Here is a 144179-nt window from a genome sequence, read left to right on the forward strand (position 1 = left end):
GACCAAAATATAATTTCTTGATCAGGAGGCTATAAACCTTGTATCACTAGTTATTGATAAACAATATATTTTTTTCGGCGAAATTTATTGTTGCGATACAAATATTATAACGAAACAGCCAACCATCAAGCATATTTCAATGAAACAAAGTTTTTCACTAGTTTGAATGGGCATGACCTCTCTACCCTTGTATACCATTTATGACTTGCATCGCCTACTTTATGTGTCCCTTGAAACGACAGTTTCATCAAACTACACTTTTGATGCCTACCGCTTAAGTAGAGAGAAACTTTGTTTTAAGTAGACTGCGATTAGCTCGAAATTGTATTGGAGTCTTATCTTTGACGATACTGGAAATTGCACGAAAACGATTACCTTGCTGAGAGCTTTAGCAATAATCAAGGTGTAAACACGTCAAATCACATATATCAGAAAGATAAAATTAATACATACATTCAATGGGAAAGAAAGTGTTCCAACAGATCGTCATATTGATACAAGTTACAAGTACTACAGCTCGTAAGCTTATCTTTCTGGCTCCATAAGAGTCTTAAAGTCAGTTTTGTTTGAGAGTGTCACAAATGATTTGTTGTACATTTTTTATTCATCTTACAGCTAAAAGTATTTTCCCGTACTCCATATAGTCGAAGTGCATGTTTTGTAATGAAATTAACTCAATATCTCTATACAAATATTAAACTTCATATTTTCCAGTTTTATCGTTTATCATTAGAGGATTCATTTCCTAACTTCTCCTTAGAAAAGTTTGTCTATACGATAACTCATCAAGAATATAAACGAACACGTCTTGATTCTGAAATTAAGTAACTTCCAGTTTAGAAGTTGATCATTAGAGGAATCATTGCCGTACTTCTTCATAGACAAGTTTTCTCTATACAATAACTCATCGAGCATATAAACAAACATGTCATGATTCTGAAATCATTCACCAGAAAAGAAAGATTTATCAGCCAGAGGTTTATAAGCAAACCTTGTCTTTATAATCTTCTGACATTTTATCTGATTACATAAAATCGTTTTTCTCACGAATCAACTAAAATGGAACTTTATACAAGCAATGTAAAAGTAAACAATTTTTGACTACTCTTGTTGATGGTATAAATTTTATCTTCTCGGTAGAGCACAATCAAACTCTGTTATTTGTGTTGAATTCATTTGTTTACGATGTTTACGATGTAATTAACAAACACAGCATAAAAAATGAAACATGACATTAATCCAAATTAATTGAATAAAAATAAAGATTGTGTACTCAATAACAAAATTAATCGTGGGAAATTAAAGTTTCGAGCTAAAAATAATGAAACGATGACACATTGCCAAATATATTAAACACAAAATCAGATCGAGGTCCAAACTGATGTCTATGATTTGTTTAGAACAATTTAATTTATTTTTGTGCAACGTAAACTTCAGCGATAACTCAAGAAACTAAAATATCTGCAAAAGTCTATATATTTTACTTACACCTCCGTTTACATTGACCTTGTAATTGATTTGTTTTTGAGACACAAATTTAACTGCAGAGAAGACAACGATCTGTCAGCAAAGAGATAAGTGTAAGGTCTTACATTCAATATTTGAGGATAACGATTTGCAATACTTGCATTCGGTCCTGGAAAGCACTTTCCCTTAAGGTTGCTATTTGGAAAATTTATGAGAGAGAATTTTAAGCAAAAATACTGTACATGACATTTTTGTTCCACCAATTACGTAACATTACTGTATTTTTACAAATGACAGTCAAGGTGCAAAAGGGCAAAGAAACCCGTAAGTTTTAACATTTTTACTTTAGTAATTCTAAATTGAGAAAACTTCAATCAAGAAAACAATAACATTTTGATAGGGTTTTGGCTCATCTTTGGTTTAAACAATATTTATTTCGATATAATATTTACAATTAGTTTAGTTCTACAAATTTGAGCATAATCCAAATTAACAAAGACCAAATACGTAATGCATTGAAACAGAAAAACATGTAAATTATGCACAAAATAATAGTGTACACAGAATTGAGAAGAAAGCCTTGAGGATATACTATGTCTCTCTTCTGTAAGTCATTCACGCTGCTAGGCTGGTGCGCAAGTTGAAGTGACTCGAATAAATATAATCTTATAGTCATATGGTGCAAACTATTCTATGTAAAAACAAGTTGTTTTAGTTTGTAATCAATAAGTTAGAAGAAAGAAAGGATAAAGGTTGAAGAAAAAGAAGGTGTGATAAGCAAAGTGGTACAGGGACTGGTCAGATCGGGATCGGGATAAGGTTTGTTGTAAATTGTACTCAAAAACGTTTAGATTGGCGAATATAGTTCTGGACGTGGTCAAAGATAAGTTTGTTCGTTTGATTTGAAGCTTCCTTCGATCCAAAGAGTAATAGTGGAAGAGACAAATGACCAACGGTGGATAACTGACCAATGAGATAATTTCGTTGGACGTTATACAATGGACAGGTGAAGAAAAAGTGGAAAGTATCCTCAATTTCCCCGCATTGACAATTAGGACTGTTGACAATATTTTTTTAGAATAGATGCTCGTTAAGGTTGCTACAGTGCATACGCAACCTCGCGTGATTGGCACAAGATTTGCGGTCACCTTCGTAGTAGAAGTCAGGAACTTGTTTTATGTTCTTATTAAGTTTGTATTTGAAAGACGGCACGGATGGCGATGAACGAACTTCTTCCGGGAGTGCGTTCCATGCGGATATAGTTGATGGCAGAAATGAACTCGTCAACAACTGTGATTTGCATGAAATGTTTCGAAGGTTAGCTGCATTTCGAAGGTTATACGAATTAGTGTCGCCAACTCTTGTTGGAATCAGAGTAGTTAGATATGCTGGTGCAAGAGAGTGAAACATCTTGTAAAATAGGATAAGTTTATGTTTACGTCGCCTTTCTTTGAGTGGCTCGATTCCAGTTTCAACATAAAGATTTGTCAAAGATACTAAACGAGTTGCACTGGCCGCCTCATGTTGAACTTTTTCTAAGTCATCCTCGTCAGCTTGCGTCAGATTATTCCAGACAACATCGGCATATTCCAACAAAGGCCTAATGAATGTGAAATACAGAACCTCAAGAACGTATTTGAATGATCGCATGAAGTGAATTCGCTGCCAAGCCTTCTGTTTGACGGATTGAATATGATCGTGCCAGGAGCAGGTGCTAGAAAGCGTGACGCCCAAGTGTTTATGAGTTGTAACTTCAGATATTTCTGTATTATTCATGAATATTGAGGGGTGCATATGCCTATTAGACTTTCTAGTGATTTGATTTTTGCAGGATTGATTGTAACAAGCCATCTCTCAGCCCACATATGAATTTTGTCTAGGTCATTAGTAAGTTGCTGTGCAGCAGATACGGGGTCTTCGACAATTATATATAAGGTTGTATCATCTGCGAAGAGTCGAATATGTGATTGTATATCACAACAATGTCGTTAATGTAAATAAGAAAGAGAAGCGGCCAAAAAATTGAGCCTTGAGGAACTCCAGCTGATATTGTAACTGTATCAGACATAGAACCAGAAAGAACAACACGTTGTTTACGTTCACTGAGATAATCACGAAGCCATAACAATAAAGAACCGGTAATGCCACTTTCACGAGGTTTATGGATAAGACCGTCATGCCATACTCGATCAAAGGCTTTCGAATTATCACAAAATACTGCTCTTACTTCTTTACCTTCATCTAGAGCGAGGCAAAAAGAATGATAGATCGATACGAGCTGGTTGACAGTGGAGTCTTTAGGAACAAAACCAGATTGAAATGATGATAGATAGTCGTTTTGACGCAAGAAATTAAACATGTACTTATGCAAAATTCTTTCAAGAACCTTACTGACAACACTCAAAAGTGAAATAGGTCGATAATTTCCAACATCTTGAGGGTCAGACTTCTTATAAATAGCACAGACTTGAGCCAGCTTCCATTTACATGGTACTTTACCGAGACGAAGTGAGGTATTAAAAAGATCACGGAGAGGGTAAGAAATTTCAATTGCTACTTCGCGCAGTACATAGCTATTTATTAAGTCTGGTCCAGTTGCTTTGCCGGTTTTAAGAGCCATTATTAAATCAATTAACATCTTGAAGTGAAATAACAAAGTCTTGAAGTTTTGGATTATCATTGTCAGTAGAGGAAGGCAGGGGCCTGTTTGGTATATTTAATAGAGTCTGGGATTGGAAGAAATTATTTAATAGGTTCGCTTTGTCCGTATCTGATTCGTAGATAGTAGATGAAATTGTTGAGAGAGCGAAGTTCTTTATGGTTTTCCAAAAATCGGAGGTGGCAATGTTTTTTTCCTTAAGTCGTGTAGCTAGTTTGTCATAATGTGACTGCTTGGCAGTTCGAACAAGGTTGGTAACGCGATTTCGTATTTGGTTGTATATACACCATTGGTGTTTGGAATTTATACGTTTCGCCGTTCTATAAGCGCGCCGTCTTTGTCGAAGAGATTTTCGGATTTCGTTGTGAAACCTATTGCGAATTACAACAGTCTTAGTAAGTATGCATGTCTCACACATAGTCATGAAGTGGTTAGTGAAATTATCGGTATATATATATTGATATCTGTGTGCACACAGGACTGCCAGTCAAAATTAGAGATAAGTTTGGCATAATCACCTTGAACGAATTTCCAGACCTTTCGTTTAAATGATGAACCGACAGTTTTATCGAAGCGTAGGACGCAACAGACTGGACAATGATATCGGACTGACTGTTCGAGGAATGGTTCACCTACTCCACAGTCGAGAACAATATCTTTTGAAGAGACGAGAAATAGGTCAATAAGAGACTCAGAAGATTCGGTAAAATGGGTAGGGTCTCGAATTACTTGGGTCAAGTTGAATTGTTGACAGATATAATCAATCTTTTGACGGGTTGAGGGTTTATTCATATCTAGGTTTCCCCTGTGATAAGAATGTCTTTGATACCTGTATCAACAGCCAATGAAATTGAGTTGGTTATACATTCAAGGACATATGGATTGGAGTTAGGAGGTCTATAGAATGTTCCAAGTAGAATGCGTCTATTTTTTATTCGCAGTTCAAGCCAAATACATTCAATGTCATTTATCTCGAGGTCATGTCTTTCTAATACAAAAACATCTGACTTAATATATACAATAATACTCCCATGTGCATCGGAGATTCTATCTCTTCTGTAAGGAACATGGAAATTCGGAAATATCAAATCTGGGGTTAATGAATTAGAAGAGAGCCATGTTTCGGTGAAGGCTAATATGTCAAAGTTGCGTAAATCAGCGAACAAGATATCCTTTTTGCTACTAAAGCTTTGAACATTATAGTGGACGACATTAAGGCATCCAGTAACGTCAACTGGGATTTCAGAGGAGAAGGAGGAGGATAGAGAATGTGCAGGGCCAGGATTTTCATGAACGTCTCCAGAACAGAGTAGGAGCATTGCTAGCCAGCAAATAAGTTCAACGTGAGTGAGGCATTTGATTCCCTTAGCACGAGATTGATAGTAACAGAACAAACCTACCCTCATTCGAAATGTACCTAATTCAATAGACATGGATAAAAGTGATTCCAGGATCAAACGGCGCTAGGAATGAGGGGTATCCACAGACCGTCTGACCAGTACCGCCATGGGATAGAAAGAAGAAAGAATAGGGTGAAAAGTAAGTTAGTGAATAGTAGTAAGATAATATTTTATAAAAAAATAAATGTGATGAGTTCCCTGTTTAAAAGAAATGTTAGGGTAAGTGTAAATTTCATATTTAAGCGTACAGTGAGAATAAAAGTTGTGCTCAATGTATGTAGCTGGTATTCTAAGTTTACATGTAATTGCAAAAAAGTGTCTTTAATAACATTCAAAATAATCTGATCGTTTATATGTTTGAAACCGTAGTATTGCGACCAAATAAAAAATGAGGTAGAATAAAATAAGAATATTTGATTAGTATAATCCATCAGTCAATGGTATTATTTACCGCTTGACTAGCCACGACTCTAACCGAGCAGTACGAATTAGAATGTGCCTTTAATATGCATACAAATTTGCACGCTTTCCTCAAAATAAGCATTAATTTGACATACATGTTGTATTTCTGAATGAAATTTTCCATTCATAGTTTTACGCTGTTAGTTGGAGCGGATTTAATCTTGTGATGTTATGAAAATATGATTAGATATTTACTAGTGTAATATAGTAATATAGTAAAATTGTGATTGCAAAGTGATGCAAATTATAGGAAATTAATAGTTTAGCTGTGTTCTATGGAATTTAGTTGGAAATTATAAGAAGAAAAAACAAACATCTAAGAATTGAATTGTGGATTAACAATGTATGGAAATATTGTTGAGATATTTCTTAAAGATGTATTGATGCAGTTGTTTGAATGCACGTTCGTGTATGCGTGTATTTGATTATACATGCATATAATGACAGCAGCCTTAAGAAATTTGCAGTAAACTTAATAGTGTACTAGGTAAGTTGAAATTTATAATTTTTTAGCATTTCAGTAAGTTAGATGTTACATTACATCACTATATGGCAGATGTTTTAACATTTTAACATGTCATGTTTGTACATTTTTTATAAGTATATCTGGACATTTGACAGGTACCATTTGTTCAAAGTTCGAATACATATATTCGTTATAAAAGGTAGACTTCTATATCAGCATTATTGTATACACATGTGTATAGTGTTTATAGACAAAAAAGAACAATTTAAAGATAGGAATATTATTAAATTTGCACTTAAGTAACTAGCCAAAGAACTTTGTAAAATGATGATTTTAAGGTTTCCATGATTAAGTTTAGAAAAAGTTCACAATATATATCTGCATTAAACATAATTACCATTTAGAAATAAGCAAAAATGAACAAGATTTGAAATAGATGATAATAAAAAACAAAGCTTAAGATGTGTAAAGTATAGACATAAACATAAGACAGTTGACATATATATTGCAAATACTTCTAATATAGTATAGTAAAAGTATTTTAGTGATTGATAAGTAGCATCATTAATAAAGCTATTTAATTGTACATGCAAAAATATAAACATTGATGTGTGTTCAAATAGATGCTTAAATGACTTGTAATAATGTTCTTGTATATGTATATATGTATAAACTATAATAATTCAAAAATCACTTGCTGCTTAACAAAGCAAAACAAAACTGATGTAGAAGTAATTGTAGTATTGAGATTTTTTGCATTATTCAGAAGGTAAGTATATCTAAAAACCAAATGTCCATCTACATGTTTACATAAGAATGAATATATGATGAACAAGATGACACAATATAGACAGTAATTATAACTATAATTATATGAGAATAATAATTATAGTGTTAAGTACAATTACTTTTAGATGTAATTTGTAGTTATAAACTGAAAATAATATACAAAAAGAGCAACAACATGTTTATATGTTTACATATAAAACAAAGGCATACACACACACACACGCACACGCACACGCACACGCACACGCACACACACACACACGCAATATCATTAATATTTTTTTCAGGCAACTCCTTCATGTTGCTGATCAGTATACAGTTTCTTCTACTATACTGGTTTGCTGCATCCATTTCACCTTCAAGGTGACTGACCTTTGCCCTTAAGTGTGTCAGCTCATCTTTTAGGGGTTGAACTTGAGCCTGTATGACAACATTCACTATGGCATTTATTTCATCTTTTAGTGAGATCTTCAGTGAGTCTACAATTCTCTGTATATCATGATCTGCTAATATGGAGATTTGATGAGGGTTTCCTGGGTGGGGAGGTCCTTGAAGTGACATCTGGGACCCCAGTTGGATTGGGGACTGCATATAAACAGGTGTTGGTGAATAGATGTATTGCTGCTGGTGCTGTTGAGGTGTAAATTGGGCAGGGACACTCCTGGTATTGACTGGAGTAGTATTTATACTGCTTTTAGATGCTGTCTCCATTGAGGTATTTATATGTGCTTACATCTACTGTCAGTGCTATCAATGTCAGACCCAGAGGAATGTCTTGATTTTTTGTCAATTGACTTTTCACCAGGGGAGATAACTTCTTTTCTGGATTCGATTTCTCCTTGTTTGTCTGTCTGAATGTTCAGAGTCTAAGCCTGGGTGTTGTTTTGAGTGGAATTTAATGCCTTTACCCATTAGAAAAGTTTGCTGCCTCACGTTTGCATCGGGAAGAGGGTTAAGTTGAGGTTTTTACATGTTTTGAAGTGCGAGGGAAAAATACAGGTTGTTGACACCGGAAGCGGAAATTATTCATTGAAATTGGCTCATCTTTCAAAACAACTGCAACGGGTTGTCAGGAAGATAATAACCTACAATATGTGTCTAGCTAAAGCATGCTAGAAATAGGTTAACATATTGTTACGTTCCTAAATAATTTGTGCGGTGAACATTACAGGATGATGTAGAATATAAGTAGATAACAAGACACAAATGGCCCGTTTAAATTAAAGCATAGGATTTTACATATATTTGTTTAAGCCAAGAATGTGAACGCTTTTTGTTGCACGTCTATATCATATTGTTGTTGAACGATTTTTAATTCGCAAATTGTTACAACATATTTTGTGACCGTTCATTAATGATTTCCATTTTGAAATTCGGTGGTTAATAGATAACAAAAAACCCCGAAAGAACGTACGCTCGACTTAAAGATGTAGTTAAAGCCTTCAATACACAATCACCAAGTATATGAGAAAAATTAAACGTTATATTGTATCATTCTGGCATGATGAGAGGATCACCGATGCTGTGTGGAAAACAGGACTTTCTGCTGTCTAACCACCCACCTAAGTAGTCAGTATATAGGATTGAGTCAGTAATAAACTCACAATGAATGTTGTCTTCTTTCGTTGACCGTTCAATGCGTTCAGCCCAACACTGGCAACGATCAAATTTAGATCATGAGCAGTCTGTCAGTATAGGTTTTACGTTGTGCATTACATGTTCAGTGTTTGTGAGGCCTTATCTTGGAACATTTAAATATTCTGAACCGTTTTGATTCTTGGAATGTCCGTGGAATATGTCCCTGTAGTTTGCACTGTTTTATGATATGGTCATAAGGCCAATTTATGATATTTTTAAATTCAGGAAACCATTCATACTTTTTCACTTCCAACGTTTAACTTTAGTACTTATACAAGTAATGCACTTATAACATTTACAGCTGAGAAATAACTCGAACTTTTGAGGGTATTTTTGCCATTGCCACCTTCAATAGGTAAGGAAGTTCATATGACGCACTGTAGGTATAACACTTCTTGGAAATGAAATGTAAATAGAGTAATACACGCCACAGTTTGTTTCCTTCTGTTTAATTATACACTCGATATACACTCGTAGAATGGAGCAGAAAACATACGCGCCTGTATAAATTAGCGATGGTCACAACAGCAAAATACGATTTAATTTTATATGTAATAAAATTAATTATCAAACATGATATCAATGGGATAGGAAACGATCTATAGACATAAAGAACAAGGGAAACGTGTGAAATTCGACCACAGGGACTAAATTATGAGGTCGACATAGCGAAAAAGTCGAGATAGAAAAATCGACACAAGCAGATTTATTTTATAAAGAATAAGAAGGAATAAATTTGGGACCGGAGAAAAAAGTCGACACAACCGGAAAGTCGAGATATCCGACGTCGACATAGCGAGTCTGGACTGTATGTGTGTACCACTGAGTGCAGTTATACAATTTATTATTTCCTAGGAAAGTGAAATAGAAATCATCCATTTTAACCCTGTACTTTCGTATTATCACCAACTACAACACGGTGATTTGTGATGATGATTTGTTACAAAACAGTGGCGCTGGTTTATACTGGTTTTGAGTATTGCACGACCTACAAAACCATATATAGAAAGAGAGTTACACTTGTGTGTTAAAAATAAACAACGTTAGAAAGAGTTTCTTTTAAGATTCAATTTACTTTATACCTTTACCGTTTTATATACATGTCTTGTATAGATCATACAACAATACAGCCTTAGAAATATTTTATTTCTGTTATCAACCCTTCCCAACTGTTTCAATTTGAAAAACAGATATGTCTCAAAGGTGAGGTGCAACACCAGTTGGTTATAATAAATCACATGGCATAATTACAATACCATGTAGTGTTTGAAAGACACTATTGTGCTCGGTTAGATGTATATGTTATTATAATGCAGTCTGTTGGGCTTATAGATTCGTGACTTAAGGATAATTTCGAGATCAGGAGGCTGTTGACATCATATCACCAGTTATTGATAAACAATATTTACTCGGATTTATTTTCTTCCAAATTTAAGTAATCGTTGTTTGTCCCTTTTGTGAGATTTTCTTTTCTAGTTTTTCTGTTAGATATTTTAACAAGATCACCTTATCATTTGTGCTATGGGCATGTCCCTGTCATTTTATTGTGTTGGTTTAAATTGGTATCCGGAAAGATACAGTTAAAACCATTTAGTTTCCAAATCTTAGGAAATGTAAGTACAAATTCAATGATCTGAAAGGATCAAGTTCTACAAAATGAAAAACTTCGCTGAGGAAACACATTCATATGAGCAGAGGAACTTGGTTCTATACGCTAGACAAATGTGAGAAAAAATAGAATGCGAACTTTTCCCCTACCCAGGAAGTTCTGTTTCATCATCGTGTATTGTACTATTTACATGAAAATATGCATACATCATCATCTGTAAATATCAATGTCTATCAATCATCAACATTCAGACGCAGTGTTCAAGACAGTTGCATGACGGTTCACTGCAGGCGTAATATACCTGGCGTATGATAAAAAACTGAATATACGGGCCTGTAAATAGACTGTGTTATATGCGCACATTAGGTTAGATATGTACCTTAAAACGCGCCCTTATTGAAAGAGAATTATAACAGGGCAGCAGGCCCCTGAACTCTATGCAAGCATTACCTACGTATCCGTTATAAAGCGAAAACCAAACACAAACAAATTGCAGATTTTTTATTTTGGGATGGCTTGCAAGTGTTGGTTAATGCTTTCTCTGGCATTATTGTTAAGAACCTATTTTAGCTTCGTTAACATTGTTTTATGCATCGTTAAGTCGATCTTAATTAGACGGTTGTTTCATTCACAGATTATTTTAATGCTGAAGCGGTTAATTGTATTGAGGCATCGTGTACAGTAGACTTACTACCTACGTTCAGTTCAATACATCATTTTGTTTTATCTCTCGTTTTAATTCTATCATCTAATGCCGATTTCATAAAACCCTCATTGAAATGATTTTAACCTCACACCTTCAAATGTATTTCTTTTCCAATCAACAAAAAAGTTTGGTCACAATTCTTATTTGGTTAAATTCCAGACAAAGTATTATCTGCAGAAGATGTTTGCAATCATTTGCTTGCTCGCCTCTATTTTTAACCACTTGAAAATTGTTGTGAATCTCCGAGTCCATGATTGTTTAAAAACATCGAGTAGCCGATTTGCTTAACCGCATCGATTAGCTGCTATATAGTAGTGTTTATCATGACTATATACTTTGTATTGGCTGTTTGGTCGAATCGAGTTTAATAAGAGAGAGAGAGAGAGAAGGGCGTCTTAATGGTTTAAGTTTAAAGCCAGATATAACACATTAAATGGTGGTAGTAAAACACATATGGACATCTTACATACTTTTAAGATAGCCTTTCTCCCCGTTATGTGTTCAATAACCTGCGAGAACAACGAATAGTTAATATGCGCGTTTATCCAATCAGGTAGCAATTTTGTTTAAAGCTCTGTTGATATTTATTTACTAACGTGTCATTTTTCAGACTCGATTCCAAATTCCATGCCAAATGCTGCAACCTTACAATTCACAACCGATTGCAAGAAGTTCATTTTGTGAAAGCCAGACTTCAAAATGCTACCCAATTATGGAGGGCAAGGATCTGACTATTGACGGAGATTAACGCCAAAAGTTACCAGTCGACGTTGAATAGCTCAAGGACTCAATTATTTGTCCTTTGTTGTTCAAGATCCTGGTGTTTAAACAGTACACATTATCAATTTAATATGTTTAATCATAAGTTCTGAAGAAGTGTTTTACTTAATGAAATTCATTGATAACTGTTTAATAGACAAAAGCGTCTATATAAATAGAACATAAATGCCTATGCCAATTTATTACCTGTTTTAAATTTGTAATTTTGTCAATATTTTTGCATTTTGTGTTCGTATGTTCTTTTCTGTTGAAGACATATATCAGATTTTTTTTTCATCGGGACTGTATTATAATTGTATTGTCCAATCCACATATTTATGTTTTTGAACCTTGTAGCACTTTTTAAGTTATGAATCATTTTCGTAGTATTTTGAAAAGTATGGATTTAATAATTTCCAACTAAATTCCACTGTATTGCCGAACTGGAAATGTAATAATGTCCGATTCACTAATTAAGCAAGGCTATAGTTCATTTGTTAGAGTTTGTCTTTATCAGGAACAACAGCTATCTGCTAAGTTTGGTTTTCCACATGGAATCGCACTCCCTCGTTCTGTTTTAATAGGAATGCTACATAAATCGGTGTTAAATACTCAAGCAACCCGAGCAGCCAACGAAGTCTTGTCTTTGATTTTGCTATACACATTGTATTTTTTAATGCAATAACGTATATAATGAGGAAAGATATTTGGGTTACCACTTTGAAACGGTCATTCAAAAGATGAAGAGAAAAAAACAACAGCAGTCACTTATATAAAACCGGTTAATTTCTCGCTTTGGAACAAGTAAGTCAAAATGTTTATTGATTGGTCAATATTTACACAATTATGACTGTTAGTCAATTAAATTGTTTTAAGTGCCAAATTGTAAAAAAATATAACGTTTGTTTAACATATCCAGTTGAAAACAATTCGCTGCGAGGGTTTAAAACGGTTTGTAAATTGAATTCGTATCTATTATGCTAGATTCCAGAAATGTCTAAGTTTTGCTTTACCCTTTTATCAGCAAGTGTGATTATTTTCTTCATTTATCTATTTAAAAGACTCCATCTGTACCATTTCACATTATATAGATCAAGTGATACAATCATTATTAAACAAGAAAAACTCTAAACAGAAAACATTCACATAGTGTCAAAGACAATATATTCGCAAAATCTTTAATTTTCTTCGCGATCTATTTCCCAAATGTATTATCATAAAAACCATGCGTATTCAAGATTGTATATTTGGATAGTAAAAAAAATTGATCGCACATTTGATTCAAAAAAGTAACCGTTTTCTCTGGAATCCCCTCCGTTTAAGCAGAACCCAGTCCGCAACAAACTTAAGAGTGCATACGTACTATAGAAAGGTTACATTATCCTTAACCTATCTCCTATCCCCGCGTTTATCCACAGTGACGTCACATCCTGACTTGGTCATGTTTAAACATTTTGCTACTGAGCTTGTTCCTGTAATTTTCACATAAGTATTCATTATAAAATTAACAACGCGGGTTTTCAGCAGATTTGAGTCAATCCTATTCTCGCAATGATCTGTTTGATATATTTAAGTCGATTGTGAATACTAATTATATAGATAACAACGTTTATGTGTAGTTCTTTGCAATTAAAAACTGTTTGAACAATTTAATTGCTATCTTGATTATATGATTTGATTTGGGTATTGCATTTGACGAGTCTGGAATTTGCATACTAAGTAGCACCTAACTGAATGTTAGCAATAAACCAGGTGTAAATAAGACAAAACATCAGAAAAATGCATGTCGAATACCCTACAGACGATTGGGCGGATTAACTTTACCCAGACTGTCTGGCTTCCAACGAAGTTGGTAGATAAAAGTATAAGTTATTGCATTTATATGATATTATGTGCACGAGTTCTTGGGCGAAGCCATATTTTTACGCGCAATAAAAAGTGCAGAAATTATTATATACTTAAAACATTTATTTTACCCTGACATTGACAGAGTTCACGAGTGTCAACAAATTATTCTTGCTCATAACCCTAGCACAATTATTGTTGCAATAATGCAACAATAATGGATCAAACTTGATATTTAAGCACTTCATATTGAAGCACTTTGTTATGGTTCGTTTTGGGGGCATTATTGCAACAAAGTCCCCTCCCCCAAAACGAACCATAACAGAGTGCTTAAATATAAAGTTTGATCCAGAAGAACCTAGATCTATATCATAGAACGTTACAAATGAAAACATAGATATCCTTAGAACTAAGCATGGGTTTCCTTAGAGTAAGTGATACTAGTATATCAGCTCATTGCATGTAATTGTCAATAATATAATAAAATCTTCTAGAAACAGCCCAGTGGTCGCAAAAATCAAAATATTAACCATGTTTTATGCCACAATGTAGGGCACCTTACCAACATATCACACACTCATCACAATGGCTCTACCGATAAATGATCAGACTACTGCCTTGGAACCGTCAGTGAAACACAAGTTCAATTGAACTCGAGTATACTAGGGGTTTAAAGTAGTTTGAATGGCCATGATCTCAATACCTTTGTATGCCATTGATAGCTTGTATTGTCTACATAATGCGCCATATTCAACGACAGGTTCATCTAACAATAAATATTTGATTCTTACCTCAGCTTGAAATTTATTGGAGTCTTATGTTTGTCGAGTCTGGAAAATGAATAAAAACGACTCCCTTGCTAAGAGTTTTAACAATAATCAAGGTGTTAACACGTCAAAACACATATATCAGAAAGCTATCTGTAAATTGCATTCATGGGAAAAGAAAGAGTTCAAGCAGATCATCCTTTGGATACAAGATACAAGCACTACAACTTGTCAGCCTATATGGCTGGCGCCATAGAAATTTCAAAGTCACTTTTGCTTTATAGTGTCAAGATTTATTGTTGTACAATATATTTATCTTACAGTTAAACGTGTTTTACCCGTACAATTCCATAAATCCAAAGTATATTCATTATTTTTCTCGCTTACGAGCTTTGAAATGAAATGAACTCAATATTTCTATACACATTCTAAGCTTTATAACATTTAGTTTTATCGTTTGTGGAAACATTGCCATTCTCCTTCCAAGATAATTTGTCTTTACAGTAAGTCATTCAACATATGTACAAACAGGTCTTGATTCTTAAACCATTTACCAGAAGGGTAAGATATACCAGCCATTGGTTTATAAGCAAACGCTGTCTGCATAATCTTTTGACATTTCATCTGATAACATAAAACGTTTTATCTCACGAATTGATTCATTTGGTTGTATTTCGTTGAGTTGGTCAGATCCGTGGCGTTTAAGATCCAAATAATAGAAATTGAAGTGACATATGTCAATAGCAGACAAAAGGTTGAATGGATGATGCCTTTGTGCATTATACAGGGAGCAGGTGAAGAAGAAATGGTAGGTTTCCTCAATTTCACCATATTGACAAATTGTGCTATTGATAGTGTGTTTAAAAAACAAATGTTTCAAATGATTTCTACAGTGCATCCGCAATCCTACATGGGTGACACTGAATTTGCGTTCACCGTCATAGTAAAAATAATTAACAGATTTATTCTTGTTTAGATGGTACTTAAAGGACGACAAAAATGGAGAGGTAAGAACGGTTTCCGGAAGGGCATGCTATGAGGATAATGAAGTTGGCAAAAATGAATTTGATAACAATTGAGTTTAACAGTAAATGTTATGAGGTTAAACAGTATTCCGAAGATTGTAAGAGGTTGAATTACCAACTCAGGACGGAATAAGTGAAGTAATATAGGTTGCTATTTGCAAATCCATGAGCGTGTTTTGAAGCAAACATACTGTGCAAAGCGTTTTTGTACCTAACATTACGTTACACAACTATATTATGACAGGAGAGTTGCAAAAGGCAAACAAACTCTTGTGTTCATACATTTTTACTTAGGTGATCCTAAGTTTAGAAAACTTCAATCAAGAAAGCAATAATATTTTACTTGCTTTTTGGCTCATCTTTCACAACAACTGCAACCTGTTGTCAGAAAGATAGTTACCAACAATTTGTGTCTAACTTTTACATGCTAGAAATGGGCTCTCATGTCGTAACGTTCCTATAACATTTGCACGATGAATATAACGGAAAATTGTTAAATATAAGTAGATAACAAGAGACAAATGGTGCGTTTAACAAGCATTGTAATTTGCATACATTTACTGCGGCAAAACTCTTAAACCTTTTTTATAACATGTCTTTATCTTATAAAAGTTGAACGATATTTATATCGTACATTATTACAACATATTTTGTCACAGTCGTTTAATGATTTTCATCTGGAAATTTGGTTGTGAATAACACAATAAGGAAACTCGCCTTAAAGGAGTTTTCCATACCCAAGAATTTAAATCTCAACCTCACATATGTTCCAATATTAGCGAAAATGTCTTAACATACAATACATATATAGGATATTACCATGAGTTGCAACTTAATACAAACACATATAAAACCAGTGTAGGAAAAGTGTAACAGCCAGCGCTCTGCGAGCTTTATCATTGTCCCGGAACAAGGTTCATAATGTGTTGTATTAAATGATAACTTAAATAAGATTATTTTATTACATGACACACACTTCACAAAAACTAAAAGATTTATTATGCTTGGTTTAAGGACTTGATCGGAATAAGAAGTGTCAAATGACGTCAATGACAACTTATATTACACTCGTGTAAGATCATAAAATATGGAATGACTGTTTTACACTCGAAACAAGCATCATCAATTGATAAAAAAATATATATTTCTTATGTATGAGTGATACTAAATATACAGGTACAAGTATAACAACGTAACCAGCTTAACTATGGCACCGAAAATGTATCGCTACAAGACAAATGGTAACGTATACATGACAACACACTTTCAGTAGACAGTTGTGCTTAAATTGTTTATTTTTCAACTTTTCCGAGACAAGTCATATAATACACTATATTTATCATTCCGGCACGATAAGAGTGTTGTCTTATGTCGCAAAACAGGAATATCGGCTGACTTACCATCCACATTAGTAAAAATGAAAACATGAAATATCAAACACTAAGATGGTTAATTGTAAGAATGTTTTAACTAAAGTCAAATTGGCCGATTGTTTTCGACACCATACTAGCAGTATTCCAATTTATATAAAGTCGTATTCAATGATCTGAAAATATCAAGTACCAGAAAATGAAAAAAAAAAACTCGCTATGGAAAATAGTATGCGAAATTTGCCCCATCCAAGACGATCCATTACATCATCCCGTATCATACTACTAAAAAACACATATCCAAACCTCATCCATATATCATCTAAGATGCAGTGTTCAAGACAGTTGTATGTTAGTGCACTGCTGGGGTAATAAACCTGGTGTAGCTAATAATAACAGAAGCACTATAGATACGGGCCTGCTAATATACTGTGTCATATGTGGGCATTAACTTAGATATGTAACGGAAAACGCTCTTCTGAAATGCGAAATGTAACAGGTCAGAATGTCCCTAACCACACGCCAGCCTGACCTACATATCCTGCATGAAGCTACAACCAACAAGCAAACGAATTGCAGCTTTTTAAATTTTCAGGTGGCTTGCAAGTGTCGGTTAATGCTAACTCCGGCGTTATTATTCAGAATCTATTTTAGCCTGGTTAACGTTATTTTATGCATCGTAAATTTGATCTTGACTAGACGGTATTTCTATTGCCAGCCTATTTTAATGCTGAAACGATTATTAGTATTGAGCCATCGGGTGCACTAGACTTTTTACCTGTTCAATACATCATTTTGTTGGTGTTCTCTCTCGTTATGATTTAATATTCGAAGGTTGATTCCATAAAAAAACAACGTTGATTTTCTTTTAGCCTCACACCTTCAAATGTATTTTGTTCCAATCGCACGGTAAACGTTTGGTTAAGAATTTTATTTCGTTAAAATTGGAAACAAAGGACAATCTGCAAGTGATGTTTGCAATTATTTGATTGCTCGTCTTAATTTTAACCAATTGAAATATGTTGTGAATCTCCGAATCCATGACTGCTTAGAAATATCTAACAACCGATTGTTTTGTGTTTGTCTTACCGCGCCTATTCGCTGCACTATGGCAAGTTGTGTTTTCATTACAATACTACAGTTTATACGATCGAGGGGACTCAATACTGAAGAACTGTTTAATATTATTGTGAATTGTGTTTGTTTTTGTTCTAAAGCATGTATGGAAAAACTGGCATATATGTATCTGAGTCTCAAATTCTGGCCCAAAGCGTTAATTAATCTCAAAGGTTGTCATTCGATCTCACTGTGGAATCCGGAATACCATTTCTTTTGGGGCCGCCATATTAAATACCGCTTATTTTTGAACTTGACTCCTGAATATCATCTAACACAAATAATTAATAGTTTTTGTGCTGGTAAATGAAAGCAATAGAACGATAGACTTCAGAGCTTTGATTATATTTATCAATCTTAGTTTGTCAGTATTTACGCAAAAAACTGCATCCTTACAATTCGCAACCGATTGCGAAAACTAGAATTCATAATGCTTATGGGGGGGGACATCTGGCTATTGTCGAAGATTAAAGTTACCAGCCGATGTTGAATGGCCCAAGACCTCAACTATCGGCCCTTTGTTGTCCAAGAGTGTTACAACAATAACACACACCGTTTTGCACATGTTTAGGTAACAATTTCTGTTCAAGTTTTTACTGAACTGAATGCTTCAAAAATTAATTTATAGCCATGAGCGTCTAGACAAATAGGAAATGAATGGCAATGTCATTTTTTTAAGTAATATTGTCTTAAAACAATTTTCATATGAATGATTTTGAACCATGTAGCATGTTTCATTAAATGAGTAATACGCTTGTTTTTTTTTTTTTTTTTGAATTGAACAATTTTAATCTTAATTCTTCTTTACTGCACACATTGAAATGTGATTTCCTTACAGCTCGATTCAGTTATTGTGTTAACCGGCTGGACAATAGCTCTTTGTTTAACTTTGCCCTTACCAGAAAAAAACAGTTATCCACTGATTTCGAAGATACCACATGGAATCACACTTCGGTGAGGCCTTCATAATTTTGATCCATTTTCCATAAGGAGAGTCATATTATATAAAAGAATGTGTTTTTATGCTGGCTATTTTTTCAGCTTCATAGTTTGTTTCCCAGTTTAAAATTATGATATCGAAAGGGAGCAATGCTAACACTTTAGCAATATTCTTATTTGTGTAGTGACATAGCACTTTAATTATTTGTATTCATGATAAATATAAGGATGTGTGTATTGTTTCAGAAAATGGTAGAGATATTTCGATATTTTTTGTCGCTTTCGGTGTCATTGTTTACAAACTGTCACATTTAAGGTGGTCTAAGCTGAAAAATCGTCCAAATATTTACACGCAATGTTGTTGGTGTGATGCAACAGAAATATGTTGGAATGTTCAAACTTGCTACTAAGTTTTGTATAATGCCCATTTTTCAGTTTAAATAAATCAAAAACAAATCTGCTGAGTGCCAGCTTGCATTTTTACGTTCCCTTCTTTTTTTTCGTAAACTTAAGTATACTACTTAAATCATTGTCGGACTATTATTGTAAGAGTTTAGTTGGGAATGTTTTACATTGATCATAAGCAATGTTGGAGTGGAGATGGTATGACTTAATTGAAATCCATGTGTACTCGTTCTTTTCGTGCAGTTAACATTTCATTTAACATTTGAAAGATTGTTCCAAAAGTGATTGTTGTATAAAGTGCTCCTATTTGTAAGTAAATCAGTCAGAGTTAAAACAGAATCAGGTAATGCAGTTCACCTTTGTGTCCTTAAATACTTTACACTTAAGTAAATGTGAAAACTAAACATAAAAGAGGAGTAACAATTGAAAATCAACAATGCAGATACTAGTATCTTTGTTAATTGTTAAACAATTCGGAACATTAGGCCCAATGTTACGTTAAATAAGACATACTAGCATGTGATGTCTAAGCGACGTCCTCGTTCTATTTTAATAAGATTAATTTTGTGTAAAATACTCAAACAAGCCAAGCAGCAAAAAGTCATTTCTTTCACAATTAGCGATATCAACCATTTTTATGCAATAAAAGCATAGGATTAGGACAGAATAATACGGTTAACTTTCAAACCTTCATTCGAATGATAACAGGAAATAATACGCCAGCAGTCAATTATATAAACCTGTTTAAATTCTGGGTTTGGTTAAAGTAAGTCAAAATATTTATTGATTGGTAAATATTTACCCAGTAATGAATATTAATAAATTAAATTGCTTTAAGTGCAATCTTATAAAAATGAGTATAATGTAGCCCGTTTAATACACTTGTCTGCTTGGGCGTAAACCGGTTTGTAAACTGATTTTGTTAACTGAATGTGCTGGAAATGTCTATTTCCCGTTAAACCCTGTTGGTTTTGATGGCTATATTTCATCAGTGTTATCACCAAGTGTTTTTATTTTCTTCATATATTTATTTAAAAGACTCCATCTGTACCATTTTGCAATAAGTAGATCAAGCGATAAATTCGACATTAAACAAGAGAAGATCTAAACAGAAAACATTTACATGGTGTAGAAGACAATATCTTCGCAAAATCTTTGATTTTCTTCGCGATCCATTACCCAAACGTGTTATCATAACAACCATGCGTTTTCAAGATTGTATGTTTGGATAGTAAAAATCAAATTGATCGCACATTATGAAAACACCCATATCATGTAAACATCGTGGAATTACCTCTATTTAAGTGTTATCTTTATGAAAATCAAAGCACTTAAGTGACGTAAAGATGTGTTCAAACGATATTGATCTAAACTATTATTGCAACAATTATTCAAAGAAATACTTTGTTATGCATGAATTATGTCATGCTTCTATTTGGATGCAGAATGCGTAGCTGAAAACTCTTGTTTATCGCGTGGTTACACTTTCTAAAACAGAAATATTACGCTTGCGACGCATCTTGATATCCAGATGAGTAAATACAAAATTGGAGTTGACGAAACACTTTCATTAGGGTACAACAAATGACACAACACTGGTTTAAGAAATTCTTTGGATATAATGATATCACTCATTTAACATATATAAAATGTAACGCATTCACACATACATACGAAATCACCTCTTATCAAATATCTTTTCGATACAGCTACTATGGTTTTTTTACAACTTCATAATACAGCTGACAACTAATTTGTCTTTGAATATGTTACAAAATTAAAAAAAAATGAAATTAATGCAACGTTTTGTCAATCTTATATATCGTATGCGTATAACAAGACTAAAATCTGAAGGTTTTGCTTAAAAAATATATCTATATTTGTCAAATATTTCCAATTTAAGTGAAAGTTTTTTAGGCATTAAAAGTCATGAAACATGGACACTGTTATTAGTTCCATTCATTCTAAACACATTTACATCAACAATTGTCCAAAACCAAGTATATAACGACATGACACTACAAAAAGCTGATGCACTATCTGCATCGGTTATTGCACACACACATTCAAGAACTACAATAGCTACAAAGAGTTCTCAAGTTATTCAAAGTCTTTGACAGTATGTTACTATAGCCACATGTATTTGACACACATTGACAACATGTACACATATTTTGAATGTAAAATAGTACTAGTATAAATTGAGCAGAAACGTTAATAAGGCACTTTATCTACTGAGTACATATCATTTTAATAAGTACAAAAAGTAAGTATCGATGAATATGTTTCTCATGAGCATGGATAATTGCATTTTATAGTTTAATTAATGCCATACATTTATAATTTGTACGATGTACGAAGTGCTTTACTTTAATATATTTTGTGCGGTACCAGAAACAATAGCTTTCCTTAATTATATACCTTTTTCGAAAAAAGTTTAACACTTATTCTGCTGCACAATTTATTAAACAATTTAATAGGTTGATAATGAAATTAAAACGATTAAAAATTCATGTTTGTCATAACCGTATTTAATAATTCACCTGACATTAACAACAAACCCCTAGGTTTAATACATTTTGTAGTAAAAAACCTGTTTTCACTTGACACATATCTCAGATATTGACAGAATTTCATCATTTTCTCATCTTTTAAGAAAATAAGTAGAAAACTATTGCAATACATCAAAAAGTGAACAAACAATATTATTATATATTACAATATGATGTTTAAAATTGCGCTTGCAAAAATCATATACTTGTTATTCTTTAATTAAAATTTAGTATTGCATTGGATGCCTTAGATTGTCTACATAGACAAAATATAACTAGATCACTATAGTACTAACATCATACACTCCTAAACCAACATTATACGCAATTTCATGCTTAGTAAAGTGAACAATGCAAGAACGAATTTCGTTATTTGATCTCTAGCTCCACCATTAGTATTGTCATTATTTGATCCAAGAAAGTAACTGGTTTCCCCGGAATCCCCTCCATTTGAGCAGCATCCAGTCCGTGTCAACCTTAGAGTGCATACATACTCTGGAAAGGTAACATTATCCTTCAACCATCTCCTCTCCCCGCGTTTTTCCACAGTGACGTCATCAATTCTTAACTCGTGTGACGTTACAGCCTGACTCGGGTCACATGATGAGTCATTCATCTTAAAATCAACAACGCGATCATTCAGCAGATTTGAGCCAATCACAATCTCGCAATCATCTGTCAACGCGGTTGCATTTGTGACACAAGATGTTTTTATTTTGAAGCGGCGATGCCAATACATTCTTCCTTCATGTTTGATGACAACACGAGGGTCGTCTATTAAAGCAGGCACGTCAATTCTAAAAGGGATACGTTAAGTATTATTGTTCACATCAAAATAACATCAACTCAAAAGTTTAAGAAGAACATTTTTCAGAAACGTCAATCGACATTTTTACTTAATATATTATTTATTGTTTTTATTCTTAGTTTACATACTTTTTTGTATGTTTTGATATATTTAAGTCGATTATAAAGACCTATAACAGTTACTTATAACCAAATTTGAAAAAGGTTCAATCACCCTTGAGTATGTTCCTTGGATAGAAAGAGGCAAAGTGAACATGTTTATACTGAGTTTAAGCATATCAAACAATTAAACGTTTACAACCATGTAGTGTCCTTAAACGAAACGAATGTAAATTAGCACTCACGCATTGTCAATAGATATGTCGGGAACCCAAATGGTGTCTTTATTCACGGCGATTTCATACACATTTTGTGGGTACCAGCCTAGCCTGTTATCATCCCATGTCTGCGAGGTAAAAACAAAGATAATAAAACAAAGGAAACTACAGTCAACAACCCAAATAACTAAACTAATCACGATGACCCCGTTTAGATGCACACCTTTCAAGGCCCTAACCGTGAAGATAAATAATAGTCTACAATACATACTTTTAAAAAATCGCTTAAAGGAACTCGTGCTTTCGGATCAACAATTAGGGTCCTCGGTCAAGCAGATGAAAACAATTATTTTATCATTATTTAACATTATGATATCGAAATTGCAAAAAAACAAACAAACAAATAAAGTATAAAACAATATTATGAGTGCAGTGGGGTACCACTGATACAAAAGAGATATATATTTTGACCTTACAATAATACATTGATTACATCACATTATATTGTAAATCAACCTATCACGCAACAACGAAATCGATGAAAGCCGTTATTAACCCTTTGAAAATTGTTGTAGTCAAAGACGATATTTGAGAAAATATCCTCATTTGCTGGAAAGTTTAAACTGTCAGTATCTTAGTGTTAACTCTCCTAATTATTTGCTCAACTTTATGAAGTTATATAAAATGTACATTTTACAAACCATTTTAAAAAACAATGAGCGAACCCCTTTATGATAAAAAAAAATACATAATGGATATTAAAAATCTATTTTGTGCATACACGTAAATTCAAATTTACATGTATTTATGTACATGTACGCGTAAAGGAGAAACATAATGCAAACATTTGCGTAGTAAACATATTATCAAGATGATTGGTCTGACTTTCGTTCGCATAAATTTGAGCTATGGTGATTTATGACGTCATCAGCCAAAATTAGTCAAGCGGAAGAAAAGTCACGTTTTATTTCGTGCGAGATTTCGTGAATCATAAGCAGGCAATCCTTTTGTTTACATATTTTCCAAAAGGTTCTTGAATTTGAATTGACTAATTTTTATGAGTTTCTGTTGTTATCCTTTTTGTAAACCCTTTTTTGGTTAAAATTTGAGTTTGTTGTAAACATAAATGTCTCAAAAGGATCGTATTTGCAGACAAGATCACATATACGTTAATATGATATCAAAGTTGGATTATATCTGATTGAATTCTTTCTACTGGACACATATCTGATTTCCATCTTTAATTTTAACAATTTGATTCATATTGACATTAGAAGATCATACATAACAATAAAACTGACTTACTAGCTCAAGGTCAATAGTCGATTCGAGGGATTGCTCAATTAGGTTAAGACTAGTCACGTGGCTGACGTGCACATTGACCCCAAGCCACAGGGGGTCAGGAAAGTTCTTCCGAGGGGGAACGTTCAGATCGTACTTGTGAAAGATGGTATTGAATATCTGTATTGCCTCTTCTACATATGTGTTGGGGTTTGGAGTAGTTTTAACTTTAGCCCTGAAAAAACAACAACAGTTAATTAAGAATTGTAGTTTATTTTTTCCGCATTGATGAGCCAGCATAGTTCATATACAATATATGTTAAATTGGGCATGGGTTCAACATAGGTTATGAAGTGTTTAAGGCGACGCACATATACAGTTCTAAATCTACCACATACATCTGGTTTCCAGCATACGGTTGAAAACATCTGTTGATTTCCCCACGTCAACCGATTTCTTGAATATCATATCTTATCATATACTTGTATTTAAATATGTTTGCAATTAAGCACATTTTTAATAATGTAACTACTATCTTCAGCATATGATTGGATATTATCTTTTACGAGTCTTATAATTGCATTTACCCTACTGAACATAAGAAATGAACCAGGTGTAAATACGACAAAACATTAAGATCAGACATATTACTGTCGAGTGCTAATACAAATGATTATGTAGATTTACGTTACCCAGCTGGCTTCCAACGAAGCTGGCAGATAAAAGTATAGGTTATTGCATTTGTATACAAATATACGTATGAGTTTTTGTGCGGAGCAATATAATTACAAGTGCAGAAATGTTTATATACATATAAATGTGCATTTCATCATGAACAGTGACAGATTTCACGAGAATCCACAAATTATTCTTGCTCATAATGCAAGAACATTTATTGGTTCAAAACAAATGTTACAAAGTCTTCTCTCCCACAACCAACCATAACCTCACTTCCCTTGTATGCCATTGCTTGCTTGCATTGTCTACTTTAGCGTCATCTGCAACGACAGTTTCATCGAATTTATGATCCCTACCGCTTAAGTAGCGAGAAATTTCGTTTTAAATAGATTGGGTACCTCGGAATTGTATTGGAGTCTTATCTTTGAAGAGACTGGAAATTGCATGAACACGATTACCTTGCTGAGAGCTTTAGCAATAATCAAGGTGTAAATACGTCAAAACACATACATCAGGAAGATAACTGTAAAAGTTACATTTATTGGGAAAGAAAGTCTTCCAACAGATCGTCATATTGATACAAGTTACAAGCTCTACAACTTGTAAGCATATCTGTCTGGCTTTATAAGAGTCGTAAAGTCATTTTTTTATTTGAAAGTGTATGGTTTTTTGTTTTACATTTTTATTCATCTAACAGCTACAGTAGTTCTGTTTGTCCTGAATTATTTGCTGTACATTCCTATTACAGCGTAAAGTTTTTTTTCATTACTCACTATAGCCAAACTGCATGTTTGAAAATGAAATGAACTCAATATTTCTATACAACTATTGAGCTTTCTAACTTCCAGTTCATCGTTTAAGGAATCTTTTCCTTGCTCCTCCCTAGATACTTTTTTATATTCTGAAACCATTTACCAGAAAGGTAAGATATATCGGCCACAGGCTTATAAACAAACGCTGACAAAATATTCTTCTGACACTTCATCTGGTAACATAAAATCTGTATTGTCATGAATTGACTCAAAAGGAACTTCATATAGGCGATGTAAAGGTTTTAAACACTTTTCTATGACTACACTCTTTGATAGTATAATATTTCTGTTCTCAGTGGACCCAATCAAAACCACTTATTTGTGTGAAGTTTTTTTCTTTTTAATAAACAATCACGGCATTAAAAGTGAAACATGTCATTAGTCTAAATTAAATGACGTATTTATGTGTGTATACTTTGAACCCAACTAAACGGGTGAAAAACTATTTTTCGAGCTAAATATTATGAAACGAATATACATTGCAAAATACATAAAATACAACACCAGATTGATGTCTACACTTAAGGACTTGTCAAGAAACTTTATATGAATATCTTTACAATACAAAACTATAAGGGAAGGCCCAGAAACAAAACATATCTGTGTTATATAAATGTTGACAAAGGTCGAGGTTCGAGGTTAATGATTTGAGTGAGAGAAAAACTATGTTTAACTGCGGAGAAGAACGATCTGGCAGCGAAAGGACAAGTGTGAGTGTACCATTCAATGCTTGAGGATGTAAAACTACTGGATTAACGATTGGTACTACGTGCGTTCAGCCTAGGAAAGCATATCTCCAAAAGTGTGCAATTTGCAATCTATATGAGAGTATTTTAAGCAAATAAACTGAACATATCATTTTCGTACCACAAATTACGTAACACTACTGTATAATTACAAATGACAGGTGAGTTGCAACAGGGCAAACATACTCGTTTTTGACACAATTTTACTAAGGTCATTCTAAATTAAGAAATCTTCAAGGGAACAATAATATTTCGATAGCCTATTGCCCCAGCTTTCATAACAACTGCAACAGGCTGTCGGGAACTTTCTGTCTCGCTATAACATGCTAGAAATAGATTCTCATATTGTTGCATTCCTAAATCACTTTTCACTTATTCTAAATATAGTAAGCTTCAATCAAGCAAACAATAACATTTTGATAGCTTGTTGGCTCAGCTTTCACAACAACTGCAACGCGTTGTCAGGAAGGTAATTACCAACAATTTTTGTCTAGCTTTTATATGCTAGAAAATAGCCAATATATTTTTTAACGTTCCCAAATCATTTGTGCGGCAATCATTACTGCATACGGTAGAATATAAGTAGAAAATTAGGTTCAAATGCTCCGTTCAAGTCAACGCCCGTAAATTAGCATAATTTTGGTGCAAATACAAGTACTGCATGCTTGTCATTTTACGCCTTTTTGAAGTATAATGTTATAGGAATGTATATCACTGTTCATTAAAAGGTTCGGTGGATAATAATGAAAATGGATATTACGTAAGCTCGCTATAAATTCTAGTTGGATCTTTTTTTATCCCCACGACCAAGGGAATCAACCTGACACCCATGTCAATATAGGCAAGCTTGTGGCTATAATATAAGAAATGCTACTAAACTTTGTAACGTACAATTTAAATATAAATAAAGATATATGTACCAAATATTACCTTTTGTTTCTATTCAATACAAACAAATTTTAAACGAGTTAGGTAACGATTTTAAAAGAGATTTTGGCGGGATTAAGAATTGGACCGAGGCTCAAACAATCTTGTTTTAAATGGAAACAACTGCAAGACAATTAGTTATCATATGGCACATGTCACCTGAAAATGAAATTTTATTATTGTTTTCGGTAAGAAAATTCACGCCAAATTAGTAGGGCGAAATGACGTCAATGTCAAATTATATCACACAGGTGTAATATGATTAAATGTGTAATGACTATTTTACAACCGTTACAAGCTATGCCAGGTGATCAAGTATAATGTCTTATTTATTGTTCATACTATAGATATAATTGGTACAGTAACTGAATCAAGCAGCACATCTTTGTCACCGAAAATGTATGGCTTCAAGATGAATTGTTCTATGAGCTTGACAACACACTTGTAGTAGACAGTATTAGTTTGGTTTAAGCTTTTCTAGTTCAAAAACCTTTGTTGAAACAAGTCTAAAACATCATTATCAGTCTAGCATGATCTTAGGTGAGAAGGTTGTCTTATGCTGTTGAGAAAACAGGTTTATAGGCCGACACTTCACCAAACAAAGTGAACAGTATTGTGATAAAATATCTGATCATATCAATAAAAGGAAACTTATTTTGTTGACCCTTTCAATGCGTTGTACCCAACAGTTTTGAAAATAATATTTCGGTAGTGTCAGTTAGGCTTAGCTTTGAGCATTTAAATAGTGTCTGAACTGATTGACTTCTTGGATTGTTCTCGGATTTTCCCTGTAGTTTGCATCGTCATAATTTCAACCGAAGTTCATCATATAATTTTAACGTTTTGTCAAAGTTTTTGGATGCAAACTACAACGTTCATGTGTTTTTCGCAAAACTAGTGATGCTGGTTAAAGGCCCTGTTCTCAGAGCCAACCCTCCTACGTGATATAACCAGACCTAACCATTGTATATAATCATGCGCATGATACGATGTAAACTTGGTTAATTTCAAATAAACAACAACGCTTTAAAAAATGAATGAATGCTGCGGCGTTTGAGAAACTAGGTTATCGTTAAACTAGGTCTAATGGAAACACATTATGCAAATTTATTTGTTATCAATCGTAATTTAAAATAAAGAGGCTAGATCCCACGCAATCATTTTGCTGCATATTTTATATCCAATTTCCCCATTTGCACTCGAAATAACACTAGTGTCTGTCTGGTGTTTCACGATCCCAACACAATATTTGAGATGAAAGTAACACTTTTATGATAAAAACTGAGCGTTCCTTATAAGATTTTTTTTTATAGAAATGAAAGTAACCATAATGTATCGAACACATCCGGTGTAGGAGCACAAACAATATTAAATTGTAAATAAAAAATAGATCAAGTACATCCAGCATGTTCAGTAAGTTTGTTTCATAATCATAAACAATTCTGTTTCAAAACATGTTAATAAGAAAGAAATTGATCAATGGACTGAGATGGTACAACCCTGCTTTGCTTTACTGTCAAGTGTTAAAAAAGGAAAAAAAGGCATTTGACACTGGGTAGTCAGTTCCGAATTGGTGTGAGATGCCGTAGATATTTCATTACCAGCAATAACAAAACGACAAAAAATACCAAAGCAATAATAAATCGGATCACGATGAAATATTTAAGTTTATTCAGTAAAACAGATATTAAGAAACATTTGATCGACACTCGTGTTTGCATATGCGTGTGTCGTACAGACCATCCCTCCACTATGCATTAGTGTTAATATTTTCTATAATCAATTCTTCAAACTTGCTTCCATGTGAACGACATATTTCACAGGTGAGGTACAACACCAGTTGGTTATTATCAATCCCGGCGCATGATTACAATACCATGCAGGGTTGAAAGATTATAAGGTGCCCTGTTAACGCCACTGCTAGCAAGAAAATGTGTTTGTTATTAAAATTGCTACTGTTCATGTACATGACTTAAGCATAAGTTCGTGATTAGAATGTAGCTGATATATATGACCAGTCATTGATACGGCATTTACCTGAAAATAGTTTTTCTCCGGATTTTATTGAAACGTTTTTGTTAGTGTCTTTTTTAGTCTTTCTGTTAGATAATTAAACAAGATCACAACATCTTTTGTCTTTGCTACTGAGCTTGCTTCTGTAGTGTTTCATATAATTACTTTCCCGTGTATTTTCTTTTCATTGTGTATGGTTAAATTGGTATCAGGAACAATAAAGTTGAAGGCTATTCAATTTTCAAATCCAAAATAGCCTTCAACCTTAGACAAAGTAATGGTCAGTAGAAAAAATAAAACATCAAACACTAAGGTAGTTAAAGGGTTGAATTTTTGCATTATTCTAAATTGAGCATATTGCACACTCGTAATCTACAACCATTTCTTGATATATTAAAAAAGAAAATCGTGCTGCAAAATAAATTGAACCAATTATCTTCCATTTTAACATAATCCATTTTGTGATTTCTGCTACATGAAGTGCATGTTAACCAAGGGTAATAAAACCTTAAGCCAAGTCAAGATATTCGATATACAAATAGGCTTCTCATGTCAGTGGACCATTTGAAATAATGCTAAATCTAAATACCTGGTAATCCTATATATATACATTTTGAAATCATTGTAAATTGAATTTCTTGCCGATAACTAAATTTAAAAAAGTGACCGAAAAAAAGACAAAGTTAGTGCAGCTTGTAATTTTTATTTTGTTTTTTATTTCAGTAAAACTGCGACTAAAATGACACATATGGCGATCGTTCAAGGTAAGTAAGCTTGTCTAAATTATTGTCTTCGGTAACAAATCTGTATATTATTTATCCACACATTAAACCCTTCGACATGATAACAAACTATTATAGGGTCACAAAACATGCCAATTGTATTACATTATTTTACATCGGATATTTTTATTCTTGATACTGCAAAGATGTTAATTTACTTATCTTAATCTATAACTTTTAAATGTCTTCACTTACCCAATCACAAGCATTGGTAATGTCAAAAGAAAAACATAATATTGTGTTTCCATTATCTCCAGAGAAATTTACACTTTTCGTTAACACAATCTGAAACACAACTAGTAAATCCTGCTCAAAGAGTGTTCCTAGAATAGTTTCAAGCTATCAAAATCTGGATCGCTCCACCACAGAGACCTGGCAACAGGCGCGTAAATCAAACTATTACATGCAAAATTATTTACACCACAAAATGCCAAGTAATTTACTTTCTCCAGGCCTATTATAAACATATCTGATAATCATGCAATCTCTGTAATATTTGCCAACTGGTATAAGAGTTGTTTCTCAGGTTATGATCATTCATAAAATGTTCGCAGTAATTGTCAAGCCAAAGTTTACCTTTTGTTTGCAAGTGAATCGTTACAAAAAATAAAATTCATAGCCCTTCGAACTCGTGGTTAATCATTTATCTTAATTAAAGTACAACACTCCAAGGTAAGCAGTGATTAATAGTGATTAATATGTACTGTTAGCTTTATCTTATGAACAAAACTACAGTAAACGTCAATTAAACTTGCTGAATCAAACATTAAGTTTTAGATACACATTTGAACATTTTTTTACCAATCGATGCATAATTCAATGTTCAATAGCGTTACTAAAGCATGTCGGTAAATAGCGCGTAAAAAGAGGCATATTTTATTTACAATAAATATGTTTTTGGAACTTTTGATGGCGTTTTGTGTTTAAATACGTGTTGTCTTCACATTTTAATCGAAACTATTTTATTCAATGTCAAAACTTTAAACCGTTAAGGAGCCCCTTGAAACTAATATAACCAACATGTTTTTTTTTTTGTTTAATTATATTTAGACAATAATTGCGTTGCGTATGATGAACATGATGAATATAAATAACTGAAATCGAAAGAAAACATTGTATTGTAAAGTGAAAGAAGTTGCTTCCTTAGTTTTATTATTTACACGTCTAAGCTGCATTACCAGGAACAAAAATGAGTATTATTATCAATGAATAAGATCCCAAAACAAACATGTATCAAAAAAAATACTACAAAATATAAATGCAGAAATCGCAAGATTATGCGAATATTCTTAAATTTAAATATACACGCAGAACAACAACTGAGCTGTGAGTCTCCATTAAAAATGACTCGTTTTGACTTCTTCCTTTACGGGTGTGGATCGTTTCCGATGCAATTAATAGTTGTTAAACATGTTCCAAAATCGTTTGTTTAAATATTTCAAACTATGCCGGTAGTCAATTATGCAAACGATTTTGAGTAAGTGAGCTTCTATCGGTAGAGTCTGGAAATGAATTGCACTTAAAATGCACTTAATGTATCTAAACAAAAACCATCATATGCAATTAAATCGTTAATAAGACAAGATCAAAATATGATTAAGTCTTAACCATAAATCGTCTCAAATTAAAACACAAGCCTTAAATCTAAAATGATGTTTTATATGTTCAACCTGCCATTTTCTAGACAAACTATGTTTATCAAAGTTGACACGTTATCTGAACATACTTTTTTACGAAAAAGCAAACTCTAAGAATTAATTAAATAGAAACGATAAATGAATGCAACGCTTTCAATATAATGTATCCAGTGTACACTTTTGAATGCCTTGTGACTCCATAGGATTTTTGGAGCGTTTTTAAGGATTTGATGAGTTGAGAAAGAATATGAGGAATTATCAAAAATACTGTGTTTTGGCTTTCAACAATTACAAAAAAGCATGAAATAAGGCATTCTATAATGTACCTTCAGTTAACTTTACACTCCAGTTATCAGTAACTAATTCTCTTTCAAATGATATTAAAATAAAATGGCGTCGCCAGACATCAATTTTAAACGTTGTCGTTAATGGCTCAATAAAATAATGAACGTATACGAATATACCTTAGTTTATTGTTTTAACTTGAAGAAATGTTTTGCTGTGAAACATCCATTATACTAAAATAATAGCCATTTAACCAAGCATTGTTTCAAGGATTGATTCTCATTTTTTGTGCGTTCATGCAGTATGAACGCTCGGCCGCGATTTTGCATATGGAACAAAACGTGTAGATCGAATGTAAATGGTAAGAGCACTTATCGCCCTTGGTGTTTTTTTATCCTTCGCATAATAAATAGTCCATAAGTAATTTGCAGAAAAAAATATAGTGAAAGATTTTTCTTTTAATCATCTGGTAGTTTCTGTAAAATATGTGGAGGTAATAATGATTTTTGTTGTTATATGTTTATTTTAACCAAAAGTATTTTCGATACATTTTAACTCATGTTTTACATATGCATGACCCATGTGAGTGGGCATACAAATGTGGTCATGGTGATTTAATGTAGATCCAGTTCAAGGTAATTATAACGTCATAATTTCATTGTTCTTGTCTTTAAACTTTTGCAAAGATATTGAAATGTTGTGATGTGCTATTCTTCTCAAATTGGTCATATTAAGACGTTTGTTCGAACTCGCGAAAATACTTGACACTTTGACAGACTCGTATCATTTCATGTATTTAAATGCAGACGACGATATCGCCTAATTTTATCGTAGAAAGATATTCATTGTCTAAATCCGATAATAGATCATATATTTGTCTTAGAAAGAAATCGCCGAACTCAGAATCATCAGCCATGTTTGTTTTGACAGTTGTTGAAGACGAACCGTAGTAAAAACCGCGTCGATTTTTATTTGATTTTATTATTTGTTCAATGTGTGTTCTTTCGTTATCAAATGCAAAATCAAGCATTTTTCAAATGATATTTCTAGAAAAAGTCTTTTATTTAAATATTTCGTAAAACATCAAAAGAAGCATGTAAACAAGCCGGCATTCAACAGAACATGTGCCCTGCTGTATTTAGCAATAAAGAAGATCGTAGTAAGATCACTACGCACGGTGATTCACCAGCGGCCAATCAGAGCGTTGCATTCTTGCCAAACTCAGCCTACAAAGGTCACGAAAGGTTGACCGGTTCATTAAAAATGAACTCAATTTTTATTGTTCAGAAAATCAAGTACGGATGTAAATATATTGAGCATAAACAGTCAATTTAAGCACATACGATATAAAATGTCTAAGATATAAAGTACAATGTTAAGGTCGACTTTAAAGTTCAACACATTCGATATTTTTTGTTTTTGAAGTTTCGCTTAGGTTACTTAAAGTGGTAGTATTCACAATCTATATTATTATTGCTCCTTGGCTTACGTTTCACACCAAGTCCTACAAATCGATTTAAGGTAATTGGCAGGATTTCGGCACATAAGGTAGTTTTATACAATTATTTCTTATGTTTTACCGACTTTAATATTGTTTGAATGACCCGATCAGACCAAACGGTGGAGGTAGTTAGGAATTCATTACTTGACAAGCAGAGATTAACATTAGATGCAAAAAAGTCTCTATGTAGAATTGAAAAAAAAAAAGATTTTGAATGTTTACAATACGTTTTGACCGAAAGTATTTAAACTTGACTTAGAACCCGTGCATATACGTCTCTGGCAATGTGTCCTTATTATGTAGAAGGTTTTACAAAAGTTTGAACTAATGACCTAGTTTTAATCGGACAAAGATCAAAATCACAATTTTTAAAGGTGAGCTTACATGTTGCCCCTAAGTTTTAAAAATGTTTATTTTTTTAGTAACCTGGGCCTTCCTTTAATCCGAAACTTAGGTCTCAACACAGACACGCATTTCTTTCGGCGTTTTGCATGGATATCTATTATTTCTGTCAACATAGGACATGTGTATATCAGTGTTTATCTCAGTTTCGTGACAATTGGCAGGAGAATATGACGTCTAGTAAATGTACACGACTTTCTGAGTATTTGACTTCATCAGCTAGATTTAGAATGATATTTTGTAACAAGCGCGAACGTGCGACTTATGTGTACTTGCAATAACGAGGGTTGGCTGTAGTAAATGCCGTGCAGTAAGTGGTGTGCGAAAAATAAAATAGCGTTAATAATCGTTTAAATCTATCAGGATGGTACATATATTACGATACAACTGGTTACCGATTTGATATGAAAATGCAGCGATGAAAAAACTATTGTACAACTACTAGTTAGTGTCTGCAATAACACTTTATTTTGTTACATTTGTGAAATGGCAAAAATACTTTATGAACTAGATCAGACATCCGGGCTAGTTTTGCACCTTAGAGAAGTTGTTGTTCTTGTACAGCAAGTACTTTACTGATGATGTGTTTCTGCTATAATTGTACTCGATGATTTGGGAATTAGAGCGCAATTATCCTCAATGTTAAGGAATTGGTTTGACACAAAATAAACATAACATTGCCCAGTTATGTCAGTAGAGCAATAAACGACAGAGTTGTTTTGAGACATGATTGTATAATCTTGTTTACACACAATGTCTTGAATTAACGAAGCATTAAACGAAAAATCTTTCTCTGCCTTGCCCAGATATAAATAAAACGTTGAATTCCTTTGATATGCAAGAATTTCTAGGTCGGCAAGTGGCATACATTTCTTTAATTTCATTTAAGATGCACTCTTACTCCCAAATAATGATGTGTCGCAATTGATAGTATTGTTTAATTTCCAGAAAAAAGATGAATAAATATCTAAAACAATGTGTTTTATAAGGTTACCGTGTTTAATTTGAAAAAGAGGTGCCGATAACTCGACTTTCTGCCTTATGGGACAATAGTTGATCACTGTAAATCTTTAAAGACACGCCAGTCATTTTGTATTTGTGCGTTTTCAACTATCAAATACACGATTGCAATCTTGTTATCAGTTATCAATATTTCCCATAAATGTATTATTTAGTAAGTAGTTCAATGTTTATCACTCATATATGCCACTTTCAAGCTATTGTAAAACGTATTTTTTATGTTTTTATTTTTAATTACTCTATAATATGAGCTTTGGCCCGCAAGCTATAATCCTTTTATAAATATAATTGTACATATTCAATGTATTCAATAAAAACAACTATGAGTGATACGTACGCACTTGATATTAATCCCTATTTGGTTCTTAAAATAGATTTAAAATAATACACAAAAGTAGCATGGTGCCTTTATAATGGACAGGTCATACATATCTTAACAGTTTACGAATAACAGTCGAAAGTTGTAAACAGAATCGTGACACGATTAAACTGACAATTGTACCCAGCGGTTCAGAAATATCAATAGCCGTAGTGAAACTAAAATATCAAAATATAAATACGACTGACATACCCATAAATATCATTTTGTAAAGAACAGTCACTTTACAAAATACACGCTGTAAGCACCCTTTAAAAGTTGTTTATTATGATTCCTATTTTCTATTGATGCAATTTAATGGACAGATGACGCGCAGTAAAAACATTAATATAAGTAGGGTATAAGTTAATTGGTAAACAATGAAACTGAAAGCATCGAAATAAAAAACAAAACAAATGGACCTAAAATTGCACATTAAATTATTGAAGTAAAAGCAATTTTATTTCGACATATAATTATCATATCTACTGACACACAACCATAAAAAAGCAAAAAACTATAGGTAAAGGAGATTTAACAGAACCAAAAAAACATACATTGCATTTAGAATATGAAATGTAAAGACATTCGTCTGCTTAATGTAATTGCTTTCAATCTTAAATAATAAGCCTATAGAATGCGTGGAAGAAAAAAATCACATAAATTACTATGTTATTTTAATTTTGACAGAATTATGGAGGACTGTATAAATATCAACGGCTTATGTTTATGGAATGTTTATTCCAAAACGAAAGACATGGAGAAATGTTCATTTTATTGCATATTTTTATTGACGGAAGGAATCTGTTTTTATTCCACATTTTACAACAAAAGCACTAATTCTTCATTTCCGCATTTTTACGTTACAATAACACAGTTCGTTAGATGCTAAATAGTGCTGAAATGGAGAGACCATAAAACAGACAATGGCACTATTTTACTTTGCAAAATTTTGAATAGAAGGTATTGTAATGTGCTTTAGATTACTTGTGGTAGATAGACAAAATGTAAATTGAGATACGTATCAAATAGACAATAACTTTATATTGACATAAAATCGTCACCTGAGTGCAATTACCCTATAAATGCATGTAGATATAGAAGCAGAATATAAGTATCTTCTATGGCCGAGAGTGTAAGATAGGTTCATCCCGACCCGAGCGTAGGGTATTTTTCGGAAACGAGGTTTCACCCTGCGCGAGGGTCAGGATGAACCTATCTTACACGAGCGGCTATGGTAGATGCTTTTTCTCCCACCTCAGTTATTCAAAATTAAGTAAAAATGTATTTTTTTGCTGGAACTCTTTTGTGCTTAGTAGAAATTATTGCGTATGGATATGCGTGGTTGTCATGGATATGCGCGCAGTGATTCAGATTATGTTAAAAGTCAAATCGGTCTTTAAATAGTTCTAAGGGGAGTGAAGTGTTATTTCTTGAAAGGTGCGTAAAAACATTTTTATGGTAACATTTGAAGCGAGAAATAATTAATAAGTGTCCTAAATATTGCCACAAGACAAGGTTTCCATAATGCTACAAACGACAGTCTTCAACAAGGGAGTTAATTACAATGCAGTGTACATTAAATAGGAGTTCCATACGGGCATTTTATCTTCGTCCGTGAGCAAGATAAGAAGTTCTAGCATGGTTAAATTATTGGATCTACTTATCTAAGGTGGGAGAATAATGGTCAAAATTTAATGTTAATCTCTTCCTGTCAATAAACTGTCCGTGTCCCATTGTAATTTATGATTCTCTTCAAACATTTATTAAACAGGTCTAAATTAAGTTGAACATGGCAACATGATAATGTGTTTTTTATAAAGAAATAACTTCGAGTATTTCATTGCTGGTTGTTGGAAATGTGTTTCATAGACTTTCGACACATATTTTCATGAACTGAAAATTGATTTACTACTATCTTAGTATCACGTATTATAGTACAACAATTTTGAATTTGCTAGTAAATTACAAGTGTAACTAATGGAGCATAAAAAACATATCTATTTTCAACAACTCCAATTAATATTGCAAATTCCAGCAGGCTTTGTTTACGATTTATTCAATTATTCATTATTTCTAAAAGGTTATACTTCCGATAAATATATGTATAGAAGGGTTATTGGGTTATGGCTAATCTAGAAGTTATTATGACAACTGTAACTAGGCTATAGGGTTATTGCAGGTAGAAAGTAAAGTGACAAATTATGAAAACGCTTGATTTGTATGCATTATGTATAAATGTATTATGACAACTGCTGGAAAGGCAATAGGCTCATCGTTGATTCAAGACCTATTGTAAACACTAGAAAATTTTGTATTCAAGACAACTAATGGAAACGAATTACGCTTCTTCAGCATATAGGACGTATATTTACTACGTACAAAAAACACTGTATTTAAGAGGTTAACACATTTAACTGTGGGACATTACTTTCAAAAATAATATTATATCACGTTAAAAAGCCACAGAAATATACTACGGCACCCTCACACCTTAGTAGATAATCAATTATGTATCGGAGTGTCGGATATGTTTACAAGGCGAATACATTTATCTAACATAGACGAATTCAGAAAGACTAAAGTGCCGTTTATACGTTAAAACAATGACTTCATTTAAAAGAGATTTGTGTTAAAGGAAACTCATTTGTGATGTTTCACATGATATCAAAGCCTTCAGGACAAATACAATTTCGTGTATTATCGCAATTGCATTCGATTAGTAAAATTAAGGGGTTTTGCTTAAATAATTTATACTTAAAGAAGCTAAAACTCATTGTTTCAAAAGAAACCATTGGCGTGCGAGAAATGAGTTCATCTGATAACAATATCATACTGCTTACCAACGGTTTATATAAATATACTTGGTGAGTTCTGATTCTATGTCTTAACACAATTACTGCTCTGTGATTTGGTCATAGTTAGGTTTATGAGAGTCAATCTAGAGTTCTGAGAATGATTGGGACATCCTTTTCTTCCAATTTACTAAGAAATTATACTACAAGGCATGTGCGAAAACAAGCTACACTGCATGGACACTGGTATTCGATAACACAAAACTTCTTTTTATATAAAGAGATACTGAACTATTCTATCTTATCCGATTATTCAACAAGCACCCTTGTAGACACTAACCTGAGAACATACATAACAGTTGTAAATACAATATGTTGGAGCATATATTGTCTGTCTTTGATATTTCGTATCGCTATGTGTATCTCGTTATTAAAGTGTCCGTTATGCATTAAAACTTATGTAAAAAACTACAAAAACAAGCTCAATAGCCAAAAGTTTAAACATAAAACCCGTTTAATGGCACAAGGTCAACGCCAAAGACATAGAACACAAAAACAAAAAACAAAAATAAGAAACATGGATAAACAGCACAAAACTCTACAAACAACACAGTGGATAAATACTATATAAATAAACTAGGTATGTTTATCAAGGATATTTAGTAAAATGTAAATTTACTGGGGGATTAAACCAGTTTACGTGCACAAACCATACTCTTATTTCAACAATTTTGCGCCTCTCCCCAGAGGTATTGTTATAAATAGATAGCATGATTAACCCTTGTGGTAACCATTGCCTTATTGGACTTGAATATTTTTCTTAAAGTGACACTCTTTTTCAAAATCAATACATACAAATGTATAACAAACATTAATTATGACCTTAAATAAGCCTTTAATTACTTTGAACTACTTACTAAAAATGGAAGATTGGAACCGTGTATATAATAGCAGACAGCGCAAAAATATTAAATGATTGGGGAATGCCAAAATGTTTTTTGGGGTCTACTTAGGTAGAAATACCGTGTTTTATGCTCATTTCTTTCAAATTAAAGTCGGTATCCTTCTTAAGAATAATTGATTTTGTCATGTAACCATCTTTTTGGAATATTAAAACAATATTATTAATTGTGGTAAATCTTATTTGGTAGTTAGAGTGCATCTTTTATGTTCTTATTAAATTACCATTATTCTAAGTTCGCTATTTGTTTTATTTCGCTCCTCGATTCCGTTTACATATACTTTTGGACAAACACGTTTGCGATACTTAGTCTACCAGGAGAACTGTTTCGACTCAACATATGTTATAATTGATTGGATACAAAACATTTATCGTATCACGTTAAAACAAAGTCACAGACAAAATACCCTGATCGAAATCCTGATTAATTATGTTTGTTTATAAATCAACTACTAACGTTATATATGGGTAATAAATTTTGAGCTTAGATCCCTAAGTGTTCGATAAGTTACCAATTCCTTCTTCAATGTGTGCCAAAAATGATATTAATACATGTCGATAGCAGCTGTTTCAAAGAAAGTACTTCTTGTAAAGCTATTAAGGTCGAAAGATTCTCGACAAAAGCTAGACACATTAATCATGTTAATGGTAATTGATACAGTTTGTACATTTTGAATCAAATATCCTTGATTTGAACCATTTCACTTTAAATATTTACTTCTGTTGTACCGTTATGCAAAGCGTTATGAGCATTTGTTTAAGCAGGATAAGATTGTTAACATTCAATACTGAAAAACTATTCAACCAGCGTTGATTAATGCGTAAGTAAGAACACAACACACAACACTATTTTGCTTTTGAAATGAGAGTTGTTCGTGCTACATGCTTAGCTGAGAAATTTGTCGATCATTATACAATTCTGCACTAGGAACCTTACTCAATTATTTGCACAAAAATGCAATCATTAACCGAATGCCATGGTCATCCATGCACAATCTCATAATTAGTGCTTACATAAAAAATGAGAGGTTAATAATGAGAACATAATCATAGTTCGTATATTATGTAATAAGCAATTATAATGCATACACCAAGTGCATATTGGAGTATGTTGACAAAACTACCGATATTATTACATGTTTTACATACAAAAATAACGCTGACTCACCCAATTGCTAAAACAAACAGCACAGAAACTGTACAAATTGAATTATCCATTACACCGACAGGAAGCGATTGCAGGTCATGCAATCGTATAAGGAAGCCTATGTCTGTGACTGAAAAGTTAAACTGAAATGAACTTGTCACTTTAAAGTAGACTAATACAATTCTCACTCCAGTTTGCTTCCTTCATTTACAACGCCAAGAACAATTTTCGCAAACGCATCAATGTTTATCGTTCAAAAAGATGTGTTTATATCTTATTCCATAGGATCTTTGATACGCTTAGCCCGAGGTAGTATTAAGCTATTTCATGTCCTATGTGGAACAAGGCTAAGAAGATATGAGAGTAAGTTACTGCGTATTGCATGGACAGGTATTTTCAGGAACAACTTGTAACGCTAACTAGCTGATGGAACAGGTTTATCACTAGTTTTGACTTCTAGTATGCTATCATTCATCTATCTTATACGTGAACTTCACAGGATCTTGTTGTGCTACATGTATTGGTTTCAAATCTGATTATTATAAATGATGACAAGATAGTTTGAAAAATCGATATTTTAGTTATATTGTAAACATTTGTATAAAGAACAGTTTGTGGTTGTTTTGGTTATTACTAACAGACAATCAACTAAAAGAACCTTATTCATCAACCACATAACTGTCAACAATTCAGTTTGAATTGCATTCCTTTGAGTGAATATCGAAAATAAAATATGACTAAATTATTGTTGAAACAAAAATAGAATGCCACCTACGACAGTTACAGCGAGCTTGTGTTTTCATTTGTTAAATAATATGTGTTGTCGATAAACAGTTCTCGTGGTTTGCAAACGCCTTGTTAACTTTTTAACGTTACTGCCTAATGCAAACACTGTTTAAACGACAGGGATAACATAACACATGTCATACATTGATGTATGCGGCATGTAAAAATTATTTTTCTTTAAGAGGTATGTTTGCAGGTGCTGAACAATTATCGGAAATCATAGACCTGAATGGGAAGAGTATAGAAAACATTTTCCTGCATTTCAGTACCTTTACAGCGTTCATTATCGATCAACAAACGTTAAGTAAACTTATGGTGAGATAATTCTGCCTTTTGCGATTAAAACGTGTTGGTATTGAGTGATTGTTTCATATTGTTGTTTAAAAGCGTTTGCAGTTTCAATACATAGTTGACGATTCATGGTGCGATTAAAACACTTGCAGGTCCAGTATTCAGTTGACTCTGCATTTAGAGATTTATGTTCAAATCACCTAGATGGAGGTATTGTTTTGGTAAAAAATGAACCACAATTAACAGCAAATAAACGTTGTTCACAAGTTCAGCAAATTTCAAAAGCAAGACACTCAATTTATTATATATTTCTTTATTGCTTTATTGGAATCGTCTTCCTTCTTATTTGATCGTATTACATAAACTTAAACATAGTTATAACAATACCTCCCATTACATAGTTCAATGTTTGAAAAAAAAATATCACAGATAAATGAGCTGGTGTTAACCATAACTCGGTAAAACATACAAACATATCTTGATTTTGGAGTGATGAACTTGATACAAATATCCAAAGCGCCAGTTTATAAACAAACTAAGTTTTGACACTTTATCTGAACATCTGTTTTTATCGAAAAAGAACAGGACTGATAGATGAATGAAGAAAGTGATGTTTCCAATGAATAATGATGTGAATACTAGATGCCTGGTGATCTCATATCCTTAAGTATGATTTGAAAGCGTTTAATGTGTAGTAAACATACAAATAATTTAAAAGTATGACGAAAACGGATATTATAAACATGCTTTCTTGCCTTGAAAGAGTCAAAATCGGTGATATCAAGGCCGATTTCAGGTGAAATTATTTAGAAAAAGTACAAACTGGAATTAATTTATATACATTGTCCTTTTGTCTAACTTTAAAATGTCGAATCTAACAGCCAATGGCCTTGGCAATCTTGAAGGAATATTTTGCGTTAAAACGTCCCTGACATGTTGGAAAGAAATCCATCTAAACTCACATTGTACTTTGACATAAAAAGCCTATTAAAGCTTGGTATTTCCACAAGATAAGTTTGTCAAGGGTATGAAGTAAAACGGGTAAATCGACTGACAAAGTCAAAATACTTTTGCTAAGATTATTCTAAGAGGTTGTGTTAACAATCACTATTATGACAGCTTATTGGTTTAGTTTTCACAACAATTCACAACAATTCCGAAACAAGGAAAGAAGATAATTGCCACGAAAATGTTTTTTTAAATGTAAACAGGCACTAAAAGTAGTAATGTTATGTTTCAATGTGTAATACATTGTAAAATTGACTTGATATGTCATATATATTGAGGTATCTTTTATCTCATTACAAGCAGTGATTTACATTCGACAGAAAAGTCAGCCTCCAACTAAAATGCATTATTATTCAACATTGGCCTATATATAAGACACATATCGGCTTTTAACCCGGTGTCATTTACATGTATTAACTGTTTTATGTCTACATGTCAAGCGTAGCTGTGAGTAAGTAGCATGCAGATAACGAAATAGCGTCCTGTTTTATCCGCACGCTACTATTACACGATGCTACTAGGTCCCGTTCCGATTTGAGATAAAGCACGTATAAGAAAGCTATCCAATATGGTGCAACTGTTAGTTAGTGCCTGCAAAGAAACACTTGTTATCAGTGACATTAATACAATGGTACAATATACTATAGGAACCCATTCAGATTTCAGCCCGACTATCAAGAAATACTTAAGTCAAATCTAAATTTCCAACTCAACTAATTTTACCACTGTTGATTGATAGAGGTGGAACTTGAGTACTTTTGCGATGTTGGGGTCTGGTCGTGTTCTGCGCCTACTTATTACAGTAATATTTATGCGAAAAGCTACAGAAAAAAGCTCAGAAGTAAACAAATTAAACATAAACCCGGTTTAATCGCAGAGATTGTACTCGAACAATTAATATCAATGACAAAGAACTGGTTTGTCATACTTAACAAATAACATCGCTCGGAAATGTCAATTGAGCAATAAATTACGTCGTTATATTGTAAAATTATTTTATAAATACTTGTCTTCACCCGCTACGGTTTACGAGTACCAACACTTGTCCAAACATTAATAAAAAACAGAAAAGAGCACATAAGCCTGATCAGATCCAGCGCCATCTAGAAGACATTAACGTACGTATGAAGTAAATGTAATTCATGTTAACGACCAGGTACATATTAAGAATAGTTACGTTAAGGTTTAGAAGACGATAACGATTCTAAATGTGATGAACAGTACCATTTGTTTCCTGTCAATCGCAGTGCATGATTTGAATAACATGTGGATTATGTAAAAATGTAGAACGTACTTGAGATGTATTTATTACAAGCATTCCTGTGATTTATAGAGAATTATTAGTGAAATAAAATTGTTCACTGTTTAAAACAGTGTTTTGTCAATATGATATGTTTCACTGTTGGTAATTTGAGGACACTCTCACTTTCAAAACAAACCTCCTCGCTTTGACATTATGACTTTATGTCATTTTTATTACACGTAGTGAACACCAAAATACAGTATTCGCTACGCCACTCGAGATCTATAACTTTTGGTGCTTACCCGGTGAAATATATTATGATCCTACACTGAAATGAACAATTATAGTCTATATTTAGAATGCAAATTCTACCTTTTTGTAACCGAGTTTTGTAATCACCTTGAAACGGTTGATGCTCAGTGCAACGGCTTGACTTTGACAAATACTGTAATCATGCAATTTTATTCTCTTAGAAGATATTGCTTTGCATCAAATACTTTACTTTTTGTAACCGAGTTTTGTAATCACCTTGAAACGGTTGATGCTCGGTGCAACGGCTTGACTTTGACAAAAACTGTAATCATGCAATATTATTCTCTTAGAAGATATTGCTTCGCATCAAATACTTTACATACTTGGAACCTTAATGAAATCGATTTATATTCTAGGAACGTGATTCAATACACGACAAAAAAATCAAGACAAAAATAGTTCGATTAACAGAAGTTCTTTGAAAGCAATGGCAGATTCAACACAATCAGTGCTTTCCAGAACGGCTTTCAACGTGCTATTGAAGAAATAGTTACTTGCAACCACATTTCCTTTGTTTTTGTTCAAAAGTATACACAACTATTAAGCGCAAGGTTAATGGTGAAGAAACTCTTGTGTACCATATCATCAAAGACAAGGTTTTATAAGTTGCGTGCGTAAAGATTAATATCATTGTAAATTATTTGCACGCTACGTAATACACGACATTCTCAAAATTGTTCTGATATGTTCTGATATGAGAATTAATGAACAAAAACTAAAAAAAAGCTTTCAAAAATGGTACATAAGAAAAACTTGTGCTTTATGGTTACATAATTAGTTAAACGAAGTTTTACAACCATCAATACAAATATTTGCAGTTTTGAGTTCAAATTCAGATTTTTAAACAATTGCCAAAACGTCTAACTAACAAATGAGCAAATGTTTATAACTTACCCAAATTCGAAAACTATGTACAATGAAACAAAAACAAGGCGAAGTGTTTCCATTTCTTCGTTGGAATATTAACTCTGTTTAATAAGGTACTGAAAGCAAACTGTCAAAAAAAGTTCCGTTAAAATATGGTTCATTGATTTCAAAGTCCTCGAAATTCCAAATCGCATTTCGAAATCAATTTCCATCGAATAGGCAAGAACGATTAAATAACGTAAATCATATTACTAGTATTTATTGATTTTAAAACCACGCCCTAAAATGCCAGGCAATTTATGAAAAAATCAAGAATTCGCGCAGTCTGCACGTCTCCACAGGTTGTATGTATGTCTTAAACAATTCGCTCAAAAAGCAGAAGACTTGCTTCGATAACAGGTATTTTCATTCTATATATAAAGCCTGATTCAAGTAAATATACGATTATTTTGATTAATTAGTAGATCCCATCCCTGCATGGGCAATAACTGTATATAATATAATTTTATTACCCATTACGTTGATATTATTTGATAATCAAGTGTTTTAAGCATTGTTATTGGTAAACTATTATTTTATTTTACTTTTATCACTCTACATTAGAGGACTCAATGTAAAGTGGTTGTTTCCGTGTATAGAGCTCATCAAGTGTAGCGTTAATCTAGAACTAGAACAATCTCTACGTGAATTGCTCTGACAGATTATCCGTTTACAACTTTCTGGTGTTTAAAACGATCCTTCGCCTCGTGTTTGAAAGAAATCTGCAATAACACATACAATGTATATAGTCACTGTTTCAATTAGTAAAAATATCCATTGTATTAATTTTACTGTTATTTTTTTTAATTAAGCTTGCTGTCCATTTAAACGTCGTTACCATCAGGGCCCGTAACTTGCATCATAAGTCTGAGTTTTATATTCAGGTTTGTCTTTTCAAATAGATTTTTAGATTGTCGTTTCATTTAATATGCGATCCTAAATTTTAACAATTTATAAAAGCTGTTTATCAGTGTTAAGTACTCACTTGATATAATCTAAACTCGAATTTGTTTGTAAAACAAAAAAGCATTATGTTAACAAAATAGCAACGAACTCTTTTTTAACGGGAAGTCATAGCATATTAAAATGGGTTATGAGGAAATTCGATATTAACGGTCGTTTTCGGCTCACTGACAGTTGCCCAGTTCTGTTCTTAGACCTCAATCATTTGAAAAGAGAAACTGAAAATACAAAACATTAAAATGACTAACTCGCACTTTTCATTGTTCATCTAATCGATATAGTCCCGAATTGTCCACATAATAAACATGGATATACACGTTAAAAACAATTATAGTGATCGAACGCACTTATTGTTTCTTTAATTTCAATCAATTTGACAGATTTATTTAATATTTAGTGTTGTTTAATAATAATCTCCCACTTAAAATGACTCATAATTATTATCATGCAAAAACCAAAGGTTTCTCAACGGATGACGCTTAAAAAAGCTATCTAAATTTAATGGCATCATCTTTTCGAGATGATATCAGAAGCATATTCCAGTTCCAATTTCCCACAAATAGTTTGTTTAAACCACTTTTCTTTATGCCATTAACAACACGTGTGTACTTTTATTCCTGTATCGATCAATCGAGGATATTGACCCACACATACCCATGAGCCTCGTACTCCACGTAACACACACTTAGCAACATGCATCGTATAACATCTCTTCAGTATTCGGCTGCTTTGAATGCTCCTCTTGAATAGATTAAAATGAAAGTGCACACAGATTAAAACTTTAAAACACTAGTCTTTATTATATTTTTTATTGCTATAAATCAAAGATAATCTGAAATATGACAGTAAAGTACAGTCTACAACTAAAAAGAATTTTATATACCGGCACAAGTGAAATTCATCATTTCCATCTCTTAATAGAATATTTCGAGGAAAACAAATGTTAAAGAATTGGACCAAATATACAAACCTGTACTAGGTATGTCATATTAAACAAAAACAGAAACTATAGTTAATTTTCTTTCATGCTTTACGATGAAATAAGGGTTTTTAACAGTGAAATAACAACAGTGAAAATATCAATTTGATATTTTCACTGCAAAATAAGGAGTGAAAATATCTACTTTCAGAACTACTTTTAAATTCCTTTGTTGTTACATGTACTTGCCTTGATCAAAACAGAACACTGGACTTCAGCAAATTATGTCAAAAAATGTTAAAAAAATAAAGAAATGTTTTATAAATTTAAATAAATATATAATTGGAAATTAACAACTTACCGTTTATTACCGGTTATCCCGTTTATTAAACATTTTACTGATCTTTGAAACTGAATGTTCGAACATTTGCTTTCATACCAAACAAATTACAGACAAAAACAACAGTTCGAACATAAATAAAATTGTATATCATCGTTCAAATGTATTTTGAACTGTTTGCCGTTGTAGTACGTAAAATGAGCTTCCTGGAGAATTCACACAACAATATACAGATAGATCCGGTATTTTTACCCCACCCACAACTCAAAATGTGTCAACAAACTAGCGTGGCATTTACTCTTTATCTGGAAAACGAACATTTTAAAGCGAAACAGACTGGTCTCTGACAGTGAGATGACTGAATATTAACTTACTATAAAAACACGCGTACATGCAGGCTTAAACTAAGAAGAATAGTTAAAAGCCAATGAGTATCCACATTTGTATTGCTAACACATTTGACCTTCCAAATTTTCATTCTTTTAATAGCGGCGTAGTAATTTGGCTATGTATTCATGCCCATCTTAAAATAAAAAGTGTTTTCATTATTTTTTGGAAAATATATGCACTAATAAAACTTCATTGTTTACTGTTCATAAAGCTTTGCAATCGTGATCATAAAAAAACTACATTTTCACTCGTGGCTTCGCCACTCGTGAAAATATGTTTTTCTATGACACTCGTAAAATAAAATACGATCTTACACTGAAATAACCAAATATCCTCTATGTATTTACTTAGCAAGACTGTGAAGACTTCTAATGTTGTTATGCAATGCTCTTAGTAATATTTCACGGAACAGACACTTCATATTATTACACCTCTTCAATACCCGATTCATTGGAATGTTTTTTCTTCTTAAATTGATTCAAATGAAAGTGAACGCGCATAAAACTTACACTAGTCTAAAATATATTTGTTTATTGACATATGGAATGAATATAACCTCAAGAGAGTATTTTATATTCCGGAAAAGTAAAAATAATCCTGTCCATCTCTTGGTATCATATTTCTGGAAAAATAAAAGTTTAAGAATTAGAAAAAAAAATGGACCTATACTAGGTATATCGCGTAAAACAAAAACAAAAACAATAGTATATTGTATATACTTCTCAAAACTGTGAAACTTCTAATATTATTGTGCAATGTTCTTTGTCTTATTCGAATACACCATATGCGTCGTAAGAACATTTGAAAACGTCACATTGTCTGTCATTGTGTGACATTGTCTGTCATTGTAATTATGACATAGTTATGGACTGCATTCATTTAATATAAAACACAAAACATCGTGCAACCTTTATTTTAATAGATATTTGGTATTGGAGTTAACGCGGTGTAAAGACGTCATGAGACAACGCGCATTAAGTAAAGTGTTAATATAGGATTCATTTCTTTATATTTTTAAATTATCTTAATTAAATATACTGGCACCGCATTAACTTGTGTATTGTTCATGGCACTAACTACAGGATTACTATATATCAGGTTTATAATCTTTTCGAAGACTTAAAAACTAATAAACCGGTTTAGAAAACCTTTGTAATGTATTTTCTTCTTCTTTTATAACAAACGGATCTAATTTTGTCGACTTTTAAAAGTCAATAAATGTAAGGCAACAGGTAAGGGGCCTGTAATCACATTTATACCTCGACAAAATGTATCGAAATTCGATGGGGAAAAGACTAAAATAAACAATAAAAAATACCTTGTCATACCAAAGTATTTTTTAAAAAGAGAATGAATTCACTAAAACAATTGCTTCATGAATACCATATTGAATAGTTTGCCAAGTTAATCGTATGATTTATTCCTGTTAAATGTATAATTGATGAGGATCATAAAATTAACTGGTTTATTGACAGGAGAAGCTCGAAATATGCTTTGAACAATTAATCAAAAGAATGCAAATGAGCGAAATGCGTCAACATTGTGTCTTCGCAAATACCAAACTTTGTTTTATATCGTTGTAAATGTGACGTTGCGACTTATTATTGATCATAGAATGCTTTGACGAATAATCCTGTTTTGTACTCGGATACAAATCTGCATTCTGTAAAAATACAAAACAACAACAACATAATTGTGAGGATTTCAAAGCGGCATTGTCACAATTGGCGAGACGACAAAGCATCCTGGAAATGAGATCCGTATTAATTTCAAGTAGCCTAGGGAAAAACACATTTATTTTAATATTCCGGTTATAAGTGTATCTCTGTATTCTGATATTTTGTGATTTGATGGTATGAGGCAAGACATACCAATAAATCTCGCTTCCACGAAACAGTCACTCAACTCGATTTGAAACCCACGTTTTAAAATTTGTCAACAATCTATATTTATCTTCACATTGTTCTTGGAAAACGTCATATCTTTAAGCGAATCAGAAAGGTCTCTAACAGTGAGGGGTGACTAGATACCCATGTATCATGAAACAAACTCTTAAAATAAAAATGTTTTAGTTCAATGATTATCCGCAATTGTTTTGCTTACGCGTTCAAATTTTCATTCAAAAAATGGCGGCGTAGTTTGGTGGCATCATTTAACTGGAATGTCATTCTAATAATTTCAAGCGGATAAAAAAGTAGAAAATGTTTGTTTTTGTGTAGAATCGCAATATATTTCACACCGAAAGAAAATCGTTCACTTGTGGCTATATAACTCGTTACATTTAGGTTTTGGTGCTCACTCGGTGAAAAATATTACGATCTGTTCCGGAAAAAACTTTAAACAATAAACAGTTATATAACAAAATATATATAATTTTAAAGCTTTCTTTTGATAAATGTTGACAGGGTTTGTGTTATGTGCATGCGATAGACTTGAATGTGACTGACACCGTATTGCTTAACATTAAAAAGATTACACAGTTTGAATCCAAGGAAAATAAATTCTAAATTCTAGAAACGTGATCGATTACATGAAGAAAATACATTTATAGTCTCGTGCGATTAAGAGGTGAAAGCAAAGTGTCCACTTGCAACTATTATAAAAATGTTATTTGAGTAGTTGTAACTGCACCCACTTTCTAAGGGATGAAAAGTTAAAAGCGCGTCGAGAGTATTTGGTAGTTATAGTGTTGTACCAAGAAAAGGACAACGCTAAGTAAACATCGTGCAGAAATGTCATTGTATTTTGGCTTGTGCCGCAATATCATATATTGGCATCCACTTATATAAGTCTTTATAGTCTTTTGACATCATTTATTGATTGATTAAATTCAGATAACAGACCTGTAGGTAAATGGCCGAACATTCTAAACTGCAAATAAGTAAATGTTTATAACATACCCTGCATTAAAACGACAGAGCTTAACATTTTCATTTATAACAATGTTTCATTAATGCATTAAACACAAACGGATAAAAATAGTTCCGTTAAAATATATTTCCACGAAAAGTATCAAAATATTTGAAAGAATTCACCGCTCACGATTACATTCATTGGATAGGCAACACGGTTTATGCAAACCATATTTATTATTTTTATTTTTTATAATCATACCACAAAATAATGAGCAATTAATGAACAACTTAGAAACTGCCGCAGTCTGCATGTTACCCCAGCATAGAAACCCTGGGTGTGGTTATGTCTCCAAATAAATGTTTAACCAACCACTCTGATTCTTGCTGCATAGTGAGAATAGGTTTTCTAAATCTAGACTCATAAGGCGAATCTACTATTTATGAGAGTATTGTCATTATAGATAGAAGACACTTTTCCTGAAAGGGAATACAATATCCTTCACTTAAAGAATCTAACCTGAACGTACTAGAAAATATTAAAAACGACTAAGTCGCATCGTTCAACTAATCAATATTATACCGCTCTACTTTCTTATGGCTACATTTAATTCTGAATATTTAACCACAAACTACCAAGTTCGATCGGTTTAATTTATTACTTGTGTTCTTCAATGTTATTTGTATCTTTCGTACTGTAGTAGATTATTGAAATTAAAAAAATCTGATGGCTGATGTTCAAAGACGTAATTGTACTTAAATGGCATAATCTTGTTCGAGACCATCTCATCTTTCAAAGAGTATACCACTTCTGATGTATTACAGTATTCATACTCCCTTAACTTCAATAAATTTGTTACCTACAGACTGTTTAAACAGTCAATACGTTTGACAGGTCAGTGGCTAAAGTTCTTTATAATGATTATATGTGTACTATTTAACTTTTAAAATTTAACAGTTTCAAATATTTAACATAAACAAATACACATCAAAATGATAAGATCTGTTCATCTCTGTCTTTATTAGTGCAGCCTTTGAAGGTACAACAAAGAAATTCAAAATAAAACAACTGTATCTAGAACGTGTAACAACTGAAGAAATCGCAATGTAATATATACCATATATTTTTATAGCAATTGCAGATAGTACACAGCACCATTTTAAGTCTAATTCTATATTCAAGAATCGCTTTGTCATATCAAGAATGACAAGAACATGAATGACAAACTGTTGATAGATGATAAAGCATCCACCGTAGTTCGATATGTCTTCAAGGCTTCACATTTTTTTATCTTAAATGGACAACATTTGAAAGAATCAAGTAACATGGTTTTATCGCTGAATGAAATCCTCCACATGGTATTCAAAATACTTCAAACAGGCGAATTCTTTTAATGCAAAGTTATTTCAAGACAACCGTTGTCAGATGAACGTATTTATAGAACATGTAAACGTTACATCAATGATTCAAGTTACCGAATAATTCTGTTAATGAAAATTACGTGCGCTACTACTTCACACTTGGCTTGAAGTTTTGAAATATAAAAGATGCATGTTCCAAAACAGTTACGCCCCTGCTGTGTTTCGTTTGTGATCGAAATTACCGTCAAATAGTGGTATTAAGGCGTCTTTGTTTCAAAGAGATATATTTGCAGACGATCATACGAAAATGCCTTGTTTCAAAAGAATCTATTTGCACTTGAGTTGCCCACCGAAGATATTATATAAACATCATAATCGAAACCAACTGTAAGTATACATTAATATATGCAGCATGAAATGCAAGCAAGAATTAAACTGGCTATTTTTGGCTGATCCCTTGCCAACAAATATAGTCCGGCAGCCAAATCAGTCATGTAAGCTTTACCTTGCATAGCAGTGAACTGAACATGTCTTTGGATATTCTGTTTGCGTAGACCCACTTATTCCTAATTCCGATTGATGGCCTCAAGTTAACTTTGGTGGAATCCATACATCTAACATGGCGGACAATCAATTAAAATACCAGGTAATGTGAAATATAAACCAAGTAGCTAACGCCAGCTATGATCTTGTTTATTGGCATATACAGATCAAATGAAAAACAAACTTCGGAATTCACAATCTGAATTATTTCCTCACGCCTTACCACATTATATGATAGCGTTAGGGTTACGGCAGGATGCATTGCAAAAACACAAGCTACAAAAAGCAATAAAGACAGTGTTCTGCTATACAAGATATAAAGAAATTATCATTACACCATCTCTCCCTCAAAAAGTGTAAGTTTTCGTTTACTCTCATATATGCAGAATCAGCTCGAAGAAGTTTAAGATGAGATACACCGCGTAACCTTTAAGTTTTTATTATAAGTAACCATTTTACCTCATATATATTAATCAGTTGTATGCCTCATATTTATGTTCCTATATAGTATTCCATCTGATTTTCACAACTTTTTGTTTGCTTGAAATCAACTCCAGTGTTCACTGACCGTTGCATTGCGGTTCACCCAATCAATAGCATTGATAATGATGTTTTAATATGAGTGTATAATGTAAACTGTTATCTGCCTTTCTGGTGACGCTAATTCTTTCATTGAGTGTCGGGTGACTTAATTAGGCCTTTAAAAATATCATGAGGTTATTATTTTTTTTCTGTACATTTCCCCTTTAATTTCCATTTTATTTTTGACCCAACCTAAAGCTCGAGCAGCAAAATCGCTTCGCCGTCAAAATTAAAGATACATACTAAATTGAATTTACAATATTTAACATAATATCAATAATTGATGTTAAACAAATGAGTTATATATAAACGATGGTACGTATGATAAACTAACACAGTTAAAGATGACAGTAGATTATTGTTTTCAGTACACAACATTATTGAAATGCAAAATTGTCAAGATACCGAAATAGAGTGCTTAAGTGCATATATGCTTAACATATATAAGTTCACTTGTCTTATCCAAGTATATAATAAGGAACTTTGAGTTAAATTCGCTCTATATTTCCGTGTTCAAGATTACAAATAATAATCAATATGGTATTTACATTGCTATGGTTTAAGAATCTTTTTTTATTAGCTGCTGAAAATTATGTTTGACATAAACGATTGCAGATAAACGAATGTGTAATCTAGACCCAGACAAGCTATTGCAACAAGAAGTACATACTCAGTCATCTGACATAGTACATTGCTAAACGCGTCGCGTGAAGACAAAGTCACAGATGATATACACTTATTGTGATGGTAATCCTAATTATTTCACCTTTTTATTCATTAATTTCTTTTTTTTATTAGAATTATGAGTAAACCGTTATGAGGTTGTCCCAGTGTGCTTGATGTTTGCACCTCCCGTCCTAATTGTGTGATAGAAATGATATAACACATGTTGTTATGTCGATAGAATGCGTTTCAAAGAAACCATGTCTTGAAAAACTATTCAGAGCGAATCGGCTTCGAAAAGGTTAAAAACATTAATTATTTAAATTTTAATTGATAAGTTTGTACATTTCTCACCAAATATCCATTATTTATAACATTTTACTTAAACTAATTGAGCAGAGAAGCAGGTTAGGCAAAACAATTCATAAATGAACATTAAGCACATTTTTATGTTAAGGCAGCCATTTTCCACATAATGCGTCTCGTTCTTGGTAAAATACATTTATCATAATTACTCACAAAAAATCTATTATGTTGTTATTAATTAGAAAATAAGGTCATATACTGTTAATTTTTCAATTATTCAAAAATACTGCATATAACACATGTATTTTAGGTCCATGATGATGAATATCATAGAAATAATAAACAATGACTCACCCAGTTGCTAAAATTATGCGTACAGAAACTGTAAAAAGTGTATAATCAATTACAGCTAGACAAAGTGATTTCAGATGGTGTCACGGCTGCAATCGTAGAAGGAAGCCGATGTCAATGAGTTCAAATTTTAAGAAGCCAAAAACAGTTCCTGCTCTACTCTTTGATTACTTTCCAAAGCCTAACACAAAAGTCGCAAACTCATCAAAGTTTATCATTGAAGTACGTGTTTATCTTATAGTTCCCGTTCTTTGATACGTTAAACGCGAGATAGTGTTAAACAGTGGGAAGTACTAAATGGAAAAAGGCTAAGCGGCTACGAAAGTAAGATACTTGGGTTTGCATGGAAAGGTATTTTCAGGACCAACTTGTGGTGCATACTAGCTGATGGAGGATTTTATCACTAGTTTTTACTTCTGCTATGTTACCTAAAATCGAAAACGTTAACTTTGAATGATGTTGCTGTTTCACATGTTGAGATTATAAATGTGATTTATTTTTATTTATTTTCACAAATTTACCATTATTTTAATGCTTATGAAGATGCATTTTTTAATTTAATAGGGCTTGGTGATCTTACAGCCTGAGGTTATTTTGTTTTTTGCCTTTCTCATCGCTTCCATTCAATTCAATCCTAATTAATATAATATAACTAAATGATTAACGAACATAGAATGCCACTTACTACAGTTGAACAAGCATTGTTTTGTTTATCTTGTTGAAGAAGTCTTGTTTACTTTTGAACGCTTGTTCAAAATGGAAACACACGAATATAGTGTCCCTAGCTATAGTTAAAGCCATAGAATGCGGGGATGAAAGAGGGAATACGCGGATGAATGTAACTACTGTATGTCCTTAAAATTATGAAATATATAAATAAACTTATTTATTATCAAACACTGTTGAATCACTGTTGAAACGACATAGACTGCATGATACATGTCATACTACTGTGTGCGATATAAATATACATGTCACACGATATATTTGCAAGTGCCTAAATAATTAACGAAAGTGACAGGCGTTGTTGTAACACGATTGACCTGCTTTGTGGTACCCTCTGTCATAGAAATTGAAGGTGAACCTTTTTATATGATAACAATATAACTCTCAACAAGAACTAGTCCACGAGCAAATATAGGTTATACAAAGAAAATAGTTTACGCAAACATATTTACTATCAATCGCAAAATATAAACAAAATTCTAATTAATTAAATCAAAACGACCGAAATTAACAATGAAATCTTAGTGCAAATAATGGTTTCCTTTGAAACAGATATCAACTTACATCTAAAGGACAGCAAATTCCGTGTATTCTGTATTGTATAATTGTATCGTATAGACCTCACATAAATACAATGTGAGAACTATTTATTCTATATTCAATTAACAACGGTAACTACAAGGACAATCCCAGTCACTTAACGTTCGAATATACAAACTGTTTAGGTACAAGGGAAGGGCCCGAACGAGGAATTGTGTCAAAAATTATAAACATGCTTCGATTATGAACTCTAGTACTTCGAAGTATTATATAAACTACCGGTTTATAAACAAATCATGTCTAAAAAGTGTTATGACTCGTTATTCGTTATTTTTGTTTTACCAAAAAGAAACAATATTTATGAATCACCTCGATAGGAATAAAATATAAATCATGAATTGAACAATTAATTTTTCGTTATTGAAAAAGTTATTTTCTTTTGAGATGATCATAATATCCATTTAAACTAGTATTGTAATTTGACAAAATAAGCTACATTTAGCTTCATATTCGCATGAGTTACGTTATGTTTAGCGAATGGAAGCAAAATGGTAACGACGATTTAAAAAGTCAAAACACTTGTTTGCCAGTTTTTGCACAGATTTTTCCTAGGGAAGTATATACAACTAATATAATATTAACATATTGACGTCGATTTCAAACAATTCACACCATTTCACTAAAATAATATTTTTCCAATAACGAAAAGCGCAAAGCGGTTCTGAGAACGTAATCGTTTTGAAAGTGAAACTGAAAGTACTAAATATTGAAATGACTGAGTGGCACTTTTTATTGTTCTATAAATCGATTAGTTCATTTGATTGATGTAATCCCATATTGTCTACATTTGGTTGACAACTACTTTGGAAAACAGGCTAAGAACAAGAATATTGTTTGAACTCACTGATGATTACTTTCAATTTTGAAGAAGCTTATAAATGTTACCATAGTCTACCTAGTTCGACCGATTTATTGTATAATTAGTGTAGTTTGGTGATTTATGTTCTCTCACTTTATAACATAATTGAAGTGACTCATTTTATCATACAAAAACCATAATTTTCTTAACGGATGACGTTTCAAGAGGCTTTCTAAATTTAATGGCATAATCTTCTCGTGAAAATATCAGTTGAAGTGGTGTAAAACTTTGATCAGACAAACTGCATAAAGAACAGTGTTCTGATTTTTTTTTGGATTTTTTTTAAATTTAATTAATCTTAATAAAACTATACAGATATTGGCACCGCATTCACTTCCGTATTGTTTATGACACTTACTAAAGGACACACATTTATCAAGCTTATAACTTTTTTGAAGACTTAAAAACCATGTACATCGGTTTAGAAAACAATTCGAAAAGGTAGTGTATGTTTGCAATAAATTTGTTACTGTTAAAAAGCAATATATTAAAGGTATATTAATATGTAATCATAAATTAAATTTTACATCATGACAATCTGTATCGAAATTCTAGGGGGAAACACTGAAATTAACCATAAAAGCACCTTGTGAAACATTTTTAAAGGGAATGGATTAATTATAAATATTGCTTACTGGAAACTACGTTAGATAGTTTGCCATGTTAAACGTATGATTTATTCCTGTTTAATATATAATTGACGAGGATCATAAAATAAAATGATTTATTAACACGAAGAGCTTGAAGTATACTTTGAAGTATTATTCAGAACACTTCTGATGAGCGTATTGCGTCAACGAAATGTCTTTGCAAATTCAAAACTTGTTAAATGTCGTAGTACATTTTACATTACGATTTGTAGTTGATTCTAGTCTGCTTAAAGACTGCTTTAAATGTATATATATATATATATATATATATATATATATATATATATATATATATATATATATATATATATATATATATATATATATAACCCGCTTTGTAAAGGCATGGACACAACCAATCTCATTACAATCAGATCCCCAATACACGCTTCACGATGTTCACAACCGACGATATTAAAAAGCATTCTTAAAATGATATCCGAATTTTTTCAAGTGCCCGAAACAAATTACTTTCCTTATCACCAGTTATATGTGCGTACATGTATTCTGTTTTTTTTTTCAAGTGCTTTCAAGGGATTGGGCAAGACAAACTAATAAATCTTGTTTTCACGAAACATACAATCAAGGAAATGTGTGTATTGTACTATGTAAATTGCGTAAACCTCCGACAAGAAACAAAACAATAAAATGTTTTTTTCCATCTCACACAGATTTAAGGACGTTCAATTGCCCAATTAGGTAGCTTATATATTGTAATTTAGTAACTATTGATAAATGATGGGACAAGTGTGAGGTTATGGCCATGCTTACTAGTATAAGTCCTAGTAGACTAGTAGTTCTAGTGAACTTTTGTTTCACTGAACGATCGAAGGCGGTAATCCCATCATTTAACGGTAGAGCAATTTTAACGAGGATATGGTTTGTTTTTGGTGTTTTTATTTGTGTATGTGGTGCTAATATGTTTGCGCCTATTGTTCTTTGTCGTTTTGGCCGTTGCATTGTGTCCATAAACAGGCTTATTTTTTGGTTTTCCCCCTGTAGTTTTCATTGTATTATTATGTTAAAGCAGTTGACCTCATAGCAAGGTGTGGTAGAAAAACATTGTTTTAAGTAGTCTGTGATTGCTGTTAATGCACAATTGTGTAAAACATCGTAAATATCCACGGCTGATAATTTGGAATCTTTATTCAAGTCCTATTTATCTTTTTTTTTCGTTTAACTGTATATTTAATGGTGCTATATTGGTCTGATAATGTTGAGCGAAAGATTAATATAGTAATGGATGTTGAGAAACACATAAAAGTACATTGTTAGAATATTGGCTTTTTAGGAAATTGAATTACAGAACTGAGACACGATTTAAAAAACGTTTGCCCGAAATGACGTTAAGTAGAAAAATAATGTTTATTTTGGTGTACTTGACCTGTCGATCAATCATCGAAACACAGCAAACAATTTTCAACAAGATATAGTATTTTAAAGCTATCGTTTGATAGATTATTTTGTAATCACCTGACAGGGTTTCTTGTTCAGTACATGCGATACAAAACGCTTGACTGTGACCGAAACCGTTATCATTAAAGTTAAGTCTCTTAGCGCATTGCTTAACATTACTAAAAATAGCACTCTTTGAACCCGATGAAATGTACATTCTAGAACATTGATCTAATACATGAAGAAAATACATTTATAGATTCATTCGATAGAGAGATGAAAGCAATGGCGGATTCAACACAATCAATTACCGCTGTTATGAAAGTGCTATTTGAGTAATTGTTACTGCACCCGTTAGCTGAGTGATAAAAAGCATATTTGAGTGCTAAGTACGAGGGTAATAAGTGTAGTTACTGTGTTGCACTAGGAACAAGGACAACGCTAAGTAAATGTCATGGTAATTTGGCCTGAGTCGCAATATCATATATTGTTTTCCTCTTACATATGAGTTTATAGTCTTTTGACTTGAGTTTAAATTCAGATAACATACTTATAGGACAAATGGCCGAACATTCTAGACTGCAAATAAGTGAATGTTTATAGCATACCCTAAGTCGAAAACTCAGTGCATTAAAACGACAAAAATTAACATTTTCATTTCTCCCTTCAAATATTAAGACTGTTTCAATAACGCGTTGAAAACACCATTAAAATATATATCCAATAACAGTTTCAAAAGTATTGAAATAATTCCCCGCTTTCGATTAATTTCGGATAGGCAACGCAGTTTATGGAAATTATGCAGTTAGTACTTATTGGTTTTATAATCATACCAAAAAATGACAAGCAATTAATGAACACATCAAGAACTGCCGAAGTTTGCATCTTACCCCAGCATAAAAACACTGGATGTGGTAATGTCTCCAAATAAACGTTTTAACAACCACTCTGATTCTTGCTTCAAAGTGGGAAAAGGTTTTCTAAATGTAGATTCATTGGCGAATCTAGTAATTATTAGGTTATTGTCATTAAAGATAGCAGACCCTTTCTTGAAATATAATAACTATGTCTTAGAGAATAAGAACTGAATGTAGAAAACATTAAAACGACTAAGTTGCATTTTTCATCGTTAAAATAATTAATTAAGCCCGAAAAGTCTACATAAGGCTCTACTTTGCTAAACAGGTTTAGAACACTAATTGTTTTCAAACTTTCTTATGGCTTCTTTTAATTCTGAATAATTTAACCACAGATTACCTAGTTAGACCGATTTAAATTCTAACTAATGTTGTTCAGTTGTATTTTATTTTGCATTAGTAGATCATCTCATCTTTCGAAGAGTGTAACACCTCCAAATTATTTCAACAAGCACACATACTCCCTTACCAACATTAACTTTGTTTACAACCGACGGTTTGAACAGTGAAGACGTTTAACAGGTCAGTTGGTAAAATTCTTTATAATGATTATATGTTTTAACTTTTAAATATAACAGCTTTACATATTTAACATAAAACGATACACACTATAATGAGTAGCTTTGTGCATCTGTGTCTGTGTTTTGCTATTGTAACCATTTGAGGTACAACGAATAAAGGCAAAATGAAACAGTTTATATAGAAGGTGTTGTCACAACTGACGAAATCGCAATACAATATTTATCATATGGAAGTATATACTTCGAACTATAACATATCAGTCACCGAGTGTACGTGCATGGCAATTGCAGATATAACATTTTTGGCTGATCCCTTGCCAACAAATAATTTTTTATAGTCCGGCAGCCAAACTAGTTATGTAAGCTTTACCTTGCACAGCAGTGAACTGAACATGTTTTTGGATATTTTGGTAGCGTAGACCCACTTATTCCTTATTTCGATTGATTACCTTTGGTGAAATCCAAGCATCTAACATGGCCGACAATGAATTCAAATGTCAGGTAATGTAAAATATAAACTAAGTAGCTAACACCAGCTATGATCTTGTTTATTGGCATACACAGATCAAATGAAAAAACAAACTTCGGAATTTACAATCTGAATTATTTTTTCACGCCTTAACACATAATATGATAGCGTTGGGGTTATGGTTAGGAGAACCCATATTGGGTTTCGTGAAAGAACGCATTGACAAAACACAAGCAACAAAAGTCAATCAAGATATGATTCTGCTAAAGCACTGTATTTTATCATTACACTATCTCTCCCTCAAAAAGTGTAAGTAAGTTTTCGTCTTCCTGTCATATATGCATAATCAGTTCGAAGGAGATTAAGAGGAGATACATTGCATAAGTTTTCATCATATTAACCATTTTACCTCCCATATATTTATTAGTTGTACTGCCTTATAGATATATTTCCATATCGTATTCCAACTGATAACACAACTTGTCTTTGCTTGAAATCAAATAAACTCCAGTGTTCACTTAGCGCATATGGTTATTGGTACTGATGTATTAATATGGTTGTAAATAAACTGTTATCTTGTGACGTTATGTATTTCGTTGAGTGTCGGGTGACTTAATTTGGTCATGTTATTATTTTTTCTGCTGTGCAGTTCTCGTTAGTTTCCATTTAATTTTGTTCTCACCTAAAGCTCCATCCGCAAATTCGCTTCAGCGTCAAAGTTTAAGATACATATATATGTGAGCTTGACATCATAAACATATCAATAAATGATGGTAAACAAATAAAATATATATAAACCTAGGTCCGTATGGTAAACTAACACAGTTAAAGTCGCCAATACTACATTGATGTCAGGACACAGAATTATCAAAATACTACATTTTCAAGGTACAATATGAGAGTGCTCATCCTTAAAATATCAATTAAGCTCAACTGTCTTGTCCAAGCATTAGACAAGCAGCTTTGAGTTGAATTCGTTCTAAATTGCAGTGTTCAAAATAACAAAATATGTTTTTTTTTTATTACTATGGTTTAAGAATCGTGTTTTATTATCTGTAAAAGGATATTGTTTTACATAAACCATTGCAGATAAACGTTTGTATTATTTCGACCCATACAAGCTATTACAACAAGAAGTAAACACTCAGTCACCAAATATATAACATTGCTGAACTCATCTTGTGAAAACAAAGTCACTGTGATAGAAATCCTTAGTATTTTGCTTTTTTAAATAAATGATTGCCTTCGTTTTGAGAATTATAAGGAATACGTTTTGGGGTTTTCCCAACGTGCTCGATATTTTCCCACCCGTCTTAATTGAGTGCCAAAAATGATATGAGCACATGTTGCTATGTCGATAGCAGGCGTATCAAAGAAACCATGTCTTGAAAAGCTATTAAGAGCGAATCACCTTTGGAAAGGTTAAGAACATTCATCATTTAAATGCTAAGTTTCTCAACAAATATACAATACTTATAACATTTTACTTAAAATATTGAGCAGAATAAACAGGTTGTTCAGATGCAGATTAAAAATATTTTATGTTAAGGCAGACAGTTTCCACACGTTGCGTCTCGTTCTTGGTCACATTATATTCCTCGAAATTACTCCCAAAAATATTTAGTTATCATAAATGAGAACATAAGAACATACACTGTTAAATTTGCAAATATTCAAAATACCTCACATACCACATGCAATTCTGGGTCTTTGTTGATATATACCTATATTTTTACATATTTAAATACCCATAAATCATATACTATGTCTCAACCAGATGCTAAAATAACACAAAAGTTGCAAACTCATGAACGTATATTATTGTCAATACGTGTTAATCTTATTATTCCCGTAAGTTCTTTGATAACGCCAAACGCAAGACAGTGTTTAACAGTGTGGAGTCCTACATTGAGCTACGCGTATCGGCAGAGAAAGAAGGTATGTTTCTTTGGATAACATGGACAGGTATTTTCAGGAACAACTTGTGGTGCTAACGACCTGATGGGGTTTTTCACTTATTTTGACTTCTGCTATGCTTCCGTATGATGTTGCTGTTCCACATGTAGAGATTAAGAATGTGAGCATGTGAACACAAACTTTCCATTTTATAATGTCTATGTTTTTTTTATATTTTAAAACGGCTTCATATATTTACAGCCTTCGTTTAATCTGTATATGCTTTTATGCGACTGAACCTTCATTGATAGTTAATTATGGCTATTTGAATCTCAAAAATGTTATACCGCTTTTCAGTGTTAAAAATGCATGTGTTTTCAATAATCATTTCTAGTGTTTTTGCAAAGGTATTATTTACTTTGGATTTTTGCTTCGCTTAGGGTCTCTAGCAATAGTTATATTCATATAATGCACGGATGAATGAAGCAATGCGAGGGTGAATGGAATGACTGTATGTCTATACAAATATTATTGACCTGTTTTGAGGTACCCACAGTCATAGATATTGACGATGAATTTGTTTTGATATAACAGTATAACTATCAGCAAGAAATAGTCCACCAGGAAATATAGGTTATACAAAGAATATAGTTTATGCAATCTGAGACACTATCAATCACAAAACATAACGATTTCGAAGGAACTAAATGAAAACAACAAAATTAATGATGCAAATAATGGTTTCCTTTATAACAGATATTAACTTAAATCTTAATGACAGCATATCGTTATTCTGTTTGATATGCATGCATTGTATAGAAGTCACATTAATACAGTGTATGAAATATTTATTATATAATCAATTAAAAACCGAAAACTACAGGGACAAGCCAAGTCACTAAACATTCAAATATACACTCTGTTTAAAGGTACAATGGAAAGTGGAAGGGAACGCACTGAATGAAAGGCAAAAGCGTACAAACTAAAAAAACACAGCCCAAAGAAGAATAAAAATTGGTTTAACGATAAATGTCGGATTTATTTATCAATTTATTCGACCCTTCAAATCTTTTGATTTTACCTTGATTTACATTCAACACTGACTACTAATGACTAATATGCATTATGTATTGTTTGGCGTATGAATTATCCATCTAATTTCACTGCTGTTATTTTCACTACACAGTTAAAATCAGTTATGATATTTTAACTGCTGTTGTAGATTTTGGTTTCCATATTCTTTGATTAAACTAATGTAGCGAAAACTCTTCCGGGTTGGTCATTGATGAAATGACATTAAAATGAGATAATGGCGTTATCAATATCAACGTTTTTACGATGATAGTTTAAAGGAAAGAGAAAAAAATGTTGAAGTCTCCTTGATTTATGTGCGCTATTGTTATAAAAAAAACGCATTAAAGAGCAAATAAACATTTTCATGATTTCAGCAAGCATTTAAAAGGAAGATAACCGTTTTTGTTTGCTTTTTCAATATTCTATGCTGACCTAATGTTTGCGCAGCGTATAATGAACATGATTTATGTGCAAACAATATTGCGTTTAGGTGTATATAAAATGGTAGACATTTGTTGTTTGTCAAAATATTCTCGAAAGATTTGTTGAATATTCTTGGAATTTTTCAATATTGACATAGAACACGTAAATATAAGCCTTTGAATCCAATGGCATTGTGTAAAAAATTACCAATGACTCAAGTATCTGTTTATGCAATGTTGGCAAACATACCGTGCTGTAGATGGGTGCAGAAAATGATAAAAGCGTTGTAAGTCATCCACATGCTACTATTCAACGGTACTACTGCTTTCCGATCTGATAAGAGTAAGTGCATACTCGAAAAAAATTAAGGCACAAGGCTCAATAGTCTCTAAACACGAAACTCACAGCGAACAAAACAACACTAACATGGCACATACACAACGCCACAGGCATACAACACATACACTGAAATATATACCAAATGTATTCGAATTCAAAATTCATCTGCTATAGATTACAATGTTATGTTTCAGCATATTCAACGGTATGTGGATGTGTTTGTGGAGAACTACAGGAGATATTGTGATGGGCAACCGCTGGTTTACGAGGTGGACTTTGAGAAGGGCTACTGACCAATTTAAAGCAGTGAAATCGAAGTGTCCTATAAACTTGAGTATTGTTTATACTGCCTTGTGGCACTGTATGTCTCTTGTTTATGGCCTGTTGGGCCTTGGACCAAGCGCTTTTAAACAGAAGTTCTGTTCGCAGTTTTCAATATTTTATTAAATATTAAGCACAAACAGTCTTTAGCTTACATTGATTTCAATTCATGCAAATCTCATCTTCATTTCTTTTTTTAATTGCTTACGACAGGCACATTTATATATTTTTAATCAAAGTGAAACCAGGTTATTAGAATGATGTATGCCGTTGTTAGGGGGTGCCAGCATGAGGGCTGCATCAAACTAACCTATGGTATCAAATATTTTTAATTTGGTTAGAAATATGGTGACCAAACTTGGTATACATGAAGAGTTTATAGAGACCTTTCATGAAATTGCGTTAAGGGCCCCTTAAAATAGTTTACTTAAATCAGTGTGTGGTGTGGTAATACTTCAGCAATTATCCTCAATGTACTCATAACTGGTTTGACACCCTATATAAATACCATTGCCGGCACATTTCAATAGAATAATTAATGTGGCATTTGTTGTATAACATGTTTGTACCAACCTTTGTATTTTCACATTAAGTCTTGGATAAACGGAGCTGTAAATCTGAATGTTGTCTCAACTTTTTCAGATGTTAATGTGATTTTAAGAAATCATTGTCATATTTAAATCGAGCGATATATTATTGTTTTTTCCTGCCTATAGATAAATATTGTTGTGAACTATTTGCACTAAACGTAATGTATGGTATATTTATATTTGTTCTGATATAACAATTGGTGAAGGAAAACTACGAAAAACGTTAATTATCTATACACACGCTACTTATAAAACGTTGGTTTTGATGATATGGCACGTACCAGTTACAAAACCATTACCCTTGCGGTAAGCACTTGTGTATGTTTTTGTGTAATCGGAATGTGGTTGCAGTAACTGTTACATTAATAGCGATTTTATAGTCGAAGCTATAGCACTGATTGCGTTAAAGGTACCATTACTTTCAATTTACAATCTGTAAATCGAATTTTCTAGTATGTCTTCGTGTATTGAATCACGGTTATAGAATGTAATTCGTTTTCAACACGGTTCAAAGCATGTAGATATTTGCTGCGCAGCAGTATCTCTCAAGAGAATAAAAATGCATGATTTTGCTCATATTCATTTATATCAAACTTAATATGGTTGATTTATTAGACAAACTTATGCTACAATTGTCACACGCCATGTCTTTTGTTAGTATACATATTGTTGTGACGATGAGCTTTTTATGCTTAAGTCGAATACAATTTCTGTTCTGTTCTTTTCTGTTCAAGCCGTCGTATGCACTGAGCATGAATCGTGTCAAGGTGATTACAAAACTTAGTTACAAAAAGGTAGAATTTGAATTCGATATATAAAGTATAATTGTTCATTACAGTAGAGGATCGTAATATATTTCGACGGTTCAGCACCAACATTTATATTTCATGTGTGGCGTAGCGAATATCGTCTTTGTGCGTTCACGACGCGAAATAAAAATGACAGTAAGACATCAGTAAGACATACTATCAAATTTCTGAGGTTTATCACTCTTTTTTAACGGTCAGATATAGCTTATTTACATGTTTTACTGCAAAAAACGATATTGTCGAACGTTTTCGGGAAACTGACATTTAAACACAATGGTTCTGAGACTTCAATCGTTTATAACATAAAACTAAAGTACTTAACATTGATATGACTGAGTTGCACTTTTTATTGTTCTATTAATCGATTAGTTCATTTGATTGATGTAATCTTGAATTGTCTACATTTGGTTGACAACTACTTTGGAAAACAGGCCTAAGAGCAATAATATTGTTCGAACTCACTGATGATTACTTTCAATTTTGAAGAAGCTTTTATATCTAACCATAGCGTACCTAGTTCGACCGATTTATTATATAATTAGTGTAGTTTGTTGATTTATTTTATCTCTCCAATTTACATCATTGAATTGACTCATTTTATCATAAAAAAAACTCTTCTTAATGTATGACGTTTGAAGAGGTTTTCTAAAATTAATGGCATCATATTTTAGAGATAATATCAGAAGCGTATACCAGTTCCAATTTTCTACAAGTAGTTTGTTCAAACGACTTTTCTTTATGCCAATTACAACGCCTTTGTACTTTTATTCCTGTATTGAACAATTAAAGATATTGACCGACGCTTACAAATGATCCTCATATTCCCAGTAAAAGACACGTAATAACCTGCATCGTATTACAATACAATACAATTACAATATTGGATTGCTCCTCTTGAAGTTATTTAATACACACATTACAACTTTAAATCATTACTCTTTAATTTTTTTGTTAATTGCTATAAATAAAAATTAATTTGAAGTATGAAATTAGTATACAGGTAATACCTAAAAGGATAATTTAACGTCAAAAGTGAAATTCTTCATGTCCATCTCTTTATATCATATTTTGGAGAAAATACAAAATATAAAGAATTGGACCAAATATATAAACAAGTACTTAGTATATCACGCAAAACCATAAAACTATAATGTATTGTATTTACTTCACAATACTGTGAAAAATCTTCTAATGTTGTTATGCAATGTTCTTTGTCGTATTCAAATATACGTCGTTATTTGTAAAAAAACACATCACATTGAGAAGTCACATCGAGAAACACGTTTTTATTGAACATTTCGTATTGACGTTCGAAGTAGTGTGAAGCTTTGATGAGACAAAGCGCATTAAGTAAAGTGATAAAATAGGCCCCTTTTTATTTTCAATGATCTCAATAAAACTATACAGTAGTTGGCATCGCGTTCACTTCTGTATTGTTAATGGCACTAACTATAGGTTTCATATATATCAGGCTGATAAACCTTTGCCAAGTCTTAAAACAGTTTAGAAAACTTCAAAAAGGTAATCTTACGTCATTAATTTTAATAAATTTGTTACTTTGTCGACAGTTGAAATCATAAATATATAAAAGGTAACAGTTCAAGGGAAAACACTAAAATTAACAATAAAAAGTACCTAATGAAACCAAAAACGTAAATAATTAAAAAGAATCAATTAATTAGAAATATTGCTGTATGAAAACCACATTGAACAGCTTGCCAAGATAAACGAATGTGATTAATTCTGCTAGATGTATACTTGATGAGCATCATTAAATAACCTTCGATATTTTTAATCATTAATCAGAATACTGCCGCTGAGCAAAATGCGTCAACATAATGTTTCAGAAAATACCAAACTTCATTAAATATCGTTTTACATGTGACATTGCGATTTGCGATTGATCCTAGACTGCTTGGAAGGTATTTATAACCTGCTTTGTACTGGAATACAAATCGGTTTGATGAAAATCTTAATAAAACACAAAAAAAACAAACATACAACAACAAAACAACACTATTGTGAGGGAATCTTTAAGGAAGTGTTACCACTGACGATATTTAAAAGCAATCTTGAAATTAGTTACCGGAATATTAATAATGTTCTCAAGGCTGACTTTTTATCTAAAAGGGACGAGATTTGAATTAACCAAAGTAATATGTTTTTTTCGTTGAATGAAATCCTCCTCGTGGTTGTTAAAGTACTTCAAAGATGTGCTTCTTTCAATGCAAAGGTTATTTTAAGAAAACCGGTGTTAAGATGTAGGTATTTATAGAACCTATAAACGTTACATCAATGATTCAAGTAACCGAATAATGCTGTTGATGAAAATATACATCCGTTGCTACTTCACATTTGACTTGAAGTCTTGAAATATCAAAGATGCATGCACCAAAGCAGTCATGCCCCTGCTGTGTTTCGAAATTACAGTCAAATATTGTTATAAAGGCGACTTTGTTTCAAAGAGATATATTTGCAGATGATCATAAGAAAATGCTTTGTTTCAAAAGAAACCATTTGCACTTGAGATGCGCACCGAAAATGTTATATAAACAGCATAATCAAAACCAACTATTTTCCATAATGATATTTTTATATGGTTGTAAGTAAACTGTTATCCTATGTGTCTTTTGTCCAGTGTCGCGTGACATAATTAGGCTATAAAAACGATCATGTTGTTATTTTTTCTGCTGTACATTTCTCTTTAATTTTCATTTTTGTTTTGATCCATCCCAAAGCTCGATCCTCAAATTCGCTTCTCCATCAAAATTAAAGATACATACTAAATTGGGCTTGACAATATTTAACATATCAATAATTGATGTTTAACAAATGAACCATATATTAACATTGGTACGTATGATAAACTAACACAGTAAAGGTTGGCAGTACCTTATTGTTGTCAGGAGACAATGTTATCAAATTACAAAAGTGTCAAGATATAGTAATAGAGTGCTTATATGCTTAAGACATATTAGCTAACCTGTCTTATCCAAGCATTTAACAAGGAACTTTGAGTTCTAAATTTCCGTGTTTAAAATGACAAATAAACAATATGTTATTATCATTGCAATGGTTAAGAATCTTGTTTTATTGTCTGCTGAAAATCATGTTTTACATCAACAATTATAGATGAACGTATGTGATATCTAGACATAGACAAGACATTAGAACAAGAAATAAACATGTTGTCATAAGAACGCATGATGCGAAACAACGTCACTGATTAGAGACTCTTTATAATGATCGTAATATTAAGTCTTCTTTTAATAAATGAATTTCTTTCGTTCTTAAAATTATGAGGAATACGTTTTGAGTTTTTCCCTAGTGTGCTCGATATATACCCCTCCCGTCTTAATTGTATGCCAGAAATGATATAGGCACATGTTGCTATGTCGGTAGCAGGCGTATCAAAGAAACAATGTCTTGAAAAGCTATTAAAAGCGAATTTACTTTAAAAAGGTTAAGAACAAATATCATTTCAATGTTAATCGATTTAGGTTGGGTTTTTTACTTTTCTTACTGAAAATCCAGTATTTGTAACGTTTTACTCAAAGTACTAAGCAGGCTTAGCAGGCTGTGAAAACCAATTTTACACTGCAAATAACGTATAATTTATGTCCAAGAAGACAGTTTACACACAATGCATATCGTCTTTGATTCCTTGTAACTGTAGAAATGTGTGGGGTGTTATGAGAGATCGCATCATAACTTTAAATAACGACCAATCAGCATAATATACTGATAAATTACTGTCATGATAATCACAACTATTTCAAACCATGATATAGGTCATGTTTCAGTCCACTCAGATCAAACATTTGATCCAAATAAAATTGTAGCTTCCAAACACAACTTGTTCGGGTAAGTTAAATAGTGAATTTTTGTGTGCACTACGTCACGCAAAGTATGTGTACATTGTATACGTTTTTAATTACACGTCGTACGATAGGTCGAACAGAATGATATATGCGAGTATCAGCCTATAACTACACATTTTAAACGAATTTTGAATAATACTGTAAAGTCCACCTACACTTTGTGTTTCGCAACTTTTATAACTACACTCAAATCATAATTTATTTACAGTGCTACTAAATATACTAGACGAAAGTGAAACCCAACTACAAGTACCATCTTTCCTCTGTCTTATTTGGATTTTATTTCTGTAATGGCTCCAATATTTCTTTTTTGTTTTGTACGAGTATTTTATAGTCTACTTTAGACGTTATTCCACAGCAAAACTTAATATTGATACATCGTAAATAAAACTTCTTATTAAAAGCTCAACTACTCATCGTGTTCAAACTCGTACGTTCGCTATTGATATAGGATTGTTTATGATATGTGATAAACCAAGAAATTGTTCGAGCATTGTTAAAATTTGCACTAGTAACCAAGCTCATTTGTTTTCTCAAAAACACAATTATTACCTAAGGCCAACGTTACATTATAACTGATCTATTACTATAACTAATAATGAGAACATATTGGCATTAACTGTTAATTTTGAAATTATTAAAAAACTTCACATTGCCCGTGCATTTTTATGTCATTAGTCAATAAATAATATATGCATTTTAAAATAATTAACGTATTAAAGAAATCATTAACATTTACTCACCCAGTTGCGAGAATGATAAGCACAAAAACCGAACAAACTGTATACTCCATTATAGCTACACAAAGCGATTACGATTGTTGTGTCGTTTGCAATCGTAGAAGTCAGCCGATGTCTGTGACTGCAAATTTAAGTTTAATGAACTGTTGTAACAAGTCTTTGGGAGAAGTCGAATACAATTCGTGCTTCTTTATAACATTACAAAATCTAACACAAAAGTCTCAAACTCATTAACGTTTATTATTGAAATACGTGTTAATCTAATAATTCCCGTTCGTAGGTTCTTTGATACGATAAACGCGAGATAGTGTTAAACAGTGGGAAGTCCTATACAGAACAAGCGTTGCTGTGAAAGCAAGTTACTTGGAATCGCCTGGACAGGTATTTTCAAGAACAACTTGTGGTGCTTACTTGCTGATGGAGCTTATTTAACACATGTTTTGACTTCGGCTATGTTGCCTTACATCGAATACGTGAACTTTGTATGATGTTGTTGGTCCACATCTAACTGGAGTTATCATACCCAGATATAGATATTATACATTTGATTATTATTTCTTTAAACAAATTTACTTTTCTATAATGATTTTGAAAGTATAATCTTATTAAATTTAAAACGGCTTGCTGAATCTACAGAAGTTGTCTTGTTTATGCCTTTCTCATTGTTTTCATTCGACTGAATCTTCATTGATATTTAAATAATAAATGATTCGCTAGCTTTAGTTATATCAATAGAATGCGGGGAAGAATCAGGGAAAGCGAGGATAAATGTAATCACTGTATGTCTGCACAATTATGAAATATATATTTGTTATCAAACACATTTGAAACACTAAAACAATGCAGACTGCAGTCTACATGTCATACTACTGTATGAGATATTTACCTTCTCGTTACGCGATACATTCGCAAGTGTCTCAACAATTAATAAACGTGACTGGCGCTGGTGTGAAGTGTTCAGATACGACTGACGTGTTTTGCAAGACCGACTGTCATAGAAACTGAAGGTGAACTTTTGTTCCATATGACTGTATTACTATCAACAGCTCACAAGCAAATCTAGGTTATACAAGGAATGTAGTTTATGCGAACTGACTAACTAATAACCGCAAAATATTGACCAAAACCAAAACGACCAATATTAGCAATAAAATATCAATGCAAATGAAAATTTCCATCACAATATATATTAACTTACATCTAAAGGACATCAAAGCTTTATTCTGTTATATATGCATTTATCGTAAAGACCTCACATAACACAGTGTATGTTTGTTTCTTTTCTAAAAGCAAGTTTTCAACGAAAACTACAGGATCAGGCCCAGTCATTAACCTTCAAATGAAAGGTTAAATAACTCATCCCTCCATATTTCTTTTCTCTTTTAAAGGGAGTATCTGATGTTTGAGGTGTAGAACATAGCAACTTTGAATCGAAATTTGGAGGAAGTTATGATCGCATGACACGCAAGTGGCAGTTTCCTTCTAGAGTGAAAACTAGAGAACTATGTTTATTTTTTTGACAATTATATAATGATACATTATACTAAATGAACCTAATCAGACTAAGGTCGTGTTTTGTACCTTAGCGTAATGCAGTACTTTTACATGACATATTATATTTAATTAGTAACTGGTGAGATTATACACAGTTTTTTTGAGGAAGTTGTGCAATTATCCTCAATGCAATAGAACATTTTGACTCAATATAAAACACACATTGCCTGGAAATGTCAATAGTATTATGAATTACCAAAACATTTGTTTTGTAACATGATTGTACATAATTTGTGTTTTCACACGAAACAGAACAATTTGAATTACTCCCAGGTTATCACAGTGCATGATTTGAATTACATGCGGATTTTGTAAAGATGTAGAACATACTTTGAGGTATATTTATAACATGCATTCGTGTATTTTATAGAGAGTTTTCAGTGAAACAAAAGATTACATTTCACTGTTAAAAATTGTACTAATAATTTGATGTTTCACTGTTTGGTAAATTAAGCACGCTCTCGCTTACAAATTAAAGGTCAGTGCGCGCATGGTTAGGACACGGTTTAAAAAGACATCATGTACGAAATAACGTTACGTTGAGATGTATATTAACGCGCTTGGCATTTTCTGGTGTTATTATAAATGCAATTATTACAAATAGTATACATAGCAAAAACTGTATTGCCTATTCGATGGCAATATATTTCAAAATCGATAAATAATTTCGACGATTGTGAAACGATCCTTAGAACCATAGTCGAACGGAACAATATTTATCGGTTTGTGTTTTATACATTATTAAAACAGTGATAATATACAAGCGCAGAAATATAAATGTTCTTTTTTTTTCGTTTGAATGTACATAGTTTTCGATTTTGGGTATGCTATAAAATACTCATTTGATAGTGGAAAGTTTTGGCCATCTGAAATCTGGATTAAAACATAAGTCAAAAACTATAAATACTAATATATTACGTGGAAACATATTTATGATATATTGCTATCGGGCAAATTACAATGACAGTTACTTATACGCACGCTACTTATTCAACGTTTTTTGAGTTCCTGGTACAACACAGTAACTGTACTCATTGGCCTCGCACTAAGCACTCGCGTATACTTTTAATCTCTCGGATAGTTCAGTAACAACTACTCGAATTACTAATACCAGAAAATACCAAGCCATTTATGAACATTTCAAGATTTCGTGCAATCTGCACGTTTCCCAAAGCACAGAACCCCTGGTTGCAATTATGTCTATACATAAATGTTTAAACAATCAAACTTATAATTGCTTCAAAGTGAGCACATATTTTCTTAATCTAGATTCATTATGTGAATATATTGGGTATAAGTTTATTGCCATAAGTGGACGTTTTACTTGACGGAGACTATAACTATGTATTAGAGAATAGAACTGAATGTACAAACTTTAAGTATTATAACTACAGAGTTGCACTTTTCAATTAATCAAATGCATCTAATCTTGAATTGTTTACTTACGGCTAACATACACTTGAATAAACAAGTTAAGCACATTTATATTGTTCCAACTGATTTATGGCTATTTTCAATTCTGAAGAATATTATATATTTAACCACAGACTACATGTTTTCGCCCGATTTATTGTATAATTATTTTTGTCTTGTGGTAATTGTGTTATTTCTATATTAAGTGCAAACCACTTTAAAAGTTCTTTATGCCACGTGTGTGTTCTTTTATTCTGATATCGATCAATCGACGATATTGACCCAACATACCTATAAATCTCACTTTCCACGTAACAAACACTTAACAAGAAGCATATTATAAGCACTCTTCAAAATACGGTTCTTCGGAATGACTGTTCCTCTTGAAGTAATTCGAATGGAAGGGCACACACAGTTAAAACAAAAGTTATTCGATTTAACATGGTTTATCGGTACCTAAATAATAAATCTAAAATTTAAAATATATCAACCTAGAAATCACATTCTATTATCCTGCAAAAGTATATTTTGAAATGTCCACCGCTCAATACTATATCCGTTAAACACAAAAGTGAAAGAATCGGACTCAAACATATGAGCGTAGTCTAAAGGAATATTACATATAACAAGAACAAGGTGGTGTTAGTAGTTTATACTCCGGGTCCCGGCGTGAGCACATTGAAGGGTCCCAGAGTGACAGTTCAACCACCGCACACCTATCCTGGGCGGTGAAACAGTACTAGGTGCCTTCACTTCTACAAGGAACTGACAACTTCTGTACATGACAGGGGCAGTGATACAGTGCCAATGGTCGTATAAAGGATTTCATAATCAATCACAACAGCAGTGACCTGGTCCGCCCGGGAATCGAACCCGGGTTGGACTGTTAATCGGACAACAAGAACAATGGAATTTAATACTCATTTATACTGAGGTTATATTATTGATAAGTCAGTTTTGAATACAAAGTATATGCGACGTAATTGATCTAATTTAATGTTCCATGAACATTTGTTGAAATGGACACCGATTACACCAAAGCCCTGTCAACGACCATAAATGACATTTACCCATATAACCTTTAAATACATAAATAAACTAAATGTAAGTTTCTTCACTTTCAGATACCAAACGTTTAGAATGAGAGAAGGAAAACTTCACAGTAAACTGTTTTTGTAATTATGACGGAATTATAGACGATTATGAATATTAACCATAAAACGAAAACGAAATACAGCGAGAAACGGTCGCTTTCTTTTACATATGCATTTACTTAATTGATGGTGTAACGCTTTGATGACAAAACACATGATAAGTCTGAATCATATACACATTAAAGACAAGAATTGATTGTTTGTATCAATCTGAATAAAACTGAATAAATGAATTTTGCCACTTTTTTAAGATACATTTACTTCAGTGCAGTTCTTAAGTACAGTATTATGTTTGAACTATATATCATAGTTTTCCTAAACAAACACTCGATAAACACATGGAAAGCCATGTTGTGAAAACAGCAAAAACATATGTACTTAATGCCACATTTATAAACAATATACGGCATTAAATCCCGAATTATAACCTTAACATCATATGATGATTTCCGTAAGCTATTTAATAACCCACTAGTTGCACATTCAGCAAAGTAGATGGTGAGTGCAGCTGATATGTAAGAGAAGAAACAGCCGCTATTTTACAGGAAAATCTTAGTGAAACATGTGAGCTGATGTTATATAGTAATGATTGCTTGCGGCTAAATTGTATCATATATTCATAGTAGAATTTAAATGTAAGATACATATCAGATACACAATTACTTGATATTAACACATTTCAAAGGAACATAAATTATGTGGACATAATCAACAATTGATTTTTATAGAAAAGCTTCATACTATTTGGAGCGCCACCATTGTTGCATTTATACAAATGAAACCAAATTGACATTGCCAATTCTAACTATGTTTCTTATACATGTTCGGTTTTAAAACAATCTCTTTAAAATCAGATCACTACAATTTTAAGCCAGGTTAGTACATAACGTATTGAGATGAAATGAAAATTAAATGCTTATACTGAGATTTGTTTCACCATGGACTTCAAGTAGAACGATGTTTTTTATCATTATTATGGGAATAAAGACACAGAGGCCACATGACATAATTATGTTACCAAACTAGTGAAATCACTTGTGTAAAGTCCTTGGCACTAACTTTACTATTTAGTTTGTCATAGTACAAAAGGTTAAATTTATTATATATTTTAATGCCATATTTATAAACATTAATGGCATCAAATCCCGATTACATGACGAGGGAACATGTGATTATATCCGTATGTTTTTATCTAACTCGCATTCAGTGCAAAGTTCATCTAACATAGGGGGACTAAATTGGAAAGATATGAGCACTTTTGTACAGGTACACCAAGGTGAAACGTTCAAGAAAAATGATGTAATAAACACTATTTTAGACTAATTAAACCTGTAGACAGTAGATTTAAGACTGCTGCTATGCATCAGAAACACATATCCTATATATAGTGTTATTGTTCTGATTACAGAATGGCAAATGTGACGTCGTACATTATGAAGAGCCGATTTTCAGAGGGTACATTATCATTCCTTCACCAATTCATGTTGGTTGTCCGGTTAGCGCAGTGGTAAGCACGCTCGCTACTCACCTAAGCGACCCGGTTTTGATTCCCGTCCTGGGCGAATGTGAGTTTGATTTGTGTTCTCCAAGCTGGACAATTAGGTTTCTTCCGGGTACTCCGATTTTCCTCACAACAGAAGACCACACTTTAGCGTAGAATCGTGCCAGCGAGAGTAATTAATATAATGTTGTAATAACTTGTTTCACAATCGTTGTAAAATAAATACGTTTAAACGAAACTGTTAAGAAAATACAATAAGTAGCCTTCGCTGACAAATTAGCAACGCAAGAGATGAAATTTGAAAGACATGCTACATTATACGAAAATATCAGTCTCGATCTGTGTATTTACAACTATATCAGATATAAAAACACCTACGCTGTCAACGCTAACTACCACCAGCTAAAGTGTTGATATATTTTGAGACTCCTTCGACAGGAAAAGCCTGAAATTGACTTCAAATGAACAACAAGATTACAGTCGACGAGTGGCATTCGTAAAGCAATTATGTATCTTGTAAATGATATCAGTTGTTCACACTAAACATAAAACAATTATATTTCCTTAATCAGAATGGCACATCCGATTATCCATAACGACCAGGAAATGAATGACTATACTGTAATTAGATAATCAAATACGTGCCCTTAAGTTGGATATGTTTTCAAGACAATTGAAAACATCAAGTGCCCTGTTTGTATCGTAAAAAATCCATTACATGCTGTTTCAAAAGCTTTACAGATTAGATTCTTATTCTTCAAAGTTATCTCATGAACACACTCCTTTATATTTACGTATTTATAGCACATATAAACGTCAAAACAATGCTTTAATTTATGAGATAATCCTTTTGATGAAACACCTCTTGTGCTGCTACTTTAAGTTTAGCCTGAAAACATTAAATATCAAAGCGACAAAAAACCCATACATGCAAACCTCTTACATATTTCGTTTGTTATTGAACTTTCACTTGAATAGTGGTTTTAAAGTATTTTTTTATTTAAATGAGATATATTTAGAGAAAAACGTTCTAACATTCCTAGGTCTTAAAAAAAATCATTTTCGTGTCAGAACTGATTCCTGATAACAAAACTATGATTCTTAGTAACTTTTTGTTTTAATCAAACATGACATGCTTGACTGTGACTGATCTGATATCTGATATCTCTGGTATTTGAATGAAAGCTGAGTGGCTAACACCAGCTATGATCTCGTTAATTGGCACACACAAATAACAAAGGTACACGCCGTTTTCTAATTTCTTACCAAGACGATTGTAATGTAGTACGTGCATCGTAGGTGCTGTTGATGTATGCCTTGACCAAACACAAGAAAACAAAGCTATACTCGAGACAAAACAATGGTTAAACTATCATTCACACCCTTTAGTTATCATAATTCACCGAAACATTGTGCATAATTCATTAAAGTATTCCTTTACACTTACTGTTACGCATTTATAAACAGCCCAAAGGAGTGATAGAAAACGGATATATTTTATATATATATCAGGTGTACTGCCTCATTGTTATGTTTTTATATTGTACTCCCTACGATAATGTTGAACGATTATAAGTTGCTGCATTTCATACATACTAACTTCTTTTATTTGCTTACACTAAGCTTCAAAGACTCCATAGCTAACAATAGCATTTAATTGTTTTTCGAATAGGCACAATAATCAAATTATGTATTTGCTGATTCATGTCTAGCGATCAAGTTTGATGTCCTGTCTGCCCCTACCGTTTCAATGCGGTAAACCAAACACTAATTGGTAACGATATTTTAATCTGTATGTAATATATGTGTGCAGTCTGATGACGCTGTATACCTCTGGATCAGTACACCAATCAATGTTTTTTCAAAGGAGGAGGTTTGGAATTAATAGGGGACTACCGTCAGGCGGGCGTCTGGTATGACTTGTGAGACAGCAATGCAGGAAGGAAATATGGAAATATTCTTAGTCGGATTCCATTTCCTAGCATGTTGATGCTTTGAATACTTCACACACTAGTAATGTAGACACATTGCATTTGGATTGACATACTTGAACCGATCAGAACTATTTGTCAATACAATGAATTAAGGTTTGGAATCATGTGAATAAGGAATGTCTGGTGACTTCAAAGTGTTTTGTATCATTTATAGACGTAATGCGTAGTACAGAATATGTAAACTTTAAAACTGGAACAAACATCAGAAACAAGCCATTTTGGCATTGGAAAAATTATATATAGGTTAATTATAATCTGATTTTAGATGAAATGAAAATAAATCTCAAGCTGTCATAATTCTGCTATTTCGAGCATTTATGTTAAATATATGTCAATAAATCACCACATTATACGGTATCAATATTGAACTTTATTACCAGCGGCGAGATGAAATGACAATTTTGAATGGATCGGATAATTTCAGTGTTTTTTTAGCTATTTTGATTGAGACACACTATAACAATTGAAAAGAGAACTAACTTGTTCAAATACCAAATGGAATAGTAACAAAGATGACATGATTCTCAGTTTCTCAAGATACGAAGTTGTCAAGATTTTTTTTATTTTGCTAATCTTAAAAGACATACTAGCTCATCTATCCATTCTTATTATTCATCATAAATCGTTGCGTCTCATATGTTGTACCACGTAGTTATCTATCCATTCTTATTATTCATCATTAATCGTTGCGTCTCATATGTTGTACCACGTAGTTTTGGAGTACCTTAGCAATAAGCAGTGTGCTTTTTTTGCTCTAACCATTCAAGCGCTTAACATACGTGTTTTAAATCTTCAACCGGAGATGAACGTTTGTGTTATTTTGACCGAGTAACGTTCGTGTTATTTTGATCAAGATACATTTATAGAAACATATTCATCAGAGAAATAACATTGTCAATCGCGTCTTTAAACAAAGTCACTTATTTTTATTGAATTCCTAAGGATTTGTTTTTATTAATAAATTGATTACTTTCGTTATATAATTTATTATGAATACATTTTTGCATGTTTAGGAAATGCTCGAAATTAACAACTCCCTTCCTAATTGTGTGTTAAAAAGACATCAACACATTTTGCTATGTCGATCGCAGACGTTGCTTTATGATTGTTTCTTCTTTGAAAAGGGCGAATCAATGTCGACAAAATAGTTTCCAATTTATCTTATTAATGACAATTGATGCATTTTACGTTTTGCATCAGCTATCCAAGAATAATAAAGGTTTTTGTTTGTTGTTGTAACTTTTTGCAAGACATTATGAGCGTTAATTCGTGAAGAAATAACATAGCATACAATCAACCGCTTTGATCACGACAATAGAAAGAACAAACAATCATAAAACAACAGTCTTTTTTGCAATATCGACTTTTTTATAATATTTACAAGCACTCACAAAACTGTACTATGTTCAAACATAGGCCAAGTTTCATAGGTTCTCGTAAACTCATTGGAAGCCCGATCAATACGCTCCCCTTTGAACTCGATACCTTTGCATCTCGTTTTGGGTACACTGGTAGTTGTAGTATACAGCATATTTACCATAAAATACATTTACTGAAAATATAAGAAGGCAGGCTATGCATGTTGTAACAATTCATAAATGCAAATTAAACGTACGTTATGTTTAGCCGGGACAGTTTAACTCTTCTCATCTCGCTCTGGTAACCTTTTTTCCTGTTCCTTGTGTAAGATGCTAATTATGAGAAATTTAATCATGACTATAAATAGCGACCAATCATCATAATGTACATAGATATTATGGTCATGATTATCACTACTACTTCACTAGGTATGCCAAAAACTACAGAAACAAGCTCAGTAGCCAAAAGTTTAAACATAAACCCCATTTTATGGAAAAGGGTAAACGCCAAAGACATAGAACAAAAAAACAAAAATATCACAAACAAGAAACATGTAACAACAGCACAACACTCCACAAACAACTCAGTGCATACATACTATATAAAAAATAGGTATGTTTATCAGGGTGCGGGTTTAAACCAGTTCTCGTGCACAAACCTCACTCTTATCCCAACAATCCCGAATAAAATAAAAACCTCAAAGGTAAATCTTATCAAAGTATGCATTAACTTGAGAAAACTTAATAATAAAGCATATAATAATTATAAACTAATAGGTAAACCCAAAGTACTTCAATGATAAGCGATCCCAACTCTATCTGCAGACGGAGGAATACAACTCAGAGTACCTTACGTAAAAAAAACCCACACTTTTATTCTGGTCATATTTCAGTCCACTAAGATCGTCACGGTAGGTGCATTGCATTGAGAGAAGAGAGAGGCAGCGAAACACTACTTGGACCGTACGTTTACGAGTGGACTTATTAGAGCCTTGCGTCACGAAGTACATAGTGTATATGTTTTGAATGACACATACGTAGCACAAAAAGAATGTTTGCGAGTATCAGGGAGCCTATAAGTACAAATTAAAAGAAAATGGACGCAAACTAGTTTTTAGTGAACTGTATTATTACAGTTAAACGTACAAAATACACGTACACGCCGGGTTTTGCAACCGGTTTTTGCAACTATTTATTTACAACACTACCATTGCTCTTGGCGCATTTTAAAGTACACATATTATATAACACTTGCTGCACTTCTGTCTACGATATGTTTTAAATACGGTCTCGTTCAGAACCATATCATCTTCTGACTTCACTGACCGGCTTTGCGCTATACCTAGATAGAGTTCACTGTTTCCCTCGTTTTTTTTTGACTTCCACAGTTAATAAATAATTGGTATTGTACTTGGTACATATAATCACCGAGATATATACTAGTACCTGACATTTATTTCGTGAACTCTTTCCAGGAAAATGAGCTCCTGCTGTTTCTCTAATCAGTACATTTTTATGAATCTTGCAGAATGTGAAGTTTATCTTAAGGCACCAGACTTTATATATTTTTTCCAAAAAGTAGGTAGTGTACTCATTGACCTAAAACAACAATTGTTGTACTTAGGATTTACTGATTAAAACTATAGAGATAATGATTTCAACACTAGCTTAACCAAAACAACAACAAAAACGATGGGATCTTTAATCAGATCATGGTTACCTGCAACATTTAATTCCAAAACGTGTTAATTGAACAAACCTCACAAAAATACAGTGTAATAAATATTTTTTTCAATAATCTACCCTTCACATCTGTTTCGATGGGAAATACGATTTGAAGTACAACACCACTTGGTGATAATCAATCACGGCGCATGATTGAACAAACATATGGAATTTATAAAACTATAATGTGCACTGTTAACGAAACTGCTACTAAATTGAGTACGTGTCTGTTATGATAATTTTCCTTCTGTTGATATTTTAGCTTATTAACAGATTATTTTATTCATAATCAAAGTGATTCAATTGTTTGAACATTGATTGATAGATGCCATTTTTTCGTATCACCGTAAGATTTGATGTAATCCTTCTTTGACATTTTAGTGTTTTTCTTTTAGTCCTTTTTTGATCTTTGAATACACAAGATAATAATATTTGTTTGGTTTTTGCTTGCTCTTGTATTTTTCACTGTATTGGTTAAACAGGAAAAATACAGTGAATATTCCATGTTTTGCTTTCTATTGCATTACGTGCACTTAAATGTGGAAAAAAAACTCCTTACGGTATCCAATATACAAATTCGCATTTTGTCTACCCATTTGCAAAAATGATAATTTGAATGCTTTTGACCCCATTGACCTTTGGTTTTATTTAAAAGGGTATTAACTGCTGATTACTAATAATATTTATGTAAAATAGATGACCGCAAAAAGACCCCATATAACTTTATAATGAGCAATCGTTCACTCTAAAGAAAACATTTCTTTAAAACTGTTATCTGTATAATTTATATACATTCTTTCTTTTCAAATACAATACGTTCAGTTGATAACAAACTATTATGGGTTACCAGACATCCAAAATTCACATAAATTGTTATCGTATGCCTAAAAAGTAATTCTGCAAGAGAGCTTAAGTAATTTATTTAAACATTTAAACATACAATTCTTCAATGTTTTCATTTACCCGCACACTAAAATTGGCAATATAAACAGTAGCGCATCGTATAGTGTTTTCATTATTTCCAGCAAAATTTGAATATTTTTGTTAACACAATATTCAACACAAGATAAAGTCCTTATGGAATTTTGTTCCTATAATAGTTTCAAAGTTATCAACATCTGGATGACGTGATACATAAAGAAGACACATCAACAGGTGCGTAAATCCATGTAAGTAGACTTATCAATAAAACAACATAACAATTTTAAACACATTTTTATCATTTTGCTTTTGTTAACGTGCAACACTGCAATCATATTTACAATTAAAGTGCATTATTGGCTTTCTAGTATAAATAAAACCAAAATAAATAAACATGTTTCACATAGGTTAAAATAGCAGTTAAAGGAAAGATTACCCTATTCTGTACTTTCATAGTATTTATTTATACTAAGAGTTTGCATTGCGTATAATGAACATGATGAATAAACGTAACTTATGTGTACACAATCATTTTTAGAGCGTATATAAAGACAGTTAAAAGTTACTCTTAAAGTTTAGATCATTTATAATTTTAAGCTATTGAATTCACATTTGCATCAACAAAAGGTGCACTATTATTAATCAAATAAATAATGAAAAACATATTTCTTGATCAACTAACCATCGAAGTTCTTCTAACGTTATGGTGAAAGAACCGGTTTAGAACATATCAATATCAGTCTTAAACATAAATTTTCATAGACAATAAGCTCGCTGAAAGGTATCATAAAACCAGGTAAAAATTGGACATGTTCATACTATGGGTACATAGGATATGACTGACTGTTTGTCAGACGTCCAAAGGACATGGAGGAAAGTGTTGGTTCGAAATATTAGTTGAATTCAAACTAAACAGGAATATCTTTAGGTGCACTGAGTTATCCTCGAAAATGATTGACAAAGTAACAGTTAACGGGAATATAAACGGATAAGACCATCATGCAGTAAATGGGCGTTGACAGATCTTGAACTATGAATACGCACCTTGAAAATTCGCTGGGAGTGTATAACGTATCTTTGCAAAAGTTTGGACGAGGTGTTATGAAAGTTTTCTTTTTTAAATAAGTTAGGTTCTTGAAATGAAATGCACTCAAAATGAACTCAAAATATATAAAAACATACATAGTTATACCAAATTAATAATTTAAACGGTTAATCATTTGTAATAAATGAGTTTGTCTTAACCAAACACCGTCTTAATTTAAAAACATGTATTGACTCTAAAATGACGAACGTGGTAGTAAATTTAGAAACTTCGAGATTATAAACAAATTAAATCTAAGAAATGTTGTGACACGTTATCTCAACATCTCTTTAAAATTTCGAAAAATCTAGCTCTAAGATCAATTCAAAAGGAATAATACATATACTCGAGTATGTGAAGACATAATATTGAATAATATTTTTCATATTTTTTCTTTACATAGTATCCATTTAAACTGGAATAAATATTTGATATATGAAGCCAGATTAAGCTTTCTATTTTCACATTATATAATGTGTAGACCATGAAGCAAAATGGTAACGATCACAGAAAAAGTCAAATCACTCATTTGCTTCTTTTTGAGATTCGCAAAGACTTAATCAAGAGGTAATATTCACCATCACCATTATGCTTGCTTATTGGCTTCGATTTCTTTACCATTCAAAACAATTTCAACAAATTGTTGGAAAATATGCAATGAAGTAGTGTATTTAGGATTCCAAATAGGTACTAAAAGAAGTTATGCATTATGCTTAAATGTAAAGTACATTGTAAAATTGACACCATTTGACTAATGTTTTGAGGTTTTGAGTTAGCTTTGATCTTACGAAAAGCATTTTTGGACATTCGATAGAAAAGATAGAGTCCGTCTACAATGCGAACAAGACTACTAGTAACTTGCAAGAGTTATTCAATATTATCATATAACCATTGAATATAAGCCTTTACCCAAAACATTTGCCAATAACACTGAATAGAAAAAGTACACAGTTCAGTAAGTAGACATTTAACTAGGATTGTAATTTATCCGCACGCTATTAATAAACGGTACCACTGGTTCCCGTTCTATTATGAGGGTAAGCGGATACACGAAAGCAATGAAAACACTCTGTACTATAGAACACATAATAAATAGTGCCTGCAATTAAACGCTTATTAGTACATACTAAAGGAACATATTTAGAAAGCAGGTCGTTTTGTTTGCATTATATCATCTGCTGCACTTGTACCGAGATTATTATCAGATATTGGGGGAACTTGAGCAATTATCCAAAATGCTATATAACTGGTTTGACACACTATACAAATATCAATGGAGCAATAAACGACGAAAATGTTGTGTAGCATTCTTTTTAATACATAAAATGTGTTTTCTCACTAAGTCTTTGATAGGCGAGAATGTTGACTTTACGGCTACCAGATGTGAATGAGATTGTATAAATTCATAGTCAGACTTGAATCGAATCATTTATATTCTTATCTGAACGGTACATGATTTACAACAAATATATCATTTTACAGTACATATAAAAACATATATACTTCAATATTCTGTAAACCATTAAAAACAGAAAAACCGTGTTCTGAACGATACTGGGAAATAAATTAGCCGTTGTCCCCCGTTGCTCATAATAGCTTGCAGAACATATGCATCCATCCATTTATCTAAGTATACAGTGACAACATTCAGGTCAACAGCCAAATTAAAACAACATAAGTGTTCCGAAAACTACTGTAAAATAATTGGCTGTTGTTTGTCGAAGTTTAGTGATTTCATTTTTCTCACTTACTTTCATCATTGAAGAAACACATTTTATCATGCAACAACCAAAGGAATCTTAATGCATGACGTTCGAAGAAGTTATCTTAATATTATGGCATACCCTTCTCGAGACAATATAAACATACGAAGGGTATATCAGTTCCAATTTCCTACAAGTAGTTTGTGCAAACCAATTTTCTTTATGCTACAACGCGTTTGTACTTTTATTCCAGTATTGATCAATCGAATATATTGACCCCAACATAATCATAAGTTTCTTTTTGCACGTAACAGACACTTAACAACATGCATTGTATTACAACACTTCAATATTGAGTTCCTTGAAATGCATTTTCCTCGTCAAATAATTCAAAGTTAGTAGCACGAGCAGTTTAAGCTTACATTAGTTGAGTTTATATAAGCTTATTTGTACAAATGAAGCTAAATCGGACATTTGAAACGTATCTCCTTAGAAAGCACATTATAGTTTCCAGCAAAAATAAACTTCAGAAGGTTCATCTCTTAATCATATTTCTGATCACAGCAGTAAAATTATATTGACGTGTTCTTAAGGAAAATTACGTAAAAAACAAAAACAATAGTTATAGTTATTTATTCTCATTTTTGCCAAGTTTATATTATTGTTATGGATAGCTCTTTGTCTTTTTGGAAAACACTATATACGTTGTAATTCATCTGATTTAATGATCATGCTCAATCTTTTTAAACAAATACTGGTAAAAGCTAAACACAACGTTAAACCATAAATTGCATTAACCATTAATTGTTTAAAGACATAATTAATGTGCCTTTAGTATTAGATGAATGAATGGTAGATAAACATCATATTAGGGCGCATGATATTGTTATTTTGCCAAAATTATATAGGAGTCTATAAATATTAATGCCTTAATATGTTTCCGTAACGATTGTTCGAAAACGAAAGAAATCGAAAAAATCGTTTTTTTTATATATTTATTGACGGAATTGGTGGTTTAAGGCTGTGATGACCAAACGATACTAAGTCAGCTTAATATACACTTAGTAGCTTACCATTTAAGGAATGAATTGCGGGCTTGATGTCATTATCGGGGTATGAACGCAATTGGGCTGGTCTAAGTGTGTGGAGTCCGAAGGAATCCAAGCGTACTTTGACCAGCCCAATTGCGTTCATATCCCCGATAATGACATCAACCCCGCAATTCATTCCTTATATTTACACCAATAGTTCATTATTTCATTCAAGAAACGTTAAAAAAATACTTCATTTCATTTCGGATTACCTTTCAGTAATCCGTTCTTTCCTATTCTGTAAATAGGACGACCCGACTGTTACCGGAAACATTTTTTTTTTCAAATGACGTCACAAAAACGCGGGAAAAGATCAACCACTTGAAATCACTTTTAAACGTAAAATTAAAACACTTTTGGTAACAAAACGTTTAAAATATAATAACGTAGCACTTTCTAAAATGTTGATTTATATTTTACGAGACCTGATGACACAATACAAACAATAACAAGATCAAATTTGCATGTATATTGTTATGCGATGAATTGCGATCCGAAGATGTTGCGTTCATCGATTGATGAACGCAATTGCCGAAAGGCAGTTCATTTAAGGAATGGACGTTGAGGTGTAAATATACAGTGTTAAAGCAGGAATGGGTTGCTTGTATTCCTATGAATAAAACATTATTGACGAAGGCGCTTTTTTTGTAGAGTGCATTTACTTCTGTGCAGTTCTTGGCATTAACTATAGTGTCTGTACTAGTCTATATAAAGTTTCAAAAACAAAGAATCAATTGAAACATTTTGTACAAGCATTACACACATCTGTAGTTAATATCTTATTATAAACACTTTACGGCATCAAAACCTGAGTGATAGCCTTGAGATTATATCATGAATTCCGTAAGCTATTTGCAGGTAACACCCACTCAGTGCAAATGCGGTCTAAGATAAGAAGATGCTGTTTGATGCTGATTTGAATAGACAAGAGAACATTGGGCATTATTTTACAGGAGCATCTAAGTGTAACAGGTTAGGTGATTTCATGTAAGATTTCTTGTATTTAACTTACATAACTTATAGTGTCTATAATTAAAGGTATAATACAAATAAACGAAGGAACATATACGTGCACATACTTAACACACTTCTATTAAGAACACATTCATAATATTTAAAGCGTCAACTTTATTGCAATTCATTTAAAAAACAAAACGAATTTACATGGACAATTCGAGGTATTTTCTCTATTTGTTGTCACTTATACTATTTTCGATTTCACCATCGAGATACAGTACTAATGCTTTAAAGTGTATCTTGATCATGGAATTAATGAAATAGAGGCTAAATTACAATAATACTACTAAACTACACAAATAATTCAGTAGTCGAAAGTTTAAACAAATACCCCGTTCAATGACACATATTCAACACCCATGACATATAAAACAAAAACAAACAATCGCAAACCAGTAACCTGGAACACAAAAACCAAACGCAACAAACAACACACTACATATATACTACCAGGGTGTTTATCAAAGATTGTAAGATTACAGCCGACGAAGCAATAATTTATCTTTCAAAATCAGCTTTGCACATTTGCAAAGAAAACAAAATATTTTCTCTTATCGCAATGTCACATCCATTGGCCCAGAACGATCAGGAAATACATAACTAAACTGTTAGTAGATTTACAATTATGAAACGGAATGTTGTGTATATTTTCAAGGAGAACGTTTATCTAAAAGAGACGACATTTAAAAAAAATCAAGTACCTTGATTTTGCCGTACAATGAAATCATGCACATTCTAATTCAAAGGCTTTAAAGACAAAACAAAGCTGTTTAAAAAAATAAGATGTATGTATTTATAGCACCTATAAATGTTTCAGTTCACGAGAGAATGCTGTTAATGAAAGGCCTCTTGTGTTGCTCCTTTTATGTTTTGAAAGTAAGGTGTCTTTGGTCAAGTTAGATATATTATAAGAAGATAAAAACAAGATTCCTTGCTACAATTTAAACAATCTACGTTTGAGAAGTGCACACACGTGTTGATTTTTTCCCCATCTCTTAACAAAACGAGTGTAATACAAAACATGCAACGTAGATAGATACTTTTTATTCCTCCATGAAATGAAGAGCAAAACATTGATATATATACAAATAATGACACATATTATGAATTACATTTAACACAATAATATTCAAACAATACGAGTAAACCAAACATGCATATTATGTACACAAGTAGACAAACAGAATAAAATATCAAGTACTCTCGAAAGATAACAAAATTAGGCATTGGTAAGAAATATTTAGATTTAGAGCAGCCCTCTATTCCTAGGTATAATTACACACATAAATGCAAAGCTAGTACGAAAAACGAAATAACTAGGAAAGCAAAGTGTGATTTTACAATATACCTAATTCTGGATCAACTTAATTCAACAAGTTATTGACACAAGCTACATATGATTTTAGCAAGGTACAAATCACTCATTGACATTGTACTATCCACTGTTCCTGCCTGAGATAGAATATGAACAGATTGTATCAATGGACTCATCGTGCGCAAGTTATTGAAGTTCATAAAGTTGAGCATTAAATAATCCCACATTTTCAGTCTACAATTTTGCAACTTGAGACAAAAGCAAATTCTGTGAACAACCATATTATCTGTCATATACAAACCGTAAGTTAGAATAACACCCATAAACATTGTGCATAATTCATTCGAATCTTTCTTACACGTTAAAAATTTGTGGTATACAGGGTATCTATACAGTTGGACTGATTCCCGACAGGCGGGCGTTCGGCATGTCTTATGAGACAGCCATCGGAGAAATATTCTTATTTGGATTCAATATCAAAGCACTGCTAAAGCCTTGAAAGACTTCGACTCCAGGAATGTTGAAAAGTTACTTTGGCTTGACATTAATATATTAAGTAATTACTTTCGTTATATGAATTATGAGAAATACATTTTGCGTTTTACCCAGCGTTCTCGACATTTATCCCTCCCTTCTAAATTGTGTGCCAAAAAGATATCAACACGTATTGCTATGGCAATAACAGACGTACGTATTGAAAAGTTATTTGAGGCGAATCAATCTCGAATAAAAATAGCCACATTTATCATATTTATGACAATCTTTACATTTTGTACGTTAGACATCAACTATTCAAGATTTATAATATTTTACCGCTTTAGAATAATACTCTTTTTAATGTTTTTCGATTAATTTGGGCGGGAATAACATATTTTTATTCAAACCGATCGTAGTTGGGAACGAAATATTGTATATCAACCATATTCCTGAAATATCGACTTTTTATAATTCGTTCAGAAAACTATTCTTTGTTTAAACCTAGGTCAAGTTTCTTGGATTCTCGTAACCTCGTTTGGTGCCCGATCTTAATGCTCTTGTAAACTTAACACATTCGTATCTACGAGTTTTAAAAACTCATGTTATTGTAACTTACATCATATTTCTCATTAAAACACGTATGCGGGAAATATGATAATGCTTACAAAACATATTGTGGAAAACATTTCATTGATAAATCATAATTTATGTTTAGTCGGTCGGTTAAACCCAGAGCATCTTGCTCAGATTTTAACTGTCCCATGTGTGAGTTGTTCTGAGAGGTCTACCTATCGCTATAAATAGCTACCAATAAACATAATATACATTATTATTTTTTATGATACGCACGACTGTTTCAAACCACAAAGATCGTCACGGTAAATGCATTTGACTGAGGGTAGAGAAGAAGCGAATTTCACTTGTACTGGTACATTTATTAGTGGAATTATTTTGTGCACTACGTCACGAAGATATATGTAAGATGTACAAGTGTAAAAGAAACGAATTGTAAACTCAACTGTATAGCATACATTTCGTGTAGTAACAAGACAAATACACGAACACATCGTGTGTCTAACCTTTTATAAATACATCTTTCATCATAATGTATTTACAAATTTTTTCCGTATACTAGACGAGCAGGAAACCCACCTGAAGACATCTTTTGTAGTTCTAATTTGTGTTTTATTTCTCTATTCGCTCTAACATTTCTTTTTTGTTGTTTAACGAGTATTATATAGTCTTTTTTGTATCTTATGCCCTTACTAGTACTTGTAAGTAACTCAAAAATTTAAATATGGATAAATCGTTAATAATTAATTTGTGCTAAAAGCTAAACTATTCATTGTTTTTCAAGTTGTCAATATGTTCTCTATTGAAATGGAGTGGTTGTTCTTGCAACATGCTTTTTCGAAAAATAATAATTCTGCACCAGTAACCCAACTCAATTATTTCCTAATTAGAGCAATTATTACCACAAAGCCTTGGTCACCCATGCATTTTCTAACAATTACTAGTACAGTTATAATTAAGATATTGATATTGTGCACTACATACAGCCAAAAATCGTATATGAAGCAGTAATTTAAAATAATTCATAGTGCACGTGCAGTTTGATGTCGTTGTTGAATGAATAATGAAAGCATTTTTACATGTTAATCACATCAAACAAATCATTTCCATTGACTCACCCAGCTGCTAAAATGAAAAGCACAGAAACTGTGCAAACTGTGTATTCCATCATGATAGCGATAACCAATCGTGTCACGTTTGCAATTGTAATAAGTCAGTTGGAGGAGTGAATACAATTCTGTTTTATTAACGAACAACGCCTTTCACAACAATCGCAAACTCATGAACATTAACTTTATAGTTCAAAATATTTGTTTATCTAATTATTCCCGTAAGTTCTTTGATACGCTCAACTCGAGGTACTGTTAACAATGGGAAGTCCTACATGCAACACGGCTGGTTGGCTGTGAAAGTAAGATGATTGGGATTGCATGGACAGGTATTTCTAGGAACAAGTAACTCGTGGTGCTAGCTAGTTGATTGATCTTATTTATCACTTGTTTTGACTTCTGCTAGCTTATATATCACCAAATACTTGAACTTTGTTGATGTTGTTGTTCCTAATGCATATTTTATAAATATGATTATTTTTATTGAATACGATCTTACTATTCTTAAATAGTTGATGGAAACTTTTCTTTTTTAATTTTAAATGGTATCAATTTATAGCCTAATGTTTAATTGTTTCTGCCTAACAAACAATAAATCATTGGCAAATTATACGTAAAACACATAAAAATATCAAAATATCTTCGATTCTGTTTGCATTGCTTTAATTGGAGTAAGTTTTAATCGATGTTTACATATGACTTAATGATATAATGTTTTAAGGAATGTTTATATTGCAAAATACTATCGAGAAAACCCTACTATTGATAAATTTTATGATATAATGTCTAGTACAAATGCTTTGAATATACGTAATTAAGCAATGATGATTTATTATGCATATGAAGAAAGAAAATATTTTATGGACATTTGAGTTTGATATCATAGCATGTCATTATCACTATCTATCATGAGTGTTTGATATATTTATGTTATTGTGTTTGTGTATAGGCCGGAGGCCTTTTGAACAATAAACTTTGAAAACCACTTACGACATTAACAGCGGAGGGTGTTGATAAAGCAATGCGTAGGCATTGTTTACTCTGGAAAACAACTACGGTGTAGGAATAAACGACTCAGGGTCGCTAGTTTCTTATTAACGAATGCTTGGTCGATTCGATCAACTATGTTTCTGGACTAGTATGCAATATATTCATCAGATATCAAACAATGTTGAAACTAAGCAGATTACATTAAAAACATGTCATACCATTATCTGCGACATTAAGTAGTTACCTTCTTCTTATATGGTTTAATCGCAAGTGCCTGAATAATTTACGGAAGTGATCTTTTGCTAGGAGATGGGAAATTGACCATCAAACTTTATGATAAATTGAATAATTAAACTTTAAATTGTTGATAAACCTTCTTTGAACTGCGACGTCCATGTGTTCCGTCCTACTGTGTTATCATTTCGTAATTAATTAGATTTGCTAGAGTAAGACGGACGTGAACGAATTTTGACATCCTGTTGAATTAATGACTGCTAAACTGATAACACATGGATTCAGATATCACAAAATATATAAAACCCTTTTTTAAAGTTCCTTTTTAGGACTTTCTACATACAATTACTGTCTTAAATCTCTGATCGTTTAACGTACTAATGTAACTTATCCTGACTATTGTAACTGAATCCACTAAAAGACCTTTTAAATACTTATTTGAACCAAGATTGTTTTCAAGACACATGGCTTTGAGTATTTGAAAAAGAATGTCTTGGAGACCAATTTCATGCAGATCTCAAATCTCCGCGACGACATTATTGGCTAACTTAATGATATGACACTTTTGTTAATTCTTAAAGATGATCTCTTTTTTCTCCTACTCGGAATATATAAATCTGAATATATAACATTTGCTTCCTTAACCTCGTTTTAATATCTAAATATTGCTCTCAACACCATTTTGCGATTGCGGTGAGCGTTGGAGGCCTCCGCGAATGGTTTTTCTTGGAGCTAGATTATTATATTTGAAACTGATTTCAGCTGCCTAGGTGTCTCGTACATAAGAGACTGTTCGAAAAATGTTCGATTAATATAGTATTTACATCTCGAAAGATATTCGACAGCCCTTCTATCTACTGTTCAAATATATTTTCATTGAGCATTTTTTTCATTCAATCCGTCCTTTATATATTTTATTACAAAAATGGGCTGTGTTTAAATTTCTTAATTTTGACTTGGGAGGGATGGACACTAACACTATGTATTGCGTGATTTCTTATGTTGAAGTTTATTCTTACAAACGGTTACCCAAACATTAATTAATGATAATGATATTTTGATATTTCTATAATGTGCTTGCTGTTATATTACTCTGTAAGACCTTGTTTGTAATGCATCAATAATCATGTGCCTTTAAACGGTATGTTGGTTTAATTCTAGGCCACTGAGCTTATTCGTTTACTTTTCATGGTTCAATTGTTATCGAAAACTAGATAAATATAGCCTATAACATTTGAGTACAATTATGATTTTGCTGTTAACACATTTTGATAAAAAATGCTACATTACACATGGCAATCTACTGTCTAGGATGTATTTAAGAAAACCTGTCTCATTCAGACCCTTTTACCTAGTGTCAGACACATTCAGTCGTTGCTGTAAAGTGTTCAGTAAAACACTGACCCTCTCTGCGGAATACCTACATAGGGTTCACTGCTGGTTTCGGTTTTGATTTAACTTTCACAGTTTACATACAATTGGTGTTATACTTTGTACAAATTATCAACAAGAAATGTATTTTACCCTCCTGCTTTTGGCATACAGACAGATACAATTCAAAACGGTTTCGGAACCAAATTTTACGAAATGTATGTACACTTAAAATAATCAAATACAACAATACAATAAAAATCGCTCAGCAAAATCCCACAGTTTGACCTCATCCTTGTTGTGCCTAAATTGTTTATATAATGTACATTTTAATAGAGTAAACAACTACAAAAGACATCCTTTATGAATGTGTATCTATAAAATGCTAGTCATTTCCTTGCACTTTGTATTTTTGTTCTTTATTTGAATGGAAATTGGACATTAAATGCCATATTTAGAACTCGATCAAGGCAAAATATGTCTTAAATGATGTTATCGGTATAATGTTTACACAGTTTTTCTCTACACATAAACGCCTTTGAACTGATATCGTACATAGTATGTTGTCACTTGTATTCCAAATTCATATAAATACACACATGATACCCTTACTTTTATTGTTGCAAGAGAGGGCACTTCACTTATCTAAACTTACATCCTTTTAAAGCTTTTCAAAACTTGCCCATTGGCTATCATTGGCGATAGCTAGAGAAAAGCATAAAATGGTATTTCCAGCGAATCTTTATAATTTTCGTTATAACAATCTCCACCTGTTAAAAAAATTGTTTCTCTTACAGTTTCATAGATCATCAAAATCTGAATCATGCGAACCATCACATAGACCAGACAACAGATTCAAACTATTACATACAAAATATTTACACCAGAAAATACCAAACGATCCACTTATTTCAAGGCTAATTATAAACATTTTGTGCGATTGCTGCAATATTTGCCAAAGGAAACAGTGGATAGCTCCTCAAAATACTTTAGTCTGTTGTCAAACGGAACCTGGCTTGTGTTAACTACGGAATCGTTATTTGTAAACTATTTCATACAAATTAATGTAAACGTCAGAACACTTTCAATATTGTTTTTCAACAATCAACATGTATAGCAATTGTTTTAAAAAAAACTATTCAGCATGACAATTACCATTCATTTATTGAACACAGAAACTAACGCTACACCATTGTTAATATTAAACAAACTAAAGGCAGTTTTATAACGGTATATTTATAACGCCTTGTCCCGCAATTCGTTTGTCTGTCAACAGTTTGTCCAATACGCATATTTGATTAAGATTCAAGATTCAAACATATAAATTAGTTAACTCAAGACAATATTCCTCATGCAATAACAGTTTTTCATGTTTAAGACTCATATGAATCATCAAACCTATGCATAAAGTACGGAGTGAAACTTTATAAGCTTAGCAACGTTTAAATTCGATTCAAGAGATTATATACAAATGATGAAAGTGAACGAAATGTAAATTATGATGAGTATTATGTATGTGAAACAAACTATGTTAAATATACACCCAACGTTAATATTATACTAATATGAATTCACGGCTGTTTTCCATTCTACTGATTTATATAACATTTACTGGTTTTAAAAGCGCTTTGCAAACCAGTCAGTGTTATGGGTTTTACATAATGCAAGTCATTTAGATTATCCCCCGCTAAATTTGAAGGAGATTTTAAGCCGGGCACGGAGTATGTGTTATCCTACAAAATCGTTTAAAGTCTATTCAATTATGTATTCGTTTTTGTTAGCATTTTCGAACAATCCTGAAAAATTCATGCTAAAATCTGGACAAAAAGAAAGCAAGTAAAATGATAGACCGACGTTACATTTTCAATAAAAAATAACAAAAAACAGGGACACGCCCGGTAGTCGAAAATTTAAAAAAAATCTACTTAGGGGCACAAGCCAAAACATATTTGTAAGTCAAGTGTATATGTATTAGCTGCATGCAATTTACTATTTGCTCGTTTTGCAGTATTGTATTCTATTTGATCATATTGTGCCTATCATTCAGTGTCGTCTTGTGCCTGTAAGGAGGGTTTATGTTCGATGTATTCACTTCTTGCCGTGTCGCTGTTGATTTTATTGTATTTTTAATTACAATCATATCTCCTCTGATGCTGTTTGGCAAATGTAATATCTTATTTGTAAGGCATGTTTTCCAGTTTAAGAAATGTATAAGTGAAACGAAATATAACAATAATATCTAACTGAAACACTTCTTACTTATTAACACCAATAACTTATCGATACTCTTCCGTATTTTAATTAAATTCTTGACACTTTCTTAGAATAGTAGGACCTATTTGTTATAAAGATGCTTTTCAATGATTCGTTACTATAAAAAAAAACACAAGTTGTAATTATTCCAACAACATTTGTAATGAAAACAATGTCAAACCGAAAGATAGGTTCTTCGGAATAATATTTTCTACGTACCAATAAAACAAACCACTACTTGCATTAATTGTGACATTTGCACAACGGCAAAGTCTTCAGTTCGTTTTCTACAGTTTATTGAAAGTGTTGTACTTGTACAATATGTCGTGTATTTAGTTACTCGTGTAATTGCCCTCTATTTCATGTAATTGCTTTGACGCAACATACCAGTAACATTGCCCGGAAATATCAATATAGCTAATCACGCCATTATTGTTTTGTTACCTGTTTGTATACAGTAAGTGGCAGCGAAAAATCAGCTTGCATTTACGTTATATATACATGTATTCATAAAAGCAATGAAACATATTTTTTAAAATAAATGCAGCATTAATATACATGGCTATTTTTCGATTCAGTTCAACATTTAGGATTGCATTAATTCAACAAACTTTGGTACACTTGTTTTTTCCAGAGATACTTATTTATATAATGTTGTGTTCCTTATGGCATAATACAAAGGACTATCGAGTATAAAATGGAAATCATCTTCTAATACATGGTACTCGAGACATTTTCTGTAAGTAAAAGGTTCAGGTATATGCCATCTTCCTGCTTGAGATGATGTTCTTTATTTACATATGTCTTTTCTCATTTTAACTAGTTTATTAACATTTGTCCAGTAAGGTTTTGTAACAACAAATTGCACAAATTGTATAGATTCTTGCTAGTGATGGATTGTTAAGCTCTGTTTCTAGTTGTGGATAAATGTGTCATTTTTTCAGGTCTTTAATATAGCCGTCAAGATACAGCTAACGTTTAAACTATACGATTTTCGAAATGCTTACATCGCGTTCGCAATACAGTTAACTAAACCAAACTACTAGTATTTAATGCATTCATATTCATATAACAAATTGCCAAACATTTACGTTTGGTTGTTCTAAAAAAACTTAAAAAATGTGCAGTCTGCATCTTTTTCTACTAGAGACACAAAGATACACAAGCTTATGTTTTAATTATCTTTCAAAGTATATATACCAACAATAAAATGAAGATCGGCTTCCAAGTGATATAATATTCATAGCTACAAGTAATAGAAACAATCAATAAATGTGGTTAACCATTTTCCTGCTGTAGACAATAACTGTGTTCGAGATCATTTAAGCACCGATTACGTTGAATACTAGCGTATACCAGTTTCAATTTATTACAAGTGGTTTGTTTTTACAATTAAAGCTCTTTTCTTGATGCCAATAACAACGAGTGTGTAACTTAATTCCGATATAGATCAATCGAAGATGATGGCTCAGACATGGCCATAAATTTCATTCTCCAAGTATCAGACACTTAACAAGATGCATATAGTTAGAACTCTTCAAAACATTAAAAACAGAGTAAAAAAGACATAAATCTACAGTGCATAAGTTGAAAATAATCTCAGTGCATCGACATTTGAAATGAATGGACCTAAAATGTATATTATTTATACAAGTGCCAAACTCATCATGAATACAACATATAAGTTTCATATTTCCTTAAAAAACGAAAAAATAAATTGGTCAAAAACAAACAAACGTGTGCTTTACTATCACGTAAAGTACAACCCAAAACAATAAATTGTATTTACTATATTATGAAATTTAAAGACATTTATCTGCTTATTGTAAAGTTTCAGATGCCAGACGTACATAATGCATGGTAGAAAAACATCACAATAAGAAATACGTTATTGTATTTAAGACGAAACTATGGGAGACTGTGTACAGTCCAAGGCAGTCCAGAGTTTATGGTTTTTCTACAGCATAAAGATAGGATAAGGTTGATTTTAAATAGTGAATGCGCTTCAGGACAGCTCTTTGCACCAACAATGTTGTAATAACGTTTGAACTGTAAACAAATTTCAAAAACAAAAAATAGGCAAATTAAAACATAATTATTTTTTTGATTTCGTAGTTGATACCACATTTACTTTCTACGGCATCAAAACCTTAAAACAATAATTGAGATTGTGTTATTATTTCCGCATACTATGTTTTCATAACACCCACACAGTGTTCGATCTAACTTTAGGAGATGCTAATATATTTAAGATTACCTTTGGTAAACTGGCAAGGTCAATGGTGAGTGAAATTAAAGGTGAGATACATATAGGTTACCCATTAACTGAATATTTATACACCACACATTAACAAATCAGCGAATACATTCATCAACAAAATTCTATTCTTAATCTAGAGTCATTTTTATTGCATGTCTAAATATTAAAAATGAAAAAAATATGTCTAAGAAGAATTTGAGGGCTGAAAGCAAATCGGCAAGCTTTATCCTTACTCTACATCACATAGACCACTTTTGCGTTCACCACTTAGATCCAATATTATAATGAATAAAATAATACTATACATTTATTGTGGAATTATTGACCTTACCGGAATGACTATTTGATATAATTTTTAAATGAAATCCAGTATAAAAACTGTGCTTGATGAGATAAGTATTTACTAATATATTTATCTTAGTAATAAGCTTTGCTAACACATGAATAAACTGATCTTGGAAAACTCATCTCGCTAGACGTTGATGATTCAATATGAATTGAAGATGTTGGAAATGATGATAAAACATGGTCATAGGTCAAATAAGTACATCAAATTGTTATTTTACTGCTTAAATTCAACAAATTAAATATAATATAGGTCAAAGGTACATTTAAATAAGAAAATATCTATTTAATGGGGATGCGTCGAAGTTCTACAGAAAAATACCTTCGACAATAACAACTGTATGCACCTAGAAACACCAGAAAATCATTGAACTACTTATAAGTTATTGCTAAATAAAAGCCACAAAAACAGTTCGCTGGATTGAACGTATAATTTATTCCTGATAGATGTATGATGAGTACAATCAAATGAAATGGGAAACGGGCAGTTTATTATTAATAACAGGAAAAAACTTGAAATTTACAAAATTGCATTATTCAGATTGCAGCCTAGGAGCGAAGTTTGTTTAGAGAAAAACAAACTTTTGCCAAATATCTCGTACATTTTACATAAACCAATAAACATTGCGATTGGTAGCAAGCTACGCCTTTTACCTAATTAAAAAAGTTCCTGGAGCTTCAAACTGGTATGTACTCGGATACAAATATGTAATCTGTAAATTTCGATAAAACGCAAACATGCTTTAACCAAACAGCAATATTGTGAGGGCAAAAAATTGTGACAACTGACGCGATAGTAATGACCCTTAATGCGGCTGAATATAAAATAAAATATAACTGACAAGAACACTGTTATTCAAGTACACCAAGGAGATATGTGCCAGCAAAAATGTTTTTAACTTTCTTGTGGTAAACTGATTGAAACTACAGTTAGTAGTATTAACCGTGAGTTACATAACAGGCGCACATAAATTATATTAAGGCTTTATAAAAACTAAAATTACTGTGGTAACTGACGGAAATGCAGTTAGCCTACGATGAATGTCGATGTTATTTTGACAAGTGAGTTAAAACGCAATATTGGGAGAATCTAGAAAGATACTTTCCAACTGAATGAAATGAATTGTATTCTGGAATATAAACATTTGAAGCAAAACACACTGCGTCTTGGTTTTGACTTATTATGTTCATTTACAGTCATAACTCATAGCACCAACTTTAGAATGATGACTCTGCTGTAATATTTCGAAACAGTATGGACACATCTGTTTCAGTGTGTACATTTACAGCGATAACTCCTAGCACCCAATATTAAAATGATGTCTTCTTTTTTAAGCATTGGCTAAGTTTGGAATCATTAGCAACGGTATGTACATTTACAGCAATGACACTACTCCTAGCAACGAATTTATTGTTATTCTATTTTTAAAAGTAGTTATATCATATTCAATGTCACGGCAAATTAAAAACAACCCTGTAAGTATATATTCAATTTTAACACGAATATCGGTTATGATTCAAAACGAAATATTTACCTGACAGATTTAACTTCAACGTGTATCAAGTTTCTACCATGAAATCCACCTCTGCTTTGCAAGTCCAACCACTTAAAAGACGATACATATCGATATACAAAGTTATCTCAACCAATAACAAACTTACCACGAACTATATTATTATTAACAAAATGCTATTGATTGACAATAACCAGTGTTTACTTTTAAACTGGCAAAGAGCTTTTAAAACACAGAGACAAAAACAATGCACGTCCCTTCTGTGTTTCGTTTGTTATCGAAATTAAACTCGTAGAATAAAAATTTGGGGTCTTTATTTGAATTATTATTTATTTAGAAAGAAACATACGAATATGCCTTGTTTCTACAGAAAGAAACTTTTTATACTAAATACCTGATAATAGCATAATTGTTCCTACAATTTTGATGTTAGAAATGAAATATGAAATGCTGACCATGTACTTATTTATACGACTGTCTCTTGCTGATCCGGTGTCGGTCCATTAACTAAATTCGCTATGTTAGTCACTTTAACTGTATTAATTAGGGGTATATGGCACAACTACCAACATAAAGTTGAATTCGTTCTTAATTCGTTCGACATATTGTTCATACTATTTAATAAAATAAAATTCGCTACTACTTTTCGAGAATCAAGTTTAATTATACAGTTGTACATATACCATTGCAGATAAACGTTTGAGGTATTTAGGCACAGACAAGCTGTTACGACAAAAAATAAATGTCATCAGAGACATAACATTGCTAAACGTATCAGAAATGAATTTCTTTTGTTATGAGAATAATGAGAAAAACATATTTAAGTTGTTCTCAATATGCTCGATATATTGGTTGTGTCTATTGATTGTGTGCCAACATGCTATCAGTACATAGGACTATGTCTTTAACAGGCGTATCAAAGAAACAACGTCTTAAATATCGGTTATAAACTACAAAGCTATGTAAATGAAAGCTAACAAAATTTATGTTATAAATGTTAATTGGTCCAGTTTGTAATAAATGGTCAATATTTTTAACAGATTACTGATTAAAATTTTGTTTTTATTCAAGGCGTTAAGAGCATAAGTATACACATAACAAACATTCCAAAACCATATTGCAACACTTGTTTGCAAAATATCGATTTTAAAATTCAAGAAATTAAAAAGCATAAAACAAAGTTTCGTTTAGTTCAAGCTTATTGCCTTAACTGATGTGACACCCGAAGATATGTGTACATTGCACACGTGTAGAATGACACGAACCGTAAGGAGAATGTTTTATGCCAGTATTTAGGAGCCTACACGTACAATGTCAAAGCAAAAGTACACACAGGAGTTTTAAACTCACCTGTAAAGCTTATAGTTAAAAGTACAAATACACATACTTGTCGTGTTTCGCAACCTCTTTCGTTGCGTCCTTTATCATAATTTATTTTCATTGCTAATCCATATATCAGACGAAAGTGAAACCAAACTACAGACTTCACCTTTCGTCTTTCTAGTTCGTGTTTTTTTCTGTTTTCGCTCTAACATATATCTTTGTGGTCCCCGTTTCGCTATCCGAATGTGTGCCTTTAGTATTATTTGTTTGTAAAACAGAAACAAAAGAAATGACCATTGACAAAGGCTAGTATCACGGAAACCAAATCTGCTATTTGATACTATGTTCTTTTGATACTATGTTTTTTTTGTACGCCCGAAAGATCGCTTCAGCAGAATATTTTCCCTATTATAACAGTATGTATACGTACCAATTATTCGAATAATTATTTGAATTAATTGTGACATTTGTAGAACAGAAAAATCTTCAGTTCGTTTTCTGCAGCTTATTGAAAGTTTTGCACTTGTACAATTTAGCTTTTACTTGCATGTTAGCACCTCATGCTTTATATGAAACAGTTAAAGAGGCGTGTTAGGCCATCAGTAAAAAAATAAACGCTGACCATATATAACACCGCAAAGCTCAATGCCTCACAGGCACTTAAAAAGAGACATAAAGCATCAGAATACAATGAGACGGATTTCATAAACATTCAAATATCGTTCGAAATATATGATGGAGTAACAACTTTGGAACAGTCAGTGTAAGCATATAATACTTACTGCAGCCAGTATCAACTGGAATCCTGTAAACTACGTGTAAAGTATAATCACACATATAACCGACCAGATAAAGTTAACTTTAAGACTACACGATCACTTCTTCACAATATAGTATTATTGATAACGATGATGATTCACAATGAGAACTTGTGATGAACAGAATCGTTTGCTTCCCGGCAATCTCAGTGTTTGCTTTTGACAGCATGTGGATATCGAAACAAAACGCGGTTTATGACAAGCGCAAATTATGAACAGGGGGTTAATAAAATAACGCAATTTTAACATATGTTTTAAGCGCATATGTATTGTATATTGTCGACAAAATTCAGACAGTGAACTTTACAATTAACAATTTGCTTTCACAAACATCACACCTACTCTTAGATATGTGGCGCACGATTGACGTCATATCTGACGTCAAAAGGTTAGCGTCAGGATAGTCATGCGTCTTTCTTAAAGGTTTCCCCGCGTTGCTCCAGGCACCTGTGGTGGTGTTTCACACAAGCTTGGAAAACATTAACAAACCTGTTCGCAGTCAAATCCCTATTACATGCTAGTTTAGCAGACATTAACTATTCACTCGATTCAAATTTCCGACCTTGCAACTGTTCTTTAAGCTGTGGGAAGTAAGCAAAGAGTCAAGTGGGGCGAGGTCGGGCGAGTACGGGAATTAATATTGTATAGAAATAAGAATAAGTTCAATAAATAAAGTATACCATGTTGCTTCTGTAGACAATAATTGTGTACTAGACAGGTTAAGCGCCGATAAAGTTTAATCCTTTTGATGTTCAAGAGTTGCCAGACTGTCATCCATATGTATAGTGCGCAGCGTGTGTAGCGTTAAAGTTGTACGTTCAGCGAGAATTTTGGTTATAAAACACAAAAATAACACAACTGTCGTGAAAAGGCATCCTTATTTTAGCGTTGTGCGAAATTTCGTCTCTATATTCCACTCCGATGGCCTGATATTAACACGATTTTCAGACCATATTTATTTTTTGGTGGTTACCAAAAAATCCGCTATGGCCTACTCGGAGTTATTCCGAGCAGTTCCGAAAGCCTACGAAAGTAAACGGAGCACAAGCACGAGACAGTTATGAATAATCAATGAGGTCAGCAAATCAAAACAAAGATGGACAGATGAAAATGAAAAGAGAAACAGAGGCAGACAGAGATTGCCAAAATCGATCAGAAAGCGACGGTAAATGGAAAATGTAGGAAAGATATTGACGTCAATGGTTTATTTAGGCATTCATTGAAAGAAAAGGATAGCATTCAAAGCTTCAAATGGAGTGGGAAAATGGAGGGCGTGGAAACGAAACATCACGATAGGTTTGTGTTTTATCTTTAACATTTTACCTGTTTTGAAAAACATTGATAGTTCATTCATTAACAGTCAGTAGGGCTATCTTTCGATACACTTTCGGGCGGGTGCACATACCCCATTTCCTTGGAGAACGGATGTACTTATTCGCCAAAATGTTAGTGAAAGTTCCTATTCAAAATCCCAAAACAAACAAGAGCTATCAGAGGCAGCATGATCGACTTTTTTCATTGCTATTATGCACCAGTCAGTTGTAACCACGCCCCCCCAGGTCCGGGGTATACTGGGGAAATGGGGCGTTTTACCTTCCAGGTGGCCCCGCAGTACCGCGTGAATGGGGTGGTTTTATGTTCACAAAAATTTGTGGGGAATGGACCTTACCTAGGGTCCCTGGGGTGCGGGGACATTAGCGGGAAATTTTACCAACTGGTCGTCCCGGCAGGGCCGGGATTTTACCCGGGGTAGGCTGACGGGGCTGTGGTTACAAATGACTGGTACATAAGCATTAAGGATTTCAGCACTTGCAATATCAATATGGGGGGCACACCCCACACCTAACCCCATAACTTCCGTGTTTACTGCCTATTTCAATGGTACTGGTACACTAATAAGCAATCAGGCATACTTTTTTATTGTTTTGACATTTCTTATCTTCTCCCTGTACGCTTAAGAAATAAAAATGGTCAAAAGACTCGTTGAAAGTCATTCAGGTGGCATATTTTTATATAGGATTAAAAAGAAATAAACTGCCCAAAATGTACCATTTCGGACTAGATATTATGTATATTTCCTAGGGGGTGAACCTGGCCGTTTGCCATCATTGCTGACCAAAATTATTCAGTTCTGGGGGGGGGGGACACACGTTGAAAGGTTACAACCCCTGAGTGACTCCAATCTTGTGTCAATTACTGGATCCGCCTTTGGCAGGCTATGGCAAAACATGCCTGGATCACTGTAAAATAAGATTACATGCAAAATCCAGAATTTCTAAGTCAAATGTTAAAAGGGCAAAATAGTTGGCATCATATGCAAGTTAGAGATATCGTCAAAAACTTGAAAAAGTCAAGCTAAATCCAATAGCAACTGCAATTCAATTGAAAAGAACAATTGTATACAGCACATTTATTGGCATTTCAATATATGTAATTTGTTTGTAATATTTTTATTACCCAAAAATTGCATTTGATGTCTTTTTTGACTAACTGAAGGACCTAAGCCCAACCCCCAAATGTGTAAATACAGCCCTTCAATAAGCTGTGATAAAGCATTCTTTTGTTAAGAAAATCCATTCCTTTTGACAAATGGTCGAAATTGACACAAGCCAGTAAGCCCTGCACTGGTAAAATGCCTCGGGTCTTACCCAAATTCGGATTTTTTATAGCAGGGCTTGTTTGAAATTTGATTCAAAGCTAAAGTATACGAATCAGGGCTTCTTCATCAAAAAGTCTAATTTCAATGATTGTTTTGATCCTGCTCATGATTGTATTGGCATTTGAAACAAATCTTTTATCATTTTTATATCAATAATATAAGAACCTGGCTTTAAATAGAAATTGGTACATATGTGATACTAGTTAACATGTTTAAGGTAGTCCATCCATCTTTTATGCAAAAATATAATGCAAAAAATTACATTTCTTTTCTTTTTATATTTCTGTTTTGTATATGAACTCTACAAAATACATGTACCAAGGGTTTAATTATTATAAGATAAATGATTTGCTGAAATTTCTATATAAACATAATATAATAATAGTTAATAAAAAATTAAAGTATTTTGGGTTTCAGTATCTTTTGACATCTCGCTTCAAGACTCCGCTGTCAGGAGGCTGGTGATGTCACAGATTTTAACCTGGCTTGAACATGCCAAGTGTACTGTAAGAACAGTTGTTTTGCAAATATAAAAAAATATCATTCGAACTTTTCAAATATCGAAAATCAAAGGCAGCGTTTTATCAACTCCAAAATCTCATTTTCTATTCATAAGTGTTAGAAAGGCTTTTAGGCAAAAAACATCATACTTTTTGAAAGTAAGTATGAATAACTGCACTCACCTCTTTTGTCAGCATATCTTATATCACTGATTTCATGATATAAGCTTAAAAAGTGGCTAATGATTTCCAAAACAAAAATTGAAATAAAATATGTTTACACAGTCCATAGGTGAGAATGCAGCTTTAAAAATCATGAAAAGGTAGAAAAGAGGTTGATATCCTTTTTATCAAATAAGGCCTGATATTTGTGTCATGAAAATGCAGTGATTTGAGCTTGGAAGTATATGTTGGTATATTGATTAAGTGTTTATAATATTGATAATTAACATATAACATTTATTGATGATATAAGTAGATAAATGAAAATAAAATGAAATGCTATTTATTTTAAGGGCATCTCAGCTGTTCTTCTCCATCATTTGACGGATGAGCATGAGTGGCATCCCCTGATTCAATATAATGAGTAAAGTCATGGGCCATTGAGCCAAGAGGAGAGGAATTTACCATGGCTTAACAAGAAAAAAACACACTTTAGTACCCTTAAAGCCTCAGAGTGATTGTCCTTGACAACCACCTTCCATCAAAGACACATACTATCTAGTCTACAGGTAAATACATTTAATGTACAGGAAGCTTTGACTCTTATATTAGTAGAAGTTTGAAGTTATACCCTTTTATATATTATTATATTAAAAATCAGGGAATTCAGGCTATTTATACAGGAAACAGGAATAAGCATTTCATAAAATAACTGCATCATAATTCATGAAATTGAAATGATCTGATCACAATTTCAGGCTTTAAAGCTGCACTCCCACAGATTGAAGGTTTTGACATTTTTTTTGTCTTGGAACGAGCAGATTTTTATATTTAAGTTAAAAAAAGTGATGTTTATGCGGAAATATGAAAAAAACTGGCATCTGATTTTTTGTCAGCAATCTTATATTATTTGTTTCCAGATATTCTCGCAAAAATGTGCTCTTTGCAAGACAAAAAAAAATAAAAATGTAAAATTTGTATATCTGTGAGAGTGCAGCTTTAAGTCTGGTTCTTTGGCGAACTGTTTTTGTGAAAGCGGAAATATTTATTTCGATAACTATCTTACTTCTAGATAATTGTGCGTGTGTGTGTGTGTGTGTGTGTGTGTGATGTGGTCAAATCTTATTCTGTAAATGAAAAATTTCTTGTTTTGTATGCAGACTTAACCGTGCATGGAACAATAGAAGAGGATGGCAATATTCCCCAGTAAACGCAGTGAAAGAAAAAAGACCTAACCATACAAAGAGTCGCTGAAGAATCTGATCTTCATGTGTCACTTGACCAACAATTTTTCGGTATTGGTAGAAAGGCTGTTATGGAGAAGCACTACCCTCGACAAATCTCTAGCCACCTTGAACAGTTATCTCCTTAACCAAGAAGGGAATTGTACAGCGAGCAAGAATTTAGGTTTAATAAGAGACATTTCTAGAGGTTTACTATGTGCTCCAATATTCATGAAACTTAAAGACAATGGTCTCATTGTTGTCTTGTTTGAAACTAGGTCACATGTGGACTGAATGGAAGTCACTTGATTTTATTTTTAAAACATTATAGAATCAAACCTTGGTATTGCTTTGTAAGATTACATGTGTTCAAACTTAGTGAGAATGTTCACCTTGATGAAATGTTAATGGAGATCAAGTTTGTCACATACGGTAAAAAATATGGTCACTTCATAAGAAATACTTAGGTACTAGAAGCAAAATATGTTCTCGCAATCATGTAAATTTGTGTTTATATTTGTTCTCTTCAGGTTAATAAGTCGTGTTACCTGCGAAATGCTAACGCATTTTAAGTATTTAAAAAAAGTTTGATTTTATATTAAAGTGGATGGAACTTGACCAAAACCCTTTGAAAATAGGGTATATCAAAAGCACATAGGATACTTTGAAAGTTGAACTTCATACATGTATATTGATTTATATGTGATGATTATTTTGGTGAAGTTCTCAAAAATAAACAAAATGTCAAATTAAACATTTGTTTTTCATGGAATCTTTCTGTAAAAGAAAAAAACAACAACACAACACTAAGACAAGTTAGCTTTTAGATAACTGGGCAAACATTAGTATTTCTTTTAAACATTAACTCTCATTAACTTTTGACATTATATTGCTCCGTATCAACAGTTTAATATAAGTGACACTGGCTAGAATTAGTGATGTTTGCGAGAAATGACAACAATCACAAGATAGAGCATTTTTTTTAAATAAAATCTCTACCTTACCTGCCTTACAATTTTGGGGATGTTAACCTAAACAAACGTTTTTAAGACCATTTCAGAACAGTGTTGTGGTTGGGTATTTTGTAGCTAGCAAATTGACTAGCATTGTCAAGAATTCATCTGTTTATATTAACTTTCAAAATATAATAAGCACTTATGGAGCAATTGTCACATACCAGCAAATCATATATACTGACCATTCCGAACAACTCTTCGGGTGCATATAGAGGCAGCTCTTTTTTTACTATTTTGCTTACACAAATTATCGGATATATAAGATTTGAGTTTTTAAATCAAGAAGAAGTCAACAAACTGTGGGATCTTCATGGTTTTATTTCAGTTATTTACTTCTTTGTGGGAAAGTGGTTTATTCCATTAATCTTTGTTCTACTTAAGAAATGGGCTGTATCAAAATTGAGCCTGCTTTAGGTCCATTTCATTATTTCTAAACAAGGTTGAGAAAGTTATGACACATTTTAAAGATAAAATGTGAAATTTGGATTCAAACAAACATATTGCTTGAGTGTCATTTGAAAGCGCTTTTAAACAGAAAAACAAGAGATGTTTGTCAAACATATGAACCCCCTCCCCATGAGGAGCGCCAAGTTCTCAGGCTTATTCCGCAAATTGAATTAAATATGCAAAGACTGAAATGACAGCTGACTTGTCATTGACATTAGATGCCTTTGCGGCAGTTTTAAGATTATGACCGTTCAAAGTGTGAGGATAGTAAGTAAAGTTCTAAATCATGTTCAGATGATGACTAATATTTGCAGATAAAAATATATCCTTTCAGCAGCAGGAAATAAGTAAATATGACAAAATACTTAATCATGCATATAGGTTGACCTCTGACTTCAAGATCTATAAGATCATCAACTGGCCACCCCCAACCTAGATGGCAAGTTTGAGAACCATGGGTGCAGGTATTGTCAAGTAATCACACGAATATGCTTTCAAGGTCACTGTAACCTTCACCTTTGACCTGATTACCCCTGAAATCAAAATGAACCATCTACTGGTAAAGCCAATTTCCCTTATCATGTTTGAGAGCCATGGGTGCAGGCATTGTTGATTTATCACTCGTTCATTCTTTACGCACTTTCGTCACTTAGGGCCAATGACTCCTTAAATCAGTTATGGTCATACCTAGCCTCAATGTCAAGTTTGATGATCATAGGGCCAGACATTGTTGTGATATCACTCAGAGAATCTTTGTTAACCTTTTCAACTTAAAGGTCACTGTGACTGTTACCATTGACCCAATGACTCCTAAAATCAATAGAGGTCATCTACTAATCAGGCTTAGCCACCATGTCAAATTTGATAAGCATACCTTACGTTCAGGTATTTTTGAGTTATTTCTCGGACAAGCTTTAACAACTTTATACCATTAAAGGTCACTGTGATCTTGAACTTGGACCTGATGACCCCTTAAATCAATAGGGGTTATCTTCTGGTCAGGCCCAACATTCATGTCAAGTTTGATAACCATCTGTCCTTCAATTGTTGAGTTATCACTTAGACAAGCTTTGGTCTACCAACAAAGCTGCGAATCGTCCGACCAACATGTGCAATGCAATATACCCCTCTTCCTCGGAGGGGGCATACATATAAACATGAGTATACATAACATGCAGGTTTTCTGGCTTTCAAATTGAAACGAGATAATTACTTAATGACAGTTTAGCAACCAAAGACAGTACAAATCAGTATTTATAAAATAACAAGTCATTCACAAAAGTATACAAAAATGACCTGATATTGTTTATATCATATTTTAATATTTAAGACAATCAAGAGAACAGATACGATCCGTCTGCAAAAATTGTGTTGAACCTACTGAACCCTCCTTTGCACAAGGCCAGTGTATTGTTCTTAGGGAAGGTTTCCTGGACTCTCAACACAACATAAGGGAATAGCCCTCTTGTCACCAGCCCAAAAATAACTCTGTGTCAGAACACAATAGAAGTCGCCTAGTAGCGGTTGGGTCGCGCCTGGTCCGCCTCATCAATGAACACAAGAAATCCTGCCTCATCAAATGGGCAAGGGATAGAACCTCTTCATTCAAAACAAGGAGGTCAGAGTCCTGAAAGAGGGAAGGTTTATCAAAAATCAGTAACATAATTCACAGATACTAAGATTTAAAATCCAGTGATGTGCTACTATTAAGTCATACTTACTTCAGTACGAATGTTCAAGAAAGTTCTCAGCACTCTCCTAAACAGGAGTGCTTTTAATAACTTAGTAGATACAAACTTTGCCAGCATATAAAATAGCTTTTAAATGTTTATAAAATAACACTGCCCATATTTCATACATGCCAACAATTCAACTTGGTCTGCCTGTGTGGGACTGCATGCATGTTAAGATGTTTAAAACCATATTTTTTTAGAAAAATACAACACTAGACTTCCTATGAAGTACAAACATGTAAATGAGTTGTCAAGTATCCATTTTTCAGTACATATTTTCAAGAACTCATTAGCAGTATTAAGTAATGTAAAACCAGCTTTTAAATTCACATGAAATGTTATAAAATTGTTCATAAATATCAACTTCATTTAACATTTAGGTACACTCATGTCTTAGATCTATACTGAATTTTAGTTTCTATAAGGTTCTTACAGCAGTTTGAGGAAGACGGGCCTCCCGGCGACAACAAACGTTTTAACTCTGCATTGAAATGTCCCGGCAGTTGAAGCACACTCAAACCAGCTTGGAGTTCTACTCCCTTCCTCAGACTCTGGTCAAACACCTCTAATACGAGCATCATAAATCCTGGCGCCATCTTGATGACCCTTATAATTGCTCCCTGAAGTGGCAGCTTTGTCAGCTTGCTCACTTGTTTCTAAAGATAATAAATAATATTACAAGTAAAATTGTACCTTTAAAATAGCGCAGCGCTTTGTTTGGCAAAAGGCACTAGACATTTTGGAAATTTTGAGTCGCGAATATTCCTAAATAGGGAAATTTTACAGTTAAAAAAACAAGATTTTCAGTCTCCTGCGAATAGAGATTTTTTTTATAAATAAGTTTATTTTCCCGTTCAAAAGACCTTAAATGCCAGAAATATCAATACTTGGGGTATAAATATCTTTAGCAATAAATCATGACACAAAATATTTCATACTGATAGATCTCTGAATGTGATGAAAATCAATAATTTCTGATTTCAAATATTTCCAAAACTTTAGATTACATAACACATAGTTAATTAGGATGCTGAATGAGCCAGTACAGGTAAAAAGACTTCAATAAAAAAGTTTTTTTTTTGCCTTTGTTTGACTAGGATTTTTTTCTGAAGATTGGGAAAAAATATTGTATAGTTTGCTTTGGGAATGGGTCTGATAGTCTGAGCTGTGGGTACTATAGAAAAAGCCCTGAAGCTGACTCTCATTATTGATCAATTTGTTTACATTCCAAAACAACAAACCAGTCAGTTGTAACCATGCCCCCCACCGGTGCGGGAAGCAGGGAGTTTGACTTTGGGTCCAAAAAAAATATATCCCTGAACTGCTGGTAAAATCCCCACCAAATGCAACTGCACCCACGGGGATCAAAGGTAAGGCTCATTCCCCGCTATTTAAGCACTAGACAAAACCACCGCGTTCACCCAGGTTCACATTGGAGGTAAAACACGGCCCATTTCGCCGGACCTGGGGGGAGTGGGGGCGTAGTTACAATTGACTGTTGCATAATTCTTACAAGTTCACATTTCAATTGCAAATACTGACATGTTTTGGAAACTTGAAAAACATTTGGGAAGTATAATGGCAATTAAAGACAAATTATATATAAGAAGTCAAAACGGTCAATTAGTGAGAATTGAGCTTTAAAATATACAATATGAAAAAATATGGAAAGGAGTACCCTCCAAACATAATTGTGCCCCCCCCCCATAACATATTAATTATTACTTGATCAACTTGTGGTTTCACTTATGTGAAGTGTCAAATTATAGAGTGATCTAGTTTTGGATTCTTAATTCTCTGCATCATTCAAGTAAATTCAAATACACATTTAAAATGGATTTCTTAGATGATGTACGTGTTATAAACTTACGCTGTTATTTTTTTGGTTGGCTGTGTTATGGTATTTGAATCGACGGATCAGGCTCATCAACATTCTCTTTTAATATCAATTTGGGATAAGGGAATGCTTGGAGGTGACTGAATATACAAAAATAAGAATTTGATCTATACTGTACAGTAAATTATCTACCTGACACCCATGCAGATCACTACGTGATTTACTTTTAGTTTCATCTTTTCTACAATAGAAATAAGTCAATCAATCATGAATTAATGGTCCAGAAATCAAATGCACGTTTACTTACAAGTATGCGTTGCTCCAAACATAATACTGTACGATATCTATGATAAATTAGGCGCGATTGAATATTAACTTTATTTTACCCCACCCACTTCAGTTACTGTAGACATGCCTTTTGATTTATGGTAGAATTTAGAAAATATAAACAATAAAATGCAAGTTAGTTCATTACCTCATTAAAAAGTCGGTTAGAAGTAAAATAAAATAACGCTCTAAACTCAAGAGTAACTGGAAGAAATATTTCTTTTGATCATGTTGGTAGCTGAATGAAAGTCGCTATCGCCAGTATCGGTTGTTTACATACGGGCGCTTCATTCATGTATTATGCAAATGATCGATTTCGAAGCTGGCTACGAACGGCTACGAACTGTGGCGGGTAATTCGAAAGTTGATATCTTTGATCTCCAAAATATCAACAAATCCGAGTTTTCTTTATAAAAAAATGAAATGTAACATCAAATGAATATGATATGAACTAGTATATCATAAAATTTTAACTTTATTTATGCTCACGTATTTTTCTAATTACCGCTGAACGTATAACTTTAACATGACATCTACAAAACCACAAAGATAATTGATCAGCCGCTGCATTGCAGTTTTTTTCCTTTCTTATAGTTAAAACGATGATTGGTCCTATACCTGGCTTACGAGAAAAACTGAAATTAAAAATTATTTTACATTCTCATGTTTTCACTTAGTACACATTTCATTTCATATTTTAATAGGCATGCCGAAATCACATTGGCTAATGTAGGGGCCATTTTCACTTACGTCTTGGGTCTGAGCATTTTATCATTTAAATTTATTTAATACATAATATTAGATATCCAAAACTTGTTAAATAAGTAATTCCGAACACCTGCAGCAATTTGCACCATTTATTGCTCTTAAAATAGGAAATTTACAGACGAAAATAAGATTTTAAGATTTGGGCTATTCAGTTTTAAACTTAGACATGAAACAGTAGTGAATATGGGCCAGAGCTGGGACAATGACGGATCTTCGCGATCTTTAAATGAATATTTTCTGATGGTTTGGCCTTTCAAAGCGATTTGAATTAGATTATCTCCGACAGTGAACTAAAGATTTAATAAAGGCTTTTTTATTTGTGTTAAACACTCGCTTGATATTCACTTAACCATTTTTGTTATTTCTTACAAGTGGTTTGCACAAATATCTTTGCCAATAACAAATATTTTTTAATTTTATTCAGATCTTGATCACATAGATTTACCGATATTTCATTTTGCATGTAACAAATACTGAACACGTTGCATATTGTAAGCACTCTTTAATGTTCAGTCCTGTGGAATGCCTATTCTTCTAGAAGACATTTAAAGAAAAAGAACGCACAGTAAAACATGACATTATTCTAGAAGCCATTAGTTTGTTTGTAAAACTGAAATTAAATGCATCGAAATTTGGAACAGATGTACCAAAAATTCACATAATATTATTTAAGCAAAAGTCAATCTGATCATGTCTGCTTCTTAATGGAACATATAATGATCATTATATTTATTGCAAAACAAAAACACAAGAACTCGAACAAAACTATGAACTCAAACTATATGAACACCGGGTAAACAACAACCAAAAACAACTACTTGCTTTTACCATAAAACATTTAAAGACATTCATCTGCTTAGTATAATTGCCTAGCGTGTTAAAATGTATATAATGCTTGGTAAAAAGACCCCATCACATTAAGAAGTATGTTATTGTTATTATGACGAAATTATGGAAGACTGTATAAATATTCACGGCATATGTTTTTGTGATGTTTATTTGAGAACAAAACACATCGAGAAACATTATTTTTATTGCACATTGTATTGACGGAACTGGTGATGTAAAAGCTCTGATGACACAAAGTACATACGATCAGCTTGTGAAACAGTAGTGTGTTAGTTAAAAAGATCAAAATATAACTATAAAAGCATTCAAAAGTGCGTTCACTTCGGTACAGTTCTATTCACGTTTGAGCTGTATATAGTTTTCATAATCAAATAGTCAGTTAAAACATTAAAGGCCAGTAAGTGAAAACAGCAAACAAAGTTGTACTTCAATAACACATTTACAAACATTTTTAGGCATTGAAATCCGAATACAATTATTAAAATCATTCATTTATTTTCGTTTGCTAGTTCTACATATCATCAATACAGAGAGAGTGAGTTCAAATTCGATCAAAGTTAGAAAGATAAAACGCTGAAGATAAGACGCTGATAAAATGGAGAGACAAGAAAACAGACATGGTTCTACTGTTAATATCATAATGTAGCATACGAGGTAATGAGACGTATTTGAGATAGATGAGATAAATATAAGGTACATATTAACCTTATATTGACAAACCACAAGGGATATCGGCGAAAGCACTCAACCACCAATTCCTATTGGGAAAAACAGATAAATTCTATTGAAAGTTTCAACTTTATTGCATGTCAAATTTATTGAAATAAAACCAAATTGTATAAGGACAATTTGGGTATGAAAGCGTAATGGTCCAATCTGTTTGCTGGTGGTTTATAATGCAATTTTGTTTCGAGATATTGAAAATGATTATGTTTTTAAAATATATCAAACGTTTTTGCTAACATCATTATTAAAAAGTATACTCCTGTATTCTGATATGGCTCAAGTAGTTGGAAGGTATTGAGCAAGCCATACCAAGAAATGACGTTTGTGCAGAACCGTCCCTCAACAAAATTGCTGGGGTTTATGATGCAAAATTAATTGGAAATTATGAAATTGATGAGTTTTTTTTTAAACATATCAAACACACTTATATGTTTACTTTTGATGTTCACGAAGTGAAATATATTGCCATCCAACACTGAAACTAACATTTTTTATCCTTGTATTATATGAACAAACGGAAAAATAATTACAGTAAATTGCTCATTTTATTCATAAAAGCGCGCCGAATTGTAAGAAAACAATAAATCTTTTCGAAAAAGACGTCGTTGAATTTGTATTCAAGCTATGTTAAAGCTTCCGTTTAAATTGTAATTAAGAACTGGCTTAAATTTTAAAACAATGAAACATATCAAAATGTTATTTCACTGTTTAAAAACAAACAAAATGCATATTGAAAAGCTTTTACAGGCGAAACATTCTCGACAAAAGTAGCAATATTTAGAATACAAATATCACTGATACCATTTGAATCAAACATTCAAAGTGTGTTACAGTTCACCCAATGTAAGCATTTTTGTTGTAACATTCTGTACACGCTATGACCTTGTTTTGCTAAGAAATAAAATATAAAAAATACAAATTCTAACCCCCTTGATCGCGACATATGCAGGATTAAAAAATATGCCTACAAGTATAAGTTGTCATTACGTTCGTCATTTAATGTGAGGGTTGTCCGTATAACGTCTTTATCTGAGAAATATTTTTTTTTCACATTAAGTAACCGTACTCTTAAGCGCAGTTATTGACCGTAAGCTTTGATTATCCATGCACAATACTTTAATTACTCCTATTAAGTCTATTAAAATGTCCATGCTAAATGGGTTTACCAACGACATAGGCAGGATATAATTTACATTTAAAAATGTTAAGCATATCAAACCAAATATAATTCACTATCAACTTGCAAAAAAGAACAGCACAGAAAGTGTACAAACTGTGTTATCAATAAGGTCTACACTAAGTTACAAGTCGATTCGGGGCTGCAATCATAAAAAGGTAGCTGATGTCTGCAACTGCTAATTTGAATTGTTATAAATACGGCAAAACATAATTAATTTGAAACGCCAAACACAAACATTGGTAATTAATAAATGGTAATTGTTCCAGAAGATGTGATTTACCTTTCATCGATTACGTGGAATTCGTATGATTTTGTTTTTTCTCACATGTATATATTATACATCAGTTATAACTAGTAATAAAATGGTTTTTGCAAATGCATATATTTCATTTGATTGAACAGCTTGAGGTTATTTTGATTATGCCTACAGAAAATCAACAATTGACACAGTCTCCTGCAAACACATAACATAACTGTCAATGCATCTTTGATTAAGTTTTCATTGTTTCATTCGAGCGGATCTCAATTGATATTTAAATATGATTCTTGAAAATAGCATACCACTAACGACAGTAACCTTTGTTGCAAAAGAACAGTTCTGTTCTGTGTTTTCCAGAGGTTTGATTACTTAGAAAGTTTACACTACGTAATGAAAACATAAGACATTATAATCGCTAGCTTTTCGTTATAGATTGCGCGGGATGAATGTATGGACAATAATGCCATAGCTATACAAGATTAGTAGACTGAGTTGAAACGACGCAAATTACAAAACACATGTCATACCATTGTCTGCCGAATGTTGTGTTTACATTTTTGTTCGACGGTATATTTTGCAAATGCTTGCAAAATTACTGGATGTGACAGGTGTTGATATGAAGTGTCCAGAAACCATTAACGCGTTTTGCGGTATCTTTGCAACATTGATTCTGTTTACACTGCGACTAACAAATGTTTGCGTTACGTATACGGTATTCTCTCCGTATTATTATTACAAAAGGTTGTGGAATCCATACATAGCGGACGCCGTTTTTCGATCTGAATGCAACCAAACCATCGCCTACGATAACACCTTAATCATTTCTTTTTATTTTATCCTGCTTTGATATTGGTTCAAGAACTATTGTAGAAACCTGACAACAGACTCGTTAAGCAAACTAACATAAACTAAGGCGCTACCTCTTCGTGCTTAACCCATTATGAACGCCGGAAAAATTCTGCTCTCTTACTCATTCTAATAAATAAATGATAACGTTCGGGAAATAAAATCAGCCGTACGTCTTTTCGCAGATGATACCATGTATATCATTGTCGATGACTCTTTGTCTGTTTCTCAGCAACTAAATGAGGAGACATGAAAAAAGACCTTGTGGTCAGAGAGTTGTTTCGGAGTCACTTTTCATGTCTCGAAAAACAAACAAAAAAGCACAACCACCCATTTTTCTGGTTTATGTTCAAACAGCGGAAGTTGCTACTCAAAAACATATGGAGGCCTCACTCTTCAGTAACCGCTTTGCATGAGCATATTCAGTCTGTTCAAACAAAGACATGACAACGCATTTACCTCCTACGGAAATCGCTTGAAGCGATTTGCAATTGTTTGCAACTGATATGTGAGGGTTGTCGTTACTACTTGCGTATCCGATAAATGTTTCTTCACTTGTGAGCAGTTATTAATCGTAAGCATTGATTATTAATACACGATATCATATTTACTTCTATTACTCATTTACAATGCCCTTGTGAAATGGGTTAACCAACGACGAAAGACAGGATAAATTTTACACTTATAAATGTTAAGTATATCACACTAAAAATAATTCAAATATACTTATCCCCTTGTTAAAATGAACAGCACGGAAAATGTACGAGCTGATTTATCCAAAATGGCTACAAAATGTTTCATGTCGTTTCAGGGTTGTTATCACTAGAGAAAGCTAATGTTTGTGACACCTTATTTGAATTGTTATGTAACGTAACTCATTAGCGCAATTTATAACCGTAAGCCTTGATAATCCATGCCCATCTTATAATACTCCTCTTACAATGACCTTACTTTATAAATTTACCAACGACAAGAAGACACGATCAATTCTGCACTAAGTCTTATAAATGGTTAACATTTCAGACAAATTATAACTTAAGTTGACTCAGCCATTTGCTAATTTAAGAATGAACTGTTCAAACTGAATTGTCCATTATAGCTACACCAAGCCGTTACAAGATTTTTGAATTGCAATTGTAAAAGGGAACTGATGTCTATGATTTTAATTTGGACTGTAATGAATAATGTTACTAAAGACGACGAACGGAACTCGTGCTCCGGACTGATTTATTAATCACAAATCACATCAATCTCAAAATATGCAAACTCATCAACGTTTGTCGTTCCAAAAGATGTGTAATTAAAGAATTCTCGTAAGTTCTGTGATACGCTCAACCCGACGTTGTGTTAATCAATGTCAAGTCCTACATGGCACAAATGTTACAGGAAATGTTACTATGAATTGCATGGACAGGTATTTCCTGGAAAAAATGGTGCTAACTAGCTAATTGAGCCGGATTATCACTAGTTTTGACTTCTGCTATGTTATCTTTCTTCGAATACGTGGAATCCGTTTGACATCGATGTTGCAAATGACTGTATTGATTTTAATTATGTTACAACTACACATGAATTTAACCAATTTATAGGTTTCGCTCAAAAAAGCGTTTGTTTTCTTGTTTTCTTAATAAGTCTATTTTCTTATCACAGTCGAATATGGCACCAGCTTTGTTACATATGAATTTGTTGTGTACATGTGTTCTAGTAGAAGAGTTGCAAAGTGTATCTCATTATTATATCAAGGTTGATGACCAGATCAGTCGATTTTATCTAGAAGTACACTGTAAAACGTCGGAATATAAGAAATGGAAACTCGAATGGGGATCTGATGCATATTTTAATGGTAACAGCTCAAATAGTGCAGGTATGTGTATATTGTTAAAAAAGAATAAAAACTTTAAAATTATAGAACATAAAGAGATCATAACAGGTCGACTACAATGTTTAAATATTGAAAAAGAAGAAAGAAATATTATGCTTATAAATATATATGGCCCAAATACAAATGATGGGGAGTTTTTTAATATTTTAGAACAATTTATCGCGGAAAATGATGAAAAAACAATAATTGTCTGTGGTGATTTTAATATAGTACTAAATGAAGAATATGATAAGCGAAACGGACAGAAAAACACACATAAAAAAGGAAGGGATAAAATAAATAGTTGTATTCAAAACTATAATTTAGTAGATATATGGAGGATTAAACATCCAAATAAAAAACAATTTACTTGGAACTCAAATAATAAACCCCCAATTTTATGCAGACTTGATTGCTTTCTGGTTTCGACTAATGTATCGAATAGTATATCGGAGTGTAAAATATCCACTGGCATAAGATCGGATCATTCAATCGTAACTATAAAGATAGATCTGTCTAAACATCAACGAGGTCCTGGATATTTCAAACTTAAAAATTCTGTTTTATTAGAGGCTGAATACCAAGCAAAAATTAAAAAGGCCATTAAAGATACAGCTGAAATTAATAATCATGCAAATCCAAACACTTTGTGGGAAATTATTAAAGGTGCCATTAGAAATGTTACCATTAAATATTGCACATGTAAAAAGAAAGATAGAATCAAGACAGAACAAAAACTAACAGAAGAAATTACAATATAGAAATACAATTCGCCAATAACCCTAGTAATAATTTAGAGAATATATTAAAGGACCAAAAACAATCACTAGAAGACATAACAAAACAGCAAGCTCAAGGCTATCTTCTTAGATTTAAATCAGAATTTATAGAAGGCATGAAAAAAAACTCAAAATATTTCGCTAATCTTGAGAAAAAGAAACAAGAGCAAAAGAACATTACTAGATTAACTGTCAACAACGTTGAAATAACTGAACCCAACAATATACTCAACGAAACTAAACTGTTCTATAATAACCTTTATTAAAAACAACAACTAGACGAATCTAAAGATGACTTCTTTAAGCACAATACCAATACACTAAATAAGGTACAAAAAGAATCATGTGAAGGAAAGCTAACAGAAAAGGAATGTGCTGAAGCTTTATTAGCAATGAATAATAACAAAAGCCCGGGTTCTGACGGTTTAACGACAGAGTTCTATAAACTATTTTAGATTGATATTAAGTTGTTTCTTGTAAATTCCTTAAATTATTCATATACAAATGGGAGTCTTACACAATTACAAAAGCAAGGAATACTAAATTTAATACCAAAAAAAGATAAAGACTCCTCCTCATTAAATAATTGGCGTCCTATATCGTTATTAAATATAGATTACAAAATTGCCACAAAATATATTGCCAATAGAATGAAACTGGTTATTCAAAGTGTAATTCATAACTCTCAAACAGGTTTCATGAAAGGCAGATATATTGGGGAAAATATCCGACTAATATATGATATTTTAGATCATTTAGATAATACTAATAACCCGGGCCTTCTACTGTTTGCAGACTTTGAAAAAGCCTTTGATAGTATTGACCATGATTTCATGTTTAATACTCTAGAATATTTTAATTTTGGTAACTCTTTCAATAAATGGATAAAATTATTTTATTACGATATGCAGGCTTGTATAACTAACAACGGTCATTTATCAGATTTCTTTACGATAAAACGCGGTGTAAGGCAAGGTTGTCCCATATCCCCTTATCTATTTATAATATGTATAGAAATGCTTTCCATAGCAATAAGAAACAATTCTAATATAAAGGGAATAATCAAAGATAATGAAGAATTCAAAAACACTTTATTCGCGGATGATGCAACTTATTTTGTTAATGGTACTAAAGCTTCTCTTTACGCCCTTCTTAACACAATTAACGATTTTAGCAATAGTACAGGTTTAAAATTGAATATGAATAAGTCTATAGTATTAAGGGCTGGTTCACGACGTCTCACTGATATGATTTTTTGAAAAATAAAGCAATTTAAGTGGACATCGGATCAAGCGACAACGTTAGGCATTGTATTTACAAATGATAGAAACAAACGCATATAATTAAACTACAAATGTAAAATTGAAAAACTTTATTCAACATTGAATAGATGGAAAACACATGGTTTAAAATTGATTGGTAAAATAACGGTAATTAAAACGTTTGCAGTTCCAAAAATTGTGTTTCCATTAACTGTTCTTGAAAACCCACCAGAACAAATTATTAAAGACATTGTAAAACACCTTTACAGTTTTTTATGGGATGGAAAGCCAGAAAAGATAGCAAGAAACATTATAACACAGGATTATAAAAATGGTGGATTAAAAATGATCGATTTTAATATGTTCATATCAACAATAAAAACAAGCTGGATTAAAAGAATATTTGGCGATTCCAACAATGGTAGTTGGAAAGTACAGTATCTAAACAAAAATATATAGACTTGGTGGTAATATTTTACTTGAGGGAAATTATTCACCGAAATATATCCTACCTGATATACAGATTAAATTTCTAAAAGATATACTTACAAGTAGGACAAGATTAAATTTTATTAAGGAAATAGAACATATTCCAACGCAAATAATTTGGTATAATGAATATATCAACACATGTAAACGCCTATTCTTTTACAAAGAATGGTATATACATGGCGTCATATACATACACCACTTATTTAATAATACGACAAAACAATTTTATACATTTGAAGAACTTAGAATAAAGTATAATTTACCAAACACAGATTTTCTAAAATATCATTCACATATTTCAAGCATACCAGATAAATGGAAACGTACGTTAAAAAGCAACTGTACAAACATGAGTCCAAAAGTCAAATTGATTGACAAAATACTAGGAATAAAAAACCCATTAAATGTACTATAGATACAAAACTTAGAGCGTTTCAATATAAGTATATCAATAGATTAGTGCCAACGAACACATATCTTTTCAATTGTTGGATAGTCCAATCTACCCTTTGTGATATGTGTAACATGAATATCGAAACAATTAAGCACTTGTTCTGGGAGTGCCATCATAATCATTTTTTTTGGTCAAATATAAAAAAAAAACTAATCAGTAAAAATAATATCCCAGAACTACTCGATTATAAAACAATATCATTTGGTGTACAGCCCAAAACAGATTATTCCGTAATAACCAACTTCATTATATTAGAAGCAAAATACTATATCTACAAGTGTAAGGTGAACCAATCTCAACTTAAATACGAATATTTTATTAAATTCGTTAAAGAAAGAAAAGAAATGGAAGCAAATATAGCCTTAACTAAAAACAAACTGAACATACATAATAGAAAATGGAATCGACTGGTCTTGGAATAACCACTTAAAACTCAAATTTTTCTTTGCAAAACATACCCTCTGCCTCTTACTATTATTAAAAAAAGTATATATATATACATGTATGTACATAGCAGTTCTACGTACAAAGCAGACTGAGATAATTTTTGTTCAGTTTTCACCCGGAACCATCTTTCTCTTCTTCTCCCTTCTTTCTATAATTAACCTACCTTTAATCTCTCTTTAACACTCTCCTCAACAGCAGTAAATATTGTTAACATAACCTGTATATATTTTTTGTAATATATATACATAGATATTAATAACATGTAACTTGTTCAGCCGAATTATGTGTACAATATTTACTGATGTAATAATATATATAAAAGTTAATAAAAAAAATGAATTTAAGAATATAAATAGTTTATGAGAATGTATAGTTCTTAATTCAAATGAGTTATTTGAACAGCTTGAATTTGTTTATGACCTACAAAAACCCAATCAACGCCACATTATGCTGAAACACAAAACTGTAAAATTATCCTCGACTTTTTCTTTGAGTGAATCTAAATAACAGTACGACATAGATTCGGTAGCTAGCGTCTTGTTATGACATGCGTGGGATGGATGTCTGGACAATTATGCCATAGCTATTCTTGATATCAGCCAGGGTTGAATGACGCAGATTTCATAACAAATGTCAAACAGATTTCTGCACATTGTAATTGTTACCTTTATATTATGCGGTATATTTCGCATGTTCCTGGAAAATTCGCAAATGTGACACGTGTTGATATTAGGTATTTTGACATCTTTGACATGTTTTGCTAATTTTTTCAACATTGCATTTCCTGAAATTGCGATCAACAAATGTTTGCGGTACGTATACTGTATCCCTCCATAGTGATGATACATTTTTGCAGTAAACAATCGAAGTTGAGTTCATTCCCCAATCTTATCGCAGCCAATCCATCGCTATCGTTTATACCTTATTGAATCTTTGTTATTTTATTTAAAATAGTTATCCTGCTCTAATATTTTTTCTATAATTGTTTTAGGGACCAGACACTTTACTCGTAAAACATTCTTATATAAACTAAGGTTTGAAGCATTATTGCCGTAAACATTATTGGTACATTTTATTACTTAAGTCAAGTGAGACATTACAGGAGTAAAAGGGAAACATTTGTATTTTGTATAATAGTTTTAGAAGCGTGTATCGAAGTACTACATGTAAACGTATTTACACCACAAAAAGCAAGGCAATTTTCCCTTTCAATAGTTTCTCAAAACATGTAAGATATTCGTGCAATTTTTGCCAGCTAAAAAGTGGTATCTCATTTTAAGATAATTCCTCAAGACAGTTGCTCTTATTGTCAAGTGAAACCTGTTTTTGTTTGCAAACGAATCGTTATTTGTATATTATATATATATGAAAAACGGCCATAAAAGTAGTTTTGTATGTTGTCAAAATTGAGTGTGATTAACTTATGAACATAAAACAAATTTTAGAATCTCATTTGAAAAAGTTTTGTTAACCCAGGCCTAAAATAATTCAATTTTCAAAGTCAAAATTACTTCCGCTTTATTTTGAGTAGGTTACAAAGTGCATTTTTTGTAAGACATAACGTTATCAGCGTCATCACATGAGCGTTATTGATTTGAAAACAGGTTCCAAACAGTTTTAAAAAGAAACTGAAAGTACAGCATTTATAACGGCAGAGTTGTACTTCTCATTGTTCATTTTAATAAAATGCCGGTTTATCAATGGGCCAATATCCTCGTTAATTAACAAGCTAAATTTAGTTATATTGTTCACACTAATATATATCGTTGAAGTGATACAAAAAGGGTTTCCTAATGGGCGACGTTTAAAGATACTATCTTCATTTAATAACATATTAATCTGTTCGAGACAATATAAACGAATGAGTTGAATACCAGTTCTCATTTATTTCAAGCGGTTTGTACAAACACCTGTTCTTTATGTCAATTACATCGAATATATTACTTTATTCTGATATAGATCAATCTAAGATATTGGCTCAGACATACTAATAAATCTCATTTTGCACCAAAATGACACTTTACAACATGCATCTTGTTAAGTTGGTTTCTCTTGGAATGTCATTTCATGTTGAAGTAGTTAATATGAAAGAGCACGCGCAATTAAACCTTTCACGAGTCTACAATACATTAGTTTATTGGTAAAAATAAAACTTTGAAAATGCATCAAACTTTAAAATTGAGGTTAAGTGCGCATATTATTCAGGCAAAAGTAAAAACTCATGACGTCCTCCTTGACATTGGTAAAAGGTAACAAGATAAAAACATTGAATCAAACATGTTTATATATACTGTAGGTATAACACGCAAAACACAGTTCAAAACAACTGGCCCATTCATCTCAATATATTTGCCTTTAGTTTTAGATGAGCGTATAAAATTCGGGGTAAAAAATATCACATTAAAAAGTGTGTTATTGAATTTAAGCCAAACTTATGGAATACTGTTTAAATATCTACGGCTTATTTCTTTTGGAATGTTAATTCAAGAACGAAAATGAAACTTTGAGAAACGTTTATCTTTGCACATTTTTAATTGACGCAAATGGTTTTGTAAAATTCGCATGATACATAGCGAACTAGGGCAGCACAATATTCAGTGTTAATATAGGAATTAGACCTTGAAAACATGTAGATATATAAATAGATAAAAAATGTATTTTTCACCACCTCCTTAAGTGTTTTCAGAACTATTCCCGGTTATACAGTTCTCATTAACAATCAATCAATATTTATAACAAAAACATTAAAGGCCGTTAAGTAAAATCAGCAAACACATCCGTATTTAAAACCACATTTACAAACATCAAACCCAGAAAACAAATAATGAGACCATTTAATTATTTCCATATGCTATTTCGAACGTACCACCAACCAAGTGCATATTCTATGTAAGTTAAGACGAAGCAAGTGCTGCTGTATTGAAGAGACAAGAAAACAGACGTTCTAACTATTTTAGCGGAGCATCAATAACTAAGTACTAATTGACCTAGAGATCCAGTGTACTGCTGTTTTCATTGACCGTTCCAAGGTGATACCATTATTTGTTACAAATGTTTAAAATCTATGTTATTTTTGTTTTTTGTCCTGTGACGTTATGTCTCTCTTTGCGTGTGTGGACTCGATTTGCTTTTAAACAATTCACGTTTTCTTTTGTTCTATTCATGTCCCTCAACATGCATATTTTCCATCCACTACTGCAGATAAAGTTTTATTGTATTTATACTAAAACACAACATATATTTATCAGATATAACATTGATCTTTGTATTACTTGAAAGCAAAATCACAGACTAAAGACTCTATGTTTTGATCGAGCCAAAGTATCTGTGTTCGTTGAATGATTTATTGATTTCGTTTAAACTATGAGGGGCAAATTTAATCTCATCTTCTTATAAATGTTTGCCAACATTTTATCAGCACATATTGCTAAGTTAATGGTGGGCGTATGAAATAATTATGGGATTGAAAAGCTATTTAGGGCGAATAAACCTCAATAAAAAGCTAGACACATTTATCATATAGATGTTTTATATAGTTTGTAAGTGTTCAGCAAGTAACTGATATCTATACTATTTTACTGGATACACTTATTTTTGATGTAACAAAGTGCAAGGCTTTATGAGAAATTATTCATCAAAGAAGAAGCTTACACGAATTCAAACCTCTTTGATCGCGACGTAAGTAAGAAAATAAAAACATAGCAGTAATCATTTGAAATATGGACGTTTCATAATATGCACAAGCATACACTCTGCTTTGTTCACTTATCGCCATAGCTCTTGTTATACCCTTTTAAAATCTCATGAAAACACTGTAACACATTCATGTCTTTGAGCGTTCGATACTTTTGTTATTGTAGTATACCGCCTATATGTCATTAAACTCCCATATATTACTGGAAATTTGAATAATAAAGTTTTAACTAGCAGTGTTTCGCTCTGGTAGCCATCTTAATTGCTCATTTGTAGATTTCCTCATAACTATAAAAAGTCACGAATCAGCGAAATATATAAAATAGTATATTTAACATAAATAATTTAATAATATGATTCTTAATGTTATAAATGTATTTGATGTCCTTGCTGAGCAGGTTTACCAACGATTGAAACATACTGAACATAACCTAAACATTGACACATGTAGTTACTAAAAAGAACACTATAAAAACTGTATAATCCGTTACAGCTACATGGCAGGAATATATTTTCATGGTTTTCAACTTATCAGGAAATCGATGTCTGTAACTGCAAAATTTAAGTGTAAAGTTATACAAAAACACATCGGTCATTGACACCTTGAAGTAGACGAATTAATGTCTTGCCCAATACCGTTTACTTTATTTACGATGCATATCACACGATTGCAAACGCATCAACGTCTATCGTCCCAAAAGACGTGTTTATCTAAGCCTTCCCTTATGTCCTTTGATACGCTCAACCCGATGTAGAGTTAATCAATTGCAAGTCCTACATTGCTCAAGAGTCGCAGGATATTTTACTTGGGATCGCAGTAACTTGCATTTCCTGGAACAAATATGGTTCTAACTATCTGATGGAGGGGATTTTCAGTATTTTTTACTCTGCTATGTTAACGTCCATTGAATACGTGGAATCCGTATGATGTCCTTGTTCCACTTGAATATATTTTCAATCTGTAATGACACTACACGAATTTACTATTTTTAAAAAGAATTATTTCATATGTTATAATTTCTACAGGGACGGTGGTAGTAAGTTGCTGATGTAATCGGTTTATTATTAGCTTTGTTCCATGTTACCTATCATCCAATACGAACTATTTGTTAGACACGTATTCATTATCAATCCGATTATAATTCCGGAAAACAAATTGTTATAAACAAGTTTACACATATAAAATAGTGTAGCTTTCCTTTTAGAAGGGACAGCGTTATAACACAAGTTGACCAAACCATCGGCGTGGGATGGATATTTGGATAATAATGTTAAAGCTGTACTTTGAAATCAGACAGAGTTGAAACAACGCAGAGTACATACTACATATCAAACCATGAATGTTACATTTACCTGTCCTTTCCGAGGTATGTTTCAAAGTGCCTGTAAACCTTTCGGATTTGACCGGAGATGATCTAACTTGTTCAGACATCATTGACCTATTAAACGGTACTTTTACGGCGTTTATGTTGTTTACATTGCAAATAACAAACGTTTGTGAATCCTTTACGTAACTATCTCTCCATAGTGTTGTTTCAATCGTTTGTTGTTTTAATACAATGTTGATATCGTTTGTCAACTTGTTTATGTTGTTATTCACAAAAATATTGATTTGATCCAATCCATATCTCAAAAAACTATTTGTTTCAATTTCTTTAATAATAATCCTGTTTGTACATTAATTCTAAAATCATTTTCATACTCGTATATAAAACACATTAGATCTAAGGTCCTGCGTCTGCGGGCTTGACGTTAAGCATTATTGCCAGAAACGTTATATTTGATTTGTACTAATAAAGTCATGTGATACATACCAGTGTTGAAAGAGAAACGTTTCTCCTTTGCATAATCATTTCAGAGACCAGGCAACAGAGTCGTTCTTAATCAAATTATTTCAAGCAATCATATTTACACAACAAAATGGCAAGCGATATACTTAATTTAAGGCAAATTAAAAGTCTTATAATGGTGCAAACTTTGTAATATCCGCCAACTGAAACATTGGTATCCACCAATCTTTATTACATTATTGCTGTTTTAAAGAACTAAATCTGTCTTAATAGTGCGTTTTACGAACCAGTGTTCCGTAATGGATGAAAAAACACGTTATTTTAGTAATTCCCCGCTTATTTTAACAGTAATTAGACCACCTAACGAATTTCGTGTCATTCGAAAAAAAAATTAATGCCTCTTTAATTATATATTTATGCTTACGCACATTTTCAAACAATCTTGACAATTCAAAGCGCATGCCAAAACAATTACAAAAACAAAGCAAGTAAACATGATAAACTGACGTACCAATTTAAATTCCTATTTTGAGTAGATTACTGTTTTTATGTCTAGTAATCACATCTCGTTCGAATGTGTTTTTTCCCAGTTGTTTATATAAATGTATAGGCGAAATGATGAATACAGATATCCTACTAAAATATACACTTATAATTATATAACCCAAGGAAATGAGTTTACCGTTATGCGTTCGTTTGTTAGTAAGAAACTTAATTATTTCCTAGAATAGTAGAGTATTATTTATAGTATTTCATTTTCATTCAAGTAAATATGGTAATACATGTTAAAATTATTTACACAATAGTTTTAGTAAATATCGTACTTTATCATCATAATATAATGGTTTGAGTGCATAAAATATAGCCTTTCTTTCTTTCAAACTTTTAAAGTAATCATACCTGAATAACTTCACTCTCGCCGCTCAATTTATATTTAAATAATTATACGAAATTATGTAAACCAAAGCAAAACAATATTATATTTATAATTATTTTATCTGATCAGTACATACTTTAGAAAAAAAACCCCCAATCATTTAACAGTTTATTAAATATCATACATACTGTGTTTTCTACGAAATCAAATTCATATAAAATAAAAATACCGGAAGTGTTCCGAACACTACCTTTAACTTATTATACGGGTACTTTGCTTTTTCATTATTCCTGTATTATTACAAAATTTAACTCGGCATTCCCTTAGATACTTTGATATGCATGTCTGCATATCTGTAAATGAACCTCAGTTCATTACAGTAACAGAGGTATATTTAGCTAATTATACAATAGAAACGTCAGGGATATCAGTTAAAGGATTAAAAGACTAGCATGTTTAGGGCGACAACTGTCACTCAACGAGAGATAGGCAACGTCAAAATACATCATATACTAGCTGCATTATTTTTTTATATATTTAATCATCGTATGAAATAAATGTCGGAGTAATAACCTTGGAATGTTCACTGAAAACATATTTACCTAACCGGAGCCAGCATCAAATTAAATTAAGTGATCTGCGTATAAATCAAAATAAAAGATATGAACGACAAGATACAGCGTTATCAGCGTGATCACAAGAGGTACTGATTTGACTTCCAGTTGTAAACAGCGGCGATAAAATATCAATAGGCTTTAAGTTGAATTCGAAAGTACAGCATATTAAAATGACGGAGTTGTTCTTCCCATAGTCTGGGTCTCAAGGCTGCAAAATGAGAAAAATAAGAAATGTACTGCACCCCTCTGCCAAACAAAATACGTTATATCATATTGTAGGTTTAAGTCTGTAGATTATGAAAAATGAGTATGGCCACTTCGTGGTTCTTGAGAAAAGGGAATATTACAAATTACACCCAAGATGGCGCCATAAGTTGCCATTAAAGTAAACTACTAGTTTCGAATATGGCTACTTTCATTGAATAACTACGTTCTAATTAATAAATTGTTTGCATTTAAAACAGTATTTAAGTATATAGCTTTTATATTTTTGGATAACCCCAATGTTTCATACTAAAACAGTATGCTAAAGGTGGTCGCAAAACTGCGATTGCGGTAAGAGCCTTATGTGTTTTACCTGTATATTTATTTTCCATTCCCATTTAATTTACGTTAAGTATGTGTCTTGTAGACAGAATTGTTAATAATATGTCCCCTCATTCAACACAATAGTTAAGGGTATAGTTTTGATATATATCTTAAAACCTACACAGCAAAGGTGTATACTATTACAACATTCGGAGCTCCTCGGCCATTTCCCATCGTAAAAAACCTCGGATGTAGCCCGGTAATTTTGTAGAGGTCATTTGTAATTTGTTTTAATTAAACTTATTATTTAAATGTTGTATTATTATGCGTATTTTGTATACCTTAGTTTTAATTAATTGCCAATGAAATGTATACTTGCATAAATGATTGAGAGTCCCTAGAATAAAGTCATTAAGTCTAACTGCTGAATTTAAATTACTACGCAATCTACTTGCAGCGTGCGTAGTCTACTGAAAGAAAATCTTACATGATAAACCGAGAAACTTCAATATAACTACACTGCGATATGCGCATAAATTGATGTATTTTTTATTATTGAAACATGATTCTTCATTTTATAAGGGTATATTGTAATGACCCTGTCATTAAACAGGTTACTCACCTGGACATTTACTAACCATCTTTCTGTGGAACTAATACACAACTACTGAGAGATATTTAAGACTATGCAATGTTTTATAAATGTGCACTTACCTTAGGTCATTTAAATTCCATCCAATCATTTTTTTCTGTTGCTATGTACATACAAGGGGGGTTCTTCACCCACTTTACACGTACGTGTTGAATGTATAATGTCGTTGTTCCACTTGAATAGATAGTCAATCTGTTATAACTGAACAAGAATTTACAATTTTAAAAGAGTTAATTAATTTCAACTCCTACAGGGACAGTGGTGGTAACTCGCTTATGGAGTCGGTTTATTATTAGTTTTGTTCCATGTTACCTATCATCCAATACGTAAATTATTGTTAGAACACATACATTATCAATCCGATTATAATTCTGGAAAACAAACTGTTATAAACAAGTTTACACAATTAAAATTTTGTACCTTTGAATGAACTTCTTTCTGAGATTATTGTGTTTATGCTTACAATTTATCAACACAGACCTGTTATATAAAGCTGTCATTTTAACTTCGATTCAGCTATCATTTCTTTAATTCGGTAATGTCTTTATCGAAATTGAAATATTACAAAAAAAAAACAAACATTCTTGAAAAAGGACTTATACTTACGGCAATTATAGAATTGGATCTGTTGTCAGTTTTGAATTTATCTTTTGCAAAGGCCTTGTTTCTTTAAAAGAAGACAACGTAATTATATAATTTGACATAACAATTGGAAGCTTGTTGTTATAGAATGCATTGGATGGATATTTGGTTGTTTGGACAATTATGACATAGCTTTACGTGAAACCAGACAGAGTTGAACCGACACATAACATAACACATGTCAAACCAAAATGTCAAACCATTGTCTGCAAAATATTATATTTACCTGTACGTTCGGCGGTATATTTCGCATGTGTCTGCAAAACATCCGGATGATACTAGCATGTCTGTAAATTGTTGAGACGCCATTGACCTATATTGCGGTACTTTAACAGCGTTTATTCTGTATACATTGCGGACTGTTTACGGTGCTATCTCTCCATAGTGCTATTACAAACGTTTGTGGTTTCAATACAATGTTGATATCGTTTGTCAATTTGATCTGCAGCAATCCATCGCTATCTTAAATAACGTTTTGTTTAAATTTCTTTAATATTTATCGTGTTCTTATAATGTTTCTAGAATAGTTTCAGGGGCCAGAAAACATACCCGTAAATTTAACGCATGAGAACTAAGGCGCTGCCTTTGCAGGCTTGACACATTATTGCGAGAAACGTAAGAGTTAAATTGTACTAGTAACGTTATTTCAGACATAACAGGATTGTAAACGTAACGTCTGCTCTTTGTATAATCATATTAGAGACAAGGTAATAGAAACGTACGAAATCAAATCATTGCAGGCAAACATATTTACACAACAAACTCAAAGCAATATTCTCAATTCAAGGCGTATTAATATCAGGTCAGATATTCGTGCAAAATTTGCTACATTCGCCAACTGCAACATCGGTAATCACTGATTTATTTTACACTTTTGCTGTTTCATAGCAATAAATCTGTCTAAATGTCGCGTTTACAAATCAGTGTTCTGTAATTGATGTAAATACAAGTTATATTGGTTATTTTAACCATCAATATCAAATATAAAAATGCTTTACAGTGTATGTTACCATTATTGTTCAACTTATATTAATTACACAATGGCTTTAAATGAATGACAATTTATAAATATGATAAACCTGTCCTGCTGGATGGTAATGAAGCAAAATGTATTGCCTTGTGCCTTTAAATAATGGTCTAGTTTTGAATATCCGACTACTGAGCTTGAACTGTTCATTATTTTATTGGATATTTTGAAAATGGTGATATTATATATTTTCATACCCCTTTAATTGCATTACATTCGTTACATGAAATAAATTTCTAAAATAAATAATTGTATATATCATATATATATATGTCGAAATTCGATGAAATAGTATTGGAAAGTTAACAGTCGTATGGGCATACAATCAACACGATATACAGTTAACGAAACTATTTTTAAATAAAAAACGCATAAAACAGTTTGCCAGATTGAAAGTATGATATATTCCTGTTAGATGCATGCCTAATGAGATTCATAAAATAAAATGGGTAACAGGCAGATTATTGACAGGAAATGCTTAAAATTGACCTAAATCTTTATCAGATTGTAGGCGATGAGCGAAATTTTATTAGTACTGTGATTTTGGAAAACAACTGTTTCCAAACATCTTGTAGATTTGACATGACACAATAAAAATGAAAGATGATAAAAACTGATAAATGTTAAGGCACATTATGTGTTTGTGGGGTATATATTTTATGTGCTTAACAAAACACAATACAAAATGCAATTTGTAGCACTCTGCGCCTTTTAATTAATGTTAAAAGCCTTTAGAGTTACATTCAAACAAGTATGTACTAGGGAAAAAAATCTGCATTCTGTAAATTATCTGTGATAGCGCACAAACATGCAAAACAAAACGGTTCTGTAATAATCGTAAAAATATAAATGCTTCTGGATTGGAACGGCATTCTAACTAGCATGGACCTTTACTTTACAGGCGTTACGTGAGAGAAGAAGTAATGTATTTTTATCTACTTGTGGTAAACTTAGAACCCTTCAACAAGTTATTTCAAGTATTTAAACAAACCAAGAAAACAGTTTATTTACGCTACCATAGTGTATAAACTAAGATGTGTTAACTATTATTTTCGCTTGAAATCTTTGACAACCCAAGGATCGAAACAGGCTAGTTCCTACTGTGTTTTGTTTCTTATCAAAATTATCACCTTATAAGTCGTCTTTGTTTGATTCATATGATAATATCAAAAGAAGAAATTACCAAAATGCATTGTTTTATAAGAAAGTAGTTGTATTGAATACCTAATAATACTGTTGTTATAGATTAAATATGAATTTTTGAACATATAATCATTAATACTTCTACCTCTGGCTGATTCCGTGCCGTTCCAGCAGCCAAATGCGGTTTTTAGGTCAAATTTTGTAGGGCGATGTATTGTTCATCTTCTGCGTGTTTTTAAAGAATGAAATACGTTGGTGACAACCAATAATCAAGATTTCGAATGAAATGACAACAAACACAAATGCTGATTCTGATTTACAAATGCTTGGTTAAACGTAAATCCTGATTCTGTTCTCATTTGCAATATTTTAAATGTGGTGGGTATGCGAGACTCGGGTTCCTCGGATTGATGATTTGAACACAAGCAACAAAAGATAATTGCACAAATCTTTGTTACATTAACTTCCACAGATTTATACGCAGCTCAAAGGAATGACAAAAGAAAGACACCAACTCAGTTTAAAGCTGTCAAAATCTTAGATATACTCCCTCATTGTTGTTTTGCTTTTAGCTCTTCCTATGTTTAAAGTTTGAATGCATTTTTTATATTATATAAAACATTTTTGTTAAAACCATACAACACGCTTAGCTTCATAAATACTACGTGTAGAGTTCACCTACTCCATGCATCTTTGACAACATAGCGAACAAAATATGATTTAAATGCTTTTCTGAAAGGCACAATTATAACGACAATGATTTGCATTGTCAAAGCAAGCTCATTTGTTAAAGCATCATGGCTGTGGTAGACTTATAATTGAGCTTGAACGCCAATTAACTCAAGTTTTATTGACTGTTCCGAGGCGGTATACATGTTTTGTGTGTTTGTTGTCTTTTCACTTTATGTCTCTTGTTGAGGTTTTGTTGACTCGATAAGCCTTAATTACATTGTTGTTGTTTTGTTTTGTTTTCTGCTGGGTATGACCAAGCAATATCAATTGTAGTATTGGCCAATCTCAAAGTACCATCCACATATTTGTCTCACCATGGAAATTAATGATACGCACTTAGCTACATAATGTTAATCAAATAAATTAGATATTAAATAAATATCAAAATACAATGTCGAGATTTCATAAAAATGATAACAACAATAACAATTATCATTATAATTATAATAATGAAAATGATATTCACAATAATAATAATAATAATAATAATAATAATAATAATAATAATAATAATAATAATAATAATAATAATGATAATGAAAATAAAGCTCATACTACTACTACTACTACTACTACTACGACTACGACTACGACTACTACTACTACTACTACTACTACTACTACTACTACTACTTGCATGGAGTAGGTGAACTACTACTACTACTACTACTATTCATAATAATGACAATGATAATTATAACATAATAATAATAATAATAATAATAATAATAATAATAATAATAATAATAATAATAATAATAATAATTAAATAATTATAATAACTTTTAATACAATAAAAACAGGGGAAATCACAGTTGTTGAAAATTAAAAAAGTTAACATTTTTATTTCTCCTCTTTTCAAAAATCTAGTTTAATTATTTCGCTAATTATTTATGTTTTACATATACTATCGCATGTACAGGTTTGTGGTAGTAAGACCCTGGCACTCCGTTACATAAAAACATAAACATATATTCATCAGAGACATAACATTGCACATCGTATCTCTTTAAAACAAAATCGCTGATACTCATCTCCGCTAAATGTTTGCCAAATTGATATCAGCACATGTTGCTAAGTCAATAGCGGGCGTATCAAAGAAATCACGTCTTGAAAAGCCATTTAGGGCGAATGATTCTCGAAAAATGTAGACACATTTATCATATTTATGTTGTATTGGATAGTTTGTACGTTTTCAGCAAATATTTGATATTTATTACATTTTACTGGACAAACTTGATGTTTGATGTAACATTGTGCATAGCGTTATGATAATATATTTCTTCAGCAATAAACTTACACGCATTAAAAAAATCATAGAAGTTATCTTTCCTCAACTACTTGGATTCAAAACGAATGTATTTTAACAAATATATTATGTAAATCAATTTTTAGTTATAAGAGTTGATCTTGTATCAAACCGGAAGTTAAGTCCTAACAGACATACTGTTACATATTATACAACAAACACAGGGCACATAACTATCAACATATCGTTTTTTAGTTGTGATTAAACGTGAATATTGTTTTTTGTTATCTTTCATGGAGATGGAGAAGGAGGTTTAGGGTGTTATGACGTTGATTAACAGGAAGGATAAGGCGTTTCAAGTGGTGTGAACATCATTGACAGATGTCTCTTAATGCTTAGAAAAAATGAGAAAAAATTACATTTAAACTCACTCTGGATTGTTTGGCTAATCATTATCAAACACCCTTAGATTTTTAAATGGTGCTTTATTCTGAAAAACAACTATGATTAATAAGAACATGTTCTAGCTGATGAAAAAATAGGAGCCCCTTAATTGCCATAATTGCATTGTAATGCACACGCCGCCCATTGAAAACGACGCATAATGGAAACATAATGGAAACTGTGGGTATACAAGTAAATTATTTCCACCTGCAAAAGGCGTTGGTGGATAGAACTGTTACATGTTTTGACAATTATGCCATTCCTATATTCATTGAAACGACAATGATTTCATAACACATGTCATTACATTGTCTGTGAAATGTTATATATATCTTTTGTTCAGAGACATATCCACAAGTGTCAGACAAATTATAGAGTAAGACACGCTTTGATGTAAAGTGTAAAGACATCATTGACCTACATTTCAGTACTAATGCAGAGTGCATTCGTCACACATTGCTATCCCTGTATTTCCACATTGAGATAGTTGATACGAAAATGTGAAATTCATGTAAATATCAATTTTGATACTTATTTGAAATAATATGGACATACTGTGTGAATATGCTATATACTATGCGTATATTAGTGGAGCATTTAAGATACATATCTTATGGAAACAAGCCTTTCCAATGTCAAAACAATTTCGGAGTTTCTACTTAAAAAGGAACCCTTGGCTAGAACACATAGTAAAAGTAATCAAAAAATTCAATTTGAATATCTTTTGTGTTTGTCAAGACCAATCCCCAATACCAATGGTACAAACGTTTTTCACGCGCATGTGCTAAAGCGGTTCAACGCGTACAAGCAAACCGTCAACAAACAAGGATAAAACTTTGTTGTATACAAATAGTGAACGTCCGACTGCGTAGTGTCTGTGTAATTCGTTCATATAAGTCAGATAAATAACTGATTTGAAAATCGCAAACATTGAAACAACGAAGATTAAAAACAACAAGGACGGTAAGTAAATAGCGCAATACTTATCTGGACTTATCTGTGTTTTGAAAAGTAGTGTTTTGTCGACTTTTAACCGTTCTAATATCGGGGGCTTTGTATTGACAAAGACAACGGAAATATTTTCAAACACGGTCAAAGGTGTGGACATTTCATTAAAACGGTATCAACATTTAATAACTATGGTGATTTTATATTGCCATTTGTTTTCAGAGACATACGCGGTAATTTGTCTGACCCTATATGATCTGTATTGGTCCTCAAAAAGCTCATATCTGAAATAAAAGGATTAACCGTAAATTGTTCAGACGCCTTATATGTTTTAAGTACATACACAAACTGTGTTCAATGATTATTTTGCAATTAATTCATGACTGTTAATTGTCTACGCACCAATGTTTGCGCTATCTTACAGATGCAATAGCATTGTTTTTCTCTTAAGGATGGACGGATAATGAAGAAAGTTTTCGTAGCAAAAGCATGTTTGCATGCGATATTTGTTTTCCGTTGTTTATAAAACACCATAATTCTTTTAAAGATGTCTTACTGTGGTTTTTAAGGTCTTGCTTACTGCGGAAAGACAATAAAACGTTTGAAAATAGTAGTTTCGTGTCGTTATCGATATGTTTCAAAATGCGTGGGTACAAGGAACCTATTAGTGTCATTACAAACATGCCATAATGATGTTGCATATCGCAAACATTTGAAACGACACAAATTACATAATAAATGTCAGCGATATGTTATTTTTACCATTGTATTCGGAGCCTTGCTCACGACTGTCAGAATCGTTACAGACTATGACAAGCTTTTACGTGAAGCTTTCAGACTCCATTGACCTAATTTGCGGAACCTATACAGAGTTGCAACGAACAAAATCAGGACCGTATTTCACAAAATAAATAAAACCTCAGTCATAATCACTACTTATTTTAACTAATACTATAACGTGATTCAAAATCTTATATGTTTTTACGCGTTTAGTAAGCACATTATTTTTTCTGGTCAAATGTTATGAATTAATTTGTTCGTTGATGTTGTAAAGAAAACGTTTTCTACAGCCAAAAATGTTACAAATGTAAAAAAAATGTAACAAATGTTCAACTCATTGTTTTTCAGTAATGAATTCATTTTTCTTTGTTGTATTGACAAACAATTTTATGTACGCATTCTTTGAGAAAATTTGCTTATATAAAGAGTTAAAACGAACAAGAAAAAGAATCTATGCTTTTATGTTCAAAATGAATTAAGACTGGGACCGAAAATGGTCTTAAGTATGTTTTGGTGATATTTAAGCCAGGACTGATAACCGTTATGAATTTGAATTGATGACTACTTGTAACGCAAGTGCGGACTATCTCATTCGTACAGTATAAGACAAACTAACTAGAGAGGCGACTGCTACATACAAACCCAACTTTTGTATGCGCTCTTTTATTTCAACACACCATTTAAAATGTAAACCTACATATCGGTTTTATGTCTTTGGCGTTTACCCAGTGCCGGGTTTATGTTTAAACTTTTTGCTACTGAGCTTTTTTCTGTAGTTTTATGTAAATATGTTAATAAACTGAGCTTGTTAATATACTTTACAAGTATTGAAATAATCTTGAATAAGATTGTTTATAGTATGTATTGATGATAAATACATAATTTCTATGATTTTAAAATTATCCTATACTATCCCTAACATAAATTCAATGGTAGTACACATTCAGTCCGAAATTAGGACATGTGTAAATACAACATTGTTTATAATATTTGCATTTCAAAACAAAACAAAACGTTCTGCTTTTTTGATTGACAATATATTGAAAAGCAACCATGACAAATTACACCGCATTTCTCAGTAATCAATTGAGCTTTGTCTCGTATAGTTTGGGAATTTACTGTCTAATTCTTCGGGATACTTGAAAATGATTTTGAGATTATATTTGGCGCTTGATTGTACTAGGGAGCGTTGATTGAGTTACACAAGTATTGCCAATGACCAGTCATAATACAAAAATACAATGAAACCTACCAGAAGTAGTCACCCATTCAAACACAACCCCATTTCGGAGGCACAAAACAAGGGCCTGCATGACAATAAACTAGACACACAAACGTATAAATGCAGAATACATACATATAGAACTACACACTGCACCAAACCAACTTTACCGATAATCGCATACGGGGCCAATTCTACGTGATTTGTACTGGTTATATTAGTTATTTGTCTACAATGTAGTTATATATTTACTGGCCCTTCTGACCATAGCGTATGACTTAGTTTATCGCATATCGATTGAAAATGGAATACCAATTGCCGGTTCTTAGTGGCGTACGATACGTTAAATGCTAGACAGTTTTACTGCCAATTAACTGTTAAAATATAATTGAAATCGCAGTGTTTAAGTTTATTTTTTCTAATGGCTTACTCTCACAGCATATTTGCATTAACAAAAGAGTAAGCACTTTTCAGGCGATGGTGAACATGACGAGGACTGTATGAAATTGGTTAGCAAACATGGATTTTTCTGGCAAGATCACAAGTGCAATCAAGACATGTTCTTGATGTGCGAGAAACCAGTAAACATACATTCAGTAATTGTCAGTACAACGGCAGCCCTGTCACCACACACCGGTCCATCTACTTTATATCCACAACAACATATTACCAGCTAATCCTGTAAGCATGTTGTATGTAGCATTCATAGCGTCACTTTTACCTGATTACCCTTAGGGTTTAATTTCATAAAAACTTTACGGAACCATTACCTTTAACTTGTTCTCAAATACATTAAGGTTTTATACTTCTATTGATGACGAAGACCTAAATCATAATTCAATATTCAGGCAGTACATATTACGACCTTCGACGATGTTACATGCCCGTAATGTTGACATGTAATACGCAATGTATTTTTTTCACATTATGCACTAGGAAGTTTGGCAACCTGACATACTTTACAAGAACGGAAGTCGAATCCTACAGGGCTTTTATCAATGACATTTTGAGACTGACTGCTTTACACTATAAGGGAGATAACCTTCTCGTTTATTGATATTGGTTGTAATATCGGTTGTATTCGTTCCCAATTATTTAAATGGAATAAATATGATGACGTAGTATTTCAAATCATAGGCCTAGACATTTAATGTTCAGTTTCTAAGGCATATTTTGGACGGATTTGATATTATATATAAAGGGCATATTTGCACTTCAATGTGACTATATTACACGTATGAATGTATATTTAATGTCATTGATCTTGTAATAGCTTCTTATAGACATTTCTACCCTTCATAATCATATTTTGACAAAAAATGGAGCACAACTTTATTCAGTGATATCAGATATGAAGAGGAAAATCAGAATAAAGAAAACTAAAGATCATTATTCTTCCCTGGCAGTTATAAAATCCTATTTTAATTTTGTAGACTGTGGAGCATGGGAGCAGCAGGCCAATTCCTGTCATATGTTACACACAGATGACCGACAGACATGGAACAAAGCAAATGTTAAGAGTTGATATACTTAACGAATTAGCTTTTGATAAATACATTTTTTCTATCACTCCATTGCTGACCCTAATACAAATCACGCATTTCATAGTGTGTCCTTTAACGTTTGTGCTATATTATGTATATTCTCAAGTTCGTTCTTATAGGTTTTGTGTCTTATCTAACCACAGAAACATCTTTTAGGATCTGAAACTCAAGTATTGTGTTTAACTGTCTCTTACGTTTGTAGTTCATTCAGTTGCTGGCCCTTATGCAAACCACGCAGTACATAGTTCCTTTAACGTTTGTTCTAGTAACGTATATTTTCGAAGTTTGTTCATAAAAGTGTTGTGTTATTTCTGAACAAAGAAACATCTTTTGGATTTGGATCCTTCCCTAAATGTTTATCAAACTGACTCTGTTACGCCTATGATGATTGGTCAAAATAGCCTTGTTCACCTGAATGAATGAAGTATGATCATTCCGAATTAATATTATGCTAGTAATTTGTTCTGAAATACAAACATTAATTCATGGCAGAGTTGTTATAAAGATGTTATAATGTATAAGTTTTACTAACAAATGCACACCACTGCGTTGAATATTTTTTCTAAAACTCCTGAAAAAGCAACTCGTTCGCAAGTCACTTGACAGGTGATGCAGCAATCGAATGTTTGATTTATAAAATGGTTCTTTGATTATCACCAATATGCTACCAACAAACGTATGCCTTTAACAATAAATGTAAAAACAAGGTTGTTGTATAATGTCAGATCAATAATTTAGAAACATTTGTCTAATCGTTACCAACCATGGTAAAAATGTTAACGGACACAATATCTTGTAGAAATTAAGCTCAAATCGGCCTTGTCTGGTCATATATTATAGTAAAATAGTTTAATCATGACATATTTTGCAATGGTTGTGAAAAACAGTCATGATGACTAATACTAAGTGACTCCAGTTGGTATGGTGTTGAGAGAGAGTTTGGTCGTGTGTTGTTGTGATACCCGGAGAAAACTCACTTGTCCGGCCTGGTGACCACAAACTCACATGCGATAAAGCCTTCGTGCAATCATCAAGTACGTGGTCAGAATGTGTATGGGCATAATATCCTTGACAAGTTGGTTAACCATACCACTTTAGAATAATTTCCCTTTAGTAATGTGAAATCAATGTAAAAAACGGTCTTCTTCAATCAATACATTTAAAAGGCTTTGTCAGTTTGCGCATGCGTAGTCACTTTGGGTAAGGTTCGGTAGCAGACAATCACTAAATTTTGTACAATCAGATATCACTAAACTTAGTGTCAAAAACATAGTTCGGGCGTAATTAGCGATAAATGTCTCTTTTGCTAAAATGATTTATTGATTCCTCTTGATTATTGAGTTTTACTATTTTATTTTAAGATGAAATTCGGTAAATACAGGATATTCAAATGAAGCATTAAAATTATCCCTTTAGTGTTACCAATATAAGAGGGAATTGCTATTGAAGATGCACAAGAACATGCGTCATAAGGAGTATTAATTAATCATCGCGGATCATACAGTAAATACCGTATTTACTGTTTAAGTAACTCCCACCTGGCTATCATTGGGAATTCTGAGGATCATTTAATTGAAATTGTCTTTAGGCAACGTATTAGTACCAGTAAGTATTTTTGTATTCTACAGGGTAATATATGTACATTAAAAACTAATAGAGGACTTATATTTGCTGTGAACCTAATTCAATACAAACTTTTGTTTAAATGATCAAAAATCAGTTGAATGTAATGATAAAGGGATTATTATGTTTTCAAAAATGACATGACCCTAATATTTGAATAAAGTAATAGTTAAATGAAATGAAGTATGATCTACATGTTTGAAAATGGGCTAAGTGAGCCCAGCGAATGAGGTATTCAACATAATAAGATATAACTTCAGGTTGTACAACCTTATTGGCTGAAATATGGTTAACGCAAAGTATGACTTAGGGATCGTGTATCGGATAAATGGCAGTAGACAAACCTTTTTTAATGATTAAGCCTGGTACGTAATGAATACCTATCCGGTATTTTATTGGCTGAGAATGTAGGTTGTATTCTAATTTGATATGTTGTGTTCATTACTATCCTATATGTCTCGTTGTATCATGTATCACGGATCGTGACCAAACAATATAAGCTAATGCTATCTCCTCGCAGATCACCACAACGATGGATAAGGATGTAAACGGTGTGTAGATCGCCGGAAATGATGGGGACGGTGAGAGGACATGGCGGTTGATGGACGGTGCGACCGGAAATAGCTAACCTGTTCATAGGTACACCAACTGGCACCAGGAAGAACCAGATACCGGTTAATAAAGATATGTTTACGTGATAAGAACAATAACTAAATCATCAAATAATGATGAACATAACTCAGTAACTTCCCTTGAACAATGTAAGTTTGGAGCTAATTAGAAAACTGATCAAAGTGCTTAGAACGATAACTAAATTATGTAATCAAGCTCATAGTCAGAGATCTCCTTAAACGATAAATTCTCTGTACGACAATATGTATTTATTGAAAACATTTTTTTACACGAATCTCTGTAAAAGGTAAGTAAAGTTCCATTGAGCTACGCTTTTTTGAAAACAGTTTATACACGAATCTCTGCAAAATGTAAGTAAGGTTCCATTGAACTACGCTTTTTTGAAAAAAAAATTAAGCGAATCTCTGCAAAATGTAAGTAAGGTTCCATTGAACTACGCTTTTTTGAAAAAAAAAATTAAGCGAATCTCTGCAAAATGAAATTAAGGTTCCATTGAACTACGCTTTTTTGAAAAAAAATTTAAGCGAATCTCTGCAAAATGAAAGTAAGGTTCCATTGAACTACGCTTTTTTGTAAACATTTTACACGAATCTCGGCAAAATATAAGTAAGGTTCCATTGAACTACGCTTTTTTGAAAACATTTTACACGAATCGCGGCAAAATATAAGTAAGGTTGCATTGAACTAAGTTTTTTGAAAACAGTTTTACACGAATCTCTGCAAAATGAAAGTAAGGTTCTATTGAACTACGCTTTTTTGAAAAAAAATTTAAGCGAATCTCGGCAAAATATAAGTAAGGTTCCATTGAACTACGCTTTTTTGAAAACATTTTACACGAATCTCTGCAAAATATAAGTAAGGTTCCATTGAACTACGCTTTTTTGAAAACATTTTACACGAATCTCTGCAAAATATAAGTAAGGTTCCATTGAACTACGCTTTTTTGAAAACATTTTACACGAATCTCGGCAAAATATAAGTAAGGTTGCATTGAACTACGCTTTTTTGAAAACATTTTTAAGCGAATCTCTGCAAAATGAAAGTAAGGTTCTATTGAACTACGCTTTTTTGTAAACATTTTACACGAATCTCGGCAAAATATAAGTAAGGTTGCATTGAACTACGCTTTTCTGAAAACATTTTACACGAATCTCTGCAAAATATAAGTAAGGTTCCATTAAACTATGCTATTTCAATAGTTACCTTTTATCTGGATATTTCAGAAAAGGCATTGCCGGTTCTGGTTCTTTTCAACCATGACATTGTTACTCCCATATCCACTTCTTGGCAATAAAGTTGGAAGACTGTGACATATCAAATTTCACAGCACTAAGGGCAATTGAACTAGTTGACTAATCTCAAATACTGTCATTCGTAAAATATTTGATGCAAATAAGTACTCGTATGGCGGGTTTCTAAGCCAACTTCATACGATGAAATAAAGTAAAACCATTGTAGTTTTATCTTTAGATATTGAAGAATAAACTACATAGATTGTCGTATGTTATGTTTTAAAAACATCTGAGCAACTTGCCCTTATTAGCAGAATACTACCTGCCAAAAATGACGAAGTTTAAGAACAGAACAGAACATTTATAAAACCAGAAAAGTCATAGACGCTTGCAGCCGAATTCAGTACAAAACTTTATTGCTGTTGCCTACAGATACAGAACGACAATAAATCGACAATTGGCAGGTATGGCACTTATTTGGTACACTTGGATGTAACCAAAAGATGCCCCGTTTGTTGTTAGTAGCAAGCATCACAGCGATATTCGAACCCACTCTGAAATATATAAAGTTGAACCAAATTAAATTATAGATTAGATAACGAACCCAACATGTTTCTTATTAATGATATTTTTAATATATATCCATTTTATAAATGTCCGGTCATGAGACTTTTCTAAGAAAAATCCGTACTATTGAAGATACTTGATATATAAACAGTAGTCAATTAGCAGTTTCAACTGACAAAAAAATGACCACGTTTGCAATTATGATAACACTTGATTAAAAAAAAACTGCACATTTTATCAACACAAAATTTGGATCTTGATTATTTGAGTCACATAAGTATTTCGAATAATTAAGTAATAAGATAAAGATACTGTTTAATTTTACAGGCACGACTGCTTTTAAAGTGGTCAAATGTGAGCTTTTGAGATCGCCTATTGTTCGTCGTCCGTAGTCCATTGTGGACAGTTTGATTGTTTCCACTCTGGCATCAACATTTCTAAAACACTCTTAGTCAAATTTGGACCCAAAGCGCTTGTGGCCACATGGTCTCGGTCAAGGGCCAAGTCTGACCAGGAGGTCAAGAGCTGTTGCCATTAATTCCGCTAACAATATTACCACACTTTAACCTAGTATATTTATTTACCAATGTTTATCAAACTTTAAAAGTAATTTGTTTGACCATAATATATCGGTCAAGTTAGATTATAAACGAATTAGTAAATCACGGGTTATGGGACATTGACTTGTAAAATATGGTATATTGAACGTCGGAAACTCTTAATCACCATCATTTGTTTACTAATACTAATACTGTAATACTAATAATATTTGAATACGAATGTAGGACCATAAGATTTCGGCCAACTTTGATTATTGATCAATAATGATAAAAAAAGTTATG

General features: G+C 32.4%; 2 protein-coding genes across 6 annotated transcripts in view; both read right to left on the reverse strand.

Moving 5' to 3' along the window:
- Positions 1-21017: 21017 nt before the first annotated feature.
- Positions 21018-90743, reverse strand: LOC128205171 (acetylcholine receptor subunit beta-like). Of its 3 annotated transcripts, none has more exons than XM_052906630.1 (4): positions 90469-90743; positions 24404-24614; positions 23126-23226; positions 21018-22771 (listed from the first exon to the last, which is right to left on the reverse strand). In XM_052906630.1, exons 1-4 carry the CDS (start codon positions 90519-90521, stop codon positions 22282-22284), a joined length of 855 nt encoding a protein of 284 aa, XP_052762590.1. In that variant the 5' UTR covers positions 90522-90743; the 3' UTR covers positions 21018-22281. The 3 variants fall into 3 exon arrangements, with proteins under 3 accessions (XP_052762590.1, XP_052762592.1, XP_052762591.1); XM_052906632.1 differs by lacking the exon at positions 90469-90743 and adding an exon at positions 70474-70797; XM_052906631.1 differs by lacking the exon at positions 90469-90743 and adding an exon at positions 30533-30812.
- A 52444-nt stretch (positions 90744-143187) lies between these two features.
- The window catches only part of LOC128204075 (defensin gallicin-like), a 5488-nt gene continuing 4496 nt past the window's right edge, over positions 143188-144179 (reverse strand). For all 3 annotated transcript variants that reach the window (XR_008256083.1, XR_008256082.1, XM_052905418.1), the window contains one exon: positions 143188-143324. Coding sequence is in view for 1 of the 3 variants with exons in the window: in XM_052905418.1 (XP_052761378.1) it covers positions 143289-143324 (36 nt within the window). In the remaining 2 variants the exon portion in view is untranslated. The remainder of the gene's footprint in view (positions 143325-144179) is intronic.

Source organism: Mya arenaria, chromosome 10 (assembly GCF_026914265.1).
Source record: "Mya arenaria isolate MELC-2E11 chromosome 10, ASM2691426v1".
NCBI classification, from domain to species: Eukaryota; Metazoa; Mollusca; class Bivalvia; order Myida; family Myidae; genus Mya; species Mya arenaria.

What these genes read in the sequence shown, in the direction of transcription:
- LOC128205171 (XM_052906630.1), bottom strand. Translation starts at nt 90,521, where the DNA reads ATGATGGAATACACAGTTTGCACAGTTTCTGTGCTTTTCATTTTAGCA. An exon ending in CTTTTCATTTTAGCAGCTGG is followed by an intron (nt 24,615 to 90,468) that starts GTGAGTCAATGG and finishes TTGTTTTTTCAG; the next exon opens with GGCTAAAGTTAAAACTACTC. An exon ending in GACATATCTATTGACAATGC is followed by an intron (nt 22,772 to 23,125) that starts GTGAGTGCTAAT and finishes TATCCCTTTTAG; the next exon opens with AATTGACGTGCCTGCTTTAA.